General features: G+C 38.7%; 3 protein-coding genes and 1 long non-coding RNA gene across 7 annotated transcripts; all 4 read right to left on the bottom strand.

Annotated features, from left to right (window-relative positions):
* Window positions 1-15,174: 15,174 nt before the first annotated feature.
* On the bottom strand, window positions 15,175-15,712 carry LOC113008283 (uncharacterized). The gene is made up of 3 exons (XR_003270002.1): window positions 15,614-15,712; window positions 15,378-15,539; window positions 15,175-15,295 (listed from the first exon to the last, which is right to left on the bottom strand). It is a non-coding gene; the product is annotated as an uncharacterized LOC113008283 (long non-coding RNA).
* A 9,003-nt stretch (window positions 15,713-24,715) lies between these two features.
* Window positions 24,716-42,787, bottom strand: LOC113007637 (histamine N-methyltransferase-like). Its single transcript, XM_026144364.1, has 8 exons — window positions 42,380-42,787; window positions 42,144-42,286; window positions 40,750-40,802; window positions 39,322-39,429; window positions 31,103-31,233; window positions 30,607-30,700; window positions 29,701-30,101; window positions 24,716-25,337 (listed from the first exon to the last, which is right to left on the bottom strand). The coding sequence occupies exons 2-7, from the start codon at window positions 42,275-42,277 to the stop codon at window positions 29,749-29,751; spliced, it is 873 nt and encodes a 290-aa protein (XP_026000149.1). The 5' UTR covers window positions 42,278-42,286; window positions 42,380-42,787; the 3' UTR covers window positions 24,716-25,337; window positions 29,701-29,748.
* Window positions 42,788-43,591: 804 nt separating this feature from the next.
* LOC113007636 (histamine N-methyltransferase-like) lies at window positions 43,592-52,634 on the bottom strand. Of its 4 annotated transcripts, none has more exons than XM_026144360.1 (8): window positions 52,552-52,632; window positions 51,243-51,346; window positions 49,880-50,026; window positions 47,874-47,926; window positions 46,908-47,015; window positions 45,330-45,460; window positions 45,071-45,164; window positions 43,592-44,105 (listed from the first exon to the last, which is right to left on the bottom strand). In XM_026144360.1, the coding sequence occupies exons 3-8, from the start codon at window positions 50,014-50,016 to the stop codon at window positions 43,744-43,746; spliced, it is 885 nt and encodes a 294-aa protein (XP_026000145.1). In that variant the 5' UTR covers window positions 50,017-50,026; window positions 51,243-51,346; window positions 52,552-52,632; the 3' UTR covers window positions 43,592-43,743. The 4 variants fall into 4 exon arrangements, with proteins under 4 accessions (XP_026000145.1, XP_026000147.1, XP_026000144.1 ...); XM_026144362.1 differs by lacking the exon at window positions 52,552-52,632 and adding an exon at window positions 51,620-52,502; XM_026144359.1 differs by lacking the exon at window positions 51,243-51,346 and having other exon boundaries at window positions 52,552-52,634.
* A 5,092-nt stretch (window positions 52,635-57,726) lies between these two features.
* On the bottom strand, window positions 57,727-86,161 carry LOC113007991 (thrombospondin type-1 domain-containing protein 7B-like). Its single transcript, XM_026145083.1, has 13 exons — window positions 85,975-86,161; window positions 84,684-84,843; window positions 80,278-80,422; window positions 78,442-78,557; window positions 77,639-77,756; window positions 75,918-76,063; window positions 75,440-75,608; window positions 71,545-71,718; window positions 62,894-62,989; window positions 61,674-61,756; window positions 60,838-61,033; window positions 60,453-60,540; window positions 57,727-60,159 (listed from the first exon to the last, which is right to left on the bottom strand). Exons 1-13 carry the CDS (start codon window positions 86,118-86,120, stop codon window positions 60,078-60,080), a joined length of 1,719 nt encoding a protein of 572 aa, XP_026000868.1. The 5' UTR covers window positions 86,121-86,161; the 3' UTR covers window positions 57,727-60,077.
* Between the last annotated feature and the right edge of the window lie 17,189 nt (window positions 86,162-103,350).

Raw genomic sequence — 103,350 nt, 5'->3', positions numbered from 1 at the left:
TTGCCCACGGCCACATAACTTGAATAGGTTTTAGTTTCCTTTTTTGATTTGAGTGAAATTAGAAGAAAAAATACAAAATGTCACATTTTTGTGGATATGAACTTATATATATATATATATATATATATATATATATATATATATATATATATATATATATATATATATATATATATATATATATATATATATATATATATACATACACATAGCTAGACAAAGTTTCAGAGAACATCATACCTGTACTTACATGCCTAAATGCACTTACTTTGTCACATAACTTGAAATATGCTGTCATTAGAGAAATTTATGCTTTTGTCTTGTTGGAAATTGTTTCCATTGTGGTTAATCAATGAATTTTGGCCCAAAATTCTGATATTAGAAAAGCATTTGATGTTGGTGTCTAAGGGACTGATACTTCCAAACTTCTTAATGGTGTTGTAGCGTATATGTAAAATTATTTTTGAGAGGACTAGAATTATTATTAACAACCCAAAAAAGTTCTGAGCTTCAAAACTGTAGGTTGATTAAAGGCTAGATTAAAATAAAAAAATTGAACATGGAATAATCATCTAATCCTAGCTCAGTGAAATAATCCAGCAATTCTTTACACTCTCCTTTACTTTGTTTACTGTATAACCTCAAGTCACCTTCTTAAAATAATCTTACTGGCTGACAGAGAACTGATGGATTATTTCATGAAAAATATGTAAGGTGGAAAATTTGTCTTCTCGTACCCCAAGAACATAATTTTTGCCAAAGATGTCCCATATTTAATTTCCAAGTGCATCAAAATTTTATGTAGGTGGGATATCACATCTATTGCCCATATTTACGACACTGAAATGCATGTGGTATATTAATATCTTCCAGCTGTAACATTCTGCATGACAGTTGAAGGAGACCAACTCTGTGATGCTTTTAGCCGCTAAACACTCATTTCTGTATTGTTTGTGTACTACAACTCCATGTAATTAATTATGAATTCCAGTCTGAATTTTTTCTACTGTGGCATTTAATTCCTGCTCAGTCTTATTGTTTGTGGCAAATTAAAAAGAAACTGATGATGTCACAATGACTAATAGAGTCCTGGCATCCACCATAAAAATGTTCTAATCTTTTTTTGTAAAATGAATAATAGTAAGGCAGTTGAAGTCCAAGTTGACACTTGTGTCTTGTAGTAGCCTGCAGCAGATTTCATACATGGGCTGCCTGTTTAATCCATGCACACATTTCTTAGTATCTTCATTCATTATAAGCTTGAGCCACTGTAATCCATTTTTTCCCACCAACGGTACACATAGCTCTTTTAATCTCAGTAACACTGCACTGAATGCTCAACGCAATGTCACAAGGATGTCTCCGCAGCATAGACTGTAGATTTTAGTAATCCATCCCTGCAAGCATTAATTTTAAATATATTTCTAATAAATGTAGAACTCGCTCTGTGACTGAAGGTCACCATACATTCAGTTAATATATAACATTCATTAAATCCTGCAGCATGTCGTCTGTCTGTGTGTAAATTTGTAAATTTGACTGAGATCTGAAAAACTGAAACACACAAAACCATTTTACTTTATGCTCAACTTATCTAACTTGTGCATTTTTGTTGAAGCTGAGCATTAAATTCATCTGCTATACAAAGCCAGGACTTTTAAATTGGTCGCTCATAAAATGGGTATGATCTTCATATAAGTAGCAATCATACACAAACATAGCCTAAGTTAATAACACAGATGCCGCACTTTGATGTCGTTATTGAACACTTGGATGTGAATTGCAAAAAACTTTATTCTCTAGATTAATTAGCTAACTTCTGTTCATGTGAGCCATTTTGCCTCCTGTGTGCTTTGGGTTTCATGTAAGACACTGCTTCCTTGAAAGCCTTATGTAAATAATCTTGATACAGTTTGACATTATTTGTTCACCCGATGATCACAAGACCTCCAGGGCCAGAGGTAACAAAGCAGTCCTTGCATATGTTGTGCTCTTAATATAACGTTTAAAGGGCAACCACTTGTAGGAAGAAAAGTAACAATCCTTAAATTCCTCAAACTGTAGGACGGGATCTCTATAGTGAAAATTTGACATCCAACATTCTTTAAGATCACACCCGACTAAGTACAGTAACATCCGAAGAATTCATTAGCACGCAAGTTCGCTTACTATTTCCAGCCTGGAATGCAAATGATTACTGAGTGTGCTCAACAGAAGTATGAAAGTACAAGCATGCTTTGTGTGTGTTAGACTGTATTTGTCTATAACTGTCAACAAGATGAAGACTAGACTACATTTAATAAGTAATTAAAGCAGAATTTCTGGCAAGGGTTCACAGACCTCTGTTGCAGCATTTGATTACTGTAAAAGAATGAAGAATGAACTAATTTGATACTAATAAGTGGTTTATAATAAAACAAGGATTTATGAACATTATCTGCATGGTTATTGTAAGGTTGCATCTGATGTTTTTAATACCTTTAAGTTCAGTAGGCAGGTGGTGATTAAATTCAAATCTGGAGACAGTGATAAGGGTTTCTTTCTTTCTTTCTTTCTTTCTTTCTTTCTTTCTTTCTTTCTTTCTTTCTTTCCTTCTTTCTTTCTTTCTTTTTGTGGCAGGTTTTGGTCAGTTTGTATGAAATTCTGAGACTCCAGCATATTTGACAAACTGGCGATATATGCCACTCTGGAAGTGTAGATAGGATCATTAATCATGAAAAAAATAATAGTGTAGATACAATATGAAGTATGCATACAGCATGGTACAGTTCTTATCGGCTGTAAGCTATGAATTGAAATTATACAATACACTTATCATTTTATATTACAGAAACTTGTAACACTGCACCACAAAGGATATTATCCACAATGATTAGAAAACGTTACATCTGGCCATCTCAATATTTGTTAGCAATGAAGTAACAGTTAACTAAAGTTTAATTAACTATTTACAGTTACTTAATTATGATTATTAAAGCATTACTAATAGCTCTGAAAACCTGTTTTTGGTTTTATTAGGTTGGTAACATTTGATACCTGAGTTGTTTAGTTGAGAGATAGTAGGATTTATTTTTCAGCAAAGAATTATTCATAAAAGAAAATGATTTTTTTTTAGTAGATTCAAAACCCCATTTACAAAAATTTTGATGAGCCAAGTATCTGTAGCGTTATAACACTGGAGTCTAACACCAGAGTTGGCAGAAAATTAACTGTGAGGGGAGTGCAAGAGTGTGAGTGTAATGAAACTCCAAACAAGATTAAATTACACTTGTTTCCATTTTCGTTCTTCTTAATTAAGTGCTTTCCATGTTTTCTGTCTCAGTGTTTGAGGCCTTTCAGAATTTTGACAGGGCTGATTATGTTGCATGAAGCAGATGCTTTGTTGCAAAGATGTCCATTGACAATTATTGCTATTCTTCATAGCTCATTTCCCATGGAGCACTGAGAGAAATTGCACACTGGCTCCATGTTATTAATAGCCCCGCTTGATATGGAAATGAGGCACTAATTTAACCAAAATGCATCTTTTTTATTCTAGTTTGATTATCAAATGAACTAAGACATTCATGAAAAAGTATTACAGTTATTAGATGTGATATTAACACTTTTCAGCCACATTCTTTCATCTTTACACTTGATTAGGGAGAAAAAAATCTAACGTCCAACTTGACAAGCTGATTTTGTATAGCACTAGTTGAGCGTGTTTGCTTGTTTGTGCATGTGCGCGTGTGCGAGCGCTTCTCAAATAGAGGAACACAATTTCATCTGATTAGCCATTCTTATACAGGGCATGGATGAAGTAGTGCAAATTGAAAGCTTAGTTTTGCCACACTTTAGCTCCAGAAACACTCAAAAGGCGGTAGCTTTGGTAGGAAAGTGGAACGATGGTTAACTAACAGATCTAAATGGTAACATTTGAAAATAAAAATAATAAAAAAATTCTCAATTAACATTTTAAATCCTTTAGATAACATAATGTAATAAAAAATAATGTGCAGATAAGGTTTATATTCAATATGTCTTAATATAGCAAGATAAAAACATATGAAGGAGTCCCAGAAATTGATCATGAGAATTGGAACACATTTTGGCAGCGTAGTGTACTCGTTTTAAATGGAATGACAATAATGTTCAGCCTCAGCCTCAGTTTTACAATATCAGAGGAACACTGTTGGTGGCCTCAAGTTACCCAATTTTAAGTGGGATGAAAAAAAAGGAAGAAAAGAGGTAAGACTAAAAGACTAAAAACAGCAGAATTTCTCCTTAGATAGGCGGAAGCAGGTAATGGGTTAGGTCAGCTGAGAGCATTTTATACTTTTCTTCTCCTTCTCTCTCTCTTCTTTGTAAATGTTGATCCTAGCTTGCCTTGGCTGTACAGTCCATAGTATTTTAGGATCATGTAAACGTAAAGCAACCTTTTATTTAAGCATCTCAAGCAATGCAAACTATTTTAATATCCCCGAATGTGGAAAACATCATGTGAAAAAGTTTATTTAGAGTTTAGTATCTATCATTTATTTTCTAACTACTAAGCAACATAAGGAAAAGGTCATAGGCTTTCATAGGGAAATTTTTCTTTTTTTCCACTTCAGATTTGGAGCTACAGTAACCGTGACAAAATGAGGCAGTTAAATTTGAGCAGGCACCTCTGTACAGTGAGCATCTCATATTTGTAAACAACACTGCCGTCTGTCATGTCAGAAGTGAAGATGACTGGGTGCGAGAGTCGAGGGGGAAATAAGACATCATGATTTGATGACGAGGCGTCTCATTCCTCAAGCAGGGAGCTGATGATAACCTGTCGCTCTTCTGGTCTGCTACACCTGCACACTAACAGGCTGCTGGAACCGGCTTCTTTCTGACAAGCTCCTGTCTTCTTTGCCCTTTCATCTCTTCGCTCCACAAAAGAGAGTTTAGAAGCCTTTTATCTATGCTTGGGGGTACAGTTCCTTGTCTGCCAAGAGAGGAATTCAACCAATTAAGCCTGTGGTACTATGCTTATGAACCATGCATCACAGGAAGGGCTCTAAACGTTTTCAGTATTTCACTCTGCATAATTGGTAAGCCTTATTCGAGTCAATGAAAAATAGTGAAATTCAACACATCCTGTTGTGTTGTTATATGAAAATATAGATCTTGTTTCTCGAGGTTATACCGTAGTTTGTATTATCATGTCCAGTATAAGAGCTTATGCACAACTGTCTAGGAGATTATCTTTAATTCTTCTTTGCTTCTGAGCTTTTAATTTTAGTGAAAGGACCTGAATTTTTTTGATCATCTATCATTGTTACTAAAATGCTAGCATCATGGTGGTGCAGCAATCTAGGATGCCTGCAAACCTAATACTGTACAGTCCACAGGAAACAGCATATCAGGGAAATATGCTGATATGCTTCTCTGATAACAATTAAAAGAAGGCAATTTTTTAAAATCTTGCCTTCCTGTAAAGCTTAAAATACTCCTCTTCAGGCTGGTACTTGAAATGCTACGAACTCCCTCCAACCATCTCTGCCCCACCCCTCCCCCAGCTTTCTCTCACTTGTATTCACTCCTTGTATGTTGCATTTGCAAAGCACATAGCTGTGCTCTGAAGAGATACCCAGCATGGATGCATTACTGAGAGACTGTCGGTGAGCAATTGCTGATCCTGGAAAGTGATAAAGAGAGTCGGGCTGTCTGCAAACTGAAAAAAAAAAAAAAAAACGAGGCTGGAGAGTCATGGAGCATACAGACCAGGAAGGTCACCAGCTGCCAAAGACGGGCTAGACCAGCTCCAGATTGTTCTCAGCTTTTCCTCTATTTACTGACACTAATGACATTGGGAAACTGTCATGGAGAAGCATATCAGAAAAAACCACAAGTACGTTAAGGACAAAGAAAGGTGCAGGCGCACTAAGTTAGCTGCCTGACTTACTTAAAAAACAGAAATCGAGTAAACAAAAGATTGAATCAAAAATCTTGACACAGTGATCTTGGCCTTTACACGAAGCAGCAGATGGGAAGTGGATTGATTAGAAGATATGCAAATGTGAAAATCCGCTGGACATCCTCATTATCACTACCTTTGCATATGGTCATTTTAAGGACGCGCTTATCTCTGGAACCATGCTAATAGATTTATTTCCTTACAACCCTTGACAATCATCTCCCCTGTATTTGCATTTGTTCGGGGATGCTCATCATCTAGAAGTCACATTTAGTGAGCTTGGAGGTTTACATCAAATATTCTACAGGTGTTATTAAACTCTTATAAAGCTTTAAGACTTACTGTCGGAAGCATCCAGCATTCTTCAAAAACCCATTGTTTTCAAACGGGTTATACATTCATTAGTTTTACTCTTCAGTTTTCTCTTTTCTTGGGAATTGACAGACAATTGGACTGAAATTTGGATCTCTTTTCTTGTTCTAGCCACAAGATTTTCAGCAGTGTTTAGTCACTTATTTGTCTGCAGGCTTCCCCAATCACATTTCTAGGCAGGTGCATGGCTGCCCTCCACAAATTACGTCCAGGATAATTTCATATTGATTAATGCAGATGCGTTCCTCTTGGCTCTCATACCCTACCTGCAGTCTATTTGGTATAAATTACTGGAGCCATTTTGCTGCACAAAGCCAGCCCCCTCTAATAAGGTGCTGGCTCATGTGTAGACTGGGGCCCCCAAACTACCCTTCTGCCTGCAGAAACCAGTAAAGCTTTTAATTGCCTTCTGTGCAAATGGTCCTTATGCACTTGACAAAGTATCTGGAAAGTCAGGCACGGACTGGTAGAGGGAGCCTATGCACTTGCAGCATGTGTGAATGAGACAGAAAGTGTGGGTGAAAATAGAGGGGGTGATGCATGTTCACAGATAGTGAGACTTAGCGAGACAGCTGGATGGCTAATACTATCCATGATAGTACAACCTTTATGAGTATGGTGGTAAAGTTACCCTTTATGAGTCCTGTCACCACTCAGCAAAATACTTGAATAGCCCTTCTTGTGGCCCACAGGATTATTTCCTTCTGTGTACATTCGCTACAGTAGAGTGGCTGATAACCCTGGGTAAAGCGATAAACAATCAAAGCGCGGCTTCAGTGGAAATGATTGCATTCTGTACCCTGCCCCAGAGATGGGGGCCATTATTAACGTGGGTCCTGTCCTGACAATGCTATTTTCTGGAAGGTAATTGCAGATTCAGATCTCTGAGAGGGCCTGACTGAGAGTAAATGCCACCTCTTTAATTATGGTCTCCTCCACGTCTCCTCTATTGAGCTGCGGAGATGTCTATCGCTCCATGGGATCCTGGGGAAAATGACTCTAATGGGAAATGACCAGTGTCTGGGAAGCCGGCTCAGATTAGAAGCGACGTTTCTAATTGATGGCTAAAGAAATCCCTGGCCGGATGACTGGGAAAAGTCACTTTGGAGCACATGTAATTGGAGTGATTGGACTTCTAACAAGAATCAGTGGATTATCTCTCCTGAGTTGATGCTTGCGCTAATGCAGACAATGTGCTTAATGAGAACTTCAAAATGTGAAAAACAACAACAACAAAAACCTCAAAAGTCAGAGGTTGGCACTGTTATGCCATATACAGTATGGAGCTGAGATGATTTCATCTAGATGTCCAAGAGAGGGGCCCAAGTATGTTCACCAAAAGTACTTTTATAGATGTATTATGAACCTAAGACCACGTATCATTAATATGTATTTTCCTCTTCTTGTATTTTTGTATTAAGTGATGTGAGTTTCTTCAGATAAAAAACATGAGGTATGTCAAATGTAAATGGCAAAGTCTGTAGCATGCTCCATATATGCCTCTATCTTCAGTATCAATGTCAAACCAACACAAAAGGGAGAACACATTAATATTCAAACAGTTACAATGAATTACAACTGAGTCTGCTCCCCATAAAATCTAACATGTTCTCGGTTCATATACAACATCCTGGCATCTAATATTATGCATCTGTACTGGAGCGTGAAAGTGCAATTTTAACCATGGTTCTCACACTATTCCAGAGTTTAATGGATGTGTATTTGCTTTAATCCTAAAAAGCTCCTTTGAGACAAATATCACTTTACTACATGAGGTCTGTTTTACCAAATGCTTTAGATTGAGGTTAGCATTAAACTAAAAGAACAACAAATGTAGCCACTTTTTATTTTACTCATTTTACTTTTTTTTTTAAGTTTTATCATTATTTATAAATTCTTGCACCGCTAAAGTTCATATATATATTTTAAGCCAATAAATAATAGTTTCTTTTAATGCTCTGTGTGAATCACGCACTATAAGAAACATAATTCCTCTTAATAATATTATGAGGACATTTGTCTAATATAACCTACGACAGATAATAATAAGAGAAGCATTATTAATTATGTGATTGGAAACTTTGAAACTGTACAGTATGAGGTCTGCTTAGGAGCAAAAGCTGAAAGCCATGCAGTAAGTAGCCAGGAGACAAAATCAAACTGCATCCATTCATTCAGGGAATACAATGTTTGCTGTCTTCGTACTATCTGTGAGTCAACAGGACAAGGACAAAGTTTCACAACATTACAAAATAATAAAAGAGTAACTTTTGCTTTTACCCCTTTAATTGAACCACAATAGACTGAGGAAATATCAGTAAACAGTGCAGTATAATATTTTTATTACGATTAGGTAAAGTTTAACATGAATAAAAATTCATTTCATTTCCAGTTTTCTTCTTGCGTTTATATCAGCAGTAATGCTTTGTGCTCACAGTGTCACTACACCTTTAAGACTGTCTGCGGCGAGCTGTGGATGTTCACTCTCAAATCCATCACTGCTTTCTGTCAGTGGTAACAAATTTGCTGCTCTTTTCTGAATGTCCGGTCATTAGTTGACATTGTGGCGCAGGGCAGCGGGATCTCTGACATTCTCCAACTGGTGCAAAAAAGTTGAAATGACAAAATAATAACAACATCTGTCTTGTGTCCAGTGGTATTGACATAACATTACAGGTACCAAATTGTTTGTGTTGTGAAGTGTGTCCCGGAGATACCTCAAGCTTATGACTTTTAAAGCTCCAGACGGTGACAGGGTTTTATAGGAGATGATGGCTGATCGCTGGCTGCTAGACAAATATGTAATGACATAACTGGTTTTGATTGAATTCATTAAATAAGCTGTCCTCAGCAATACTTGTTCTGGTATTTCACTGGTTTGACATAGCCACTGCAATATTGTTATGTAAAAATATTGGAGCGCAGCCTTGAACGTCAGAGCATAATATTTCCCCACTTTTCCAAAGTGGGCCCTTAGAGTTAGAGTGCTGTTAGCAGCTGTGGTGTGCTCTTTGGATTGGATTTAGGGGCAGTTTACACTCCACTAACCCCAGCCAAAACTGTTTTCTGTGACAGCATTACAATTACTGGTTCGTTGTCCTCCTAAAATCCCTTTCCTTTGCAGCTTTAAAAGTGGAGCACACTAATCAGCAAAAACCTCTGTTTAACTCTCCCAGTGTATAAGCAGCGACACATACAACAATATATCTAATCATATTTACATATTATTTTCTTCCTATAATAGTAGGACTTACTACTAGAGCCAAATGTTTGTCAGGAATATTTTTATTTTAACAGACAAAACTTACACACATTTAGTTAATAAGCATTCCAACATGTGAAGGGCATAAAAAAAATCCTGTCTACTGTCCACTGCAGGAGCTATCTGTTTTAAGACTGCCTGCACCTGTGCTTATGTTCCCATCACAGGAAGCACCCCTGAAGGACTTCTTTCAGGGCTGTTTCCGGGGTGAAAAGAGTACTTACTCCAGATGCTTCTGAGTTGGTTCTGAAAAACTGCTGGCTGACACTCAGTGATTGGTTTAACTTTGAGAAAATAACCACTACAAGGACCATTAAAAAAAGGAAAAAGCTAGCAATAAAAAACACATATTTTGTTAGCATCATCTATGGTATTACAAGCCAAACTGAAAGATTACTATGTCAACCCAGCTGGCTGGCCTTGGCATACACCATATTGCAAAGCAGAATAACCAGTAAAGTGTCTGAAGGACCACAGCCACTTAACATAGAAAACAAATGCAAGCCATAGAACAGAAACGCAGGGACTCGTGCCTTCAAAATACAGTAGCAAGGTACTGACCAGAAGATAAATGATACTGTTTAAATTAACCGTCCATGCAATTCATTTTAGAGATGTCCATGGTGAGCCTGTAAACATACAGTGGGCCATACTTAGACACAGCGTTGGTTTAAAATGCATTTAACTGAAAAAGGCCTAATAATTTGGCATTAAATGTGAGCCTCCAGATTGATAAACCCAAGTGTGATGTCACTGATATTTGCACAATTTATAAAATCTGAGGTTGTAATTTCAAAAGTTAAAAAGTCACTCGTGCAAAGTTGCTGAATGTTGCAGCGATCAATGTGGACCCTGCTGCTCAGTGCACAGGGTTAGTCCATTTGCTTTTAAACTGCAGGTGAACTCTCCCTCTCATATATATATATTGAAATTATTCTCATTTCTACCTGCGCTCAAAGGTCAACATTCACATCTTATTCAATGAGTATTTACTGACCTTGTCACCTACTTTATATTGTGTGTGGACAAATGAATTAAGATTCAAGGGCCTTGGTAATGGAAAAGTGTTTTAATTTCCCCCTGACATTAAGATGTTGTGCCTCATAGGCATTTGGTGGCGCATTACTTGGCGCCTGCTCTCTGGCTCTGCCATTGCCCCCCATGTTCCACTTAAACACTTCAATCACAGCAAAAGATCAAAGGAGCTGTTAAACTAATCAAGTGGAGACACAAGAGATGAAACTCCCCCTGTATTTGGTGTTTTTCCTATTAGCACGCTCCCCGTCTCTCTCTCCCTTTGCTCCCTTTCTATAACCCTATTAACAAACACTGTAAATCTGAGGAGGAGGTTTGCTGGCTCAATTGTCTGCAACACATATAGAGCAAACAATGATCCCAAACAAATGGCTTGTGCATTCTCTATAAGCTGCATTATTGAAAAAAGAGTGCGAATCATCTTGGGAGTGTTGCTGCTCTGCAGTGCTTATAGGGGACATTACCCCATCATCCTCTGCACCAGGCACACGGTACTGTGTAATACCTTTATACACAGAATGTACTTACAGCTATTAGGGGTGACAGCTCCATTAAAGCCAAGTGTATTTATTTCTGCAACAACCAGTATTTCCATCAGATTAAAAGAAGGCAGGTACATTCCCCTTTGTTATTAAATTCCAATGACACAAATAAGGCATTGGCAGCGCTGATAAAAACGAAATGAGTGTTTGACAGTAATACATTTTCAGAATTTTGATCTACATCACCTCTCAGCTAGCTTCAGAAGCAGACCAGCGAAATATTTCCCTTTTTTTTTTAATAATAAGCACAGAAGACGAGACCTAAGCTGAATTTGAAGCTGTGTGGTTTCACAATAAAACACTTGGAGGTTGAAGGACACTCTATAGCACTCCTTAAGAGTCCATACTCCAGCTTAATAATTCCCCTGTACAGACCCTCTGCCACTTTTCACCAGCTTTTAGAATCCATATTGGATAATAACTTGTTATCGAGCAGCTGAAAAAGAGGTTTGTTTGGGAGAAAAGGTCACGGGGTGATCTTCTGCTTATTTTCTTCCAGAAGAAAACACTCTGGGAGAGCTAACCGTCTAATTTGCTGTTAACTTAAAGAAAAATGTTTAAGAGATGTTTTTAGAAGCAAGGACAGAAAAAACAAGCAATAGAAATAAACTGTGCACCCATCGATACCATTTCTACATGAGTAATATCATTTTTATTCAGGTTCAGTAATTCTCATAAACTCCTGAGTGTTCTGCTACATTTAATAAAGCAGGAGATATGCTTTGAATATATTATTGATGCTGCAGGCCATTGCTCTCATTCACAGGAGCACATGATGACATCTTTAAACATTCGTTTTGAGAGCCTCATCAAGCCCAGACATATCATTTTTTCAACTGTGACCTATATAGTGATATCTTGCGCCAACCTTGTAAGAATTCATTTTGGTTTAATTCAGAAGTGTAATGTACTGGAAAAAAAGGGTTAATTTGACAGGTCTTTGTATTTCGATCACTAATTAACTTGTTTCATTTAGGAGCCTAAATAAAGCAAACAGTCAGTGAATATATGCTATTGCAGAAATAAATATCTGCAGAAGAAATGAAATGAAGCAATTAATGGCAAACAACAGAAACTCATTAGTTTAATGGGAAAATAACAAAATAGAATAGTGCCGAGGGTGCTTTTATGCCATTGTCCATTTGTTTGTTTTGGCTCATGATAAATGTGCCTGCATTAATAATATGACCACATTTTTCTCTTTGTTCTTTAACTTTGTAATCACAACTCAAGCATTTGCTCTTTTATTGAATGGTGTCAAGATGAGATAATTCATTTCTGAGAATTTCAGTCATCCAAATATTGCATTTATACATTTGAATGAAGGACTTTCAGGACGCTGTCTTCCAATCTGAGAAAGCGAAAACGAAGAAAAACAATTAAAAAGAATAATTACGAAAAAACTATATAGAAGGGAAAGAAGTTTCAATCTGATTACAAAGGAGGGAAAGTAGCTCCTGACAAGGCACATAAACTCTTTGGAGCCCTGCTTTGAGTCTCCTTCTGCCAGTCCTTTCACAAGGAAGTTAATGATGCTGGCAAGAAGATGAATCACCTCAGACAGCACACAGAGCAGCACTGACAAGTGAGCACTGGCGAGTCTGACACCTGCAAGTACCAGAAGAAAGACTAATAGTCATGTCAGCTGCTACCTGTAGGAGTTGAGCTATGTCTCTCTGAGCTGAAAGAAACTGTCCCCATGATTGTAGGTGAAAAGCAACCTGAGGGATATGGCTCACTGGACTTTAACAAAACATTAAGTCCTGCTGGTCAATGAGAGGAAGTCCTGGATGACTTCTGCAATAGATTTCAAAGGTAGTTTGAGGAAAAGTACATTGTCATGGAAACTCCATTAGGCATTTCACTGTATATATATATATTTTTAGCTGTGCTTATTGGACCATAGCAAACAATATGGTACCAACAAAGTTAAACAGCCTCATAAATGAGACTTTGTTCACTCAGGATAACTGTCTGTCAGAGGAGACTCCATAATAACAAGGAATAGTTTCTAAACGATTGAAAGCTTGACTTAAATTAGTATGTACCTTTCACATTAGTATAAAATAAGAGACTATAGTTAACCTTCTTTTAGCCCCTCTGACTGTGGGTCACTCATTAATCTGCCTGCACAACTGTTTCACATTAAATTATTTACTGATATTAAATAGGTAGCATTTTCTAGGAAACCTTATCCCGGCACACACAAGTGCCTTTTTTATATTATCAGTCTAAGCCTTTGAGTGCATCTGTTTACGACGTTATCTCTCTCTCTCTGTCTCTCTCTCTCTCTCTCTCTCTCACACACACACACACACGCACGCACACACACACGTGCGCACGTACAATTAGCAGGTATGAAAGGTGTTTATATTTTGTCACAGCCTGCCTCGTAGACTGTGACAAGGAATGAGGAAACAATACCAGGTGGCGATTGAGAAAACTTGACGGTATGTATGAAAACACGATTAACCTACAATAACTTGCATTTATCAGCAAGTCGGTAGTGTAAAGCATGTAGGAATAGGTTGCGGTATATGTGGGAAGTGAAAGAAAAAACCCAAGGAGCGTGCTGTAGCACAGCTAGTCAGATTCTGAGACAGACCGCAGGGAGGATGGAGCATTTATCAGTTAGCACACTGGGCCAAAATGTATCTCAACCAGCCAATTACCCTCCAGTCAGCTCCTGCAGGACAAAACACAGCATGGCCAAAGAAAAACAAAGACACCTTGTGCTCAGGTAACCTAGGGGTCTTTAAAGTGTATAATTTTCTTTTTTTTGCAAAGGTGGTCTTTGAATGTGAAAACAAATTCTTTCATAGTGTCAACTGCCAAATATATAATAAATCTACGGTTTTTAATTGGTTGCATCATCCCTTTTGTTTCTTTGATCTTTCCTAAATGTATTTTGCATATCTATACTGGCAAATGAAAATTAACATTTTACACTAATGTTTGCGTTCACACAGCCAACAGCTGAGCAGTGTTGAAATGTCTTATTCATGCTCTGAACAAGGTCCTTGGAAACCACTTAGCTGCATCAGCTCACTTTTGCCTCTTATTTGTATTTCTGCTGCGACTTCCAAGAGTCGTTTCTTATAGTATTCTAATAACAGACTAAAGCCTGACCCAAACTGAACCAACACAAGCACGAAACAGATTGTCAGAACCACTCTGTGACAATCCTGTTTTATCTGCATTAGAGGATGTCATCACAGTTAAAATCACAGCAACATTTTAATGAGAAATTCCTTCGTGTCATCTTTTAAAAGGGAGCCATTATCAAAAGAAGTAAAACAAATATGACAGCCTCGAGATCGTCCTTTCTCCCCGGACCCTCGTAAAGTCCCCACAGGGATGGCGTGATGTACGATTCAAGGCCGGCTCTGGCCCAGGGATGCTCCACTGAACCATGCTTTGATCTATCATGTGGCCTTCCCATATTAATGATGAGGTCACAGCGTCGAGGGTCATGGCATTGCTGATAAAAGCGCAAAGCCTGCTATTTGTTATGAGCCCAACTTGACTGATCATAACTCTTTTGATGAAAGGGGACATGATTTCACACCCCCATGCTGTCACTCCCAAGAGATGCCCGTGTTCCTGATAATATAATGTCATTTGAGGATCCCAGTGAATGAGGCCTATCATAGGGAATGTAGAACTAAATGAAGTGGTTGTTATCACTCATAGGACAACGATTATGGTCTTCCGGGAATAGTTTGCAACTCCAACCCTGCAGATGCACACACGTACTTAGACATGCACTGTTGAAAGTGTGTAAGCTGTGATTTGTATGAGCTGAATTGTAGCTCTGATCAAAAAAGGCACAACAGAGTAGAACATTAAGCTTTATGGGATTTTAGCATTTCTTCTTCCCCTCGTTTCCGCTTTTTGGGGTTATTTACTTGCTTTACTTGAAACAGGTTGTAGTTTTTTAAAGTACTCAGAAGTTGTTAATACTCATAATTTTGAGTGTTTTATTGTCATGCGCCGTGGTGCGCGGGCACGAAAGGATCCAGGCGCAGACTCCGAGCTAACAAAAAGACACTTTATTAAAACAACGAAAGGCGACCCGGGGAAAGTAGAGAGCAAAACAGAAACTAAAAATCCGGGGAAACAATGACACGAGGAAGCCGGGATCGGGACGGCGGGGGGCTGCAATAGAAAGGGGAGATGATTACTAGGGAGCCAGGAAGCGGGGAGAACATATCAGGACTGAGTTAGAGTAGGGGCTTACGATAGAACGGAACCGTGGGAGCTCGGGAGGGAAGTGTGGCAGTCCGTGGGGGCAGGAAGTCCGTGGGGGCAGGAAGTCCGTGGAATGGCGAGTGGGCCAGGTGAGCACCGCGAGATCCAGTTGAGCCGGAGGACAGGCAGGTAGCAGACGCCGAGTAGAAACCTGGACAGAAGTAGGCAGGTTAAACAAAGTTCCAAGCAGAAGAGAATGCACACTTTTCGTGGAAGTCTGGTTACCACTGTGGGGATGACTACGGACTGGCGTGGAGCATCCGTCAGCGCCGGATTAAGTGGATCTCCGTGTAATCACCGGGATGGAGAGCAGGTGTGCTGGTGATGGCCCAGCCTGGGGGTGTGGCTACCCGAGCATCACGCATTCCACAGACACAGGACCACGGACCATGACATTTATGTAGAAGGCCAATATCACTGTATTCTATTGTATTGCCAATTTCATGATAAACACTTAGATAAATCATTAGTAATAGGAATTCATCTTTATGGAAAAATATAGTCTGAAACAATGCATCTGAGCGTATGATGCTAAACACAGTAAGGGGGGGAAATGAACCTTACAAAGACTTATCAAAGCTCTGCAAACTCTCCTTATGAAAGCTGATCAGAATAAATTAGGTTCACTTCAGCACTGAATAAATTCTTGTGAGATCAAGAAAGTCTGTGCCATATCCATCATGCAAGAGGCAAGTAAGACTGATTGCCTGTCATCTTATGCTTAATAAAAAGCAAATATTGGCTGTATGTATGAGTATTTGTGCAAATTGTGTGTTTGTGCTGCGACAAACAGCAGTGTACCTTTACCACCATCAGGAAAAAGCTCCACGTGGTTTGCTCTGAGTCATTTAATTGACTGTTACCGTGCAAGCAGAATCACATGCCACTTGCGTTGATGATAAGATATGTTAACCAATTTTGAATTGAAACATTTGAGTACATTTTTATTATGATTTTTCCAAACACATACGAAACAAAACACGGCTGCTCCAAATTTACAGCACTCAGTATTGGCATAGCAAATCTAGACAGAACAAAGCAAACACTCACGCACACACACTTGTTTTTATATCTTAGTGACCTAATGCTGACCCTAACCTTCAAAAATAAATGCCTAACACTAACCCTTAGCCTGAAACTAACCATCTTAATTGTAACCCTGACATTAAAACCACATTTTAACTCTCTAATACACCGTCAAACTTGTGGGGATGGGTCTTTTGTCCCCATAAAGTACTGTTGGCCCCCACAAGTATAGTATTCCAAGTTTTGGTCCTCACAAAGATACCAACCATGGTATACACACACACATGCACGCGCGCGCACAAACACAAAGCAAAAACATTTTCCAATAGAATAAAAGAAACAAAATAGTCGAAAGCATCATATTTTGCTTTTTGTAGTCTTAATCTGGAGGTTAGCTGTTCCATGCATTAAATATATTTAAATATGCTCGATAGTGAGAGGTTCTTTGCAAAGCCAGTTCCTTTTTTAAACCTTCTTACATGCCACCTTAACCTCCTAGGACCTGCTGTCTACATATGTGGACATCACATTTTGGGTTATTTAGACCAAATTACTCAATTTTGCTCTACAAGGGCCTGATATCCACTCATGAGGACATTATACTGCCACTGTTCTATCAAAATTTTAAATGAATATCCTCATATGCGGCTCTTATTTTCTTAAAAACAAAAATAAGGTAAAAACAAAAATCTGGTAATTCTTAATTTTTACATTCATCGCGCACCAATATGCCCAAATATCAAAGAGAAATTAAAAATGCATGCTGTGGAAGAGTTCAGGTCTCAAGGAGGTTAAATATGTTTAATAAAGTAACCACCAACTTTCATCAAAATAAGTATGCTAAGCGGCTGGCATTCTAGTGATCAGCTAAAATGTCTGCTCTAAAACTAAAAACCTATCTGTGTACGTGGTTAATGTGCAACTCGGTGAATGACTGCCTGTCAGAGATCAGACTCGCTTTGAATCCATTTCCTAAAGGTTCACACAATTTCTGTATAGCAGGAATGAAGCAGAGGGTGTAAATTAGAAGGGCGTAAAGGGAGTACCCCATAACTAACGCTATTCAGACATGGAATGCACCATCGCTGGCTGGCTTCATGAAAAAGACATAGCTAAAACGGTGACGAAGAGGGCTGAAATATGCAGCACTCTTTGCCATGTAGCTGAGATTTGTCTTCAAGTCACATATAATGCATGAGGCCAGTTTTCCGGCTGCAACATGATGGACAAGCGAGTGCGCCGTTCAGGGTGTATTGAATTGCCTATTAAACATAATAAAATTCTACATCAGTTCATTGTAGTCTTGTGATGCCTGCCTGTAAGTGCTTCTGCATGCAGTCCAGACACTATGCTGAGAAAGTGATTAATAAATGTTACTGGGGTGTCCTAGTAAGAACGCTATTACAACTTTTATGGAAAAGTGACCAAGGGTTGTTCAGACTTGAAGCGAACATGTTCAGATGCCCTCAGATTAATGGAAAGGAGTTCATGTCTAAATAGGGAAACAATCAAAGTCAGCAGTGGGGGACCAACTCCAGCTGAAAGCTTGCGACCTGGTCACAGGGCACAGTGATGGGAGAAATAAACATTTTCTTTTCTATGGGTGTGGATCATGAAAACATGACACAGAAGGAAGTCCTGTGGGAAGCTTGCATGCTCAAACAGCTAAATGCTGTGCCGCCATGCTTGGGGAGACTACATCACAGTTTGAATTGTGGGAAAATGACAAGTGATCTCGGTGTTTTAAAGTGAAAAAAACACTTTCACAGAGGCTGTGAAGTAAGTGACAACTAAATGATGTTGTGCTTGGTTATAAACATGCTGGACTTTTCCCTCCTCTTCCTGTTTCGATGCTGATATTTGAAGGCTGATGTCTGCTAATGAAAGGACAAACCTTTAATGACTCGCTGTGAATGTCAGCAGGGACAATGAATTAAGCCGTGTCACTGCACCATGACCTGTTCGTACTTGTCATCAAACAGGCTTATTACAGTTTGTACACATCACTCATGTTAGTATATGCGGCTCTTATTGTTGTGTCTTGAATGAGATCATGACCATGTAGTTTTTCCATGTCTCTCAATGTTTTCTAGCTAGATTAGATTATGCAAGCCTCCTCAAGGGCATACAGTGTGTCTCATGTGGTTGCCTGAGACAATTTTAAAAGGTGCATCGCTGAATGAATTCAGCTACCAAACAAAATGTTTTTCCACCTTAATACCCGCTGCGAGTATGAACCTTTAATGTTTAATAAACTGCATTCATTTGGATCGGTATTAAACTTAGTCACGAGCATCATACCAATCACAGAAAGTTGTTTCTTGAGCTATTCTCTATATTACCTTTCTTGCAGCACAATCTTTCAGATTTCCCATAAACTGCAGCCTGTTCTCTCCCCCTCAGGGACATATTGGGGTTCATTGAATGAATCTCAAACATCAGAGCAATCACTGTCTTGGTTGAGTGGCATTTCTCTCTGCACTCTCTGTCTAGCAGCCTTGTTCCGCTTCATTTGAGCCCACATCCGGCCAGAGAATGATCGTGGCAGCCAGAGGAGTCTTCCCAGCCGTTTTGTGGGCGTCTGGACGTCCTGGGCTCCTCTGTATTCATTAGCAGGCTAGTCACAGTGGTGCGATGGAGCGTATCCTCTCAGTGGCTCACAGGGACTGTCAGCAGAGTGACGGAGACAGATCGCAGGTGGAGAAGCGAGGAGACCTGCCATAGATTAACTCGTCTGCCAGCAGGGGGACTCCATGGTACCATTTGTTTTCAGCTCAACAGATAATTTTTCTAATTAACCTTTAAGTGGATTGCTCAGTGTTGTATTCAGCATGAAAAAAGACCGCTGAGTACCTGTCAACTGTTCTTATATTCTTTGGTATTAGGAAAATAAGAAATGCTTTTTCAATTTCTGATGATTTTCCAAGCTGTATGTCACGACCGATACATGCACACACACACTGATTAGCAAATGTATTACCCAGTGAAAGGTTTATGCCACAGATGCTATAAATTAACATGTGTGCAAGCTCTTTAATCAAAATGATGCTTTTAATAATCAAATCCATACGAAAAAGCAGAAAATCTGTCTATCTACATTGTATTACTGAGGCAGTAGCACTGAATGAAACTGAATACATTATAAACTTTCACACTGAGTCTAGTCACCTATCACATACAATTTTGTAAGACAGCACGCCTGTGATTAGCGGAGAGTTCAGTTCTGTTGTTTTTCTTGCCTGTGGAGAAAGGGCGGGTACTGTGTGTGGACTTAAGACATGAAACTATGGAGAGTTAACTACAGTTGAATAATGTATTGTTCCCATTTTGACTATACCACAATACACTAAAATCTGTGTACTCTTCCCAAAGAAATCTTGAGAAAAAAAGGGGATTGTGTTGTCGTACTTTTGACAAGTACAATTTGCTTTCTGCACTTTCTGTGAACTGGAAGAGAAAACAGATTCCATTCTCATGCCCATCAGTATCAGAGTATCAATATTCTTCATGTATGTAGTTTAGTTTGTTCAGTACTTTTGTGGCCAAAAGTAGAAGGTCACAATGTCAAAATGTATATATATCACATATATTTCACCTCTGTAATATTCTGGATATTTATAACTGAGCTATTTGTTTATGTAAGAGCAATTTCTTATTGACTTCTTATTTTGCAAACTTTTTGTAATATATTGTATTATTTAATTTAGTTCAGTTTGTTACTGTTATTGTCTCGGAACAACTGTAACCACATAATTTCCTGACGGATTAATAAAGTATTCCGATTCCTTTGTGTCAAGCATTCAAACTTGTGACACAGGTACATATTAGGCCTTTGAAGGTTATCTAATTTGACATATCATGATGTTACGATGCTGCCTAGCAACAAGCGAGCATTGCGCTAGAGTGACCCTCTTTAAGCATTTATTCCCTCACTGTAACATCTAGTTACGGTAACATTCACAAAATTTTACTCAGACATTATACACTCCCTGGTTGCCTGGCAACCACCTAGCAATGGGCTAAAATGACCTGTCATTTGAAAAAAAAAATCCTGTCATTTTAATTTCAAGGCAGATTTGTAGCCACAAAAGCTGAATTATACATTATAGGTTCACCCTGTTGCCTAGCGACAGCTTAACAATGGGCTAAATTGACCCATTTTTTTATTTTTATTTTTTGCATTTGTGTACCTATAACATCATAGAAAAGCACTGCATCATTTTAATTACATGATCAACGGCAACTGTATTGGTTTACTTAAATATCCAACTATTGGTTTACAGGTGTAAGGCTAATGTTCATATCATCCACAGACTGATCAGACTAACAAAAGATGGTGTTTATTTTCTGAAATCATCCGAATACAGTGTACCATTAAAGTTTGACTTAACTCTTAGAGTATAACCTGGAAATTCAATTTTAAACTTGAAGTTAACAGTCAAATGTTGTCCCCAGGCCAAGAGATTTCCTCCTTTGCAAATAAATCCAAAATGGGCATCCTAAGATTATTCCCTTCCAGCCTCAAGACACTGTAGCTTCAACCAAAATCCACAACCTGGACCGCCTGAGGTCACAATATTAATAGGTCAAATTCCTATTTCTCACTCATGTTTATTTCTTCTGTGATATAAAAAAAATTACTTATTTGTGTTGTCGTTTTTTCAATGCTACACTGGCTAGTTTTTTTCCCCCTTTATGCTAACCTAAAATTAAGCTAACAAATAAGCTGGAAACAGTGTTTAAAGATGCCAAAATATCACACGACTGTTATTAGGATTTAAGGTGCTTATCATAATTATAAATGCTTTATAGACTATTCAGACCAATCAAAAACAAACCAAAAAAGAAGACATTGTTCATTACTGGACTCTCTTCGCAGCATGCTGTGAAAGTTTAAGTTATCTGTCAGAGTAACACCAAGTGGACTCAGGACATTCAGTGTCAAACTTTATATTAACCATCAAATGTTGCCCCCAGGGCAAGAGACTGCCTCCTCTGCAAATAAATCCAAAATGGCCATCCCAAGAAGATTTCCCCAAGCCTCCAGACGTTCATGCTTTAGATTAAAAAATGTGTAATTCCATAGCCATCTGGCTCGAGAAAGGAATTTAAGAGCTGTGTGGATGCCAGCCCGATGCCACATCTTGGAATGGGCTATTGCTTTCCAAATTGCTCTGGGCTGTGTCCCTTTCCATGTATTTGTGCAATAGCATTAGCTTGTTTTCTGTCTGCCCTCTTTATAAAGTTTAAAAAGTAATCTTTTCTCAGAGCATGGCTGTTTCTGATAAGGAATCTAAACTAGGTCAAGGACTCAGAGTAAAGTCATTGAACAGTAATTAAAGCACCCGCTGATGCTACAGTTCAAAATGTCTCCACCATGAGCTTTGAGATAGAAATCCATTCAAGGATTTGGAAAGCTTTTGTTTCACTCTCCTCATGAGTAAAATTACTTCATTCTTTTTTTTTTGTCAGGGAAACTGAGTAATTAAGTGAGCAGAGTTATTATCGAGCCACTGGAGTGAATCGAGAATTCTGCCTGATCACCTACGTAATGTGATGCCCAGTCATTCAAAGGGGTGGCAGTAAGTTGAAAACAATTTGGGGGCTGGCTGATCAGCATATGAGAAATCCATTTTCCAGAAATGTACATTTTACATTGTGACATTGTGAAGGATCATCTTGGTACACAAATACAGTAAGTAGCAGTAAAAAACAGTCCCTTGTGATTTTAATTTCTATATTATCCTTATATCAGACTTCTATTGTTAGTAGGCCTACCATTAAAACATGTGTTGCACTACCAATAACTTAATGGTATTTTTTATTTACAGTACACTGAGCCAAATACACATGTATGTAAATTTACTGTATCCAAAAATGAAAAAGTAAAAAAATTGCACATACAATAAGTCTCCTTTTTAAAACCAGACTACTGCTAAGAAGTTCTGAAAGTCATGAAAAGAAAAAAAAAATAAACAGAAATATATGCAGATCTGGAGAACAATACACGAACTAATATTCCCACCAATGGGACCACCACTGCCTTGTGAAATACATAATCCCTTTCTGTAAGAAGATGATATTTGGCAGCCACCTCCATCTACTGTAACATTGTGCCTATGGTCTTTTTGCTTCTTTAGGAGAGCCACTGGCTGAGCATTTGAAGTTTTAATCTGGCGCTCCAGAGACTAAGGTCACCTTTCACTATCCCCCCCCTCTCTCTCTTTTATTTGCTCTTGCTTAGTTCTGGCAACCCTGCCATTTCACACACTATTAAAAGAAATCTGCTAATGCAAGGAATGAGGTCCTTGGCTTGTGGAATGGAAAATGATGGCATTTCTGAATTCTGTCTCTCTAAAAAAGACCCTGGGCGTCTTGTGCAGGGTTTATGACCCTAAGATTAGTCACTTTTTGGTGCTGGATGTACTGCCTTGGGCTATTTCTGCCAGAAACTGATTTTCATATTGATGTGCGACGTTGAACCCTCTCCAGTCCACATATTGGCTCATGCATCACCTGGACTGTGCAGCTGTCAAGCCTCAGTGATAGCAAGTGAAGCAGACAATTCCTCTGTTAATAAATAAACAAGTGAGGGTGCAAGTACGTATAATATTCCAGGCTCGAGGCATCCAACTACGCACCGCACATTTCATTAACATTAACATTGCATGATGTTCAATTTCAATTTGTCCTGATTTCCTGTTACAAAGCATAATTATGGCATGTTTATATATTACTTGTGTCAAGAATAATAATACCACCACATCTTGAGCCGCCTTCACTTTGTCATTGAGTATTGTAGTCTTCTCTCCTGAGCAAATTTGTTTTTATTGGGCTTTTCCTTTTAAGCAACAGAAATTGGAATGAAAAAAAAAAACCCCAAAAAGATACATGCAAATGGATAAAACTTCTTACCAGTCTTTACTTGCACTTATATATCTGTGTGGATATATAGCAACATGGCTAAAAGTAAGACCAGGTTACTAACACTGTATGCGATATACTTTATACTACTGGCCTTTTTACACTTGTCAAGGAAGAGAAAAAAAGAGCAGTTGGGGAATTACATGGAGCACAGCTTTGCATGCATTACACAGAGAAGACTAAGGAGAGATTATCCAGAGCCAGATGTGTCTCTCTCCAAGGAAAAAACACGCAGTCCGCTACGAAGCAGCAATATCCTGCCGCTAGTAAGCGTCAAACAGCAGGGCGTTGACGGTCGGCTGTCTGGAGCATCGTGCCGGCTGTCTTTGAATTTGCAAGATTTCAGGTTTAGGAAGCAGTCGTCTTTTAATGTTGTCGACACATCCTCCATCATACTTTAGACAAGTGTTTTCCAAGTTGACTGATAGACGGTAATGCAGCATTAACTTCTGTTTGCTCACAGGCAAATGTCATCTGTTTATTTCTGAGAAAGAAAATGTGGGGTTCAAGTTTGTCTATGAGCAGAGCAGCTTTTTCCCAGCAAAAGAGACCGTCATGCAAAGAGTCCGGAGCATTGCAACACTGAAACCCTTAAACTAGATCTGTACACACTATATTACTTTGGGTTCCTAACATTGCCATGCCCACTTCCTCTGGTTTAATTGTAATAAATGTGTTTGATGTCTTCGATGAGCATTTCAGTGTTATGACATTCTGTAGTTCATGAGCTATGACTCCATAGCACAGAAACCAGCATGCTTCTCTAGGTGCAGAATTGTGTTTTATTGAACCAGGGCTTGTCAGCATTTTTGGTGAGCTGGTAAAATATAATTGTGTCATCCTTTATAAAGCAGTGTTGGGTTGACAGCACCCACAGAAGCTTCATTCCTCTGCTTTTTATTGGGGTGTGAAGAAGGGACATTCTCTTGGTGATGAATAACGTCTCTCTCGCATGAAGTCAAGGTAAAACACACTCACAGTGGTGGTGTGCTCCACTGGATGTACATGGATCATTTAAAATGAAATCAATTCAGCTGAAGAATTAGAGCTGGTTGCCGTAATGGTTTTTATCTGACACCCATCAATACCTCTATTGATTTGCAAGTAGGATCGAATCTTGTAAGGACTGAGTGAAAAAAAAATTAAAAATAGATACAAATTTGGCACAAAAATATCAAAGTACTATTGCAGCAAATGCACTTAAGTAAAGTGACATCCGTTAATGATTTTCTCTGTTCCCTAATGCTAAGTGTTTGAATGTTTAATATACCAAAGTCAGAAATGTTTTAAATCTAAATCTCTTCATGTTTTTGTAACAACACTGAACTTGTGCATATATTCTCCAGTTGGTTCTCTGCTTATGTGTAATTCAGAAAAAATCTAATCACATTTTTCTATACAATTTAATCATTTCCTCTCTTAAAGAAACAAACATCAGATGACAAATATACCCCAGAACACCTGCACTACAATATATCAAGATCAGCGACCATCTTTATTGTGTTCAGGTTCTTACCGGGGCTATAAACACCTGTTTATGGATACAAAGAAACAACAGTTTCACATTTCTTTATAACTGATTTTGTCAGAAACACTATGAGGCCAAATAAGGACCAGAGGATCCTGTTCATAAGTTATTAAGGCAGGGAGGGGTCGCATCAGGGACTCCCGCTTTAAATAGAGCTCCAAAGTTTCCAACTTCATTTCCTATGCACAATCAAGCTCAGACCCAAGAGATGGAGGATATTTAAGGTCCGATGAATGGATGTGAGCCAGAAACGGCATTTAATAAAAGCAAAAGACGAGATACAAGTTGATTAATGCAATGAGGAATAATAAAGCCATAGCAGATCTGCGGGGAAATGTAAGGTCTTATTTTCTTTTTCTCTTGACAGGGATTAAGTACAAATATCCCTGCTACTGGTATTAACTTCTGGCAGGATTGCTCTGTTTCATGATCAGTTTTTACTCCAAGTCCTGTATCTCTTCACTAATACAGCTGCAAAAGAGGGAGAGAGAGAAAGACATCATCTTCAGTAATAACAGTAATAAAACATAGCTGATATCATCTACAGGGTTCAAACGATAAGGGTGTTGAAAGGCCTCTGTCGATACACTGAAGTCACTGATAGTTAGGATGGCAACATTCAGTATCTTTAATTTGGCATTTTCCAAGCCATGACTCAATGATTTCAGTGTTTCCTGCAGATTTCCTTTCTTATCCTTTGCAACAGCATCACTAAACCTCTAAACATTACTTATTTATTTTCCATTGAATCCCAGACTAATTAAATTCTTGCAGGGTGAACAGCTCTTTCAGGCAGACTGACCCACATCACCAGTGTGGCTATAGAGCCCGGGATATATTAAAGTTAAACATATGAGTGTGCACAATCCATAGTTATAGTATTATGAACATTAAAAGTATGCAAATGTTTTTTTTAAGATAAATAAAAAAATAGTTCTGCTCTAATCATGTCAGAGAAACCTAGTAGTTAATAAAAGCACAGCTTGCATATCAAACAAACCCTATTTGAGCAACAACTTCAAGAGAAAATCTCTTATTCTGCATTAGGTTTCCTTTTTAAAAAAAACTCTTCTTCCACTTCCCACACAATGACAAGCACAGCCCCAAACCCTGAACCTTGTGAGGGGCATTTAGTGGGGGTAAACGTCACAGAGTGTAATTAAAGAGGAGCTTGCCCTCAGGAACTCTCCCAGTTGACAAAGCGAGTAAGTGACAGTGTCTGTTTTTTATTTTTTTCCATCAAACCAGCAAATATTGACTTAAAAGAGCATGGCTTAGAGAAATATCAAGTTGTTTCACAAAATTGTTATCACTGTTTGTCAGACACATATAGAATTCTTCTAAAGTGGCCCGTTTTTCATTTCAACTTTTTTCCTCTCGACACAAGTTAAACGACTGTGCTAGAAAAAAGAAAGTCTAAACTAGTATGATTTATGAAATCATCAAATGTGTGTTATCTGTAATTGATCAAAAATATGAACAGAAGCGGTCAATTAGTGGCGTGTTTGTCCTGCTTTATCTGTCCCACTAATGGCACTTCTGGAATAAATATGGTGCCATATCTTATCTGTGGCAATTCTCCATATTCACACCCACAGGAACGGTCCTGTACATCAGGCTATAAGGCCTTGAATCGCTAGATTAATGAGACAGACAAAGGTAAACTTGATTAGAGTAGAGTCACCCCATTCCACCCTTTCTGATTTGTAGTTAATCGCCTTGGATTGATTTAAGCCTTTGATTCTATAAGATCACTTCTGCGCAGCAGAATTTGCACTGACTTGAAGAGAAGAGAAATTTTTCAGCAGGAATTTCCACCTTGTTTTCTATCGACTGCTAATTGACGTTAGATAAAATTCCAAACTAAGAAAAGTCCCGGGAATCATCAATCAAATAGCCATATTCTGCTGTACTCAGACCTATGGAGGACAGCTGCTATATAACAACGGCTGCTAAACAGGACTAATTCTCTAGAATGAAATATGCTGCAGAGGACGGCCATTTACAGGACCGGTATCAGAGCTATATTTCAAGGCCCAGCCGCAGCCTCTGCCCATTAAAGTGTGTGTGATGTATTTTAGGGCCGGTTTATGTCCTGCTCTTTTCTCAAAGAGGGCTACACACTGACATAATGGCTGATAGAAGATGCTTCTGGGCCAGCAGTGGCTCTCCATACAGAGTAAACCAGAGTAGAGGCTATATTATTAAAGAAGATAGACATCTGAAGAGTCAATTTGGCCAAACCGTGTGAATTCAGATTAGAGAAATACCAAAAATGTCATCGCTGCTTTCGTTTTTATTTGCCTTTACAAATAAATGCAAGCACTGGTATCATAAATGTGCATTTAGTGGCTGGGATTAGGTTTATCCCTACCAGCTTTAGTATTCTAGGATACACTAGCATCAGCAAGACTGTTGGAAACCATTTTACAGCAGAATAAAGGTACGCATATGGAAAACAATGCACATTACTTGACCTCCACAGTTGCTATATTTATGGGTTAACACTGCTTCTGTATGTGCACTATCAGCACCTATTACACGTGAAAACAAATGGTGTGAAGTTATGGTCAACAAAATAACAAGGTAATTTCTTTATACGCGTTAGGTGCAGTAGGTGTGACGATGGTATCTCCTAGTGAGCAAAAACAATGCTGTTTTTTAAAATCGTTTTTCTGTTTTACTCTGGTTTAGCTTTTAAATTTTACATGTGATACTTTTTAGCAGTGATATATTAAATTCATTAATTACAGGAGAATTAAAGCAGCTGTGAATGAAGCATATTCTCTGCCTAACAACACGTGCCAAAGACGTTTGCTGAGCCAAGAAAATAATTTTAAAAACAGCCCTACTAGTGGGTACAGCACATAATTTAAGGCATACCAGTAGTCACACTTTGAACACATGGCCTGTTTCCTCATTGCCCCTAAAGATTGAAGACACAACTTAGAAGTTCAGCTCTGATTGCCCGCCAGATGGCCATACCGGAGAGATCACTTTTCTGAGAAAGACTTTCACCTAGAGGCTTCCTCAATCATGTTAAAATTTTACTGCAGCATCTGACATCTGACCAGCGTGCTGCATGGCCAATATGGGAAGAAAGTAGTTATGGAACCCACAGCTTTCTCTGCATCGTCTGCATAATAAAAAGCCCGTGAGTTTCATAAGCAAATAGAAATCTGCATCACGCACCCTTCAAAGACGTGGCTTGTCATTATGGCATCAGCTAATAAGCAGGTGGCAGGAAGTAAATAAAAACAATATCCAGCTAATAATATGACAATACCCAGCTGTTCGGCACTTCTGAGTATAATCAATCACCTGGACAACAAGGTGATCTATAAAAATTTCATCACATTTATCTAGTGGAGAACTTCTACCCTGATAAGACACCAACTGCCACATGAAGTAAATAGTTCTTGAAGAACATTAGTGGCAAGCAGTGTATTGAGGTTGATTATCTCTGTGACTAATGCTCTGTCACTCTGTGGTATGAGAGGGCCCAGCGAGGACCCCCAGTAATGGAGCCTGAGCAGGTGCTGAAAGCCCATTGACATCAGGGGGGAGTGCACTGACAAGAATTTCTGATGAATTTCAATTACTGATCTATTAAAGCTAATGAGGTAAATGAACAGCCAGAATACATTTGCCAGATAGCTTGAGACAAGACCTCAGCCGTTCCACTGGATTTTGTGCGTATGTGGCCACAGCAGATGGCATAACGCCAGTGTAGAAATGAAATAACTGGGCGAGTGGGGGCTGAAAATGTAACAGTCAAATAACCACTGGTAGCTCGGGAATTAAATGCTTAATATTAAGCACACTGATATGGCTAATAAAAGTTTCCACCGTTTGCTGTCATGGCCTTACTGAATGTAGGGATAGCATGCCACCAAGTGGAGTTAGTACAACATAGCATAATGCAGGTTCACCTGCATTTTGAGAGTTGCAGCACCATCTGCAGGCTTTATTGTGAACAGCAGTTTATTTAAATAATAATAAAAAAAAGATACCCTCTTTGAACTCATGTTTGAACTAGCTAATCATGTGACACCTCATGGATATCAGATTGTGCACAATGATAAATATTGATCAGCTAGTCACATCCTTAATCAGAGTTCAGCAAAGACCTGCCAGCTCAGCATAACTCAATATGTATGATCTATCAGTGATAATTAATGTTATAAAATAAATATTCTTTTTTTGTATTTAGTATCTTTTGGAATTTTTTTTAATCCCATTTGAAAATACATTGTGTCAACTAAGACTATACCAAAAGTTGTCTTCATTTTGCTAATAAATAAAGTGCTTTGTTATTTTTTTATACTGTAAGATAAAAATGAAAAAGGTTAAATCTGCTGCAAACCATAATGTCATATTAACACTGATTTAAAAAAAAAATATTACGGAATAGCTGCCTAATTAGGCTACAGATGCTGCATATGTGAAACAACACTGGCATCCAATGTTTCTTTAGGTTTAAGATTCAACTGAGAACAAAACAACCTTGATGGCTGAAAAAAAAAAATTGTAAATATAAAGCAATAACTGGAAAACTTTGTAAAGCCGGGTGATTATTTTCTGTGGCTCTATCACAAGAGCTGACATTTTCCACACATTAGAGCTGTTCTAACTGTAAAGATATAGATTATAGAGACTTTATCTTAAAAGGTCATACCGATACTAAACTTGCTTACAGATTCGAAAAAGGCCAACGTTTGATCAAAGCGACTTAGTAGCTAAACGTATGTGTCTTCTTGTACAGCCACAACTTTTACTCACTCGAGATAAACTGAACTATATTGATTTTATTCATTCTTTCTGACAAACTTACAGAATAAAGATCCAGCGGAATAGATGGACACTTCTCCACAGCATATATTTAAGCATGAACAAGAATGCAGCTCAGATCGCTGTTGAACAACACTTTGCCATCCTTCTCTGCGCTGCACTTTCTCCTTAGAAGATCTAACATGCCCGCTCTGATCTCTGGGGTGAAGGACTCGTGGAATTTGTCGCTTCCTGTCATGAAACTCAGCAGGCGTTCTCCATGGCAGCTGCCTGGATTGAAGCACTCGGTAATGTCGAAGGCGTTGGGAGCTGAATGCTCATCGTATTTCAGACCCAGGCTCTTCAGACAGGCAATGACCTCTGCTGATGAACGGTACTCTTTAATGACACCTACACACAGCTCCTTGCTGTAAGTCTTCCACAAGGTGTCCCATCCACTGTTGGCTGGATAGTGTGATATTGAAAATCACATACATTTCTGAATAAAAAAATACTTCAAACAAAAGTAGTCAAGAGAATTTACTCAAAATATAAAAGTAAAAAGTAGCTCCTTGAAGGCCAGCTATGTGCAAACCTAACAGAACTTCATTATAAATATAATAACTCAATATTATTAATGGAATATAAACTTTAATTCAACTTAAATTTAAACCTAAAGTAGCTGTTTTTAAGTTTCCCCTTCAAATGCATTAAATACAAAACAAAAATGCTCAGATATGGATTTTATATACAAAATATAACCCCAAGAGGGCACCATTGTTCCAGCGCAAAGAGAAAAATATGTTTGAAACAAGGCTCATCTCTGGTAAAAACAGGAGCATAAAGCAAATATGTTCTCAAAAATGTATAGTATACTTTATTTACATTCACACAATCTGAATTTGACACCTTTAAACTGTTATACTGCGGACTAATTAATTAAGGATAATTAAAATCAAGTTCGGCTTACCTGCTTCGACGATGATCATAAGTCTGCCGTTAGCTTTTAGAAGGCTGTGGTAAAAGCTGATAGTTTCACAAAGGTTTTCCACATAATAGATCATCTGTACGGGGGAACATTATGGGGAGAACTTTCTAAAGCTTGAATGAATTAAGTGTTATCATTTACAATAAATCTGCTAGGACATTTCGTCAGAGGTTGCTTGACAATTTATCACACTAATTACACATTTATCTGTCAGAATACACTCTACTCCCACTGCGGTCCCCACTGAATTCAAGCAGCAGTGCAGGATTTAGTGAGGACCCAAATATATCTCATTGTTAACAGAGTCAGACAAGGATATTACACTTTACAATACTTATACTTTATAGTTTGCAGTAGATTTTAGCTCACCACAATCCCACCTTAGGCGAGAAGACAAGACACCATAGAGTGACAAAGCAAATTCTAGAATTCCCGCTATTCTTTTGCCATGAATCTGCAGAAGGAAAACTCGTAATACCTGAATCATGTGTATGAAATCAAATTTCTTCATCTCGCTCTTCGTTTTCACTTGCTTTACATAGTCCTCGCTGCTCATGATGTTCCAGCCAAATGGGATCTTCTGAAGACTGGCAGTCTTTGCTACCAAAGCTTTAAGATGAACAAAACCAAATAGCCATCAATAACATTGAGATCTATGCTTATGTCCACATGGTAGGATTTGTAAAGAATTTATTCGTAAATCAGGGTGGAAAATAAGTATTTGGTCAATAACAAAACTACAACTCAATACTTTGTAACATAACCTTTGTTGGCAATAACAGAGGTCAAACGTTTACTATAGGTCTTTACCAGGTTTGCACACACAGTAGCTGGTATTTTGGCCCATTCCTCCATGCAGATCTTCTCGAGAGCAGTGATGTTTTGGGGCTGTCGCCGAGCAACACGGACTTTCAACTCCCGCCACAGATTTTCTATGGGGTTGAGGTCTGGAGACTGGCTAGGCCACTCCAGGACTTTCAAATGCTTCTTACGGAGCCACTCCTTTGTTGCCCGGGCGGTGTGTTTTGGATCACTGTCATGTTGGAAGACCCAGCCTCGTTTCATCTTCAAAGTTCTCACTGATGGAAGGAGGTTTTGGCTCAAAATCTCACGATACATGGCCCCATTCATTCTGTCCTTAACACGGATCAGTCGTCCTGTCCCCTTGGCAGAAAAACAGCCCCATAGCATGATGTTTCCACCCCCATGCTTCACAGTAGGTATGGTGTTCTTGGGATGCAACTCAGTATTCTTCGTCCTCCAAACACGACGAGTTGAGTTTATACCAAAAAGTTCTACTTTGGTTTCATCTGACCACATGACATTCTCCCAATCCTCTGCTGTATCATCCATGTGCTCTCTGGCAAACTTCAGACGGGCCTGGACATGCACTGGCTTCAGCAGCGGAACACGTCTGACACTGCGGGATTTGATTCTCTGCCGTTGTAGTGTGTTACTGATAGTGACCTTTGTTACTTTGGTCCCAGCTCTCTGCAGGTCATTCACCAGGTCCCCCCGTGTGGTTCTGGGATCTTTGCTCACCGTTCTCATGATCATTTTGACCCCACGGGATGAGATCTTGCGTGGAGCCCCAGATCGAGGGAGATTATCAGTGGTCTTGTATGTCTTCCATTTTCTGATGATTGCTCCCACAGTTGATTTTTTCACACCAAGCTGCTTGCCTATTGTAGATTCACTCTTCCCAGTCTGGTGCAGGTCTACAATACTTTTCCTGGTGTCCTTCGAAAGCTCTTTGGTCTTGGCCATGGCGGAGTTTGGAGTCTGACTGTTTGAGGCTGTGGACAGGTGTCTTTTATACAGATGATGAGTTCAAACAGGTGCCATTCATACAGGTAACGAGTGGGGGACAGAAAAGCTTCTTACAGAAGACGTTACAGGTCTGTGAGAGCCAGAGATTTTCCTTGTTTGAGGTGACCAAATACTTATTTTCTACCCTGATTTACGAATAAATTCTTTACAAATCCTACCATGTGAATTCATGGATTTTTTTTTCCACATTCTGTCTCTCACAGTTGAAGTGTACCTCTGGTGCAAATTACTGACCTCTGTCATCATTTTAAGTGGGGGAACTTGCACAATCGGTGGCTGACTAAATACTTTTTTGCCCCACTGTATATGCGATACATCAAAACACTGATTACACTGAGATAAAACGCTGGCAGACATCATTTAAGAGAATGAACTACTTTAAGAACATATAAAGAAAAGTAAAAATAAATATGGGGAGATGCGATTGTAGTCTTCTTCGTTGGTGTACATGAGAAGACCACAAAACAAAGAACCAAAAAACAGCTGATGCATTCACATGAAAGTAACATCAGCAGACGTATCAGTAGTTTGGGGTTTGTTCCTATGCAATTTTCGGTTGCAGATGATAAAGGATTCATAAAGTTTATTCATGCAGGTCCATATGACAGAGAATGTGCATCTTCTGTTTGTTTTCATATTATAATTTATATTTAATTGTGTTGTGGTTTGCAGTGTTTTGTGTTCTTTTCACTTTAAATTTGTAAAAGGAAAAAGCTTAAAATTTAAATAGTTAAAAGTTGAAATGTGAATAGTTGATTTTTGTATTATATGATTTGTTTATTACATTTTATGTGGAGTGAATAAATAAAAGTATATTTACGGTGGCCCCTAGAGACAAAGCACATACAAACTTCAAATCACGTACGAACTCTGAAGCATGTACAAACTCCAAAACACGTAAAAACTCCAAAACACGTAAAAACTCCAAAGCACGTAAAAACTCCAAAGCACGTAAAAACTCCAAAGCACGTAAAAACACGTACAAACTCCGAAGCACGTAAAAACTCAGAAGCACATAAAAACTCAAAACACGTACAAAAGACAACAGAAGTGCTCCAGGATGCTGGGCACAGTGTTGAGCCTTTGTTATCTTGTGGCTACACAAGCCAGCAAGTACCAACGACTGGATTTGGTGTGTGGTAATAACAGGTAAATGAACTTCTTTTTTAAATTATTTGAATATATATGAGTGCCTGTGTATAAATACACAAACAATACACATATGCTTTCAATTGTGTGATTTAAGTGATCTAGTAGCTCTGCTTTGGAAGTTCAGTTCATGCTAGAAATGTGTTTTGGAGTTTGTACGTGTTTTGTCTCTAGGGGCCACCGCATATATCTATATATAAACATATATAAATAAAACCACTTTTTTTTTTTTACGTTAGTAATTCCTTTTGTGCATAATTTTATATTATTGTTAATAATAAATGAAATAATAATAATAATAATAATGGATACTTTATTGATCCCCATGGGGAAATTACTTGTTTTTCTCTGCATTTGACCCATTCACTCAGTGAAGCAGTGGGCAGCCCACTAAGCAGGCGCCCGGGGAGCAGTGTGTAGGGACGGTACCTTGCTCAGGGGTACCTCAGGGTAGCCGTTAAGTGGATTCGAACCGCCCGACCTTCCGATCATGGGGCGACCACTTTACCTACTGAGCTATCCCTGCCCCATAAATAAAATAAAGCAACAAAACAACCTGAAGAGCCGGTTCGGAGCCGAAAGAGCCGGCTCTTTTTAGTGAGCCGAACCGAAAGAGCCGGTTCTCTAAAAAGAGCCGGAAATCCCATCACTAATGCATAACAACAGAGCAGCCACCAGGCCCAGGCTCTTCCAGCAGCCACCAGGCACAGGCTCCTGCAGCAGCCACCAGGCCCAGGATCCTCCTGCAGCAGCCACCAGGCCCAGGCTCTTTCCAGCAGCCACCAGGCCCAGGCTCTTCCAGCAGCCACCAGGCCCAGGCTCTTCCAGCAGCCACCAGGCCCAGGCTCCTACTGCTCCACCAGGCCCAGGATCCTCCAGCAGCCACTGGGCCCAGGATCCTCCAGCAGCGCCACCCAGGCCCAGGCTCTTCCAGCAGCCACCAGGCCCAGGATCCTACTGCTCCACCAGGCCCAGGCTCTTCCAGCAGCCACCAGGCCCAGGATCCTCCAGCAGCCACCAGGCCCAGGCTCTTCCAGCAGCCACTAGGCCCAGGATCCTACTGCTCCACCAGGCCCAGGATCCTCCAGCAGCCACTGGGCCCAGGATCCTCTAGCAAGGCACCAACAAGTAAATCAACAGTGACAAGACGGTGAACGGAGCGAGCAAATCAACAAGCTCAATGGGGCCTAAGAGAACACCGAACGCCGATGAAATTGAGGACATCAAAAAGTCATTGGACTTTCTAACTGAGGAAACATCGGCTATCAAGCTACAACAGAAATATATCCTAGACTTAGTCGAGGAAATAAGGTCGCTACGTAACCAGAATGCAGAGAAGGAGAAACGGATCGTCTATCTGGAGAGCAGGGTCGCGGACCTGGAGCAATATACCAGAATGAACGACGTGATCATCACAGGGCTGTACATGAAACCCCGGTCATATGCTCGGGCTGTGACTGCTGGCAGTAAAGAGGAGCAAGGAGATCTGGATGGGAGCTCTGCGGAGCAACAAGTAGCTGGTTTCTTGCAGTCGAAAGGGATCGACCTGGACTGTAATAACATCGAGGCATGCCACCCCTTGCCCAGGAGAAATGCTAGTGATAAACCAGCTATCATCATAAGATTTGTAAACAGGAAACACAAGAATGCACTGCTGAAGCAGGGGAGGAAACTAAAAGGATCGAACGTCTACATGAATGACCATCTAACCAAATCCAATGCTGACATAGCGAAGAAAGCACGATACCTAAAGAAACTGGGTAAAATTCAGAACACCTGGACTGCAAACTGTAAAATATTTATAAAGCTCAACGGTACACCGGAGGAAGCCAAGGTGCTGGTCATCAAATGCATCCAGGATCTGGAAAAATATTAACAGGTCACTTGACTACAAAGGCAAGGAGCGGGACAAACAATCTACAGTCATCAAAGCAGGTAATAGAAGACAACAACGGAAGCTAAAGCGTAACGTATTCAAGGATGAAACAATCAATTAATTCATTATCTGGGAATTATACATTGCTACCACAAAGGATTGCTAATCAGGAGATAAATTCACCAGTAAACACGGAATACAAAACACACTTCACAGAGCAGGACATTGATCCAGAATGGAACTTTTTTAACATCAAAAATACCTGCTACTATCATACTGAAGAACAATTCAACAAAACTGTCAAGGTCGACGGCAAAATATCTATAATCCACTTTAATAGTAGAAGTTTATATGCAAATTTTCACAAAATAAGGGAATATTTAAGCAAATTTACACATCCATTCAGTGTGATTGCAGTATCTGAAACATGGATTAATAAACAGAAAGGAGAGGACTTTGTAATAGATGGATATGAATTAAATCTTACAAATAGAAAGAATAAGAATGGCGGTGGTGTGGCCTTGTTTGTGGATAAAAATTTAAAATACAAGATGGTAGAAAAAATGACGGTGGCGGTAGATAATATATTAGAGTGTGTAACAATAGAAATTAGTATGGGAAAAGAGAAAAATGTCATTGTAAGCTGTATATAGGACACCAGGTTCTAATATTGAAATTTTTAAGGAGTGGGTAGATAAAACATTCATTAGGACAAATCAAAAAGTCATGTTCATTTGTGGGGATTTTAACATAGATCTACTAAATCCAAACAAGCAGAGAGCGACAGAGGAATTTATTAATACAATGTATAGCTTGGGACTTTTTCCAGTGATCACTAAGCCCAGCAGGATTACAGCACAGTCGGCAACCCTAATAGACAATATATTTACTAATGAAATAGAAAATAGAACCATAAGTGGTCTCCTAATTAATGACATCAGTGATCATCTACCTGTTTTTATAGTGTATAACAGCAATTACAGGAAGGTTAAACAGCAAAACACAATAAAATACAAACGAGTGAGAACAGAAGAGTCAATAAACGCATTCAAAAGTGATTTACTCAAGCAAGAATGGGAGATGCTGTATAAGGAAAAAAATATTGATAAAGCTTATGAGATTTTTTTAGGAAAATTTAAACTGTTATATAATAGTCATTGCCCAGTAAAGAAATATAGTAAAAAACAAAAATATGCAGAGTGCCCATGGATTACAAAAGGATTGCAAAATGCATGTAAGAAGAAAAATACCTTATACAGAGAATTTATAATGAACAGAAGCACAGAAGCTGAAAATAAATACAAGAAATATAAAAATAAATTAACGAGTATTTTAAGGTCATGTAAAAAGGAATACTATGAAAAATTACTGATTATGAATAAAAATAATATTAAAGGGATCTGGAAAACATTAAATACCATCATCAAAAAGGGCTCGGGGCAGGCAGACTATCCTTCGTATTTCGCAAATAATGATAGAAATATTACTAATATGAGAGATGTGGTAAATGAGTTCAATAAATTCTTTGTAAGTGTTGGGCCAGACTTGGCTGAAACAATTCCTGATATAACAGATTCTGTAGAGAAAGAAACTAGACTCATTGACCGCAATCCTCATTCAATGTTCTTAACGGTGGTGGAAGAAATGGAAATCATTGATATTGTTGGGAAATCACAAACAAAAAACTCTACAGACTCTGACGACATTGATATGGAAATCGTTAAGAGAGTGATAGAGGGCATTTCCAAACCCTTAACACACATTTGCAATTTGTCCTTACAAACTGGTACATTCCCAAAACAAATGAAAACAGCTAAAGTAACACCACTGTTTAAAAATGGTGACAGACACCAATTCACAAATTATAGGCCTGTCTCTCTACTTTCTCAATTTTCAAAAATACTGGAAAAAGTCTTTAGTAATAGACTTGACAAATTTATAGATAAACACAAAATAATAACGGATAGTCAGTATGGTTTCAGATCAAATAGATCAACATCATTGGCATTAATGGAACTGATCGAAAATATCACCAACAATATAGATAAAAGACAATGTATAGTTAGTGTATTCATTGACCTAAAAAAAGCTTTTGACACAATTAATCATGACATATTACTTGATAAACTGGAGTACTACGGCATTAGAGGAGTGGTGTTAGAATGGGTAAAGAGTTATTTGAGAGACAGGCAGCAATTTGTGAAAATTGGGGAATATCAATCAGAGTGTATGGACATTGTTTGTGGAGTTCCGCAGGGGTCAGTATTGGGACCAAAGCTGTTTATCCTCTATATCAATGATATATGCAGAACATCAGATATACTACAGTTTATTCTATTTGCAGATGATACAAATATTTTTTGTGCTGGAGAGAACTTACAGCAGCTTTTGGAAATTGTCACACAAGAAATGATTAAACTGAAAACATGGTTTGATAGAAATAAGCTATCATTAAATTTGGAAAAAACTACATTTATGTTATTCGGAAATTGTAAAAAAGATGCAGGAGCAAAATTATTAGTAAACAATGTTGAAATAGAGCAAGTTTCGGATACAAAATTTCTGGTTGTGATAATAGATAACAAAATCTGCTGGAAACCTCACATAAAGCATATACAAGCCAAACTGTCAAGAAGCATCTCCGTACTAAGTAAAGTTAAATATTTTTTGCCTTCCAAATCACTCCGGGTACTTTATTGTTCACTTATATTGCCATATTTGGAATACTGTGTGGAAATTTGGGGAAACACATATAAAACTGCACTTCAACCAATATGTAAAATTTAAAAAAAAAGCAATCAGGATGATTAATAAAGCAGGATTTAGAGACCATACTAACATCATGTTTTTGAAATTAAAAATACTGAAGTTTATGGATCTTATAAAATATAAAACTGCAAAAATTATGTACAAGGCCAGATACAATATGTTACCAGGAAATATACAGAGGATGTTCTATGACAGAGAAGGAGACTATGAATTGAGGGGGAAATTGAATCTAAGGATTCTTAAAGCACGGTTAAAACCTTTTGTGTCACTATTTATGGGGTAAAACTGTGGAATAGTTTTACTATAGATCTACAGCAATGCTCAGGAATTAGTAAGTTCATGAAAATACTTCGAAAACTGATTTTGGAAGAATATGATACCGATAAAGATGATCACCCATTGTATGTATAAAAATATCAAATTATATCCAAATTATATCAATCACGGTAGCCAAGTTTATATAGGTTCTCCTCGTGTATCGTGTGGAGTATGTGATGATGGGAATTAGGTGAATTATGTGGGATCAATAAGATGTTGAGCAGGGGTAGGAATTAATAAGTATGTTCATACTTCTTCCTACTCCTTTTCAGACCAAACATTGTTACATTATGTCAGACGATTTTGTTTTATTTCATTATATATTTTTTGTTTATCTGAACACATACGTGTGTGTGTGTATATCTACATATATATTCGTATCTGTAAATGAAAATATATGTAGTGTGTATATATTGTTTTTTGTTTTATATGTCTGAAACAAATAAAGATACAATACAATACAATACAATACAAGTGAAACAAATGATTTCAGATGACGATGTATACACGTTTTACACAATTTTCAGGTACTGCAACACAAATGAGTGCATGATGAATTTTAACAACACACAAAGTAACTACTTCTTTTGGCATTTTGAGAAAGCTCTAAATGTCAGCTGATAATGTTAGTACTTTCACTACTGGCACTAATACATCGGCTTTTCAGAAAGGTAAAGAAGAGCCTGAAGAGGAAACCCATCTGAAAATAGAGTAAAAATATTTCAACATGTGGTGTGAATGTGAATGGTTAATACCTTTGAAGTTGTCTGAGAGTTCAGAGCTGCCCTCCACAATGTCAGCAGTAATAGGAACAGCAGGGAATACAGACTGCAGCAGTGTGAGGATCTGAGCATCCACCTCACCTGGGGAAAAAAAAAAAAAAAAAAAAATCAGGAAGTGAAGAAGATTTTGAACACCTGTGGCTCCACATAACGCTTTAAAATGAAAATGCTCCAAAACATATAGTATAGAACACTTTAAAAAAACCCTGAAATTTATTTAGAAAAGTCAAAAATATATATAACGCAGATGTGTGTAATACTTCTTATCATTCTGATCAACAGAATCATTAACAGTTTGTTGTTTGATGTCATTGTGCAATAACCGCAGTGATCTATGACCTATATTGATCATATGTGGAGCCAAGTGCAATCTGCAATAGCTTTGACAGTGACTTTAATGTATTAATGCCCCCACAGACACTGTTATTATGAATTCTCTTTGTTGCACGCCTTTGAAGGGCATGGTAATCAGTTTAATTGGAGCTTTTTAACAGCGATTCTCAAACTTTTTCTGGCATGTCTCACTTCAGAAACCAAAAAAAAAAAAAAAAGTATCCAGGATTACATTTTAGTGAAATAAAGGTCAGCATGACAACATCAGAAAACTCTTTTCTTCAAAAAACCCTGTTCGTTCAGCTGCTCCACTTTAATCTGTGGGGACTGCCACAGAGAACCACTGGTTTAAAACAAGTAAATATGTGATGGTCTTGAGTCTTTGACCCGTTTTTGAGTTTGTTATTTTGTTTTTGCAGAATATTAAGATGCTGATATTCAGTTTAGAGTGCCTCTGAGTTTTGTTAAGTTCTAGTTCCTAGCCCTTGTTTAATCATTTAGATCCCTCTCATGGCCAGTCTCTCAGTCTTGCTTCTGTGTCTTCTCCAACGTCTCCTGTGTAAGTTATTTGTGCCTCCTTGTGTAGTCCATCATGTCTGGTTATGCATGTTAAGTTCTCTCGCTCCCCCTGTTGCCTGCGTTTAGTCAGTCTGTGTCTCAGTGTGTGTTTCTCATAATTCCTTTGTTAGCCTCCTGTGCTGTGTGCGTTATGTTCAGTTTTGCTTCCTTGTCTCATTAGTTAGATTACTTTCAGCTGTGTTCCCACCTGTGTTCTGTTCCCTCATTTCCCCTTGTGTGCATTTATGTCTGCATCTCCCTCATACTCTGGCTGTTTGTTAGTTTCCTAGTTTTCCCCAGTTTGGTTTCATGTCCTCTGTATTTCCAGTAATAAAGCTTAAAGAGTTTTGAGTTCAGTCCTGTTTGTGAGCCTGCATTTTGGGCAGTGTTCCTGCCCACTTCACACTGCCACATGACAAAATAAGCCAGAACTACCACAGCACACATATACAATGGTCAGTAATGCTACTACAATTAATATTACACTTATTGTTATATTTGATCACATACCTCCACCACTTCCAACACCAAGAACGCTCAGGCTGCTTTTACCCTCTCCAATCCTGCATCAAAAATAAGAACGTTAATAAACCGTTAAAGAAAGTGTACAGTATGTGTGTCACAAGATGTATGCTGGAAAATTACGGTCTTACAAAATTGCACTATGGAGCCTCTGTGTTGGCTGGTGCTAGGCTGGATCATTGAATAGATGGGTTGGCAGCTCAGTGGGTTGTACACAGCTCAGCTGCTTGCTTAATTTTTAAAACAGCTTCACTCCTGAATGGTGGTCTAAAAAGAGCATCTAAGAAGTGACTGTTTGAAAGCATGGATGTTTTCTTTTGTGAAAAAACTAATTACAGAGCTCAAAGCAAGAGAATTATGACAGCTGCTTTTCAAAACGATCAGCCCAAACCTCTAAACGATCACAAAATCTAAAAGGAAAATATGAAAATGTAAAAGCTGAAAGCCATACATCTTTTGTTATTAAGCATTTCACCTCTACTTACAATATGGAATTTAATCTATTGCAAACTATCAGACTACAGAATATCTCAAAGCATTTTTCATTTAATAAATAAGTTGGTGAGGTACATTTAGTTAAGTAAACAGTAGATGTTTGTGCTATCAAGTGAATAAAGACAAGTGTAAAGGATAAACTGCAAGTGTACTGTTGAATTCTTTCAGGGGGTTTATTAAAAAAATGACCAGTCTTGCTGAGCACAAGTTAACATTATTTCAATAGACAAATTGTGGATATTCAGGAGATCATGGTGAAAAGAAACTTTTTATAAGAGGGCTGTGCGGCAGTGAAAGAGACAAGAAACCCTTCTTCTAGTCTTCCCGTCTGTTTTAAATAGCTGTGTGACAAATACGGATAAAAATGTAATAACCAATCACAGCATAGCATCATCCATCAGGCTGATCCAATTTAGCACCAAATGGGTTGTTTTGACATAGTAGGGACAATCTGAAAGAAATTGAGTTTTTGAATGAAAATTCAGATTGTGTGCGTGCACTGCAGCTTGCATGAAATTGTAGGCAATTTCTTCTGCCTTTAAAAAGACATTTTGAAGTTATCTGCACAGACCCTGGTGGGCTAAATTACCCCATTCCCTAAAACAGCACGTAACATAAGGAAGGCAACAATTTAAGCCTGGCTAACTAAATGGTTAAATGCTCAAACGACTTTCCATAAACTAGCAGAGACCATACTGTGGTGGAACTTCAGGCGGTATAAAGCATCTACTGTTGACAAGTGGAGGACACAGATGCAACTTACGTCAAAGTTTTCACATTCCAACCCTTGAGTACAGTCATTACTGTAGTGCTGCATGAGCAGTCTGTCCCCTACTCTTAGCTTGGAATATGGGTTATTACTTCAAGCATTTCATTTCCTGCTGTACCTTTTAAATTCTCTTGCTAGGAGATTGTTAACACACTGCACAATGGCCTTGTGCTCTCCTGAGTGTTCCAGATAGAACTGGAAAATGTGGACATTGTCACCCTCATAACAAGTGTGCTGTGCTTCTGCAGCCATGACTGATTCCTGCAATGCACAGAAATCAAAAACAACAACATAATCAAGTTGCTCACCACACTTTAATTATATAGTTACATCATAAGAATAAAAAAAAAATACCTTAAATAGCTGTAGCCTCTGTGGAAATCGAGTTCTTCCCCTTCTTTTGAGTTGCACACTTTACATTCCCTCCCACAAAGTGGGCTGGCTTCAAAGTAGTCTCTCTAAAGCACAAATAGTGGGCGTCCTGAACTGGTGGACTGGTTGTGGCGAATGAGGGCAGAGACCCAACTGCTCTCCCCCTTCTTTTAAGTTGTGGTGTTTCTCTTCTCTTCCACAAATGGGCTGGGCTTCAACATTTTCTCTGTAGAACAGAAATAGTGGGCTTTCCTCAACCTGTTCAATTGGCCTCACCTGCCCTTAACACTAACCAAACATGTGCAAAGCATGCACCACTTTAGATGGTCTAAGATTCTGGTCCTAGATTTAGAACTGAAGAAGCTTCTTGAATGAGGGTTGCAGCATCTTGAAGCAACTTAAAGAAGTCCAGATGCTTTTCTTTCTAAGCTCTTTAGACTACGGTGACCTGGATGACTGAGAACCTTCACAGACACTGCTTTAGATGATTTCATACATTACATGTCATGGTTACATGGTTGTGTTTGCAGATCAGTAAGTAAAGTTGTCCTCAAGATGGTGCCAAAAGTTCAGCTATATCGTAGTGTCTGCAGAACATCTGCTGCCACAGCATACATCATCTTTACCATTTTATAAATATTAACAGCACAAGCTGTTGAGCTGAAAAGACATTCTGGAGCATAAATATATTTAAGCTGCAAAAGGTTGTAACAGTTATTGTAAACAATCCCCAAATCAGTCACAACGCCATGATTACGATGAATCTACTCATCTAGGAAAACAATTTATTTTTAATGTATAAACCATCTTAATTTCAAAATGCTATTGTGACAGCTTCATCTTAGAATCAGTTGTATAAGTAACTTACTTCAGCTTTATACACGTCCAGTATAAGCAGCGACTTTAATTCATCTGAACTGAAAACTGAACTGCTTAATGTTCTGTTTACTTTTAGATTTTGATTAATACATGTTCCAATGAAAACAACATAATGGGGTTGGCAGTGGAGCACCGAAGCCTGCCAAATACAGCTCATTAAAAATGATACGACGGTGAAATCTAAAGCTAATGTCCGAAGCAGTTTACGACTTATTTGTGAGACTCATAACAAACAGTAGTTATAACCAATTCACTTATATACAAGCATAACCTTTGATTTTACAGAACTGTTAAGAAATGCTCTAACAACAGCAGTCTATGGAGTCATTATTTTATTAGTAAGTAGACAAAATATATAAATGGAAGCAGGTGTGTAGATATCCTCTACCCAGCTTATTATATACATCAAGTGCAAAATAAATCAAACAATGTGATCCACCTACATTTACTATACTGACAGTACATGTTTAGGAGAGCTGGTCTAGTGATATTGCTTCAAGGTTGTTGTTGAAGATAACTTTACCGTTGGACTCTACACTACAGTCTGGGTGCCGAAGCATCTCCAGGACACCAGCTCTGAGCTCAGGTGAAGCTGTGTTACTGAAATCCAGCACCTCAGTGAGAAAATCAAGAAGCAGCTCTCCCTTCTCATCCCCTTCAGTGAAACACTCAGTGATATCCATCTGAGATGGCAGCTCATAGCTCTGGTAACGCACTCCCTTGGAGTCCAGGAAGCTTTTGATGTCTCCAGTGGTCACACACTGACTTATGTCGGGTTGACACAGCTGTGCTCTGTAGGTCCGCCACAGCTTCCCCCAACCACTCTTGCCTGGAACAGATGAAAAAGAGGCTATATTACAACAATGACAATTTGACAAGCAGGTGTTTAGCACGGTCACCATCCTAATTTCTGTCTAGAATTGGCCAGAAACTGAATCATACTTGACTGAATAAGTATAAATGAATAATGACTTGCTGGTGGTACAATGCGGGGAGAATTCATCCTCATATGCATCAGAGCAATTTTTTCACCATGGAGATGCTTACATGGATCACGTTGCTACATCGCAGCTCAGGTATTTAATAAATTCAGAGGAAAGACTCAGAGGGAAGTAAGAAATAAGAAAAAGCTTTAGCTCCTTCAGGATTACACTCAGAGCCTTGTTTATTTTCCCTGTTTAAGGTTTTTGTCTTGAAGTTAAAAGTTACATTTTTATGCATCTACACATTCACGGATTCACATACCAGGAGCAAAGCAGATGACACGAACCTCAGCATACACTGAAGATGTCGAGGAGATCGGTGTGTGCTAGCAAACTGTCTCTTTTGTTGTCTGCAATATTTATGGACTCATTAGTGCTGACATGGGGAAAAAGGTCAGACTAATATCAAGGCTTTTTTATTTTTTTTTTAAATGAAGGACTGGCTGTGAAGAATCTCATTTGGGTTGAGACTGGTTTTGGGCAGCATGGCAGCATGAGATGTCTGAGAGCAGGTGTCTTAGTAAATTGAGTTTTGGCCACTCTTGGTTTTCGCAGCAATAAATTTGAAAATTTTTACTGAATTAAGTGAAAATAAATAAGTTAAAACAGCAGTATAACTGCTGCTCTATATTCTGAAGTTATGTGCGTGTACTATATATCAACTGAATGCTGGAAAAGGTTTGGTTGTTTCTGTAAGATGCTGTTTTAAACCTTTCATCTCCAAATGTATTGCATGTATAAGCAGTATGTTCGTTAGCTATTTGCACCATAATTAAATCGCCCACATGAGAGAAAGAAAATATCCACTTACCAGACACTAGAATTATGAGAAGCTTCCCATTTTTACCAAGAAGACCCTGGAAGAATCTGACAGTTGCTTCAGGATCCTTCACGTAGTATAGCATCTGTCGATTTCACCACAGATAATGAGCTACTAACTGCATTCACAGAATGCCTAATTATAACGCTGTGCCAGGCAGTTGTTCTAATTGGATTTACTGCTGCCATTTGCCAGAAATGAATGTAACCCAGCTGTGTAAAAAACACAGGGTATGCTCATCGACACCGACCTGTATCATGTGAATGAAGTCCACCTTCTTGGTGGCCTTTTCGGCTTTCCAGTGCTCCTCAAACTCAGAGGCAGTCATCGTGTTCCAGTTGAACTTGATGTAATCTAAATCTGGTTTCTGTGACACTAAAACTGCAGACAGATAATTACTTAGTTATTTATTACAAGTTAACACCGAAATAAAGCTGGCATGAAATTTTACAGCTTAGAGTGGCTGATTTTTTTTTTTCAGGCCACAACGGAGCTGACACTTGTCACAATGATGAGAGCATTTCTGTAATTTGCACCCCCCCCCCTCTAAAAACAACGCACTTGTTTTGCATCACACTTCATTAAAAACAATGGAGACCACTTGGCACAACCACACAGAGACCTTTGAGAATGATCACAACGCATTGAAATTAAAATGTTACAGTGTGTTTGAAACTCTTTGCTGTTCGTGCATCCACCACTGACTTCCAGCATGACAGGTATTCAACTTATCGTAAGTTCATGGATTCATTTACATGAGCTAATTGCATCTGCAGTCGTAGGCTGGTAGGTCTTTTGTGGGTGGAATGCTGCTTCTCCAACAGAAAATAGGAGGTTCATTTACTCCATCAATATGTCTCGGAGCAAAGTTTAAATGTCATACATTTTACTTTATTTCTCTATGTCGACATTACAATCCCCTTAGAATGAACCTTTTAATCATTCAAAGAGGTTTTTTTCTTACATATCATATTGCTATTTCTTACACACCCAGTCATCTGAGGGGTAAAGGCCATGAAGTACACCTCCAGGAGAATAGTCCTAATTGTTTCAAAACCAATTACCAATCACACTTTCACCAAATTCATAGTCAATAAGAAAGTCTGGAAATCCTCTGCAAAGCAGATCATTCGGCAAATTAGACCATCCAGTCTATAAGATGATAAGCTCACCCATCCCTTCTTGTAGAGGCTTACACTTCATGTTGCATCATTTGTAAAAACGCAGCATGTGTCTGCTATCTTGGGGAAACTTAAACACCTTTTGTTTTCTTTGAACTGCAAATCTAAGGGGACAATTATGATCAGTTCCACAAATAACAAAAGATTTCAACATGCTTTAAAACATTTTTAAACAGCAAAGGTGTCTCTCATTAGATTGTAAGTTGAACAATGGAAAGAACCAGCAACAAAAATCAACAATGAGGAACGGGGGAGTCCCTGCTTTATGCATTATTTTTAATCAGATATCGTGTCTATAGGAGTTTTGGGTGAATAATTGGTTGTAGCTTTAATGTATGCAAGGATCCTGGTCAGACAGCAGCAGACTTGAAACTCGTAACGATTCAGTGTTTTACTCACAGATGCTTTAGTCGGGTCCATTCTTACAGACATTAAGGCTAAACTCTACAACGCCACTGGTGGTTAAATGACTATTTCCTGCTAATATATGAACCGGTGAATTCTTAAGATGCTGTTTTTCACCAATAAAAATATAATAATATCCTGTTTTGCTTGTAAATAAATACTGAACCCCATTTTGGACAGCTGAGAATACAATGATTCATTTTGTGTTGTGTGAGAGAAGTGTGTGCCTGTAAAGACTGTACCTTTGTAGTTATATAGCTGCTGGCGGCTAGGCTCCACCACCTCGTTATCCACCGTCACCCCTGGGTGCTTCTTATGGAGCTCAGAGAGCATCTCTAGGTCAATCTCACCTAAAGGCACAGGCACACTTTTTATTTGGAAGACAAAGTCGCAAACACAAATTTGACCCACTTTCCCACAGTTCCCGAACTGCTAAAAATAATTGAAAATAAAATTTCCACTTTTAGCCAAACAGATCAACATCAGTTGAAATGGTGCAGGAAGCATCTAACAGCATGTTTCAGTTTTGCAGAAAATCATACATTTTCTGTTGCAGTAATTACAGAAGTGAAAAAAAATGTAATTCAACACCATGAGAGATAGTTATCACAGCGATACCGTTTCAGTATCACGTAACCAGGGATTTGGCTCTAATTCTAACTGAAGGTGACAGGTTGCCATGTACAAAGGAGCTCATGTGGACACATGTTAAATCTTTTAGATTGAATAATATCTTTCAGGGGAGTTTCCAGTCATTCTAATGTATTTTGCAGCCGAAAAGAGAATCCGTAATGCTCCAATATGATTCTGACATGACAGCTCAGTAAATTAAAAGGATTGGCGGAGACATAACCAAAGGGTAACAGCTCTCTGGGGGCATGTACTGGGTTTGCTCAGGAAAAATATTAACCTTGCTGTATCACGGGCACTGAAAACAATGTGCAGTAAAGTTATAGAACAGCGAGGTCATGCTATCTGGCCTGGGTTGAAGATTAATCTCACAAACTGGACAGATGTCTACCAACTGCTGGCAGTGATAATAAGGGCAAAGTTTTGTTGTTTTTTTCCTGTTGCAACCATAAATGAAAAAACTGCAGCAACAGCAGTAACAGATGGCTTACGCAATGTCTTGTCACTTTCGATGCTGCGCAGGTCGCGCTGCTTTTTAACGCGTCACATTTAGACCAGTGGTAACAGAATTTTCTTACCAGCTCCACTTCCAACTCCAATGACATTCAGATGTGACTTTCCATCTCCAATGCTGAGGAGAGAGCAGATAAAACACTTCAGAAAGGTTCACATCCTCCAACCTGTGACATGTGGGTCACATTTTTGGGCTTGTAACTGTCAGTTCTCCCTGACACTTGGGCATGTGAGATGTTCTGAAGTAGCGACTGAAGAATCTACAGATACCCAGGCTTTGATTATTGCTGTGGCATGTTCTGTCACTCACTGTATGATTTTTAATAACACCTTTTTAATTTACTCATGAGTCACATCTTTCCAGATTCCTCTCTGATCTGCTTTTTAGACCTGCACAGAAGAGGAGAGGGTCTGTTTTTCTGCTGCATGTCAATTGCCTCCTACATCAACAGAAAATAACACAGGAAGAGATGGAATTTCCACAGCAATCAGTCATTGTCTTTTACAATCACATATTGTTTGGCTGGTTAATCTAGCATGTACACTTGTGTAGGCAGTTATTTGATTCTGTGAGTGAAACGGTACTTACATATTCCGCTTTGGGCTGTAGTGCAGTCCTAATCACTCAGCAATTCTGACTGCTTTCAGCAGTATTAAGCAGAGCACATGTTGACTGATTGACACAGCTTAGTCACTAAATGGTCTGTGTGCTCCAGATCTTCCTTTTCACACTGTATTTTGTCACCTCTCGACATATTCCAAATCGGTCTGAAGGTATGAGTGGCTGATGCTTATCATCACAAGTGGCCCAACATTAAAACTAACCACGGGTGAAATGAATAATATTGATCATCTCGTTAAACTGTAATTATCTAGGGTCCAGGCATTTATGTGTATGTTTTTTAAACCTATATCACTGATCTAAACATTGCTCAACTGGTCAGGAATGCCATACAGAACATGACAGACACCCTAAAGTGGTTGCCCGGCCTTCAAACTCCCTATTTGCATAATCCATAAGGTGCAACAGAAGAATCCAGTCCAAGAAGGCTCCACAGATTAGCTGTAATTGCTAATTAATTGTAAATGCTCATAGGGCAATCATAGAGATCCATGCACAGAGATGTGTGTAGAGATGAGTCTTTGACACACGGGATACTTCAACAATATTGTAGTTTGGTTTTAATGTTGTGGCTTATTCTTAATGATATTTGAAAGGTTTCAAAATGACTTCATAGACTTTGCATAGTTAAGTAAAATAAGAAACGACACACAACAAAATATATACTTTATAATGCCTGATTGTATTTTTTTCAATTGACTCACATCTAATAAGATTACAATAAATGGTTGCCACCCAATTCCCACTTACTTTTAACCCTGACTAATGTTGACACTACCATGCATCTAGTCTAAGGAGCTTGGAAAGAAAGCAATTTTCTTCAAAAGAAACTTAAAGAAGTCCAGACTACCGTGGCTTAGATGAAGTCTACCATGACCTAGATGACTGAGAACCTATACAGACATATCAAGTGTCAAAGTTAATTGGCTGTTCTTAAGGGTTTTCCATCTATCGGTCCATTTTCTTTCACTTATCCAATTTGGGATTGCAGTTTTGGACTAAATCCAGATCACCCAGAGAGCACCCATGAGGATACAGGAAGAATATACACAATCTACACAACCGGCTGGTGGATTTGAACCCAGGACTTTCTTGCTGCCAGGAGATGATGCTAACCACCACAACACCAGACATGAGTTAACTTTTTATTCAATTATTTTACCCAATCTACATCTCAAATTACCATATTAAAAGGAGCTGAGGTTAAAGGTTATTAACGCCTCCTGACTTATGGTACTCTAGTTTATCAGCTTCATTTTTAAATCATATGTTTAATACAGTTAAACCTTACTGTATCAGGTTTTTAAGGCTTGCACCAAAGTTTTGACAGTAAATGATTGCTTAGCTTTAAATACTGCTTTGATTCTCAGATTCAGCTGTAGTATAATGCATGCCATGTTGAATGGTATGGTCGTGCAGAGTTGCTCAAAGCTGTGTGTGGTAGATTACCTGGCCAGTATATCTGGCAGTTTATTGTGGATGAAGTCCCGCATACACTGGTGTTCAGACGAGCGCTCCAAAAAAAGCTGGAAGGATTTCTGGTATCGGTCATCATCATTAACCAAACTCTTGAGGGAAGATGCCATGGCTCACAATCTGCCAAAAAAGAAAAAAAAAAAAAGTATTATTTCAAGTGAGCATTAACATGCTTGCTGTCATATAAAAACAATGACCTGCCACGACGTGTTACTCAAACACTGTTAACAATGACACATCTGGATCATTTTTGCTTTTTATCCCTGAAAAATAAGTTTTCTTACATTGAACTTCACCTAAGTCAACATCTCCAAAAGCTTTCCTGTATTTATTCTTCACTTCAGCTCCCATTGTACTTATCTATAGGAATACTAAAGCTGAGCATGCATCCATGACTACCAGATCTTAGCAGTCATTACAGAGCAGCCTGTGTATTTAGAGAAATGGCTTAAAAGTGAGAGCACAGATTCTGAGCCACTGCTCTCCGACGGATATGTTTCTTTTATTTTCCCAACACATCCCACTTTCCAGCAGTGAGAGCTGTTTGATGTTGGGTGCCCACTATTGGCTTGTGATCAGACACTTATGTAAATCTGAAACCAATGACCAATCCAGGAACTAAGACAAAGAAAAGAAAAACCTAAATATATGACAAGCCACCTACTATAAATGTGAATTTTCTAATTTATACATTTTTTGAGAGACCGTCCTAAAAATACCAGACCATGACATGTTTCTAGTACTTAGGTTTAGCAATAACATTTGAAATCATAAATCACTTTCATATGTCCATTTATCTACTTTCTTAAATGCAGCAGATGCTGACATTTACACTGAGCTCAGCTAACATAGCAATAGTTAATCCAGTCTACCTACACTGTTTGATCAATAACTGGTCAAGGGTCTTTAATCAACCCTGAAACAACACAAGTATTGAAACAGACAGCCAACAATAGCCGAAATCATGTTTTAACAACAGTCTGTTGTCAACTTACATGTAACTGAATCAATGTTGAACACTGCTGTTGAGTCCTACTCCCTTTTGCACCACTGATCAATATTAGAACAGCAGTAACATCACTACCAAAGGTCCACAGGACCATAGTGGTATTTCAGCTAATATTTAATACAGCACACTACAAAGAATACTTCAAAATATTAGCACAATTATAACATTTATCTTGGCTATAGATAAAGGATAAATATATTTAACTGTACAATTTAACATTAGGCTCTAACATGCAAATAACAGACAACTTCACATCAGTTAAAGCAGTTTATTTACTTTATTATCATCAGGGTTGGTTTAAAATTTTGTTTGTCAATTTACTCCTACATTTTCATCCAGACTCCCTTCACACCGTCTTGACCGTAGCTGTGAACTGCCTGGGTAAAGCAGACTTCACACTGCCACATTGACCAACTGATGAGTTAGACCATCTGGAAAAGAAAACACCAAAGCAAAATATTTATAAAAAATGAATAAAAATATGATAAAAATATGAAAGGAACACACTTTGTTCTGATTTGGGCTTAACTTTCTCCTAATTCACCCTAGCTAGCATTATTCTACCAGGTACAGTAACAGGCTGACTTCAGTATCTGGTCACTGTGACGGTCACAAATCTTTGTCACAGTAACAATGAACATAACACATAACTGGTAAAAAAAATACATTTTACACAAACATTAGACAAATAACTGAATGCTTACCTGATGCACTTACAGGAGACATCTCTGGGGTTCTCAAATGTTGTCTACCACAGCATCAGCAACATTAATCGCTGACTTTTCAACATAATAATGTGGCAGAGGTGAAACCATCTTTAATTTCGACCAACTATAAATTGTTGACTTTTCAGCCTCACTGGTCAACTACAAAAACCCCTATGAATCAGTCCTATTCCAGTGTCGACACGCTGTTTGGCTTCACTGATATCTTAATGCTGATCCAACATTAAATTAACATTCAGATTTGACTCTCGACCACAGCCACGTTTCAGATGAAAAGTCAGTATTTCTTCAGTGACTTCTTGCTCTTCTAAAGGACCAAATATTCAATGACTGATCCGCAAATCCAGAAAAATGTGGGCTGGGATTACCTCTGCGTCACCTGAGGCATGTTCAAACGTGCACCTGTTGCCAATGACAAGTTTCCAAAGCATATTACTAAGTTCCAGGAATAACCAGGAAACCTTCCTTTTCATGGGTGAATTAAAACAACGTTCACAATATAACGCTTGGCCATCGGTTTCAAATTAAACCACGTAAACGGGTGATGTTAGAAGGACAGTCTGATCAGCAGCACTGCGGTCAAGTGAGCCCTCACTTACGAAGTCACAGTGGGAAGTGAGTAACTGTGTCGTGGAAATAGACAAAATGCACACCATAAGAAAGTGCAAGAGAAGTGAGGACGGGTACATCATCGGCGGCTTTTGGCTGTCGGCGTCTTAGCGGCGGAAACACAACTACGCCACACAAACACGGGAGTCTGCTGCGTCCATCGACGCGTAGGCAGCTGCTAAAACAATTGAAAGCCAGCTGTTGCTCGCTGAACATGTGTCGCAGAGCCAGCTTTGCCATATTTGTTTATGATTTGTTAAACAGCAGGAAGATTGAGCTAAAACACGGCAGTTTTCACTTACATGTGCAGAACTGATGTCCGGATGTCTGCCCGGCTGGAATAAACCCTCCCACCAGCGTCTCCGCTTGGCTTTATGCAGAGCGAAGTGCAAAGGACACAGGGCGACAGTGCTGTTTGTCAGATTACGTTATAAAAGAAATACCGTGTCGTTATTTTACATTCAAGAAAAAATAGTGTTTAATGTGTTTGGTATGAAACTTGGACACTAAAATGCTTTTTTTTTTAAACCACAAGAGAAATTTTACATTTATTCTAATTTCATGACAGTTGTATAACCATGCACTTCCGTGTCAATAATTGTGTTTTTTTTTAAACAAATATTTTAGTAAGTTTTGTCTGAGTTGTTATGTAGGACATGATGTAAAAGTCTCTTTAAAGGGGGTTCCGTTTAGCATGAAAATGAGGATATATTATTTAATTTGAAGGAAAGGGAATTAAGTAAATGTCAAGTCTTGTTTGTGATTAAGAATTGCCAGACACCGGAATCAGGACTAGAACTCAAATTAGACTGTTGTTATGCCACAGATCCCTTTTGATGTGCTTTAAAAGAGCGTACAGGGGAGGAGGGGAGGGCTGCTGGTCTTAGTGGTCTATAGCTAATAAATATAGGTCCGGTGGTCAGACATACAACTAGAACAATATTCATTTCATTGCAAGGACTCACATTTGTTTTTTTGTGGGGTTTTTTTTTTTTGGGGGGGGGGCATCAGCATGTTATGCAATGAAAAACAAATGTCTGCAATCGCACTATCTAGGCAATTAATAACAACTGCATAACTGAATGAGCTAAAGTGAGCTGAACAAGATCATTCTTTGGTCAGTGTGACCCCTTGTCTGAGAAGGTGTAGTGAGGGGTTAAAGCGGTTCGGAACAATCAGAACAGTTTTCTGGCACTTCTAGTTAAAGAGTAATTAAATCTGATAGGCAGGCTAAGCATATCACTGTTGAATGACTTTAATTTTTTGTGTGCTGCAGCCTGTCGTTGCTTCCAGTGATGCCATGGAGATAACAGCTCAGGAATAAGAAATTTAGATATTGGAGCTATATGCTGAATTATGCTAAATTATGTGTTTGTCTTGCAACACAAATTGAAGTTTCTTTCTACTTTCTGTTATGTACCCTGCCTATCACCCTATGGTAGCTGGGATAGGGATAAGCAGAAGAGACTGGATGAATGGGCTGGTTTTGTGTTACATGAATAGGTTGGATGAAACATCAGGCTGTTTAGTGTGGGTTATACTGATTAGTTAAAAGTTTACAGTGATGCCTTGTGGTTTGCTGGTTACATCTAGAGTACTGTTACTAGGTTACATCAATTTATCTTTAAGGTGATGGTGCTCTTTAGATTCACTCACTGAATTCTACCTTTTGTACAAGCTGGGGTTTGGAAATCAGCCATATATCATTTTCCCCACATGTATAATCTCACTTGAACTTCTGGTCATGAGACTCACACTATAGCTGGGAAAGAATATACTTTGAAATGAAACTGATGAAAAATATTTGGCCTTGGACAGATTTATAGTTATGCAGATATTGATGAAGCTGATTGGGAATATGCTCAAGTACAGATTGATATGACAAAGAAGAACATGCTTTTGTGGTGTAGTTTATTGCACATTGTGTTGCAGAAAGTCTACAATTTATCAGAGTAATTTGACTCTGTTGGATGATTCGATCAGTCTGATTATTTCTTATTAAAGTTTTTGTGAAATGTAAAAAAATAAAATAAAAATGAAAAAAATGGTGGAACAGTATCTCCCAGCAGGTTCTGTTGCTAGGATCCTCCCAACCCATCCCAACATTTGCAGACCATATTATTACTGTCATTATTAAATGGATGATGAAAGCAGTACTTCACCTGCCACATAGTCTTTGGAAAAATCTTTATTTTAGGCCTTAAAAAGCACCTGTAAACTGTAGCTCATTCACAAGACAACAAAAATGCCTTTTCATCTCTGGCTTCAAATGAAGAGTGTTTAAATAGGAAAACAAGACAAATAAGTTAAACAAGGCTAAGATCAACAACTTGTCAAGAAAGATAGAAGCACTGACTTGATTTCTAATAAAAGAAATCCTTTTATTAGAAAATAATAAAGAAGCCCTTCTTTATTGTGTCAGTTGAGTCACTTACATCATTGTGTCACTTACACAACGCTCGCTTACACAATGCCTATCCTTGTGTTGTGTAAGTGCACTCGCTAACACAGCTAATATCCTCGGTTCTTTTATCGTCTTGTATTAGTTGTGATCAATTAGTAGAAGTTTAAAAGGCTTGTTTATGAATTCAGGTTGGATAATTGGCACATCTTCAGCACAAGTATAATAACTGTGCATGAGATTAGAAGCGTGTTTATTGTCAGTTTGTTGATTTTTCTTTCTGTGCTGCTGCAGTAGTGAGATGAATGAGATCTAGGATAGAAAGTGCGACATTTATGACGTAATCGTTTCATTTTAGCAGTGATATTTTACAACCTTGGCTCCTCAGAGAGCATCGTGCCTTCACCTACCGACACACATAGCCTAATCACTTTGTTGGTTTGTGTGTCTCAGTTTGCAAATGTACCAAGAAATCATTGCATTTCACTGGGTTTACTTGACATCATTTACCTCTAAACACTGACTGAGGTGAATTTAAATCAGTACTTCATAATTTTTCCAGTTCATCATAAAAGAAAGTCTTGCATCCTTTTTTTTAAATATTTTTTAAAACATTGTGGAAGATTAAAATTTCATCTTGAACCAAATAATGCTGTCAGACGAAAATGAAAAGCACTGACCTTATAACAACAATTTGTCCTTATTTCAGAGACTCCATGTGGAAACCAGGATTTTTATTAATTACATAAGCTTGCACCAGCTCATCTTTTTGACCTCACAGTTCTCCGTGTTCCACCTTTGCACCCTCTAAGATCTCAGTGTGCTGGCTCATGTAATCACCAAAAATGGAAGTCAGAAGATTAGTGGGTGGACTGGCATGAAGTCCTTCTCTTCTCCTTCTTGATTAATTAGATACCCAGCCTGCCTAACTGTCAAATTCAGCACCAAATATTTATTAGTCTGTCTCACTTTCTCTGTCTTTCTATCCCTAGAAGGCCCAGCAAGACACACACTATTGTGCATTTTGTGCTCTGTGATAAAAGCTTCCTTCAGCTGCTCCCTTGCAACAAGGGGGTTACCACAGCAGGTAGCTCCACATTTTTGATCTGGCAGGGTTTTACGCTGAAAGCTGGATGCCCTTCCAACCCCAAAGGGAATTTGTTTCTCTGGCAGGACTCAACCTTTCACTCGCCAAGTGAACGTGTTAACCACCACACTATCAGAAGCACGCGATGCCAGGTCATAGTTAAAAAGAGTGTCAGCCGCTCATCTCTTCAATCTAGCTTTTAATGGTCCTTTGAGCTAAATAGCAATGTCAGTAATAACATGTTCGCAATGACAACACTGACATTTTTGTGTCCACCATTTCACTTGAATGTGTTACCGTGCAAGGATTTATATATTGGCTCTAAAAAGAAGAAATCTTTAGTTTGCCATTCACTTAGTTATAAGTACTGGATAAAATGCACTTTTGAGTTAGGGGAATGTAGAGAAACTTTTTACTTGGTTGTTCACTGAATCATTTGCTTTGACATTAAACACCACACTACAACATAGGGGTACACTTTAATACCCCTATTATTAAATAATAATGATAATAATAATAAATGGTTAATCAGTTGTCAATTTACCTTCAGTTAATAATTATTTGGGAGGCACAACAGCTGAGATCCAGCCTAACACTGACCCTGCGTTGGATATGTGGAAGAAAACAGATAGATGGCTGGATGTTTACTAATTAATAAACAGTTGGTTTATTACACAGTTGCAACTTTACAATGAGCATCCAGATAATGTTCATAGGTGATGTTGATAACTCTTGTTCTAAAGCATAGTGTAGCAGGTAGATGGACACGGAGTGGTACATCTTCATGGGTTAAGTGAAAACATTAACTTTCTGCTGCCACTACATTAAAGCATGGTTGAAAACACACTCGAGACAAATCTATACAATGTAAGTGATTAATTGTTAGTTTCAGTGAAACAGCTGAATCAGGCAGTAGTAGTTTTGGACTAGCTCCAACATCCCCAACCCCTAAACTTACAAACTAAATAACTTAGTGAAGTCAAAGATAGCTGCCCTTGTATTAAGTCTTCAAGAAATGTCATAATTTATCAGCTTCAGCAGCACTGGTGATTAAAACTGACTGTAGAGGAGTCTCATGCAATTAAATCCTGATCCTGATATAAACCTTGATGGGATTATCCTAAAGGCATGGAGAATACTGGTGGTCAAGAGACCTGTAATGAACACGATCTGAATGAAACTGGCTTCTTGTTTCAATGTCTGCTGGCCGACGATTCCTAATACATTCATAAAATCCTAAAAAGACTTTTTTTCCCCTGGAAAAAACATTAACAGACTTATTTTAGAGAGGCTGAACATATCAGAAACTAGATATCTCTAAGAACTGCTTCACTCCTCTGGGCTGCAGATTCACACATAATACATTAGTAATAAATGATAATAAGCATTATAATGGCCATTATTTTAAAGCATTAAGCACTGATGATGCTAAACATTCATTAAGCTCTGCTCTGCCCTGACAAACTGCAGGATACAGCATTTTATTAGAATCAGCCAGCTTTCATATGATAGATAAATAAAATTAATTAAACTAACCATTTTCATTCCGCTCACAAGCATCCACTGAAATGTGCAAATATGTCTTGAAAGCTACTAAAATGAGATGAATAGAACATGACAAGATCGGCCCACATCTTTGCCACAGATCAGATGGCCGTGACACAAGCATTTGAATTCAACCTTCTCTTAAACAAAAGTGACAGTCTTAAATAAATGAATTAGATGAGACAAAAGATTTAAACACTGTTTCCTTCGCAACCTGCGTGCATCCTGCGGGACTATCAGACTGGGAATCTGACTGGAGGGCAAGATGAATCTTATCAGCAGCTTATATATTCTAGGCTTTGCCTCTGAGCCTGTATCAGTAATTAGAATTTATCAGGACTCGATAGTCAAGGAGCCGATGGAGATCACAGGAGAACAAAAGCATCCCTCAAAAAAATATTTAAAAAGGTGCACCAAAGAGGAAAGAAAGCAGTGCATTGATTTCACATGGTTTCACAATTTATTTGCATTTTTGTCCAGCTCTCCATGTACACACAATAAAAACACAAGCAGCATGATGCTGTAAACAATGGGTGAACATACTTTTAGTTTTCTGGGACATAACCAGAGAGACGTCTCATCAAATCAGGCTGTTTTTTTCTTTTAAATACAGTAAATAATTAGTATGTCATGTTTTCAGAAAGGGGTTTCACTTTACTTTTATTCGTTATCCTTGTCATCATTTTCCACATGTTCCTTTGTGTCACTTTATCGGCCAAATATTAGAAACACTGTCTAAATTAAACGATTCTGAAATGTTCGGTAAATTGTAAAACAGAATCTTTGCAAAGGCCACTTGGAGAACGTTCTGCCAAAATGGATCTAGCATGCCTACATACAATCAGCTGTTGGAATACAGTCACGTAACAACCGTATTTGCACAACCGTTAAGATTAAAGAGTTCCCGATAAAATACATTCAGGAGGAGATCGGACAACACAAGACCAAATCTCCAGTTAGTCTTGGCAGAACGAGAAACAGCATAAACTCCGATCAGAGCCAAAATTAGCCAATACCAGGAACTTCATTCTCCACTGGGCTGTGTGAATATTGCACAAAAGGAAGGTGAAAAGTCTCGAATCTACCAAGATGCTATGAGTGGAAATATATATATTTTTTAAAAAAGACAGGGCTAGAAAATAAGACTAGAATAAGAAAATAAATAAGAAGCTGCCGGATTATTAAATTATGTGCTCATAAATATTTGGTATTTGCTATCTTTTATGTCTTCAGCCCTGTACTCATGGTACAAAAACAACAACAACAACAAAAGACCTTGTATTTGGATGTAAAATAAAGCACTAAAATATGACAATTTTTAAATAAATAAAGCGCATCTGCTCTGTTAAAGCACTGTGTGTAATCCAGTGGATAATTCGTCCTCTCTATGCTCCGGTATGTTTTGATGCTTAGTCCTTTCTTGCTTTGCATTTAGTGAAAAAGTGCTTAACACATTTATTAGACCACAACCCATAGAAAGGTTCATACCACAACTGGCTTAATTACACAGTAACGGTAATTACCAGAATAATATTTTATGTTTCTGTAACAGTTAAATCGACCTGTATGCGCAAACTTGTTATATGCTGACAAATAATTATCATTGATATCCACGAATTTTCACATTTAGTTAAAAAAAACAATAAAAAAGACCCCAAACTGCTTGTTATTTTTTTGATAAAAATGTCAAATTACAGTTATTTCCTTGTGTTCCTGAACAGAGAAATTAGTTTTAGTGGTTGAATATTATGCTTCATTAATTTCTGATTTTTTAAATCTAAAAATATGAATTCTTTTTATATTTGCCTAATAAATACTTATTTATTCGTATTATTCTTTTAATGGCAGGTGGTCTAATAACCTTTAAGCACTGCATATGAGGTATGGTCTTTATCATACTGGTATTACATACTGTAATTTGCATTATGTGCGATACCGCACTCGTCACCAAAATACTCGGACGTTTTTTGGTTTTGTACAAATTACTCCGCTCTGACTTACTTACTCATTTTTGTCCTCAGTGGTCGAGAATCCAGGGAGAATAAGGGAGGAGAAATTACTGCATCATTGTATCGTTAAACTCAAGGCAAGCCTGCATTTGGTTTTCACATATACACAACATATGGCATCATCAACAAAACACAATCTGACAGCAAAAACTTGCATTACAATTAAAACACTAGAAAAGTCATCGGAAAGGAAAACGGAATCAGCACTAACGTAGTGCATAGACCATCGTGTTTATTGTCGAAAATTCAAAAAAAGGCTGTTTTAGTTTACTCAAAAGGCTTGAGACGTTTCCTTTCACAAAGATCCACCACTGATGAGACAAAGTCAAATACTCCCACCTCTGTGGGTCTTTGAATATCACGAGCGACTGCTGACGAGTCAACCAGGATGTCCCTCGGATACTTGACACACACAAAAAAGAAAACAAAAAAACCCCCCTCCAAGAGCAACAGCTGTGCATTCATCTTCTTTCGCAGGTTTTAAATAGTGCTTCAACTGTGTGTTCATGTTGCAAGCATTAAAAAAAGAAAAGAAACTAGAGGTCCTTGTCTCATTTTTTCACTTTGATCAGCTCTGGTTCCTCTTCTTTGAGGAAGCGAGTGGCTCTAGCGAGATTTGTTACCCTTCAGCAGCAAATCATGTGTGATCGTTGCTATTCGCTGATCTATTTGAGACATTGCAAAAACCGAGCAAACAGTAAGTGACGGATGTGCTTCCTAACAATCTGAACACAGGCAGCAGGCTGTCTGATGCCGAGCGTGTCCTTGTGAGGTATAGCAGCCTGGTTACATATCCATGTCACCATCATAGGCCAGGGTCAAGGGCTTCTGCGGTGGGGGAGACGTCTTAGTGGTTTTGGATGGCTTACTGAAAAAAAAAAAAAAAGGACAGACAAGAAAGAAAAGCTAAGAGTTCATGTGGCTTAGTAGCACAAGGCAGCCCAACTTGATTTCAGTCCTTACAAAGAATTCCATTATCTGATAACAGCAACACAGCAGACAAAGTATAGAGTAGACTATAACTCATACTTGGCAGGGTTCTGTCCAAGGAAAGACACTTGCTTTCCTTCTTGATGTTCTCCATTCTCATACAGAATGCGCACAAACCACAATGAATCTTTTGTTTCTGAGACTGAACACCGAGTAGAAAACGGTACATACCAGACCAGGAACGATAACGCTATAATGAAGAGTATTAAGATGAATCCAACAGCAGTCACGGCATAAACCCACAGCTTTACTCTTCCATCTGTGCAATCAGAAAGCAGTTTTTAATAGAAAGTTTTAAATATATGTAAGTCTACATCTATTTTATGAATATCTTTTAGAACTTTTTCCTCACTGCTCAGAATAAATAAGTAGGGCTAGTCCTGACTACAGTTTTAGGCATTTAAAGTCTATTGAACATTGTCTTTCTTGTAATATATAATGAATTCGTGTAAAAACATGGACCTAAATTCCTCCCCCGTCCCGGTGAGCAACAAAGTTAGGTTCAAAGGTCGTAGCAGTACTGGTTGGTCTGCACACATGATTTCCATTTCAGTACCTGGGCCAACAGGTCGTAGGGTCCACTCGTTGTAGCGGTCTTTGGCCTTAGACGGCCCAGGTTTTAATCTGCCAGAGTTAGTTTTCACATCTGCTTTCTTATTGTTGTCCAACCCCGGAGTTCTGGTGCAGTAGTCCAAGAAACCGTGAGTGGTCATCACCTCAGTGTAACCCTTCTCACACCCACACACTCCACTCTGCATGAGGGGGAAAGAAGCCCAGAAGAACATCATTTACAGCGAGCTGACGATGACTGCAGTTGTTGCTTTCCAATTACTGCAAAGCACTGCTGACAAATGGGCTGCCACATATTTGGACCGTTCTGTTTTACTCAACAAAATATTTCTCACTCTAAACACAGGTTTACTTTTTCCAGCACTAAATTGTTCTCGTCGGGGGGTAGATTACACCGCTTCCCGGATCTGGAAACGGATAAGAATGCGCCCCGTCAGGCTAAAAACAGGCACCCTGAAACAAATGCAACACGTGATTTCACAGCGTTGCATTTGTGGGTGCAGTAACACGGGGGTACTCTAAGGGGCAGTAAAACTTCAAGCTAAATCTATTATTTGTCATTTTCATGCTGCTTGTGTGCAGTCCCCCCACCTCATAGGTGTAGTCTCTAACTGACATGGAGCCCACGTTCATTGGTATTAATCTGATTATTCTTTAATGGCCTGTTCTGCCAAATTAAAAATGTCATCTGTCAAAATCCATTTAACTCCCCACCGAAAACGTGGGGGCAGCAAAAAAATAAAAATAAAACGGCAAAAAAACCAAAAAAACAGTGAGAATTACAGAGATCACAGCTGCCTGATCAAAGTGCAATGGTCTTACCGGCGTGCAGTGTGAGAACGGTTTTGTGCACGGAGGATGACAGTGTCTTAGCGTGGTGGGCCTTTTTTGTGGGAAACATCCCCCTGGAGAAAGACAGTGTGTTCTTATTTCTGTTCCTTTACCTATTGATTGCTAAATTAATGTACTGTCACATCAGATTAATGGGCTTAGTTGCCTATCAGAGCCCCCCATCAGTCTGTGAACATTTTAATTCCAACATGGAAAATTGCATGTCAAAATATCAAAGAGTAATGCCTGAGGTTGTTGCCTTCTTTGCAGAGGGAGGTTATTCCTTCTGGGCTCATATTTGCCAAAAACACTTCCTAGCAGTGATAAGATCACATTCAACCACTATTTACAGCACATCAAGCTCGCCTAAAGCTTTCATTCCCCCAATACCATTACCTTTGTTCTCGTTCTCTACGCCTGCTTTACTTCCCACAAATACAAATGCACGTTTATATTTATATGGATTGAAAGCCTTGCAGCTCAGAGTCTGGCTTATTGATTACTTATGTTAAGAGGCAGAAATCAATGGAGGCTCCACTGAGACTAGGTAGATCAAATAAGGTGTTAAATTCAACTAGAACTCTATACTAAAGCCATGCTTTTTCTCTGAGTGTGTATTTATACGCATGTGAAAGAAACATGTGTTCCAATGGAAGACTGTGAAGTACTATCAGATGTTTTTGAGAGGGGGTAAAATAGCTAATCATAATTGTTACAGGATGTAACCCATGGACAGTATATTATCATAAACTCAAATGATTAACAAAGGCAAAAAGACATCGTATCCGATTTTGTATCGAGCCTTCTCAGATCTTTTCCAACGTCTCGTTTCCAATTATCTCGTGAACCAACAAGAAAATCATGATCTAAATTTATTTCTGAACCACCTGCTAAAGCCACCTCTGCTAATATTACCAGTGTAATAGCTTTCTTAGATGAATGAAAGCAGATTCACTTACTGTCATGGCAACGCTTACAAATTTCTTTTTGAGCGATCAAATTATCTGATATTGTAGCACATATCCGTGTGATCCAGACTGAATTGAAAAATGATTCAGTTCAGCATGGGGGAACAAAAACAGAACTGGGGCACTTTTAGCTGCAGCCTGCATTAATATGATTTATATTTATACAAGAACATGTCTGCGTTTTCCCAGGAGCAATTCTGTTTGACCCATCTAAGGTGGCCAGAAGACCCAACGACTGTTCACCTGTAACATTGACGCCGTCTGAGCGCTGACACCATACTGTTCTCTCGTTGTTGCTCCATCCTCCTGTCCTCCACTGGTAACTGTGGCATTTTCCTCCTGTTGCAACAGCAGAGAGGCAGAGACGACGCTCATTAGCAGTTTGTGTTGGCCAAGCAGACCTGTCGTCAGGCCAAGATTGACGTTAACTACCACTCCTTTCTGCAACTTCATTATGGTAAGACATATTACGGTTTTAGTATGGGAAGAAAATGCACCTTTGTAACTGATGCAGTGTGCTGTGAGACAAAGGTGGTGAAAATGATCTCAAAATTGGTTGGAAATGTCTGAAAAATGCCATTTTTTGTTTGTTTTTTTGCAGGAAAGCTCATATTTTCCCAGAGGAAGCTACAGGGAAAAATTGATTTAAAGAGAGAAACAGTGAAAGGCACTTGAGCGTCATGTATTAAAGAAAATGTGCAGTGCTAAAATATGGGACAAACGATTAAAAACACTAAAGGAAAGGAAATAAAGAACAAGGTTAGGACAATTTATATATTCGCTGTAGCCCACAGTTACCCTGTTATGGTTTCAAAAACAACAAATTAATAGAAAAACAATCAAGAGGCAAAATAATTTGTAGACAATATATATATATATATATATATAAATATATATATATATATATATATATATATATATATATATATAGAAACATGTGTTCCAATGGAACAAGAAGGCATCGGTGGGCAAGGGACGAAAACAGGGCGTTGTTGGAATGCTACTACGCAAGTAACCCCGGCGGAAGGGGCTACATGAATAGGATGAGGGACCTATGGATTCTTCGATACCCAACATCCACAATGACGGCGAAACAACTAGTAGCTCAGTGTTCCAACATTCGAAAGAAGGGACTGCTCTCACAGCTAGAGATTGACGAGGTACAACACAAATGCTACGGCAAGGAGGAGTCAGGACGCCAGGTCAGGGGGGAGATATCATCACCCCCACCCGAGATTGGGTACATAGCCCCAAGTGCGATAGGAGAAGGATCGTTGAGTGCGAGAGGAACTGACCTGAAAAATAGGATCATGGCCAAGCTTGAAACCTGGATCCCCCGTAGCCGGTTACCAAGATTACGTGAAGTACCCTCAGAAGGTCTGCTAGATGATGTTAATGCAGCACTACGGGCAATACCTACAACCACGATTACCGACACTAACAAGCTGATCTACAATACGGCAGCAGTGATCAGTGAGATGCTTGGCTACAAGTTGAAGGGGCAGTACCCTCCATGGAGAAGGAGGCTAGAGGGCAAGATCAAAGTAGCACGGAGGGAGGTTAGCCAACTAACGGAGTTGCAGAAAGGTGCGACAAATAAGGTGCCTAAGAAATACAGCAAGCTGTCCATACCTGAGGCCTTGGAAACTGCCAAGCAAAGACTCACAGCCTTGGCCAGCCGCTTGAGGAGGTACACCAGAGAGATAGAAGGCAGGAGAATAAACCAGCTGTTCTCCACAGAACCAGCAAAGGTGTACTCTCAGTGGCAAGGGAACAATAAGAGAACAGCACCACCAAGGCTGGAGACGGAGCAATACTGGAAGAGCATATGGGAGAAGGATGCAACCCATAACGGCAATGCTCAGTGGCTAGAGGATCTGAGGGCAGACCACAGCGACCTCCCTGAACAGGGTCCAGTAACCATCACAGTGGCAGATATCCAAGAAAGAGTCTCCAGTATGAAGAGTTGGACAGCACCAGGGCCCGACATGGTTCACACCTACTGGCTGAAGAAGCTGACTGCACTCCACGAGCGTCTGGCAGCACAAATGAACCAGCTGCTAGTTAACGAAAGACACCCGGAATGGCTAACTGAAGGCCGGACGGTCCTGATCCCCAAGGACCCCAAGAAGGGACCGGTCCCCTCCAACTACCGACCAATAACCTGCCTCAGTACTACATGGAAGCTCCTGTCAGGCATCATATCGGCTAAGATGAACAGGCACATGGGTCAATACATGAGCGGGACACAGAAAGGAATTGGCAAGAATACCAGAGGTGCAAAACACCAGCTACTGGTAGACAGAACAATCAGCCGAGACTGCAAGACCAGACTGACCAACCTGTGCACTGCCTGGATTGATTACAAGAAGGCCTATGACTCAATGCCCCACAGCTGGATACTGGAATGCCTAGAATTGTACAAGATCAATGGGACCCTAAGAGCCTTCATCAGGAACTCAATGGGGATGTGGCGTACAACACTAGAGGCCAACTCCAAGCCCATAGCACAAGTCACCATCAAGTGCGGGATCTACCAAGGAGATGCTCTGTCCCCACTGCTGTTCTGCATAGGCCTGAACCCCCTCAGTGAGATCATTAACAAGACTGGCTACGGATACCGGCTACGGAACGGAGCAGTTGTCAGCCACCTCCTGTACATGGATGACATCAAGCTGTATGCCAAGAGTGAACGAGACATCGATTCACTGATCCACACTACCAGGCTATACAGCAATGACATTGGAATGTCGTTCGGACTGGAGAAGTGTAGTCGGATGGTAACAAAGAGAAGGAAGGTAGTCAGAACTGAGGGGATTGAACTACCAGAAGGCAACATTGCAGACATAGAGGACAGTTACAAGTACCTGGGGATCCCGCAGGCAAATGGGAACCATGAAGAGGCCGCTAGAAAGGCTGCAACCACCAAGTACCTGCAGAGGGTCAGGCAAGTCCTGAGGAGTCAGCTGAATGGTAAGAACAAGATCCGGGCCATCAACACGTACGCCCTGCCCGTGATCAGGTACCCTGCTGGGGTAATAAGCTGGCCAAAGGAGGAGATAGAAGCCACTGACATAAAGACAAGAAAGCTCCTTACCATGCATGGAGGGTTTCACCCCAAGTCCAGCACCCTGAGGCTGTACGCTAAGCGGAAGGAAGGGGGCCGGGGACTGGTGAGTGTCAGCACCACAGTCCAGGATGAGACAAGGAACATCCAAGAATACATTGGGAAGATGGCCCCAACTGACCGAGTGCTCAGTGAATACCTCAGGCAGCAGAAACCCAAGAAAGAGGATGGAGACGAGGAACCATCATGGAAGGACAGGCCCCTGCACGGTATGTACCACCGGCAGATAGAGGAGGTGGCTGATATCCAGAAATCCTACCAGTGGCTGGACAAAGCTGGACTGAAAGACAGCACAGAGGCACTAATCATGGCAGCACAAGAACAAGCTCTGAGCACAAGATCCATAGAGGCTGGGGTCTATCACACCAGGCAAGACCCCAGGTGCAGGCTGTGTAAAGATGCCCCAGAGACAATCCAGCACATAACAGCAGGGTGCAAGATGCTAGCAGGCAAGGCATACATGGAACGCCATAACCAAGTGGCCGGCATAGTGTACAGGAACATCTGTGCTGAGTACAACCTGGAAGTCCCGAGGTCAAAATGGGAGATGCCCCCAAGGGTGGTGGAGAATGACCGAGCTAAGATCCTGTGGGACTTCCAGATACAGACGGACAAAATGGTGGTGGCTAACCAACCGGACATAGTGGTGGTAGACAAACAAAAGAAGGCGGCCGTAGTGATCGATGTAGCGGTTCCGAATGACAGCAATATCAGGAAGAAGGAACACGAGAAGCTGGAGAAATACCAAGGGCTCAGAGAAGAGCTCGAGAGGATGTGGAGGGTGAAGGTAACGGTGGTCCCCGTGGTAATCGGAGCACTAGGTGCGGTGACTCCCAAGCTAGGCGAGTGGCTCCAGCAGATCCCGGGAACAACATCGGAAATCTCTGTCCAGAAGAGCGCAGTCCTGGGAACAGCTAAGATACTGCGCAGGACCCTCAAGCTCCCAGGCCTCTGGTAGAGGACCCGAGCTTGAAGGATAAACCGCCCGCAGGGGCGTGCTGGGTGTTTTTTATATATATATATATATATATATATATATATATATATATATATACACATTATATATATATATATATATATATATATACACATTATATATATATATATATATATATATACACATTATATATATATATATATATATATATATATATACACATTATATATATATATATATATATATACACATTATATATATATATATATATATATACACACATTATATATATATATATATATATATATATATATATATATATATATATATATATATATTTGTGTGTATATATATATATATATATACACAAATATATATATATATATATACACACACAAATATATATAAAATCGGTGATGTGGGGAGTCTTTATCCTTCGGTCTTCTATCCTCTACCAGGCCTGGAAACTTGATCCTAGCTTGTTCATTCTCAACCACCCTAGGGGGCGTATCCCATTTTCACCTCAGGACTTCTAGGTCATACTTGGCACAGATGTTCCTTAATACTATGCCAGACACTTGGTTATAGCATTCCATGTATGCCCTGCCTGTTAGCATCGTGTTCTCTAATGTGTGCCTTTCTGTTGTTTTCGTATATATTTCTCTTCTTTTGTCTATATGCACCTTGATCGTTTATATTTCTCCTGTTTGCTATTTAATTCCTGCTGTCTGCTAATTATATTTTATTTTGGGACAGCTGGTGTGGAGCACCCACAAATTCATTTTACATGTACAATGACAATAAAGGGACATTCTATTCTATTCTATTGCACCCTGCTGCTATGAGCAGGATTATCTCACAGGCATCTTCACGCAGCCTGCACCTGGTGTGCCCGGCTTTTATGGATCTTGTGCTTTGGGCTTGTTCGTGTGCTGCCATGATTAGTGCCTCTGTGCTATCATTCAGTCCAGCTTTGTCCAGGTTTTTTTTATATATATGTACACATATATTATATATAAATATACATTAACTCAAACTCAGAGCTAAGTCACAAAGGTCTCTTGTGAAACACACATATCTCCAATTTGTGAATCAATAATCAGTCAAATGCATTGACCTCCATGTTTCATCAAATATTGGATAAGTGGAATAACATTTATGACCCTTCTATGGTTCAAATGCTGACTGTTTAATCACAGCCTTTTTGTTGCAATTTGTAATTTTGAAGTGCTAACCTCCCATGACACAGTCTCAATGAGAACTTTGCAATTACAATCACCAGACTGCCATCTACAGCACAGATACCCATTTAGAAACCATTTGTAGTATCACCTTTTAGCCTTTTACCTTGAACAGAAAGGCCTATAAGAGTTCTGTCACACATACAGAATCATATAAAAATCTGTCTGTCTTTTATGAGAAGACATAAAGTTTACTGAATGTTTAACAGAAGGCAATATTCATGTCACTGATCCATTTCAGGGATAAGAAGCTTTTGTTTTTAATACTGAGTGTTGAAAATTGTAACAGATTCACTGTGTGCAGAAGGAAAAAAAGCAGTTTTTCTCACAGTAAATGATGACCTTCCATGTCACCATGGTGTTAATCTTCTCTTACATTTATTTATTTATCTGTAGATTTATGAAGACAATAAAGGTCAACTTGAAAGCCAGTGAAAGAGAAACAGCTTGAGTGGTTCAAAGGTTCGGGGGCATGTTTTTCAGCTTCTCGGTTACAGTTTAAAACCTGCAATAACTGATTTTTAATGCCTATTTAAGGACCATAGACACCAGCTGTTAAAGCAACACAGACATAGCGCAACATACTGGGAGGTAGGGTGGTGGTAGAAGCACAAACACACACAAGTTTTGACTAGGAGACCATTAATTAAAAGGAGCCTACAGTATATGCTCATTTCCAGCTCCATATTTATTTACTTGCAGTATTCTAGAGTAACTTTGTAGAGTTTATGGTTCAAAAGTGGGAAGCCAACCTTCTTGTGATTGGCTGCCGCTCACAGACAGAAGGTGGGTGGGGCTCTTGTGTTCACATCCAGAGGTCTGGGCGTAGATGGCACTATTAAGGATGGCTCCTCTCTATTAGTGCCTTCCATTTGAATCTGAGTTATCAGTTTAACTGAGTTACCAGGTAAGATTTTAAACAGGAAAGCTATTTCAAGGGAGATTTTCAACTTGGAAAGTCAGAGGAGCCCCAGCAACCCAGACTCAAAGATCCAGGATTGCTGCTATGAGCACAAAGATCAGTAAAACCGTAAAACATTTTAATCTGAACTGCAACTGTTTGATACTTTGCTACTTACTAAATAAGCCATATGCAGAGAATTGATCAGATTCTATCTATGAAGATAGAATAGAATCTCAATGGTGTTAAATAATTTTTTTTTAAAAGCCCTGCACTGTGTTGCTAGTGTTGCATGACTGGCTCCACCTTGCTAAAGCAAAACAAATCCGGTTGTTGTTTGCTTTTCTGACTTTACCAGGGGAACGCCCTTAGCTTGAGAGTTGCGTCACTCCCTACAAAATCTGACTTCCCAGGTCTAAAAGTTATGATATTAATGTAAACATCCACTTATTTGCACAGCTGCTAGAGGTCTAACTTTTAAAACAATAAAACAATAGGATGTAACAGAAGCTGGCACAAATGACTTATTTTCTCAGGGCGGACAGTCTTTATTACCTTGCTAATGCTAATTGAGAATATAGAGCTGGGCGATAGAACGATAACGATATGTATCGCGATATAACTTTTACTCGATAGAGAAATTAAGCTATCGCGATAGACCTCGCCGCTCTTGTCCTCTAAAAAAAAAATTTTTTAAAAAATTAAAAAAAAAAAAGGTCAGCCAATCCAAATTCAGTAGCGCAGAGCCGAACCAATCACAGCCGCAGCGTCACGTCGCGTGACTTGTTACGTACAGCACAAGTGCCAAGCCGCACGTGTGTTTGTTTGGGAAGCAGCCAGCGCATAATGGAGGAAATGAGTGTGCCGACTAGAAAAATCAACCGAGCGTGACCGAAGAGAAAATAGATGATGGTACCAATGCCGAAGAGATTGTCGAACGGAAGAGCCATAGAAGTTCCGTAGTGTGAAGGTATTTCGGCTATTTCAAGTCTGACAAAAAACAGAGTAGCGTGCACTGTAAATTGTGCCGAAAGCAAGTCTGGAAATACAATAAACTGGTGCATGCGTCACACTGTGCGCCACGTTATTGTTTCGGTGAAATGAATTTCTACAATACTGTTACTGTTAATTCTACTCTCCGCAGTGTTTAAATGCTTACATATACACACAGTTACTGTCCCTCCACACATTCGACTCGGTTCTGCTTCTATGCCCCAGCTTTGTTTACTTTTTCCCACCGAGGCTTCTAGACTTCTGATTGGCCAACATTTCTGCACGGTTAGGAATCTAGCGCCACCTGCTGCTTTGGCATGTTCATAGCAGCGTTTTCCTTCATTTCTGCCTTTATGTGTGGATGGGATTATTTTTTAAAACGAAAACGGAAAATCTCCGTTTTCAAAAATACCCGTGTACGTGTGGACGTAGCCTCAGTCTCTGACTGGAAGCGCTAATTCGTCATTCGGCTTTTGTCAGACTAAAGTAACTGTTAAAACTGTTTGAAAAGCTAAGCTATACAACAAGGAGAGATTGAGAATTTCCTTTTAGTTCTCAGTTTATTTGATATTGACAAAAGGTAGTCAGTTTTGTCTATTCTTCTGTAAAACAAACTAAGATTTATTTTTAGAATTAATATTTTGTTTCTAAGTGGAACTGACAATTTAGTCTGTTTCGTTTGTTCTATTTTGAAACTTAAATGCTTTAGCGGCTGCCTTTTGTGTAGTTTGCAATATTTGCCTTTATTTATCTGAAAAAGTCTCATGTTCCTTAAGTACATCTACCCTGTTGAACTTATTATGGGAAATAAATATTTAAAAACAAGCTGCTGATTATTTCACATTTTACTTGTGAGCAACGGCACATTTAAATCTTACAAATATAGTTATTTGGCTTATATCGTGATAGATATCGTTATCGCCTGAAATGAAAAAAACATATCGTGATATGAAAAAATCTCATATCGCCCAGCTCTATGAGAATATTTACTTTATTTTTAGGAGTGGCGATCATGAGCTCTGTAATTGCTAGAGAAAATGCTGACTTTGTCTGTTAAGTCCTGACAAGAGAGATTGCAACATGCTCATTAAACGGAGGAGGCTGGAGGCACAACACCTTTCCAACACATCAAACCAACACCAGGCACTCAGCTGAACTGCAGCACAAACCTGAGAATTTAGCCACAAATATTTAGGTCACCCCTGAGAAAAGGAGGAAAAAAGGATTTGAGAGCAAACTTCAAAATCTGGAGTTGGAGTTTTATACGACACTAGCACAATATTATTTTTTAACAGTATTTGTAGTGGAAAGAACATATTTCTGCAGTATTAATTAATTAATTTTCACTGACCAGTGTAAATTCATCAGCTGTTTGAGAGACTCTGTGATCAGTTGTTCTGATGCAGAAGTAACAAGGAATTTGTCCATTTAAATGACCCATTAATGCACACATGAGCTGCTGTGGAGAGGGAAGCATTGGTGATATATGGCAGCTGTTCTGAATGTTCTTAGCTCAATCCTTTACAAAGTAGTTGTTACCAAACTGCTAGTATTTGGTGCATTTAACTGATCAATTATTGTGCATTTTGGTCAACAGTCACTGTCAGGAAGAAAGAAGAAAGTCGTCTTTTGCCTGACACTGGCGACCTGATGCTGGTATGACTTTGCATGGAAAATGCATGGCATCCCGAGTACCTTTACAGGGCTGGGTCTCAAAGACTTGATGAGGGCAGCTGTCCTGATTCTCCATGTCTTGAATAATCACGGCTCTGGAGCGCGCTTGGCGACCGGTGGTTTCAAAGCTCCGCCCCTCCAGGCAGGTCAACTGGCACGAGCTCCAAGACGACCACTCAGTCAAATGGCAGTCTCCTGAGGGGAAAAAAAGACAGTAAAACATCAGTGATAGCACAACTTGGTCAATAACACTGTCAGACTCTCCTTTCAGATACTTGCGGGTGGTTTATATTCAGCTTGCCAACACTATTTCAGGGATCGTTTTATTGGCTCCCCTGCTAGCTCCTGGAACATTAAAAAGAGATCGAAAACAACTTCAGCACACATCTGCGGCTGATAATGTAACAAATGCACAAACAAATTACTCAGACAGCCCAGTGGGTATTCAGAAGTAATAGACCAACCAGAGTTATAAATTATACAATACAAGCTATAACTCCAAGCTGGACTGTAAAGGTAAAACCCAATACTGAAATGTGTCTCAAAGGAGATGGAAAATTCATTTGGTTTAGTTTGGAATATTTTTTTTAAAGGATAAAATCTGTTTGGTTTTTGAATGTCAAACACAAATATCTCTTGTATTTCTTGATAGGGTCACATTGTAGTGATAATATCACCCACAGCCTCAGCTACTCAGCCAGAACAACCCTCCGATTCTTTGCCCTGAACACCCATTAGTAACTGTCTGTGGATTGGAACATCTCATTATCTTTCATCTTTATATGGATACAGTCTATCAGCTCTTCACTCATGCTGCTAGAACCCTGGAAACATGCTGTAGCAATAGCTACAGTATACAGCAAACACACACACACACACACACACACACACACACACACACACACACACACACACACACACACACACACACACACCCATCACAAGCATGTCAACAACTCCTCCTCTGGCCCCTACTCTGCGTCTGCCACCATCACATCAACACTTACATGAACACATACACACACATCTGCTCTTGCCATCAAACACTCCTGATCCCGAGCCAAGACTCAGAGCAAAGGCGGTTTGAGTGATGAATCAAGGAGAGGATCAGAGGAGAGTGAGAGGCATATGAACAAAAGCAAGCACTGCTCGCTCTCTTCAAAGCACAAATTAACAAAAGCCATACATGGAAGTAGCCATGCATAAGGAGGTCATTTTTTGAGGGGTGGTGATTTTACCATAATGACTCTCTCTTTAAAAAGAAAAAACAGAGAGAAAATCAAATATATTCTATAGAGTTTGTTCAGCTAGCATATGCCTAAAGACAGTAATGCTTCATTATAGACTCGCAGGGTGGAAAAGCAGACAGTGACAAGTGAAGCAGGTCAAAACTGTCAGCTGGCCAGTAACTCTCTTGGTTAAGGCAAATTCTACATTCACACTGTGGCCTAAATAAAAAAAACACGAGTTGAATGTCAGTTAACAATGATACACTGTCTGTCTGTTGCTATAGTGATTTTTACAACAATGAGCTTAATCAATTTCTATGCACAGACCCAATAAAAAATCATGACAAAGGTTCATTGTAGGGGTTCCCAATATCCTCACCAAAATAACAAACTAACAGCATGTCGTGCAAGAAGTCTACTATTATGTTGTTTACATTTTCCGTTTGAATTAATACATGCAGTGTTAATTTACTACAGACAACAAGGTTGAAAAGCTGCAACATGCCTTAATTTCGAAAAAGTCTACCAGAAAATTTGCATAAATTGATTTCGTTTAAAACAAGTTTTTGCATTTTAGGCTGCTGAGGTAGAGCACATAGCAGTGCCAAGATTCACCATCGCTTCTTATTTTTATGTTTTTCTTTTTGCTACATTACAGCTACAGACAGTTACTCTACCAACACTGGTGCTCTGCTATCGTTATCCATCACAGTGACCAACATGTGGTGTGATGTGCACTGCAAACAGCACACTGACACAGTGACATTTACTGTACTGAACAATGCAGTCTGGAGTCTCCAAAACATCACCTCACACTTTAGTGTAGATACACATGGTATAAGCAGAGGTATATTCATTTTTTAAAGTAATGCAGTCCAGTAATGGGATTTGTCTAAGACTGAAATGTCAGCTGACAAACTTGTCTTTGATTGGACAGAAATCATAACTTTAAAAAAAATAACTCGATACAGTTGAACAGGTTCACAAGCTATGGCTAGCATTAGTCCAAGATACAGAATTATTTCATCACAATAATGTCAGAAATGATATAAAGTCACAAAGCAGTTATATTTGAAAAAAGATGAAAAATATATGCTCATGATGAATTCATGCCAGCAACGGGGGAGACCAGTTACTGTACTTTTCACAAGGTTTTTTTCCCCTCATACTTACTTGATGAATGATAAATTTCAGGTTCTCAACAGTTTGCAGACTTCTTTGTCAGAGACAATGCTGATTTTTCAATAAACAACAGGTTTACAGAGCCATACTAAGGTACCGGTACTATTATAGAGGTAGAATGGGGTTTGGCATAGTCTTTCTAAAATAAGCAATGCTTTTCTTAAAATTATGTTGGCTAGATGTTGTTCAGAAATCGGTATATACCATTCAGCAATAACATGGGCGTAACTTTGTGCTGAACATTGGGGGGGTGATTATACATGCTATTTTGTATAACTATGTTAACTATTTTGCTGTTAACTGAAATGAGTAAAGAAAATCAACAGGCTATTTATGCAAGGTAGTTCATAATTTTATTGGGGGGGGGTTCTATTGGTTGGATCTGATTATTGGGGGGGGGCATAACCCCCCTAAGCCCCCTGGAAATTACGCCCCTGAGCAAAGGGGCCTTCAAAGGTGTGCAAATGACCCATGCATATGTGCACTATAGTATGTATTTCAAACCTGTTGAATTACATGCTATAGAATTACAACTGGTACAGATTTTTTTTTATTCAGTGCTAGTACCATAAAATATAATTTTTTATAATCCTTGTACATACAGATGTTTTTTCTTTTTCTTGATTTTAGATGTGCTAAGTAATAAAATCCCCCTAAATCCATTTACATCGGAAAAATAGTTTTAAATGATTAAATTAGATGGGTTAGTTTTTTAGAACCACACAACTTCTTCAGGTTTTTGTCGCCCATGTGTCAACATCATTTGAAGCTTGTGTTAAACTCAAAGCGACTCAGTGTACAAACTGTTATGCAAATAGGATAAAACGTTTTTTTTCCTTATATTTTACATACACTGTGTTTGCAGTAAACACTAAATGTATTGAAAATGCACTTTCATTCTCCTAATAATTGTTTTTTTTATTGGAAAATTATTACATTCACATTTGAACAAGCTTTCTGTGCGCAGAATTCCCATAGGCATTAAACTGCTGTGATAAGCTCTGGGATTGTTCTCAGCTATGTGATCTGCTAAATGCTTCAATTAGCAGATGATGGTTTTTCATGCCTTACGGAGTCATGTATTGTTACATAATGCAGTGCAAAGAAATAAAGTGTTCTCAGGTTATTGATTATAAAATATGTCTCTTTCATAGTTACTGAGCTCAGGCCCTGTACTGCTACTGTACAGGACGAAACTAGATAATGTAGAGCTACAAGGGTCATTAGTAAAGCTATGACTTTTATTGATTCTGCAATTATTTAGTGGCTGAAAATGTCAGCCAATTGGAAAAAGGGACAATTTATTGGCAGATCCTAGCAAATGAATTTCTGTTAAAAACAAGATTATTGACTGTGTTGTTAGACGGATTCAATGATTATGTAGTTGTTTGGTGAATATAAAAGGACTACAGTAATTAAAAAAAATCACTCAGTCATGTAATTTTGACATATTCGTGTAAAACTATCAAATCCAGTATATCCACTATGTTTGAATGCAGCTTTACCAGGGCAGGGGACAAAACAGGGCTGCTCCATCTCTTGTTGGATACGTTGCCTAAGTACGTCTCCACAAAGTTCCTCCTTCACTGGCTGACGAGGAGACTCGTGCCAGTTTCCCCAGTGGACAATGCATGATAGATTTCTTCTCCGAAGCCCCTCACCACATGCTGCGCCCTGCAGAGACACAATAAATCAACATTAATAAACATTTGCAAAGGTTTTCTTAATTTTATTTTAACCTATTTGTATATCGTTTTCTGTTGAAGCACTGCAGCAGGCTGGCGACAAGTCCAAATTGGAAAGCTGAATGTGAGATACTCCTTTAAAACTATGACAGAAGCAACAGCTACTGCAGCATATTCTTGAACTACACATATTAGATAAATGTGATGCTGAAAGTCTGAAGACCACAGGAAACACAAAAAGCTGTTAGGCAGTACAGTGCAAAGAACATCAACATATAGGAAGAAAAACCTGTCATACCGCTACTGTGCATGGGGACCAGTCACTCAGCACCCACATGTAGCAAGGCCTTATGGGGCATGGTTTGGTCTGGATGAGCTGGTTGGGACAGGGGCGACCCTCCTCTTGAGCATCCTGAAGGATTCTCCGACTGCGCACAGACTGACCTACACAACACAAGGCAAACATGCAAATGTGACAATAAATCGAGCAGAGTGCATTTGCATTGGATGCCTGCCTTTTATGTCCTTTTTTCCATTAATTGCTAAAACACAGTAAGAACACAGTGGGATTGATCCTCTTAGTTCAGCTCATACTCTCAATTGCTTTGAGAGAGACAAAAATGGATCACTACACAAACATAAGACTCCATAAAACAACTGTTAATACAATGAGTGGCTGAAATGAGAGATGATGATTCATTTAGTAGTGAAAATAGGCTGTGCCTGCTCTTTAGCTCACAAAATATTTTCCTCACGACAAAGAGGAATTAGTGTAACAGCACTATACATCTGTGTCACTGTGCCACTTTATGCTCAGATTTTGCAGTTTCCAACAAAAGTGCTTCATTCAAGTGAGCCATTAATAATGTGTGAAAGGAAAAGTTTGCTAAATGCCAGCAGGGAAAAAAGCAGCTTGTGCCTGGGTCCTGTAAGCCTCCATGAGCCATCCAGTTGGCAGAAGTTGTGCGTGCGCGCGCCTGTGTATGTAATGCCAGGAGAGATGCCGAGCTCCGAGAGCCGCAGGAAGACGCAGCAAAAAGGACATCCGGCTCTGCCATCTCAAAAATCAAACCAAAAACATTAACGCTCCCATGGCATCCTGACAAAACAAGATCCTTGCGTCGTCTGACACAGATACGACACAAATACGACACAAATCCCTCATCGAGGCAGAGAAATGCGTTTCACAATGTGTGAGAATGAAGTGATAGTAGCAGAAAGAGTCACAGCAATAGTGACTGAGCTGTGAAAGAAAGGATTTCGAGTTTATATTCCCAGATGAAAGCCTGGGCTAGTGTGAGCTCATTGGGATAAGGGGTTAACTGCAAGTAGAAAGTTAGCGAGTGACAAATTAAAATTAATAAACATAAGAAGAAGACAGTGCCGACTCTCTCTAATTAGCAGAATAACATGCATTCTCTTTGGGAGATTGACTTTGGGAAGCTGAAGCAACAATGTATGCATTTTGGTTTAATCATTTACTTTTGTATATTGCATGAGGTTACAACATGACTTGCACAAAGTGATACTAAGTGTGTCACTGGTTGGGGATTATCAGCTGCATGTTTGCACTCACGGAGTGGTATAGCTATATATTTTATTTAGGAACACTGAATCATTTATGGTGTCCACAAGTGTGAGCTATGGAGCTCACACTTATGGACGCATCTATTGTTAAAACATAATGTCACAAAGGAAGTTTCCAGTCTTAATTAAAAAATAAATAAATAAATAAACTTGGTGCATAATATAAAACAAAGAGGAAAAAGTAAAGTATACATTATTGAAAAAAAACCACAACCTGTGCACAGAGTTCCCCTGCATAATAAGGCATTGGATTACACATACGCGTAAATATTTTAATGCATTTAAATGTATTCATGCACTATTCAACATCTTGGTGCATGCCTGAGTAGATGGAATAATGAGGCGCTGCATATGTAGTCCACCGTGTGTCTGTTTATCAGGTTGTTGTTCCCATGAATTTAAGTTAAGGTTTTTAGCTCATGATGTTTTTACCTTGACTCCCACAGCTGTGCGAGCATTCTGCCCACGGCGACCACTCAGAGAGCACACAGCTGACAGGACAGTTGACTACGCAGCTCTCTGTTAGAATCCACTTGTTGATCAAACCAAACTGTAGAAAACAAGAACAGATCTGAGAGGAGGGCTAGCTAATTATTTCCACTAACAAGAAAAGGGGGAGCGCACTCATTTCCATATTTTAAATATGCTACAGTTCATTTCAGACAGTGGAAAAGCAGCAGCTGAAAATAAAACCCTAACAAAAAACCTTCAGATGCTATTGAGCTGTTAATGTACATTATATTTAACACAGAGACAACATCATTGCTACATTCATCCCATTAAAATTGCATTAAGTGGATAGTGCAATATGATTCTGGATGTGCCAGAGATTACCCAAACATTTGCTTCACAAAAATGAGAAATCTTTTTACGTCTACTGTTATTCAATTACAGTAACGTAAGAGCGCCATTTGTCTTTGCACAAATAAAGTCAATAACATTAAGTTCTGTTTGGCTTAGTGGCAAAGTTGGTATGAAATCAGATACAACATTTTCACTTAATCAAATTGGGCAACTGAGCTTTCAATAATAAATAAGTAATGAGAACAGAAGCAAAGCTGCTGCACTGCAATAGCTGTCAATATTTCAGATTTTGCAAACTATAAGTTAATTTTGTGCATTTTTTAAAACTTGTATGGCTTTGGAATTTGACTTGCACCCAAAATATGTATATATGTGTGATGAAACTTTTCATTTTTACATTAAACATCTTTAATTGTCTACACAGCGATTACCTGCTCACACTTCTGCACCTCCGTAACCTTGCCATCGCTGCGAATACAGTCCAGGAGACGAAAACGTGATCCCTGACCGCAGATGGCATTTTCACTCAGCTGGCATGTACTCCAGTCTAGACGCACACAGCAACATATCTTCATTAGTCTCACTGTCAAACCGTCTTTTATGTCAACGCTACTGGTCTACAACAACAGCAACATTCTGCACAAATCCCAACAAGCTCACACTCGGCTGTTTCTTTGTTTAGGAAACTCCATGAAATCAAGATTTCTTTGTCAAGAGAGACCTGAGACCATTGCACAACCACAAGACCACAATAATAAAAAAGATTCACTCAGAACAACTATCCCAATCACCCAAACAACCAGACCAAATGAAGCAGTAACAAATATTGTACTCAGTAGTCTCTCATGGGGATGAGCGTCTCTAACTCAAAGCTGAGCTAACGTTTATTTCAGAAGTAGTGGTAATGAGGTGCACAGAACTGGGAACCAGTGTAACCATATTCAGTGATGATGAGGATGGGGTATGATGGCAGTCTGGTGTACTGAAACCAAAGGATTTGCTGGTAGACAGCATATGCACTGCAAAGCCAGCTCTGGCAATTTAGGTAAAGGCAAAAGATTCTGGCTACACTGGGAATAATTAACAATTAATAGTTGTATTAATTATTCACTATTAATGAATAATTAAATGAAATAATTAATAATTAATTCACTTTATTTCAATCCTGGAATCCATTCTGGGGAGTCTTACTGATAACTTCTTGCATACAGGCATGTGTGTGCCTATAAAGCTCAAAACCCACATAAAATGAATCTGCAACTGTCTATTTGTTTATTATATTTCAGTTAACTAAAACATTTGAGTTGTTCTCTCTTTGAGTGTGTTATGCACCATCCATATTGGAAAAATGTAAAAAAAATTCACTAAAAATGAAAAAAGGAGAAAACAGCTGTTCCAAAAGGAATCACAGCTATTTTTCTCATAATACTTTTGTAAAGTTTGATAAATATTTTATATTGCTATTGCAATGATTACTGCTACTTCAATACAGGAGAAATCTGTGTCAAAAGGTCTAAATCTAGCTTTCTAGTATGGGAACTGTCTTTAGACTCGCTCGGTGCACTGAATAAGGAAGAGTTAGGGAGGTTTCACAACTTTATGTTATGTGGGTAGATTCTAGATCTGGCTGGTTATCATCTGACAGTAATCCACAGACTGTGAAAAAGTAGATCGTTCTACAGCTTAAAAATGAGCATGCTGCCACACTTGCAGAAAGTATGTAAAAATAGCTAGCCTACTTAACTCCAACCAGTGCGTAGCCTTACCTTTAAGCTGAATGCACAGGTGTTTACCTGCTCCTTATGTGAGAATGACTAACACTAAATTACAATATATCTGTCTTCTGGCTTTATGCATATGTTGAGAAATGTGTTTTATTGCTCTTTTTTCATCCCTGATGAAGCATCTTGCGATCTCCTTAATAAAACACTTTTATAAATGGGTTTTTCATTGTTATAAAAACGATATCTTTAAAGCAGTTTTATAATAAATAATAACATTTTTTATTAATATATTATTTAGCTGTAATACTGGCATTATAGTTGTTGGATAAAGGGACTTTGTTGTGTATCACTGTGTTACAAAATAACTAAAAATGACTTAATCTTGTCCCTTGCAGTATACCACGATAATGGATGCATTCTTATAGCAAGTAAACTTGACCTTTTGCTGGTTTTAGGTACGCACCCATCTTGTTTATGGGGCTAACAACAGGTTGTAATCATGTAACGTGAATTAGATCAGAAATGACGTGCAGATTGTCCTACCTGAGACTCTGTACTGGTAGGTGAAACATGTACTATTAAGAACACAGGACTCTGACTGGACCATCTCTGGACAGGGTGAGTTATCTGAAGCTGCGGGGCGCAGGATATGTCTGCTTCTGTTTCTTGATGTATCTTGGTCACATTGCTGCAGAATAACAACAAAAAAAGCAACAAAAAGAAAAAAGAGTGATGGGATGATCAGGCAGAAACAAAGCATCCTACAGCATCCGCTGTCTTTAGTGTTATGATCTACCAAGTTAAACATACTAATAGCTAGAAGTTATGAAATACATTGTTAATTTCAAAATATTTCAAATTTATTTGTGCCCCAACAGCATGCAGAAACTAATGATAAATACTTCTTGTCATTAGAAGTGACCTTTATGGCACTAATTTTATGTAGATTTCCAGTAGATTTCAAAATTTAACGTAATACCATTCAATATCAGCCGACAGCTGTACATCTCCCTAATGAATCCAAAGTGCTTACTTTTTGCAGTTATTCTCAAGGACAAACTTGTTTTTTTTATTATTATTATAATCAGTAGCAAATAATCCAATAATTTATTCTCATAAAAAGAACATATTTTTGTTCATAACATGCTATGATAAACACATTTAATGAAAGAAAAGCAACCTGAATGAGCCAGCTCAAGGTGAAACCCTCGTTTTCTCTTGACATGAGTGTTATCAAATTACACAGCACAGAGCGTTTAGCGGCCTGATTTTCAGCACAATGTGTTAACCTTGGGCATAAGCTACCTAATAAAAGGTTTATGAGAATGAAAGCTGCAATTGTTCCTCTTCAATAGATCATTTCTATTGACATGATTATGGTTAATTGCTGTGAAAACATCAGTCTTATAAATAATAGAAACTATTTTGCAAATGGAAAACAAAACAAAACAAAATACCTGGAAATTTACTTAAATAACCCTTCATTTGTGTTGTGGTTTACAGATAATGAAAACCTCTAAAAAACTGATGCAGATGCTAATACAGGTAAAAAAATTGATATCAAATCCTGATTTCTGTATCATTCTCTGTTTTCTCTGTTTTTTTTATCAGTATAAATATAAATGTTTTTCTTACCCAACATCCAACTCGACTGAACAGCAACACTCGTCAGCAGTAATTGACACATGAAACACATTTGCTATATGGCAGCTGCTCCCTTCACCCTATTATAAATAATACATATAGAGACTGGGCATCTAAATAATCTTGCAAAGTCAGTAAGCTAGGAGAACTCATCGACTTTTATACCACACTGTTAAATAATCAACCTCTACACCACACAGTTAAAGGCAAATGAAGACAATTATTGAAAAAACTGCAAGAGTACAACATTTACTAAATAAGGAGCGTTGGCAAATCATTGGAGTCACAATACAGAGGAAGCGAAATCCATTAACAGAGGATTAAATGTGAACTGTCAGCTTGGTCTTTGGTTCAAATATTCTTCTAATAAAGGTCTTTGCATTGAGATGCATTTGTATCTCTGCGCCTGATGCACCACAACACACACGTCAGTCACTGCAACCTCCTAATGAGAAGGTGGTGGTGTGTGAATCTCATGAATCAGCTGCAGTCATTGTAGCTTTAATGTGTTCAGGCTCACGATCACAAAGCCACGTGCTTACATTTGTATGCTTCATACAGAGACTCAGAGATTAAGATTTCTCCTTCTTATTACAGCAACTCATTTACTATAAAATACACTGACTGTCCACTTCATTAGGTGCACCTTACTAGTACCAGGTTGAACCTCTTTTTGCCTTAAGTCTTAATGGCACAACAAGATCCTGGAAACATTCCTCAGACAGTCTGATCTATATTGACTTGATTGCATCATAATGTTGATGTAAATCTGTCAGTTTGCCCAGAAAATATCCCCCATGCCATTACACCACCACTATGAGCCTAAACTGAGCCTAAACTAAACAGAAAGCAGGTTGGGGCCCCGCTTTTATGTCGTTTAAGCGAAATTCTGACCATAACAGCAGAAATCAAGAATCATCAGATCAGACGTTACTATCTAAATGTGATGAGCCTGTGCAAATTTTAGACTCATTTTACTGGGCACTCATTGTGGTCTTCTGTTGCTGTAGCCACTGTACGTCAAGTTTCAACATGGTGTATGTTCAGAGATGCTCTTCTTTAAGAGTTATGAATTATTTTGGCCCTGTGAACTGCTGCTCACTAGTTATTTTCTCTTCTTTTGGACCATTCTTTTTGAACCGTACAGATGACAGTGTGGGAAAATAAGTGAAATAAGCTAAAGCACAGCCCAACTAGGACCAGCAACCACTCGATAGTCTGTGAAATTTCTTCCCTTCTAGAGTAGATATTCCATGATCACATCTATGTGAGAGTAGGGTTCAATAATGAGGCATATAGTGCTTACAAGTCACTAGCACACCTGCTCTGGCATTAACATCAGCACAGAAACTGTGTGCCAGGAGCTTCATGGCAGGTGTTTCCCTGTTTTTTTACCCCCAATAATTTATGACGCACAAAACATTGCCTTGGAGAAGCAAAATTTCCACTTTGGCCAGTAATGCTGAAATAAAACCCTAGTTTCAAAAGAGCCTTAAAAACCTTCAAAGAAGTGTAATCAAAATCTACTAAAAACCATGCAGAGAAAATGATGTAGCAACTTGGTCATAATAGTAAAACCAATCTGGGCTTATTTCCACTGCTCTGCAATTTATGTCTTTTTAAAATAAACTTTGAGTTACAGTTCCATAAAAGTATTCGTTTAATCTAACTTAAACTAAAACAAGGCTGAGAAAAGGGAAGCATCAAACTGTTATTACCTAGTATGCTATCGTTTATCACTATGCTGCCTTTGTACCCCACACATCTCGTCACATACCTGTACATGCAGCACAATACCTTCATTCCAGCTGAGAGAGCAGAAATAACCTAAGGGTACAAAGCTTCTGCTAATTACAGTGGATGGGCATTCTTTACATAAAATATCTCTGTTTGATCTAACATTATCACTTACAGAGGAGGTTTTCCTTTCACAGCATGAGGATGCAGAATCAGTGTCAAGCGTTATTTTCATCATCATCTCAAGTTGTTGAATTTTAGAGATTAACTTCAAGAAGCACAAAAATATTTGACCAAACTGCAGCGCAGTGGCAGTTTAAGGTTGACAGCAGAGACTGTAAATCAGCTGCATACCCCGGTGTGTATGAGTAGACTTGCTTCATCAATTCTTTACTTTATTACTACTTTTATGTAGGACAGGATAATGTAAGGCTCACATATTTGATTTAAAATGATTTAGATCAATTGTGTAGATAAAATGTTAAGCTTACTGTATGTTAACATTTTTATTTTATCCTATTTTTTCTCTGCATCAGTATATTTATGTATTACGTACCAGAAATATTCTTTCAAGTGGCTAAATTTCAGTTGAGTCAGTATTTGATTAAACAACAGATGCAAAAACAAACACCTACATCATGTGCAGAGCTTTCCTAGCTGTAAAAACAGGACTGTTTAATTAGCTCTCAGTTTGATGTGTTTTGCATTATTATTTCACCTACAGCATTACTGCAGTCCTTTAATGCTAAAGTGCTACTAAATACTGTAGACTGAAACACTGAATGAATCAATGTGTAGAGTAGACTCAGACTAATTAGCTCGTTTCACCTCTTCTGACTCTAATGTTCCAGTCCAATGAACTGTTGCGTTTGACAGGAAACCTATAACACAGCTAAGAGGCCATATGACCAATAGCCTGTGGCTACAAACACTCGGGGACATATGTTACGTAGTTGCAGCCCGAGGGCTAACCTTCATTATAGAACAGAGGCGTATTAATAAAGTTCAATTTATCCACTTTACCTTAAACTATGCAGAAAATATTACAGAACAAGTACAGAACAGTGCTTCACTGTGAATATGAATATATATTTATATATATTAAGCTATACTGAAGTTAGATAAACACATGTAATGTGACATGTTACAAAAACACCTGGTTTCTAATGACACAAATAATTTTATGGAAGGCCATAAAGCTCATCTAAGCATTTGTGAGCCTGTTAACAGCAGATAGTTGATAGTTAAATGCAGAACTTAATGCACATACATGTTTTTTGCCCTTTTTAGAAAATAATAAAAGGCAATAATGAAATACGTTGTTTGATCAGCTGGGTATTTGTCCATTTTTACCTGCAGCTTATTATATATATATATATATATATATATATATATATATATATATATATATATATATATATATATATATATATATATATATATATATATATATATATATATATATGTTGTTATGGATACAGTTGAGATGAAAACAACAAATCAAGCAACTTACTCCCTGACAATTTGTCAAATAACAGCAGAAACGGCCACTAAATTCTGTTTCTTACCACAGGGCAGTTGCTCCAAGGTCCCCAGGGCGCCATGACACAGTCATTGGGGCATGCCAGATAGCAGACCTGGGCTCTCGGTGGCATTTCCTCTTGATCACACAGACTATCCTCCACAGTGCTGTCTTCCCCATTCCCCGTTGTTCCTTTCTTTACACACCTATGAGCGCAGCAGATGCAGCTGTGTAATAAGTCTCTAGGGCCCCAGAAGCACAACTTTTTTTTGAGTTTTAAAACCCATTTCTGAGTTTATGACTCACACTAGATTACATGTTTATATGTTTTTGGGTCAGGTAAAATTCTCAAGGTAGTTTGTTTTCACTCGAAATATAACTACAGATTTTTCCTCGTTAAAACGGCTTAATTACATTTCAGGAAGAGTAGCATATTGTTTGTCAAGATGATATGGAATTGTTGTCCTGCAGCAGAGAGAAAAGATTCCCAGCTGGATGGTTGGCTTCAGTCGGATCTCCTGCTTAAACAAGTCTTTACTAGTGTGAGGTCATTATTTGTATCTCTCAGAAGTGGGTGAATTCATGATAACTGATGAACCAGTGACTGTTACCTAGTTTTACTCGCATAGAAGTAGTGATAATCTAACTTTTAAGTAATTTATTCAATAATGAACTCTAATAGCTCATCATTATCTATTATTAGTAGTCTTTTTTCATTCTTTAAAGGAGTAACAGTTAATCATGTAATAGATCATTCCTGTTACCCTGGTCATTCATTTTACAGTAAGTACTGATATTTTTACATCATTATTGTACATTTATCTAATATGATAAATGTACAAACCTTAAACATTCAATAATTATAGGTAAGGGAATTTAGAACACTTACATACAAAGTACAAACAAAATTTTGCTGACTATTCTCAGAAGAAGAGAATGTACATAAGGTATTGTAAAAACTCTTCTTTTTGAGTGGTTGATTAGCGCAAATTAGTTTCTGTTACTCACACTGAACAAGTCCAGATCAGTTTCTTTGGACACAATAACACAATTGCCCAAATCAGTGTCTATTCTCTCCGACGATGCTTAATCCAACAGCAATGTCAATACTTCACTCTTTTTCTCTGTGGCTTTTTAAAGTAGCACTAAAAGGCAGTGCACAAAAATCTATCGACACTCATTAGGAAGCTGTGGATTGTTTTTGACTGTTTATTTTCCCTTGGCATTGCGAGTGCTGGGGCCAGTGAGAGTGCCAGATTTAGGATCGTTGGCAGTCTTCTCTTTCCATTGTTGCAACGCTAGGCAAGCAGTCTTCTAAACCTAACCTACTCACTGACCTGATCTTGCGGCTTTGGACTCCCTCCCCACAGGCAGGCAGGTCGTCCACAGTGTTGATGGTACAAATGGACCATGGCTCGGCCCTCCACTCGTATTGGCTGCATTCACTGTAGCATGGCAGAGCCTCATACACCTGTATGTACATACACACACATACACAGGAGGAAAAGGACACGTATAATAAACAATAGAAGGAAAGCAACTAAGCATGTGACCTGAAAAACTAGACATGCATACAAATTAACTCATACACACAGTGACCCCACCTGCCCTCCACACACAAGCATGCTACAAAAGGAAGAGTTGGTTGTTACAATTATAGCAAAAATGTAGGAACACTTTTAGTTTTCACACCTAATGAGGTGTCTCTGTAGCAGAAACAGTATCTCACCTGGGTTTTCCTTTGGTAAAGATAGAAAAACACACCGCTTTGAGCTTTCAGGCTTAATTTCTTACATGTGGTAGCATTTACCTTCATGTTTTGTTTATTTTTACCATCAAGCACTTGTGTATTCTTGAGATGTTTTGAAGTCTGCGCCTGAGTTTTATGCCAGTCGATGTTCTTTATATTTTAGAGCATAAATGAGGCTTAAACATAATTAAAAGTTGACAAAATAATACAAATTGTGAGGACAGTCAGAGTAGCTAGAGAAAATGAAGGCTGTACTACAGAGAGGTGCTGAAAGACGTTTTATATACAGCTATAGATGAAAAGTCTTTTTTCCACACTAAAATAAACCTGCGCGTGAAATGGAGAGAACAGCATGGGGTGCGTAAAACGACAATGAGCATGGCAACGGGCCCTTCAGCTGATGATGTAATTGGCTCGCTTTTGAGGCTATTCACTTTTCTCCACTCAGCCACTGAATCTGGCATGTCTGTTGAACCAAGGGAGCAGCCAGCACAATGCTCCTGTAAACACATGTTTACTCTCAATCTATGTAACTGTCTGCCACAGTTAAAGGTGCACTCTTGAGGACAATTTGTGGAGAAAGCTATGACAAGCTGTAATGGGTGTAACCGTGCGCTCACGAGTGTGTGTGTGCTGAGATAGAGACAGGGAATGATTCTCGAGTATTCCCTCCCCTGTGGGCCACACAGATGCCTATTACACACGTCATCATCTCCCATCTGTCCCTGCAGATGCCCCTAGCTTGGTAAACTGGCAACTGTTCTTCTCACACATGCTCCGCTACTACTGCAGAAACACAGCACCAGCTGAAGGGCTAATTTTTATCACCCAAAGAGTGATTTTTAAGCCATTTTCCTCAATTGCTACACTATTTATTCATCACTGATCCCAAACTTTTCAACCCGGGCTGGAGCGTCTCAGTTCAGGTTCACACAGGGAGTAAATTGCAGTTTAAAGCAGGTGCAGCGCAACAAAGAATAGGAACAGCCTCGCCTTTTTAGAGCGTATCGCTCATTCATATACATTCATACAGCACTCTGTTCTGTAATTCCCCCCCCACATGATTTCACACCAATGGCTAATTTAGAGTCAGTCAATAACTTTACATGTATGTCTTTGGACTGTGGGAAGATGCTATAGTACCAATAGGAAACCCACAGAGGAACAGAAAGAACATGTAAACTCCACACACACAGGCCCCAGACGACCGTGGGATTCAAACCAATCACTCCTGATATGTGGTTCCAATGCAAACCACTCCACCTTTCGAGTACAACTTTTGTCACACACACTTAATTACAGACGAAAGACAAACAGGCGGCTCTTTTATTCCTTTTAAAAGACTCCTAAAATCATTTTTTTTAAAGATTAACAATACAATAATATCATCTGACTCAATTTCTTTTTAGAACACTTTAAAAAACTGTTCACGATATAATGAAGCCCTGACATCTTGGCAGTGTGAATTTCTCCAGTTAAAAAGCAGATGATGTATCCTCTAAATGCACTTCGGATAAATTACTTCTGTTCGTGTTGCACTCGCACCAATCAAACTATTGTTCTTTCTCTCGGCCGAAGGGCTAGAAAGGTCAGAAGTATATGTGACTTGGACAGATCCGGCATGCATTCTGTCTTCATTAGCTAAAGCAGAGTATACGTACAGAATGAATAGCACTGACCTGAGCCTGCGTGGATGTCCATATTAGCAGTGCATGACAAGCCAGAAGTTGGGGCAGGGGAGAGAAGAACAATGATATGATCATTAGTATAGATTTTGCCTGCAGTGACAGAAATGTATAGTTCTGCGTAAATTTGAAAAACTGCATTCTCCTCGGTGTTTCATTAATGAGGGTAAAGGATGATTAGGTACTTTATCATCTACAGTGAATCTAGGCGTCCCGGATAGTTTGCCAAACTGAATGACTAAAAATGCTGAGAGAGTTTTTAAAATGCTGCAGTTGGTTGTAACAGCTGTGCTCTGGCCAGACCTGCAGCTGAAGGCAACTCCAAGGAATTAATTTGTCTGGAGATGGTGAGCGGGAAGTCCGCGTGAATAAGCATATGCTCAGAGAGGCTGTGTGCTCTGTATCTAAACAAGGTTACTGAATATAAAGTGTTATCTCACTGACAAGTTTCTGTTTGGGTAATTCTGAATGAGTTTAATTAAAACATTCGAATAAAATACACAGCTTTAGATTTAAACATATAGTATATTCATTCAAAATGAATATTAACTAGACTTGTAATGCTTTTTTAAGCCAAATGATTCTTGAGATGGCAAATGTACCACTGCACAGTCATGGTACAAAGATTATATATTGTACCTTCTTTCAGTTATATGGCTTTAAATATTAAAAATAAATAACAGAAGTTGGTTGATCAGACAAGGTCTTAAAATTTGGTAAAAGCAACCTTAAATGAAGAGCAACATATGTCATATTACGCAGTGTCATTACTTATTAAACAAAAACTAAAATGCAATGTCTGAAAAACGATGTACACCCTTACTGCTTCCATTGGAAGAAGGTAAGAAGTAGTCAGATGTTGTTAATCAAATGCACTTGATTACTTGACAATCAGCCCACGCAAACACGTCTATATAAGCGGACATTTAGCACTTTGCTGGTCTGAAGCATTCAGGTGTGTGTTAACACCGTGCCGAGGAGGAAAGACATCAGCAATAATCTTAAAGAAGCATTTGCTGCTGCCCATCAATTTGAGAACTGTTGTAAGGACATTTAAACAATTTCTCCATCCTCCCACAGTGGCAAAGACAACTCACAAGTAGAAAACATTCAAGACAGCTGCCAGACTTCCTAGGAGTGGATGTCCCACCAAGTCCACTTCAAGTCAGGCTATGTGCCATAAAAGCAGAGATTGTGGCAATTTGCTGCCCTGGGGCATTCAGATGTGCCATAACACAATGCCACAATCTTTCCAGGAATCTCAAATTCACCGAAAGGTCAGACTGTGAAATGTTGAGAGGAACCGCAAAAAACCAAAGCGCTACATCTCAGACTGTAGAGGCCTCAGTCAGCATTAAATGTCCATGACAGTACAATTATAAAAAGACTGAAAAAGTAGGGCTTGTTTGTGAGTGTTGTCATGAGAAATCCTCTTTTCTCTAAAAAGAACAAGGCTTAGCTTTGCAAAGTTGCATCAGAACAAACCACAAGACTTCTGGAATAATGTCTTTAGCCATTATGCACACAGCATCGCAACATAAAACACCCCATACTAGCCGTCAAGCACAGTGGTGAAGGCGTGACATTTGGTCATGTTTTGCAGCCACAGAACCTGAGCACGTTGCGTTCATTGACCCAACCATGATCTCCTCTTATACCAAAGTATTCTATTCTACAGTCAAATGAGAGCTTATCTGTATGACAGCTAAGTCTTGGCTGGGTTATGTAACAGGACAATGATCCCAAGCATACCACCAAATCCACAACAGAATGACTGAAAAACAAATTAATCAAGGTCTTGCAGTAGCTCAGTCAAAGTCCAGACCTCAACTTCATAGAAATGCTGTTGTGGAACCTTGAGCTATGCAAAAATGAAAGCCCACAAGCCTCAATGAACTGAAAGAAAGGTATAAAGAAGAATGGGCCAAAATGTGAGAAATTGACAAAATCACAGAAAATGACTACATGCTATTGCTGCTAAAGGTTCTTCTAAAAGCTACTGCATCATAGGGTGCACTTAGATTGTTTTTCTTTTGGTAAATAAGTAAAGAAAAGATGGAAACTGTTGTGTGTTATTTTATACCTGAGGTGTTTTAGAAGCTCTTAAGGCTCAGAAGGGCTCTTTTTCCCCCCGATTATCATATCACCATACGTAAAACCTTGGAATTAAAAAAGGTTTAATTTCTTTTGACTGTATATTCTTGTGCTGATAAATCCCCATTAATGCCAATGCAGCAAGTTTTTCCTTGTCATTTTGAATCATTCTTTCATTTATGCCTTTTTCCCACTTGAATTGCATCAGAATAAGTAAAAATATTTAGCAGTGAATATAAAGTCCCATATTTACAGAGGAAAAAACAATCTACTTGCAAGACATGGAAATAAAACTCCATGGCTTCGCTAGATGCTAATTTGTACATGGCTCCTGCCCAAAAAACAAATACACACATACCTACTGTACTCTAGAAGTTTACCCAGTGATGCGCAAGTGCACATAAAAAGACAACACACCTATACACAATCAGATAGATAAAAGACCAACACAAAAGGACTTGAAGCACCAGCAGGCCCTTCTGCAGGGATGGCATTTTATTGTAAACAGAGAGAAAATGGAACACGAAGCCTTGATGCTGAGCAATCTATTCTATAAATCTCTTTCATAGTGTCACTGTGTGCCTCCAACTTCAAATAGACTCTGCAATTATTGTCAGTAGGCCCATGGATGAGCTAAAAAACAATGGCACCACTGAGAAACACAGTAGGATCTATTCTGGGGTGATGATGACCTCTAAAATACACTCATGAGATGATAACTTAAAATGTGCCAAAATACAGTATAATAGAGCCTTGCTTTTGAAGACGTCAATTTGGGATTTTTCAGAAGAGAAATACAACACTGCTGAATGAAAATACAAACAAACTGATTTAAGATGACAGAAGATGAAGCTGGGATAGGAAAAGAACAGAACCAGAGGTGGCAAAAGTACAGACTTCTTGTACTTAAGTAGATACCTGGTTAAAAAATATTGCAGTAATAGTTGCAGTGCTGAAGCAAGTTTTTTACTCAAGTTAAAGGAGAAAAGTACAGGCTGTTAAATGTACTCAAAGAAAGTAAAAAGTTACTCTTTGAAGTATGATTCTACTAACTATTTTTGTGCAAAGGCAACAGAACCTTGTGCTATTTAAATAAATAACTAGTTTCTGTTGTCTACATTAACTCAACACCTAAACAGTAAAATGAGTCAGGAGATACCGGGGGATTCAGCAAGTGAGCTTCAGTAGGTTTTCTTATGTGATCTGCAGACCTGCTGCTCTTCGTGGATTTACACAACTGAATTCAACAAGATGTCAGTACTTTCACAAGCTATGGTGGCTGATGTTGATCCCCTAACATTGACACTATGCTGTTTATACTGGTTTTACACCAGACAGACTTATAACACTTTAATAAATTAATAGATAGATTAATAAACTGAATTCCAAATTTATACTGAGTCACAGGAATTCTGTGAATGTACTCTTTCAACACGCTATACTGTATAGCCATGTATAGTAGCCACAATAGAAGAGCATTGTTTAAGCATTGTTTAAACCACTGTAGTTGTTTTATGTTGCGAGCATCACAAAAGCACATGGCCGACAGAGACCTGACCGTAGCTGCACTTAATTTTAACAGTTGGTCATTGACCATTGAGTTGGTTCTTATTATCCTCACCCTCTCTCTCTCTCTCTCTCTCTCTCTCTCTCTCTCATAACTGTCTTCCAATTAGTTTTCTTACTATCAAACACTTTCATGAACCAAAGCCTTTACAAGATTTACAGTCTGTCTAACATCCCCTTTGGACCCACTGCTGTGTTGGCTCTACTGCAGGGCAACGCCGTGACTTTCTGTAATTACACAAATTGATTGGCAATCATGCTTTGAAATAATCTCCTTTTCTCATTTATTTTGTAATCTATTACAAGAACCTAGCTCACCAAGACAGGAATACATTAGCAGAGACATTTTGCAAGTACTTAACCTTGCACCATAATAATAGATGTGGTCAAATATCTTTTTCCACATACAAGAGCCTCAGCATCCGCCCTTGTCTTTTGCAATTTATATCACTAGTGTATGTGAAGAAATTCTGTTTCAAATAAAAGAGTCCAACTGTAAACACTTCTGAAGCCATACATTGAGCTAAAAAGGACAAGTTCACACTGACTGTGGTGTTTAACCTTATCTATAACTTCTGCATATTTACAAAACTAGGAATATGTCTAAAAATTCACGTAATATGAGAATATGTGTATGTATATGGGAAATTTGACAAATAATTTGCAGACAGTAACCAAAACAGATGTGCATAAGCACCAGTCTCAGAGATCCCATGTGGGAGCAATGGCCATTCTTTCAGGATTTGTGGTCTGGCCAGCTGATGTCAGAACAAAGACCCATCCCTGTTTTGTCTGGCGGTCGTGGCATACAAATTTTTAAAAAGAGGTTGGTCAGTGGTTTTGAGGTTTCATTCCATTAACTAACAAAGGAACTACAAAAAGAAAACAATTCATTATTTATTATTATCTTTTCTCTATAACTTGCTTTGGACATGACAGCGGTTCTACCATGAGCTTCTTGTTCACTGCTGCATTTCCATTGCTTATAACACAAAAAACTTGCTACATAATTCCCATGCTCCGTTGTTGTGTACGCAGCTGAAATGCCATGGATGATTCCAGGATGTGTGAGGGTAGTGGCTGGCTTCTGAAAAACATGACCTTTCTGCAGTATTTCCCATAAATATTGTAATTTCCTTCTATGTGAACTTTTCTTCTTCCACTTTCACCCATTAGTCACAAAAATACTACATCAAATAACAGTGCAAGAAAATAATTTATCTCACTACTGGGCATATTCCTCACAGTTTTGAAATGTTTATTAGTGCAAAATGGCTTTAGGAAGCTCAAAGAAACACACTGGAGGTGTGACAATGTGACAGCAACACCCTGTGAAGCTAAAGTAAAAGAAACACCTGGAAGTGCAGTGCTTAGCACCGTCACTTCACAGCCTTTGCCTGGTTGTCGCTGGATACTAACAGTTGTTAGGTTATTTAATTGGTACAGCTAACCTTTTTTATAACCCCATTTCTGAAAAGGTGTGTAAATATTGTGTAAAATTAAAAAAACAAAAACATAATGCAATGGTCTACATATCTTATAGATTCAATAGAACATTTTAACATACCAATAGTTCAAACAAAATGTACCACTTGGGGAAAAAAAGATGCAGTATGATGTCTGGCATTGTCTCGCAAGGTCTTCTAAAAAAAGATGTGTACAGCATTGATGGTGCTTGTCCGGATGTTCTGGGTATGAGCTCCTCAGGCACTTGTGCACCCCAAACCATCACCCCAAACTGGCTTTTGAACCCAGCATTGATAACAAGCTGGTTGGGCCCACTTACCAATAACTTCCTGAGAACTCAGGAAAAAAGTATCTTTCAGATTAACTTTTTTTGTGATTTCTTTTTGGAGCCAAACAAGGTCACCCAAACACATGAAATATCATTGGAAAGGCCACAGTCGTGATGTGTTAAATAGGGGACTATTTAGCACATCAGGACTTAGTGGGGAAACTCAAATAATTCAAAAGATATAGACCAAAAAGAAATGTCCATTACAGCAGACATAAATGAATAGGCTCGGTCTCAGGAGGGTAGTCCGAAGGACATAGTGTCCATCCATGTTTTACAAAAAGAATTTCAAATTTTAATTTGTGTGACAACAACATTTAACTTTTCCTCAGTCCATTTTTAAGGCGCTTAGGCCATGGACGACAGCAACATTTCTCTATCATGCTCACATAATGCTCCTTTGTATGATAGCACTTTCACCTGCATTTGTGGCACAGTGAACTTTTATTGACCTGTTGCAAATGAACCTAACTATTTACTACTAACTACTTCCTCTTTAGTTCCACTTACTTTCCCAGCCTTTTATTGGCCGTCCCAACTTTTTTGAGATGTGTTGCTGCAATCAAATTAAAAATGATTTTTTTTCTTCAGATTTTTCATGAATTGTATCAGTTAAAGAATTGATATAGGGGTTTATGAGATTTGCAAGTCATTGTATTTTTATTTTAATTTACATTTCACACAGTGTCCCAACTTTCAATTTGCTTTTGATCATCTGGTTGGCTAGAGACTTTCGAAGGGCTTTAAAATGTAGCCTGTTTGAGAATAATGGCAGCACTTCAAACTTTCTTAACAAATACGCAGGGTCTGGCTTACAGGGGGAGAATATCATTTACCCAAGCAATGCCCTTAGTTAATTACACCTCAATGGTCATCAGAAGCTCCATCAGAATATGACTACAAAAGTCTGTCTTTCTAATGAAGCCAATGATGAGTTCACCATCTGGCTGCAGCCAGGTAAGCACAAGATATCTAACATTAATCCTGCAGTTTGGGATCCATCCATTCCCTTGAGTTGCTATGGGCTGTGTTTGATTTTCAACAGAAGGATGAACGAGACTTGACTGAGGAAAATTAACTGTATACACTAATGATTCCAACAGAACGGGGTGTACCCATACACTGCATATAAAAATGAATGTAGGTTTTAGAGGTTTTAGAGTCACACTGTGAAACTTTGGTTCTCTTTAACCTTTTAAAAACATTCTTGATTTGCCTATGATCTCAACGACTAGTTTGAAATTTTATTCAATACAGGGCATTCATTTTGTCAGCTGTAATCAAAAGGACAATACAGCAGGGTATGCTTTAGGCCAGAATAATTTGCGACTGATGGGTCACTACAATGTCATCATGCAGTGTGCCTCGGTTCATCATACATAGAATTAAAAAAAAAGACAATAGCTTTCTGTAAATGCTCAACTCAAGCATGTTCTATTTTCATTTCATAGTCTATATTAAATCTTTGGTGCAAGAGAATCGCTGTGTGTGAATGATATAATATAATAATATTCTAAATAAACTTCATGCAGTGATAAGATGAAAATGAGTTAACACCACCATACTGGCAAGGATAGATGCACATAGTATATGCCACAATAATATAAACACTCTCAACAAATTATTTACAGAAGTATGGAAATTACCAACATGACACACTCATAACTATAACATAACACCTGTCACGGCGATGAAGAGAGTCCCTAAGAACATTTACGACAAAGCAGAACAGCTAGTAACATCAAAGCAGCAGCTATCAATTTATTCACAGAGCCCGAAAAGTAAAATGCCTGAAAGTACAAACAATCAAGTGCTTTTACGGTAAGCATAGCCGATGCTGTACTTGCCAGATCTCAAATTTGCACTTGAATAAGGTAAGCAAAGCAGCTTATATTACTGAATAATGTCGCAATAATTGTGTACTTTGGGCTTTATTTTTGCTGCACTGTGAACAGTCATTATTGAAGATTTTCGAAACAACAAGACAGGGGTGCCTCTGTTACGGTAGGTCATACAATCTGGCATACAAAGAGCTCTCAAAAGCACTTATAGGTCGACACAGTATGTAGAAAATATTGCATATAATGGCTGATACAGTGTCTGTCACCACTGCACCCCTATTTACTCTGGGGAAGTACAACGGCCCACTTGTGTGTCTTCAGTACAAGCCAAGGTTCCTGCAAGATTTATCATATCAATATTGATTCATGGTACTTTTCACAACAGTACAAAGTGGTGACATATTACTGCCAAAAGCAGGTATAACCTTTGTTTTCAAAGTTCCGTGCCCCGGATGAGCATATGCACACAGTCTGCACAAAAATAATTAAATATTTGCTTATGGCTTCAATTTGCCTTCTGCTCAGTACATTGTACCACTACATCTTACATGCTGTGTAAACTGTTTTGCTCATTATATTTGTTGTGCAACCTTATTTGATGTGCAAATGAAGACAGACTTGTTTTATAAAATAAAACAAAAATATGTTAGACTATAAGATATATAACATTTCCTATTCGTCATATTAAAAACATTTTTCGTTATGCGGTTATCCTGAAGCAAAGGACATGATGACTCACAGCTGCTGGCTGTCACAGTAACATGAAAGGCTTTCTAGCTTGAGAATTTTTCAGGAAAAAAAATGACATTCTGAGATGACTGAATCTGACCTGACAAACCCAGCTAAAATGGCTAAAGGCATTACGGGCAAGTTTTGGCTGCTTGTGGAAGATGTATATCCAACACTGCTCGCAGAGTTGTGCATTCCCAACGTCATATGAACATGATGTGGCTCTCTCATCTCTGGGATATATGAAAGCAACTGTCAGTGTAGTAACCCCCGTGGGTTCTGCTCCCTTCACGCATCAGTATGCAAAAACTGCCTCACGTTAAAAAGCTTGCATTTTTCTATTGGTTACTCCATAACTGTAAGATAAATAACAGTAATATATTATTATTAATTTTAAAACATAATTTATCAAAAAAATAAACGATGGATGGGTAGATGGAATTCATATTAATTGTATTCAACTAGATGTGTATATATCTATAGCTAAAGACCACGTGTTGGTTTTATTCCTTGGGCAGAATCCTACAATTAGGTCCATAAAATTTGTGCTAAGAAATATAATTTTTTTATATTTTACCTCAGCACACCACTGCAGTTAAGTTGAAGGAATTACAGCCATTTTTATACATAGGCCCTCATTTTCAAAGGCTCAAAAGTATCTTGACAATGAACTGAAATGACCAGGTTTAGGTGTGGGCAAATCGATAATCTGGTGCATTCTTAAAACAGGGAATGCACTGGCTAGCTTAACAACATCAAAAGGACTCCAGAAACATGGAATGCTAAAATGTATTGTTTCCAAGTCTTGTTTATAACTAAGAACACTCCAGAGGAAGTAGGTATATTATTATAAAAGTCTGCAATGTGGATGCGATGGCAAAATGCAGACCACTGGTTACACTAAAGAATAGGAAGCCAGGCTTTTTCAGAAATTTTCTGCAACCCCAGAAAACATTGAAAAGTCCTGGAAAACAAAAACAATCTTTGAAAACTCTTTGGACAGATCAAAACAAGATAAACGTGTACCAGAATGATAGGAATGAGAATGTTTTCAGAAGAGAAGGAACACCTTATGAGCTGAAATATATTCCATCATCTGGCAAACATAGTGGAGACAGTATAAGCATGTGTGTCTGCTAGTGGAACTGGACCAGTAGTATTCTTGATAATGTGACTGCATAAAGAAGTAGCAGGATGAATTCTTATGTGTACGAGGCTGTTCATTCAGATTCAGTGAATTGAAGGTTCTTTACAATGAAAATGGGTAACGACTCAAAAAACAAAACACAGCCAAACAACCCAACAGTTTCTAAAAGCAACTGTCAACATATTTAGCTAGCTTCAGCAGACAATGTGTGTTGGTAAGAATGTTAGATTCGATGTGTAGGTTGAACAGTATTTTATTTAATCTGGCTAGTAGGAGAACAGCACACAATGCAGGCTCTAAGGTAGGTAAAACTCCCAGAACTCCAATTTCCCAGCAAACATATGCAGACTCAATTATTTTTTAAACTTGTTTATAACTTCAGTTTTGGCATAGAGACAGTAATAACGGTCACATGTTCATGAAGTGTGATTAGCTAATCCTCACAACTTTAACGGGACCGTGGTTTAGGTCGAATTGTATAATGCATGAACAACAGACACATCTTTTAATCATTTACTAAGTGAACAGAGTTAATTATCCTTTCAAAATAAGATTTTAAATCTGTAGAGAAAATCTGATAAACTAAAATACTTGAAGCCAATTACACCAAATGTATTAAAGATTTATCAACAAGAGCTAAGCCATGAGGGAAGACTAGATAAATATCAAAAACAAGTGCTGACAAGACTAGTAGAAATTTAATCCTGCAACAGCCAACAGCATCAAACATTTACATGTGTTACTGAAAAAACAGTGAGCTTGGGTATCATAAACAGCAGCACCATTAGAGCTTAGCTTGGCAGCAATACCAGCAGACACCATGACATTTCTCATCAGTAAATGTGTGGTTGAGATAAAAAACAAATTGTCAGTAAATTAAGGCCTATTTAAAACCGTGTGTCACCATTTTCATTTTCTTTTCTCTAAAGCAAGACACTGTTACCCAGTAGGATCAGCAGCCCCGTAGCTTACCGACAAATACATAAACACCCATGTGAACGGAGCCAAGAGATCAAGCAATGGCCAAGAAAGCACAACATACCTTATTTTGACTCTGTCAAAACAAAACAGAGTCTGGGAAATAACTGTTGACTGTTGTATTGTATATAGGATATGGTGGGTAAAATCTTAATCATTTACATCTACATATCATTTACATATACTTATAATTAAAATTCTGTCTTACCTTTTAAAAAAGTGGCATAGATTTTTAAAATAATTAAGGAATTTCTTTTGAGACTTTAAAACAACTGTGATGTTTGATGCATGCAACAAGCCCTATTCCCCTATCCTTCACACTGACATTCATACAGCACCTGCTGCATACATACAAGGCTTTCTCTCTAATAGACACAGTCACCCACATGGATTGATGCATCGGTGCAGTCTGGTGACAGAATAAGCCCAAGATTGAACCGCTGACAACTATTGAACTGTTTCCAATTCACTACAAAAACAACACTGTTTGTAAAAACTTATAAATTAAATATAATTATTCATTCTTATAGACGGGATAGATGAAGCATCATCATTTGAGAAATGGAAGGCAATTTTATTAATTTACATCTTGCTTGTTGTTCACCAAAAAATTCTTAAAACAGCATCCACAGACAAACCGCTTAGCACACATAGTGCATGCAGTGTAGACCCCAAGGCCTTAACAGAATGAAGACATGTGTTATATGGAAAGTGAATATAGTACGTGATGTCTCAGCATTTGGTGGTAAACAGTTGGAGTTTTGATGAAATCAGATATCTCTAGTAATTATAGATCCAATTTGTGTTTGCCTTGGAGCTCAGCTTTGACATCTGTGAGCTCTCAGTGGCTATCTCTCAGGGCATCTTGTGTTTAGCAGTATAAGATAAGATAACCTTTATTAGTCCCACACGTGGGAAATTTGTTTTGTATGCTACAAATAGTGGTACTCTTACATCAATGAGAAGGGGTTCATGATTTCATTAGAAAGGTTTTTGGGTGAATTTATAATTATGTTTAAAAATGTGAGATATACAGTGGTGTGAAAAAGTGTTTGCCCCCTTCCTGATTTCTTACTTTTTTTGTATGATTGTCACACTTAAATGTTTCAGATCACCAAACTAATTAAAATATTAGAAAAAGATCCCCAAAAGTTGATTCTGTTCATCTGGTTTTCAGTGAGAGAAACATTTCGTCACTCATCCAAATGACTTCTGCAGTCTCAGTTGAATGCAGGTTTCCCCAACCTTATAAACAATTCTTTTGTACAATGACTGAAACTAGCATCACTGACAAGATCGTCAGTGGTGCCTTCCTGCAGAAGGCACAGAGTCAGCTGCTCAATGAACGGGGTGAGACAACATTTTTTTTACCATTGATGTGCTAAAAATCAAAAGAGGCGCGGATCTGACAGAGACTTACAATGTTTCCAGATGAGAATACTCTTCAAAAGGTGTTTGACTTCACTAAGAAGGCTCGTCTAGCACAGCATGAAAGTCTAAGACCAGGCAACAAAGGAAGTTTGACCCACTTGTTTGTGCGTTGGAAACACCAGCAAAATACGGAAATTCTAAGCGTCCAGACGAGAGAAGGATGCCGCACCGAGGATGTGGACAAGTGGGTAAAAGATTTGTCTGACAGACAACTCATCCAAGCAAAGAAAAACATCCTTGCAAAAGGGTTGCTGTGACACAGAGAAAAATCCCGCTAGTAGAACTGATCACAAGCCACAGAAACTGCATTGCTGAGACAGGCTGAAACTTTCATCTGCAGCTGCTCTGCTTCCACATCTGCAATGTTGTTGTTTCGAATTGCTAAGCCCCCAGTCTATTTACACCTAGAGGCCAGTGCCCACTCTTTCATCTTTTGCCATATTACAATGCTGTGATTGCAGCCATTCCCCAACTGTTTGGAATGGTACTCATGGCCATTGATCAATTGTCAGTGATCAATGAGCTTTGATCAGTGGTTGTTGATCAATGGTCATGACAGTTTGCATATTAATGGCCACGTGTAAAAAAAAGGGATTGCTCCCTAAACCTAATAACTGGTCGGGCCACCCTTAACAGCAGCAAGCATTTGCAATAACTCTCAATGAGACTTTTACAGCACTGTGGAACAATTTGTTCCACTCATCTTTGCAGAATTGTTGTAATTCAGCCATATTGGAAGGTTCTCGATCGGATTCAGCTTAGGTCACTCCAAAGTCTCCATTTTGTTTCTTCTAAGCCATTCAGAGATAGACTCACTGGTGTGTTTTGGTCCTACTGCAGAACCCATGTGCCCTTCAGCTTGAGGTCACAAACAGATGGGCGGACATTCTCCTTCAGGATGTTTGGGTAGAAAGCAGAATTCATGTTTCCATGTACCACAGCAAGTCTTCCAGATTCTGAGGCAGCAAAACAGCCCCGGACCATCACACTACCACCACCATATTTTAGTGTTTGTATGATGTTCCTTTTCTGAAATGTTGTGTTACTCATAACACCAGATGTAATGGGGCAGTCCCTTGCCCAGTCTCTTTCTTATGTTGGAGTCATGAACACTGACCCTAACTGAGACAAGTGAGGTCTGCAGTTCTTTAGATGTTGTTCTGTTCTTCTGTGACCTTCTAAATAAGTCATTGATGCACTTTTGGAGTAATTTTAGTAGGCTGGCCACTCCTAGGAAAGTTCATCACTTTTCCTGGTTTCTCCATGTGTGGATAATGGCTCTCACCATTGCTCATTGGAGTCCCAATCCCCTAGGAATGGCTTTTTTTAACCCTTTCCAGACTGATAGATGTCAATGACTTTGTTTCTCAGCTGTTTCTTTGGATTGTGGCATGTTGTGTTGCTTTTTGAGATTTTTTAACCCGCATCAGTTTTTCAGATAACTTCTATTTAACTGACTTCTTCATTCAGCAGGTCTGTAAGTAATCAGTCCTTGGTGTGGCAGTGAAACTGGTGTCAGGTTTATAAAAATGTGGTCAATCACTGTTAATTCATGATTTAACAACGTGGGGTGATCACATTTTCACATAGGGCCATGTAGGTCAGGATTTTCTTTCCCCTTAATAAACACCATTTAGAATCTGCATTTTTGTGTTTACCTGTTTTATCTTTGTCTAATATTTAAATTTGTTTGATGATCTGAAAGATTTAATTGTGACAAACATACAAAGAAATAAGAAATCAGGAAGGGGGCAAACACTTTTTCACACCACTGTATATACCTGTACTCCACAATTAAAAATAAGGGTATATATGAGACACTTATCATGATGGGGAACCCATACTAACTGTAATGAAAATGAACCAATAAACATCATATGTATGCAACTTTAAAATCTCTCTAATTTAAAGCTCCCCCTCTTGTTTCTCCTATTTTCATAGCTGACAATATGTCGAGGCTTCAAGATGGAACTTATTTCAAGAAAATGAGAAAGACAGCCATGTATTGCCAGTGGTGACTTCACTTCAGTCTATGGCCAGGCACCCTTGACAGCAGTCACGCGTTTCCTGATGCAATGTTTAAAAAAAAATACTGTCAGTTTTGTATTTATAACTCCACATTCTCTGAGAGAAGTGACAAACACATGGTGTATTTCAAGGAGACAATATATATATATATATATATATATATAATATATATATATATATATATATATATATATATATATATATATATATATATATATTAGGGTGCAACGATATTCGTATCGATATTGAACGTTCGATACAGTGCTTTCGGTTCGGTACGTGTATGTATCGAACAATACAACATTTGTAATTTATTTTATCAACTTTCCTTCTGACGATGCTGTCTGTGTGGAGCGCTCAGTGAATCTGCGTTCGACTACTCCGCCTAGGCTGCACTGTCGAGCGCAGATCCACTGAGCGCTCAACACAGACAGGCATAGTCAGAAGGAAGAGCGCAGGGCACCTCCCCCACCCTCATTCAGATCTGGCGTTTGGAATTATTTTTTCATGTGACGTATGACCCTGAAGGTAAGCGAGTCATGGACTAAAGTAAAACAGTATGTTGGATGTGCCATGCAATGCTCAATTACATGGGTGGAAACTAGTGTGTTAGCGCAGTTAGCTCGTTAACGTGTTGGCCGTCTAGCCCCATGCACGGGCGATCGGCGGTAGCTCGTTAACGGAGATTGCCATGTTGTGGTGTTAAGGGTCATTTTCAACGAGATTAACCTGAAAGCCACTAGCGGGAACACAACGAATATGACTGCACATTTACGCCGACATCATCCTAGTGCAAAGACAAAAACAACAAGCATGCTACTAACTTTAGCCGAGTCATTTAGACAGCTGTTAGCACATGATTCTCCTTATGCTGCTGAGAATATAACCCAGAAGAAGCGGATAGTATAGCTTTTATTTTGGAAAGAGACATTTCTCTGTAATAAACTCTCTTTTCCAAAGATGCATGATTCCTCAATCAGATACAGGGCTTGCAATATCGCTAGCCTGACGTCCTGGGGCTAGCGATTTTTTCAGTCGGGCTACCAAAATCTATCTCTTCCCTGCCCGTCGGGCTATTGTAAGAAGGAAAAATATATGTCAATGCTTTTGCATTCTTTCAGAAATGTAGCTGGGTAATTATGTCATTGGCATCGGTGAGCCACTGTCAATATGTGACATATTGAAATCGCGTTTGAATTTGCGCTTGTTTTTTTGCTTTCACTTTGCAATCGTGCGAACTGTGTATAGAGAGCGACAGCACTGATCTGTGAGTGATGATAATTTGTGCACCAATTCCTCTGACATCGTCTTATTAATCGTTAGCTTACTATGCAAACATGACAAGTGAAATCTCCCGCAGCTTAAACATGTGAGAGGTTGATCGCGCAGAGAATCGCTGAGCTTATGTGAGTGCGTGTGTAAAAGCAGCAGGATTTATATTTGACTACGATGACCTGGATGACTGAGAACCTTCACAGACAGATATATATTTTAGTTCTGCTGAGCCAAATAAGACAGGTCAGGGTGAAGAAGTGACAGCCAAAGAAAAGCTTACCACAAAACGGAGAAGTTATGACAAATGAGACTATAAGGCAAAAAGAAAGTGCAGCTTTATGGTTTCATGGACAAAGTAATTTCTGTGGCTGCAATATGACAAGCTAAATAACCA

This window comes from Astatotilapia calliptera, chromosome 16 (assembly GCF_900246225.1).
Source record: "Astatotilapia calliptera chromosome 16, fAstCal1.2, whole genome shotgun sequence".
Taxonomy (NCBI): domain Eukaryota; kingdom Metazoa; phylum Chordata; class Actinopteri; order Cichliformes; family Cichlidae; genus Astatotilapia; species Astatotilapia calliptera.
Note: the sequence above shows the minus strand (reverse complement) of the source record. Positions and strands in the feature narration are given on the sequence as shown.

Bases quoted from the DNA above. Each gene is read 5' to 3' on its own strand.
- LOC113007991 (XM_026145083.1), bottom strand. From the start codon at position 86,120: ATGTACATACAGGTGTATGAGGCTCTGCCATGCTACAGTGAATGCAGC. The intron at 77,757-78,441 runs GTAATCGCTGTG...TGTTTTCTACAG, and splicing joins AGGTGCAGAAGTGTGAGCAG to TTTGGTTTGATCAACAAGTG. The intron at 60,541-60,837 runs GTACTGAAATGG...CTGATTGCACAG, and splicing joins CCTACGACCTGTTGGCCCAG to ATGGAAGAGTAAAGCTGTGG.
- LOC113007636 (XM_026144359.1), bottom strand. From the start codon at position 50,016: ATGGCATCTTCCCTCAAGAGTTTGGTTAATGATGATGACCGATACCAG. The intron at 47,016-47,873 runs GTAAGAAAATTC...CTGTGCCTTTAG, and splicing joins TGGAGTTGGAAGTGGAGCTG to GTGAGATTGACCTAGAGATG. The intron at 45,165-45,329 runs GTCGGTGTCGAT...TGAAATCGACAG, and splicing joins ACTTCATTCACATGATACAG to ATGCTATACTACGTGAAGGA.
- LOC113007637 (XM_026144364.1), bottom strand. From the start codon at position 42,277: ATGGCTGCAGAAGCACAGCACACTTGTTATGAGGGTGACAATGTCCAC. The intron at 40,803-42,143 runs GTACAGCAGGAA...TTTTTGATGCAG, and splicing joins CTAGCAAGAGAATTTAAAAG to GATTGGAGAGGGTAAAAGCA. The intron at 30,102-30,606 runs GTAAGCCGAACT...CACACTATCCAG, and splicing joins TATGATCATCGTCGAAGCAG to CCAACAGTGGATGGGACACC.